The sequence below is a fragment of the Netta rufina genome, assembly GCF_964035555.1.
Source record: "Netta rufina genome assembly, chromosome: Z".
Taxonomy (NCBI): Eukaryota; Metazoa; Chordata; class Aves; order Anseriformes; family Anatidae; genus Netta; species Netta rufina.
In genome coordinates this window covers 78,823,670-78,938,255 of record NC_140126.1, presented here as the reverse complement: position 1 = coordinate 78,938,255, position 114,586 = coordinate 78,823,670, and the positions used below count along the sequence as shown (strand labels likewise).

The window sequence follows — 114,586 nt, the reverse complement described above, 5'->3', positions numbered from 1 at the left end:
TGAGTGCAGACCAGAGCCAGTCCCACTATGATATGCCAGCAGGGCTCTTGGAGCCTTGGGGCACGTGGGGCCCTGCTGTATGGGCAGCACTTTGGAATCAGTCAAAGTCCACAAATTGTTTTGTTTCACAGAAAGTTCAGAGTTAGGGTTAGGATTTGGAGACAGAGAGAGTACAGACTTCCGTTGTGAGTGAGTGTGTGAAAAGGCTGCTGTGAGAAACTAAGTTGTGTTTTTGCAGTAGAGAACTAGTTTTCTGTATTCAAAGGTAGTTGTGGAGTCATAACAAGGAGAAATGCAAAGTAGGTAAGTGGACAGTAGAAGGCCCCTCACTGTTCCAGAACAAGGTAGAAGCTTGAGAAAAATAGGATGAGCAGTGTGAGAATAGTAAAACAAAGATCACAAATTCTCAAAACATAAGAAAGGAGAAATTAAAGGGTTGGAAAAAAAAAAAAAGAAAGAAAGGAAAATTGTACATATATGCTATAGAGGAGTGTTGAGTAGCTTGTGAACCTGTAGTACTCAGTCAATGAGGAAACAGGGGAGGTGATCAGGCGTCGGGTATAAAAGGCTATGATTTGTTTACTAAAATGCACTCTTAATTGACAGGACTTCCGCCATTCCAATCACAAATAAAATAGCTTTGCAGAAGATCCTGTCTGAAGAAAATTAATTGAGATTTTTCTCACACTGCCAAAGGAAGTAGAGATATACCATGAGATATAAAATGGCTTCTGTTGTAAATAACTCTTTGTGGGAGACCTAGGTGGAGTGGGAGTAGGATCTGTGTCACATTAAAAGGTGCCTATCAAAGTCAAACACTTGCCTGTTTAAGAGCCCTGCCAACAACTTTCACTGAGACAGTTTCACAAAGTTGAAAACTTCTAATAAGGTGACAGATGGGACTGGACTAGATGATCTTAGAGGTGTTTTCCAACCTGGATGATTCTATGATTCTATTTTCTATATGAGATTTGGAATTGTTTTTGATAAACACCCTTTCTGCAATAGCGCTCATATCTGATAACAGTGCTAGCAAAATGCTATCTCAGGTATTCCTCTCCAAAAGATGAAGGTGCAGAGCTTACCAACAAGGCATCCCTGTCTTGGTGGAGACGAAGGAGCCCAGCCTTTCACCTACCTCTTCCAGCTTTCCAATCTCTTCTTTCTCCCCCCAGCTCTTTTATGACATTCCTCTCACTTTATCAACTAATGCTAACACCAACGCTTTTTCCTAACACTAAAACCATTTCCTTTATATCCTTACATTATCTGTTCCCTTCCCTGGAGTGATGTCTAGCATGATTTGTGTGGAGAGTCAAATAGTAAAGATATGTATGTTTAGCATGTATTTCATTAAGATTCATTTTACAAATAATCAAATGAAAGGTTTCACTCCAGGCACCATGGCCTTCAAGATTCTCTTCTGCTGCCAGATAAGGACCATCCTCATATGGCAAGACACCGTCCCTCAGTAGCCTCTCATACCAAGCCTACAGACCTCCATCCACAACATCTGTATAAGAGAGAAGTGGAAGCAGGCTGCTCAACTCCCAACTTGCCCAAGGCCAGTGCTTATCAGAGACACTAGCAAGTCTGACTATTCTCTGCATCTACCTCCCGCGATTCCTCTCTCCCACTCCTTTACCCAAACCATTCACCTGCCCCAAGGATAATTCTCCCACACTGAGGACTGGGCATCACCTGTAATACCCAAATGGGAAATACTTAAAACTGCCACACCAGTCCCTCAAATAAATAACCTCTGTTTCAACATGATGGTCATCACTTAACTTGCTCAGGTAGGCTCTGGTGCTGACATTCCACTTCATGCCCTGCTTTGCATCTTCACAGAATCACACAGAATCACAGAATTTCTAGGTTGGAAGAGACCTCAAGATCATCGAGTCCAACCTCTGACCTAACACTAACAGTTCCCACTAAACCATATCCCTAAGCTCTACATCTAAACGTCTTTTCAAGACTTCCAGGGATGGTGACTCCACCACTTCCCTGGGCAGCCTGTTCCAATGTCTAGCAACCCTTTCAGTAAAGAAGTTCTTCCTAAGATCCAACCTAAAACTCCCCTGGCTCAACTTTAGCCCATTCCCCCTCATCCTGTCACCAGGCACGTGGGAGAACAGACCAACCCCCACCTTGCTACAGCCTCCTTTGAGGTACCTGTGGAGAGCTTCCAAACAAGCAAAAACTATTTTCATGTAGTCACCAACTGTAGTGCCTTCTCTCCAACACTATACATTAGATCACCTTTACAGAGAACTCCACTGCATCCATTACCCTGTAGCACATGCCTCATCCCTCCACATCTGCAAAAACAATATAAAAAATCACCTGGATGCTGATCAATAGCTCAACTATTCTAGAGCTATTCTTGAATGAATAGCTCACTGGAAAAAGAGATGCAAACCTCCCTGGGCTGAAAAGTTATCCATATACCACTCATGAGTTTCAGCCTCATCAAAATTATGACTTTCTCAGGCTTTCTCAAAAACAAAACAAAACAACAACAAAACCAAGCTAAACCAAACCAAACCAACCAATAAACCATCCAACCAAAACCAAAAGCCAAAATATAAAATGAATCAGATAACTAGATTTATAAACATTTATAAAATTTATAATCCTTTGGGTCTGGTACTAGCTTGGTATACTGCTAATTACATCATTAGCTATATCCTATTTCATAGACCTCTGTTCCTTCTCCCCTGCCAGGAAGACTGTTTTCTAAAGTGCAGTGAGTAGGATTCTGATATATAAAAAATGAATATGTTATAAATGAAGTGCAAAGGGATGATGAAAGCTAAGTAATGTGAAAAGCAGACCAATTAGCCTGAAAAGAATTTGAAATCACTAGCAGTGAAAATCAGGGCAACAATTTTAACATAAGTGGCTGCATACTCTTTGCTTTTAACCTAGGCAAATGCTCTGAATTCTAATTAACTGGAGAAAAGCAATCCTGTAGTCATGCACCTTCATGAACATCATATTGAGTATGGAAATGAAACTGAGGTGAATATTGTAAAAGTTCACATGAAATGTGTTCATTAGTCCATAAATCACCCACCTTGACAAATATAGAAGAAGCATGAGATGTAATTTAATATTGTCTTAGGTCTCAAGAGAAATAAGTTACATGACTACTGAGTGACATATTAACTGTTAACATGAAATACGAAATGAAGGGACCATAATTTGATGGCCTGTTATATTCACAGAGAGGTAGATATTAGTGCTATGGACTTCAGGGTGCTTGTAACATCATATGTAAGCCCACAATGACTACCTGTGTGATGGTTTGGAGGGTAAGAGCCATGCTGCCAGGCTGTTGTATATGGGGCCCTGAGGTTGCTTGCGGAGGGCAGAGGCAGCCTTGCTGCACCAGCTGCTCCTGCCTCCTTGGAAGGGCTGTGGAGCTCACTGTGGCCTGGGGGGACAGTGGGAGCCGTGGGGCTCCCGTGGCAAGGGAGGAGCGCAGCAGGTCTCTTCTGCTGCCCACTGTGATGAGGGAGGCCCCAGTGGACTGCAGGCTGGCAGACGTGCCTCCAGGCAACAGGAAGGGCTGGAAGGACTTTGCAGGGAATTACAGGCCCGTCAGCCTGATGTCAGGATCAGGGCAGGTTACAGAGCTGTGTTTGGGATTTAGTATGAGACTAACGTTGGTATCACCCTGATGTTTTAATTGTTGCAGAGCAGTTCTTACACTAAGCCAAGGACTTCTCAGGTTCTTGCTCCGTCCTGCCAGCAGGCAGGCTGGGGTGAAGAAGAAGCTGGGAGGGGACAAACCCAGGACAGCTGACCCAAATTGGCCAAAGGGCTAATCCACACCATATGGCATCATGCTGAACAATTATATGGGGGGCTGGACGGGGTGGGGGGTCTGGCTGCTTAGGGATAGCCTGGGCATCAGTCAGCGGGTGCATTGTACATCACTTGTTTGTACACAGTATTATTAGTTTTCCTCTCCTGTCCCCTTTCTATTCCCTGTATCTTGCAGTTCACTCTCATTCCTTGTCAAGTTAGAACAGTTGGACCTTGGTGCTAATGACCTGGAATTACTGGTAGGTGAGGCATGGTGGGGAGGGAATATGGGTGGTTGGTAGGGGTAGCATCTGTACCTTTTTGGAAGTGTTTCTTGTTTTGTTTTGTCTGAAATGCAAAGAAGTAGACCCTCAGGTTGTTTGGGAAGATTCTGATCTGCCCAGGATGGCCTAGTCATTGTTCCCAGTGTAATGTTTTCTTTGTGTGTTGGCCCTGTTTCACTTTCTACTACCCTTATACACACCTTGCTCTGCTTTTTCCAAGCCCCTTTGCTCTGAGGCATTCTTTGTTGCTATCTAGCTGCCTAAAGATCTTTCCTTTCCAATGAAATTCTTGTCTGGTACTTTATTTCTCTGCTGTGTTTCACTGCCACCAGCTGTCATTTTTCACTTCTGCTGGGCTGACTTTCTGCATTTCCCTTCGTAATTTATTTTCTCCTTTAGAAAGTACAGGACCATTCCATGTTGTTCCTGACAGTGATGTCAGCCTAGCATGTGGTGTGTGCCCTCTGGATCAGGGTGCCTCCATGGAGGGCTCTAAACCCAAGCCTAAACCTAAGTACGCTGAGAGCCAGTGCATAATCTTGAATTACAGCTCGTCTTGACACTGGGGGAAATCCAGTGATATTTACCTTTGCAATTGTGGATCAAGTTGTTACTGAACCCTGTTCTTAATGTTCTGAAATGCTTTTTGGCAGAAAGCCAACTAAAATGGGAGACAGAAGAGATTTTGCAGCTTCCTATGCACAAAGCTGCAGCCTGCTTGTGAGAACAGTTGGCTGATGCTTGAACAGCACTCGAGTGGTGCTTTAACTCCTAAACCAAACACTCATCAGTGTGTGTTGTGTTTACAGGTAACGAAAGGAGCAATACTATGAACACGTCTACCATTGCTGATAGCGCTGCTATATCATGTTGGGATTGTCAGTGTTAACCAAAAGCTTTTATTCATGTCTGGGAGGAGGGGGAGAAAGACACATTTCTACTGTGGGTCCAGCATTTCCAAAACCTTGCTACTGGACAGTCCTTCCTGTTGTCTTCCATGTTTCCTGTTGGGAGCTTCCGCAGCCAGTATGCTAACCCAGACACCTCCAAACATATTTGCTGCAGTATTGTGGCACACCAAAATGTTAGTTTCATAAACCATTTGGTGAATGGTTGTAGGAGGTGTGAAAGCAGTAACATCGAGTTTTGCAGAGTTTTAGTGTGATTTGGAATATCCTAGAGCAGTTTCTCCCCTGGAAAGGACTGACACTGCTGCTGCTGTGACACTGCTACTGCCCTGCTCTGTTACAGCCAGATAACTCTGGGAGTGCTACCAAACTTGTGCGAGCTTTGGTTAGACCAGAATGAAGTCCTGTACCCAGCTGCACACTGTAATAGCAGAGAAGTCCACATCAGATTCTGTGACATTTTGTTCATGTCCAGCTTGGGCTCTAGTGGTCTGATAAAACATGTCATTTGAACTGATTCAATCCTGAGGTATGACACGTATTCCTCTGATTGTTAAATGTCATGCTCTGCATGAGTGCTTTTTCTTCAGTAGGGCCTACAGCGCAGAGCAACCCCTCATCCCAGTGAGCTGAAGGTTATGAAGAAAGTTGTTGAAGTTCCGTGCAATGAGGTACATGCTGCAAAACCCGGCACAGACCTGAATTCACCTAAGTCAGAAGCGAGCGCTGTTCACTAAGAAATGGATAACTGTACAGAACATGTTGCAGATGGGGGAAATGGAGAGGCAGTGTTTGTAAGCTGGGCAGAAAGAACTTAACTTTTGGGAAATGTGAGACTGGACTGAGCATGGATTGCTTGCATTTCATGAGTTATAAGCTACCTTGTGGTGTCTGCTGGGACCACTGAGACAGCACAAGATACAGCAAGGATACGGAAAAGGCCATAATGGGGAATGTGTGCCTCAATGCGGCTTCAGTCACAGAAGAGGGAGAGAAAAAGAAGGCTCTGATATACTGAATAAAGATTGATGGGAATAGAGTACTGGGGGATGTTGCCTTGCTGCCCAGGTGTGATATTGACAATAAATGCCCACATAGATAGTGAAACAGGTAGAGCTAGGATGGTAGTGGGCAACTTGAAAAAGCTGGTTCTGTTGGCAGTGGACCATACCCCACCCTGCACCAATCAGATTATACCGATACATTTCCTACTTTGGTTTCCGTCTTGATTTTTGTAATCTATCATCTTCCCAGGAGAAAGACTGAGTGCCACATCAAATCACAGTGAGGACTCCCACCTTTCTAACAGCACCACCTCTTGCTGACCTTAGGGGAGAGGAGCAGGGAGAAGAGGGACAAAGGAGCTGGCCAGATGGGCAGCTGTCTGAGATGCAGGAGCTGGAGAAGGTTGTAAAGCGAAAAGCTGAAGAAGAGCATAAAGAAGCAGCTGTCCAAGAGGAGGAAGATGTAGAAGTAGAATACAATGAGGTAGGAATCTAGGAACTGCATCAGGGTCATGTTAAAAAGTGGAAGGATTTGAAAGTTTCTGAGAAAATTATAAATGGATTTACAGAGTATAATTTGGGCATTGCTGGAGGCAAATAAAGGCCCTGGAAGCTAACTGCAAGGAGAGATTCAGGGAGCGTGGTGGAACAGGGTCCATCAAAGACTAGGAAAAATAACATGGGAATGAGGCAGGGACTGTGCAAAAGTCAGGGTTACAGGTTTGAGTGCCCATGAAGCTGACAGATGTGTCTAGGTGAAGGAGTTGATATGGGAGATGGGGCGAAAACAAGTATAGGGAAATTGGGGTATGTATTCCTGCATCTTCTTTAACATTAAAGCAGAAATGCTGGCTTTGCATGTGTTGGTAGTAGAGGGACAGCAGATTTATGTGCTGCCTGCAGCTATGGCTGTTATCTGAGGCTCACAGTCTTTCTGGGGCTTTGCCATTGCAGCCCACTGTACACTTTACTGAGGACACATTAATAAGGAGTGAAGATGAGGATGAAGATGAAAAGTGACCATTCCCAGTGGAGAAACAGAGGCTTATCCACAAGGACACACTCCATTATAAGAAACACCTTAAGATAACTAAACTGCCCAAGCCAGAGGTAGTGGTGGCACTCCTGCAGGGGCTGAACATTGATGGATTCCTAAAAGAGGAAGAGGAGCTGGGAAATCGCAATAACAATGCAGAGCCTGAGGATCAAGAGGAAGCATGGGATGAGGATAACAGAAAAAATGGAGCTTTATCTGCTCAGCCACTGGTGAAGATAAGGTCTTGAGGGGATGGGGAAAGGTCAGAGGGGTGCCAGACCACCCTTCTGCTGCTTTGAACTACCAGCCAGGTTGATGCAGTACAAATGAAAATGTTCTCAAGAGGCTCCAGCACTTCAGGAGAAACATGCTGAGGTCAGGAGAACTGAAGTTCTTTGTGGGGCTTATACAATTGTCCAAGAGCTGTGCCATGTTGCTTATGTCTGACTTCTCATGCTATGTCCAAATGCTTGCATGCTCCCCTTATGTGTGATGTTGTGATCTGTGCTGCAAGAACGGTTCTTTTGTCCCATCACTGACAGGTTTTTTCATTCCTTTCAAAAAATGACCTCCTTGCTTGCTAGTTGTTGCACCTCGTTTGCTACAGAATGAGCAGAATGAGCCATGTCTGTGGATGGATCTAATGTCCTCAGGCTTATGTTCAGGCTGCTTACAGTTGCTTTTCTGCCATGGTTCAGGTCCTGAAGAGGAGTACTAGTGAGAGCAGTTAGGAGCATGCCATTCTCATTGGTTCTACCCAGTGCCTGCCCCAGAACAGGTGCAGTCTGATGAAATGTGTATAGGGACTCAAGAGAGCCTGTTTTATGAAGTTCTGCCATTGCCATGGGGCCACAATGAGCCTTTCTGGTCATGATTGGGGCTGATGAGTTAAAAGGTCCTTGGCTCTACTCAGGTGAATCCCCATGTTTCATCAGGGACATCCAGATTCTTGCTTGAGGAAGATGCTCACAGTAGAATAGGAATATAATTACAAGGGACATTGCCTGAGGTCAGACCAGTTCTTACTGAAATTGGTGATGAAATTGATGATTTTGTGAGGTGTACTTAACAGGCAGGGATTAGGATGCAGTTGAATCTACATTATCTATCTACATTATATAGAGTATGACACCAGCAAATCTTATGGGAGGTCTCTGAACTGGCGTAATATGCTGGAGTAAAACCTATTCTTGCTGTTACTGCACACACTCCAGACTATTGGGATCTTTCCAACCTGAGCTGGAGTTCAGATTGCACAGGGAAAGTTCTTGCACTCAAGTTTCCATCGGAGCCTTTCCTTCAGTGGATGCTTGCCTTGATGTATCTGAGCTGATATTTGATCCCTAGGGATGAGACATGCAGTTTCCTTACTATTTGCAAAGTTCTTCAGAGTGAAAATGCATTGTTGCTGCTGCTTGTAAGAGTGTGTGAAGCCATCCTAAATCCCCTGTATCTAAGACCTGCCGTACATGTGAAATGCCCTGACCCAAAAGGCTCCTGTCCTAACAGAGGGTGTCGTTCGAACAAGCCAATAATTTTAGTGTACGACTCAAAGCCAAGGACACACTGACCCACTGTAAAAACCTGTGAAGGTGTTTCACCCATAGGTGTTGAGACCATGGGTTTGTTATCGCTGTTAAAATAGTTGTCCTTATTAGAGGCTAAACCTTCTGCCTGGAAATAACAGTTCTCCTTTTCTTGGGACTGGGTTGAATGCTTGCTCCATGAAGACATGTTTATTAGCTTGCCTCCTGAGCTGTCCTCCAGAAGTAGGAATGTGGGGAGCAATGTCCCCACAGAGTTTCAAGTGAGGAATTCAGTATACATTCATAAGTAAGATGGTAGGACAAGGTGTGCAGGAGGCTTAGTCCTTAAATCAGAGTGTTTTTGTTTTGTTTTGTTTTGTTTTTCCCAAAGAGAGTTGGTTTTCAACAGAAATTCTAAGATTTCCTGTATTCGGGAGCAGGATGACTGAGCATGTGACACTTCCACGGGAGGCATTTCCCTTCACAGGAGGGACCAGTGAAGTTTGATTTGGAACAGCTGCATTCCTGTGCGGCAGCTAGGTGGCACCAGAGGGCCCTCTGCAGTTTTCTTCCGTGTTGATTGCTCCTTCTTCCTTCACTCAAAGACCCGGTACAGAGTTGGTAAAACCGGCTAATGGTGTTTAGCTTGTGAGCGTGATGGTCACAGCCTCAGTGCGTCAACACAGACAAAATATGCCCTTTAAGATGTGACAAGCTCCCAACCGACCCTGAATGTGTGCGGGATTTGCTGCTCCACCTGGATCCATACAAGTCCATGGGTCCGGATGGGATCCATCCCAGAGTGCTTAAAAAGCTGGCTGATGTCATCATGGGACCTCTCTCAATTATTTTTCAACAATTTTGGGAATCTGGAGAGGTCCCAGTGTAATACACAATAAATGTTTGTTCATTGTCTTTTGTATTATAAAAACAAGGAGTTCCGTTTGAGGAGCGGGAGTTGCGAAAGCTCCCTGCTGAAGTAAGGAGCTGTATAATACTTGGCTAGACACTATGAAAATTATAACACCATAATACAGTCAATGTTGTTTTTGTGGAAAGAAGAAAACAGGATGAAATGTTGTATATTGATGTTGTTTCAGCATCTTGGAGGGAAAAGGTACGGAATTAAGTCGGCCCCTGACTGAGCCTTTGATGTCGGAGTTAGAAAAGTAAAGGCTAGAGAAAGATAAAGGAAGTGTTAAAAGGTTTGTTGAAAGTGTTAAAGGTATTCGAAGTTGAATGAGCAGGGAAAGGTGATGTAGGCATTATCTAAGTAAAGGTCTAGAAGTTTTGGTATATTTGCTGTGGTGTTTGTTCAGTTTCCCAAGCATCGCGGAGGGGGGAACAGCCTGCTCCACCAGGGGCCTCTCCAGCGGCCGCAGGGGGGCTTCGGCTCCAGCGCCTGGAGCGCCTCCTCCCCCTCCTTCTGCACTGACTTTGGTGTCTGCGGGGGGGTTTCTTGCTGTCCCAGCTGCTGTTGAGCAGCAGGTTTTTGTTTGTTTCTTTGTTTGTTTTCGTGGATGTGCTCTCTCAGAGGCACTGACTGTGTTGCTATGGCTCTGGGCAGCAGTGGGCCCCTTTGGGGCCAGATGAAATTGTCCCTTACCTGCCACGAGGAGGTTTCTGTTTTTTTTGTTTGTTTGTTTGTTTGTTTGTTTTTGTTTGTTTGTTTGTTTGTTTTCACGGGGGCTGCCACTGCAGTTTCCCACCCCCACACCCCTCACACCCCCCGAACCTTGCCATCAAACCCAATACACTGGGGCAGCTAAGTCATTACTGACTTGTAAAGTATCAGGGATTAAATTAACTAACGAAACCCTAAATGTGATGGGGGTAGAAGGGAGTGGGATAACAGTGCCACTTTTGGGGGATACCAAGCTGAGACCAGGGGATAAAATGATCACTGGGCAATTATTGTATGTATCCAAGACAGAAACTAACTTGTTGGGAAGGGATTTGATGATTAAATTGGGCATTCAACTAGTAAATTGTTAGACTGGAATAACAGTGTTATTAATGGAGTGCTCTCTGGCCCTGAGAGCAAACATACATGGATATTCACCTCTGACTGGAAAGACCCTGAAATGGGGGCGGAAGCAACAATATAGGTGGACAATTTTACCTCAGGGGTTTACAGGGCCACCTATCTGTTTGGGTAAATTCTAAAAAAGATTTTGGAGCAATTACAACCTCCCAAGGAGGTATTAATGTTACAAATATGTGGATCATTTTAAGGAAAATCGATACTCCCTGATGGGAGAGAAATGCTGAATAAAGTGATAATGAGGCAAATATTAACTGTTTTACAACAGAAGAGTAATTGAGAGGTGCAAGCAATGTATGATGTTGTTCTAAGAAAGCATGTCTGTGTAGGAATATATACTTTAGGGAAGCACACATGCAGAGGATGTACTACTATATGTCAAAGGGTAAATAAAAAGGTCTTCTGTAACCTATCTAGAGGGGGACGGGAGCCAGGGCTTTGACCTTTCCAAAGTATACAGGTAGACTTTACTGAGTTACTTGTCTGTCCTAATTGACCATGTGACTGAATGGGTGTAAAGCTTTACTGCAACGATTAAAGCAGGCCTTAGAGATTGAGTGGGATTTTCACAGCCCCTGGCAACCCCCTTTCCTCTTCTGGAAAGGTAGAGCGAATGAATGGTGAAATTAAGAAACAACTAACAAAACTTGTGCTGGAAACCAAGGCTTCTTGGGTAAAATGCTTACCCCTTGCACTGTTAAACATATGGACGCAGCCCAGAACTGATGTAGGAATTTCTCCTTTTGAAATGCTATATGGTATGCCCTATGACTTGGAATTGCCACTTGATCACTCTCAATTCTAATTAAGACTTGGAAAGAGTCTTCTTTAACACCACGATGGGGAAGGCCTCTATGTTGTTTTGCTTACCACAGAAACGGCTATTTGAACTGCGGAGAAAGGATGGACGCATGCCAGCCGTGTGAAAGGACCAATCCGGGAAGGTAAATGGGAGGCAGCTCCAGGCCCTGATGACTTGAAGCTGACACTAAGACGGACTTGATAAGTATTGTATATTATCTGTGTATCATGGGAAGGGGAGGAGGCCCTGTTTTGAAGGCTCCCTAGTAGGTTCCTCTGAAGAAAACTGCTGCTGCCAAGAAGAACCGATATCTTGTAGTTCGCTGCAACCGAACTGACAAGCGAGGCAGAGAAGTGAAAACGGTGGGGGACTGAGGGGCCGACAATTTAGATGGGCTCCGACCATCTCCTACGATACATGAGAGTCAGTATCATCGTTTTGGTCAGCTATGGGTCTGCGCATCCCCACCAGCCTTTTAAATGGAGCTTGATCAGATGGAAGGATCAATTCATCATCCAGCAAACAACGACAGCGGGTGCTCCCAGTTTCCACATCACATTATGTGACCTGGTGTCAGTGCAGCCATGCTTTAACCGATCAGGATTTTATTTCTGCCCAAGTTCTAACCCGGGAAAGGGGTACTGTAATTACCCAAATGTGTATTATTGTGCATACTGGGGGTGTGAAACCATTGCTACGGACTGGACCAAATTATTCTATTAAGTATATATACTGAGGTCCTATAGCCCCAGGATCTGTCTTCTGCCCACGTAGCTGGATCATAATAGGCAAACGCCTTCCGTCAAGGAGTTAGGCCCGTTTTCAGGGTCAATTCAGGCTTGTGTTACCGTTCAGCCTGTCAGGGTGATCCAGCTCCTGTAAAATGATCACAATTTTATATAGGTTTAAAAAAGAGGTTTTTTATGTTATTTTCTCAGGACAACCTGATCTTAGTGTGGGAGAAGTCCGGTCGAGGCCCTCTCACTCAGCAGTCAATACCCATAGGGGTTGCCTCCCTCGGTAGACCATACACACCGCAGTGGAGGGTCCTGCCCCGGTCTTGCCTTCTCCCTTTTCTCCCTTTAGGCTTGTCCCCTTTATTTGGCATCCTTAATTCATGCAGAGCCTCGTTGCCAGAATATTAGTTCTCCCTTAGCTTGAGTTTCAGTTTCCCAGGAGCGGACTCAACCCTCCAAGTTTCAGTAGTTACTGGTCCTTTTATTCTGGATGCGTGGATCCCTTTCTGCAGTTCTCACAGCTGTTTCAGTAGTCAGTAAAACAAGGTACAGTCCCGCACATCGAGGGTTCAGTGATTCTTCCCTCCCATGGCTGCTTGTTGAAACACTTTCCTTTTTATCTTCTGACAAGTTTAATAACAGTTATCTAATTTGCTTTGCCGTATGGCCCTTTCCAGGTTCCTGTAGCAGGATTCATCTGATAGCCTTTCAGGTTGATACAGATTTGACTACAGATACCAGGGTTTTGGCATTCATCACTATCTCCACAGTTTCCCAGCTGGACAGTCACATTCATTTATGTTGCATTCCTTTAGGGGCTCATCACCCCAGTCCTTGCAGTCTCTCTGCTGGTTACACACTTTATTGATATCTATGCATTCTCCACTTCTGCACTTGAATTTGCCAGGTCCAGAGCACTGAATAACATTGTTACATTTTGCTTCATTAGTGCCATCCAGACAGTCTCTCACACCACTGCACTGCCTACTCCTATGGACACAGTTCCCATCTTCACATCTGAACTGGTCTGGCCTGCAGGTCCAGGAAGGGCAGTTAATTTCATCACTTCCATCCTTACAATAAGGATCTCTGTCACATCACCACAATTCTCTTCATCTTCTCCACTGTCACAGTCTTTTTCACCATCACATTTCCATGACACTGTTCTCATATGACACAGCTCAGCACTTTCGTCAGACCCATCTTCACAATCCGGATCCCCATCACACTGCCATCTGTTTGGCACACACTCACCACTGTTGCACACAAAGTCAGATTCAGCACACATCTTCTTCACACATCTTCTTCACACAAGCACTCTCATCACTGCCATCTGAGCAGTCTTCACATATTACTCTAGCACCGTCGGCAGCAGTGCACAGTCAGGCGAGGGCGAGCAGCAGGCAGAGTGCCCTGCACCGTCACCTGTGTCACTTACACTACTCCTATTACCCATGCTGTTAGTGTCAGTGGCATCCTCCTTGTACCGTTTTTGTCTTTGTCACCCCTTACTCTCCCCCTTTTCTTTTTGCCACTGGCCATTCACCACAAATGGATGAGACATATGATTACCAGTTAGGAAAGAGAGTGTAACGTCTGCTATACGGCTGCAGGCAGTGCCAGCTGCAACCTTAGGTTTGTGAAAGAGCCTGCCAGTGGTCATTTGGCAGTGTAATCTGTGTCTCTGCGCTCCTGCCCTGCAATAGAGCTAAGTCGTCATTAGTAATAGCTATAACACCGATCTGGGGACTAATAGTCTTTTTTGCATTGCAAGATAAACCTTTTATAAAAAGAATGCTAGAGAGAAGCAGCACAGCCGCTGCTGCCGCTGCCTCCATGGTCACATCAGACAGGCTGTAGGGTCCTGATGTCCGCCCCTCTGCTCTGTGCCGACTCGCCACACGGTGAGGGTCGGCTACCGGTGTCCACTGACGCCTCTGATCTCCCGTAGCAACTCGATCTCGGATGTTCCACAATTACTTCAATTTCCCTGTGTTTTGCAGCTTCTGTCAGGTCTATTCTGTGTCTCTCAGAGCCGTCCGTGGCTCTGCAGCGTCTCTCAGGGCTCTCTCCGTCCAGCGGTAGTCCCTCCGTAGTGTCTCGGGTCTCCCAGCGCCGCTCCAGTCTCTCAGTGCCGCTCCGGTCTCTCGGCCTGTTCAGGTCTCAGCGAGTCCAGGTCTCGGCCTGTGCGGGCCTCATGTGTTGCAGGAAGCATGTCATATCATGCTCCTGCCTTTTTCTTGTCACAGTCAAAACATTTAAGAGCAAAAATAGGATACACAAGATACACAAGATACACCGGGCCCATATATTAGGCACCACCACTCAAAACTTGGATAAAACAGCACTTCTTTTCAGTCTGTCAAGCACTTCGTTCGTCTCTGCCCGCTCCCCTTGCGGAGAGTACGGAACAACGGATTGGAACTCTGCACTCGCTTTGCAGCAACGCTGCGTCTCACTCACACAGCACAATCGCACACGGAGGCCTCCAGCACATCTCATTCATACCACAGGAATATAATTTAGAATGATAACCAACCAAATAAGTATTGTCTCTGACTGTGTTCTTCGTGAAGTGACTTGTAACACTTTGTTTCAAACCCTTACACTTACACAAATACTTTCAACACAAAATACATACAATATGCAAATATTACAATATACAAAATTTCAACACAAAATACATACACAAAAACACATACAATTATTAACACTCCAGTTAGTATCCCTCCAGCAGCTGAAAACGTACCGTTTATCTGCAGTTTCAGGAGATCTTTGCTCCTGCGGTGAGCAGCCAAGAGTGGAGTCCCCTCCGAGCAAAACGCTCCGGGTGCACCTAGGGGCGTCCACGCTGCAGCCGATCCCACAGCCGAGCAGAGTGTCTCCTGCCTGGCTCACCAAAATGACTCACAGAAAGCTGACTCCACAATCAGTAAGATTGTAAAGTAGGTATGTTTACTCAGTTCCATGCAGCACGGGGCAGGTAGTCCCACCAAAGTCATGCACGCCTAATGTGGCAAATTGCTTTAGTAAAGAGTTACATATACATGAACATTCCTATACATATACATATTCCTAACGTGTCCCTTTGTGAACAGTCCTCCTTATCTCAGACCCCTTAATTAAAGTCTGTACCATGAGGTTGTTTTTGATCTGGTTCTCGGGGTCCGAGAGGCTCCTGTTATCTGGTGCAGCACAGGCACAAATGTAGCACATATTCATTCTTAATCAATTGCTCTCTAGTTTCTAATTCCAATGTTTCAGCTTGCTCTTTTCCGGATCCACGGGTATTCTACTATTAATGTTCAAAGCCTGACAGACCCCGTCCTCCGTGGATCAAAATACATGGGGTCTTAAGGGTTCTTTTGGTCATTCTATCATAAAATACTGGATCATTTTCAATTTACTCTTTAATTTTCTGGGGCCCCTATTGTTCCAATTTCTAATCATTATTCATAATAGACTTTTTGGTCATATATCTGGTAATTTGCTCCCTTTCTGGTCCTTGGTCTTTGATTTTATCTGACCCATCTGGGAATTTTACTAGTGGCAATTCCCACAGCCCTTGGTTGCCCCCAGTGAGAGTGTCTTGCAGGGGGTTTAGGACCTATCACCCACCCGCATATCACTCCCTTCACCGGCCCAGCCCCCCCACAGGAGATTAGAACCGGTGAGAAAACAAAAAGACCTCCACGCTGACTTTAGAAGCCTCAGTTACACTCTCACACACACAAACACGGGCAACCGCACCTTTACCCAACCGGACGGTATCTCACAAATCAGTCGTCTTCATCCAGAATCCAACTGGACGGTATCCACAAGCATCTCTGCTGTCTTTGTCTGGGATCGAACCAGACGGTATCCAAACAACTGTCGTCTTCATCCGGTTCGATTCCGGACACCGGAATCCAACCGAAAGGTATCCAAACGACCCTGTCGTCTTCGTCCAGATCTTCGCGCGCAGAATTACGGGCAAAAAACAGCCGGCAAGGGAGCTCAAAAAAAAATCAAATTCTTTGCTTACCTTTATTCAGGTTCAGGATGGCATTAGTCCCGATCTGACTCAAACAGGAGCCACCAAATGGTGGGGCGCCTCTCCTAGATTAAATCAGAATTCAGGAACTATAGCCATCCCGGACGAGCCCCCAAATTGTTATAAATGGCTCAGGATTCAAATTAGGATTACATAAAAAAATAGGATTTATTGAAAGAATATAAAGGAATAGAGGTAAGCAAACAGCGCTGGGTGCACCGGGAGTCTCCGCTCCACCAGGACGCATACCAGTTACATCAAGCAGCTGATTTTTATGCTCCTAGACTAATACATATTCATTACTACTTCTAAAAAAATAGATTATTATAATTAGCTTCCGGGGTCCAGTCCCTCCTACTGGAGCATGCGCAGTCTCCTCTGGGGTCTCTTCTGGGGGTCTCTAGGGGTCTTTCATGCTGAAGGCTTGTAGTCTTCCTCTCCCCCTTTGTACTTACTGGGCACCATGCCAAGTTTATAGAACATCCTCTTCAAGTCTTGTCTCCCAGCCGTCCTTCAGCTTCTTTCTCCTTCCTCTTTCTCTCTCGGCCCCCCCCTAACCAGATACCAAAGATCCACATAGTATCCCATAACAGTCACTAGTTGTTATCAGTTGTTCTGAAACTCCCAGACATCAAACACAAACAGCTTTCTTATTTGACGCTTCACGAGTAATTAAAACATTCTTCCCCAGCCATTCACAGACACATCTATAGCAGTGTTAAGTAAATCTCGAAGAAGACAGGAAAAAAAAGGCTGTAACTGTTAGAAATAGAAGTCTGGAATAACAAAAGCAAACAGGTTCATAAATTTTAGGAGTGTTTTCTGAAGACGTGATAAATTGACTAGAATGAGGGGGAGACTGGGACACACTGCATCTGTGGTTCAAGAATTAAATTGCCAGTGCAGGGCCCAGAGGCAGACAGGATTCAAACAAAATTGTTCTTTATGGACACGAATTGTTAAAACATTCCTCACAGTGCCAACCCTTAGCAGCCCTATGAGCTCAGGTAAAGCCGAGAATGATAACATAGCTGAGAATAACATATGGGGGGGTCATGAATGCCAGCTACCAATTATTAAACAAAACAAACCCAAATGTAACAAAACACTGTTGATTATGCTTTAGTATAAGGCCTTCATATTATGATGCTATCGGGGATCCTGGGGAGCCCACCCGCACAAACGAGAACAGCCCTCTACAATGCAGTTGGGGAAAAGACATAAGGGTAACACTAACACAAGTCACTGGAGGTGGTAGGTGTGTGGGCACGGTTCCTAGTGGGAAGTGTCACCTATGTAATATCACGGAGAACGGAAAACAATCAGCTGAGTGGTTAATCCCAGCCAACAATGCTAGCTGGGTTTGTTCGTCGGTGGGTGTAACTCCTTGTCTATCACTAAAACTCTTTAATGCATCTTGTGATTTTTGTATACAGGTGATAATTATACCAAGGATTCTATACCACCCTGAGGATTATATGTACACCCAGACACAGTGGAAAGTCATCATCTGGAAAAACGGGAACCATTCACGGCTCTAACTTTGGCCACCCTAGTAATCCTGGGAGGAGCTGGAGTGGGGACCAGGGTAGCTTCATTGGTTAAACAAAATCAAGGATTTACTTCCTTACGCATTGCTGTGGACGAGGACCTGACCCAAATTGAACAATCCATCTCGGCCCTGGAAAATCTATCAGGTCGCTTTCAGAGGTAGTGTTAAAAATTGTAGGGGATTAGATTTGGTATTTTTTTTTACAGCAGAGCGGGCTGTGTGCAGCCCTGCAAGAGGAATGCTGTGTGTATGCTGATCACACTGGAGTGGTAAGAGATACAATGGCAAGACCCAGGGAAGGGTTGGAAAAAAGGAAACAGGAGAATGAAGCCCGACAGAGCTGGTACGAATCTTGGTTTAATTATTCACCTTGGCTTACTACTTTATTATCAACAATAACAAGACCTTTGTTGTTATTAATAATAGCACTAACTTTTGGACCATGTATTTTTAATAAATTGATTGCGATTGTAAAGGGACGTTTAGAAGTGGCACATCTAATGCTCATAGATGCCAAATACAAGCCAATAAGGACCAACAAAGGAATCGAGGAAACATTAGTTCTTAGTAGCCAGGCATTGCAGAGATTCAATGAACAAAATGAGTAACTTAAAGAAAAAGGAGGGATTGTAATACACAATAAATGTTTGTTCATTGTCTTTTGTATTATAAAAACAAGGAGTTCCGTTTGAGGAGCGGGAGTTGCGAAAGCTCCCTGCTGAAGTAAGGAGCTGTATAATACTTGGCTAGACACTATGAAAATTCTTTTGCTTAATGTAACAAAAAAGAGAACCCCCTCCCCTTCTCTCCTTCTGCATCTCAGTTGCCTCTTGTTCAAAGACACTGCTGCAAAGTTCATGTAACCATCTCCTGATAAGTTGCTAAACTAGTGTATCAACATACATGCCTTCCTGTCTCACGCTGGGCCAACATGACCAAATAAAAAAAGAAGTTGAACCACAACGCTGAGGAAGACTACGGCCTTCATCTTCACGACCACCAGAGGGACAGAGACGACCCCCTAGCAACAGTGCGCGCAGTCGCAGAATATACCAGGATGTGCTGCGTAATCCCGGAATTACCAAGATATAAAAAGGGACCCTGGCGGGGGTGAGGTGCGCGCCGTTGGCGGACCTGAGACTCCCCGGCCGCCCAGCGCTGTTTTGCTTGCTGTTGCTTACTCAATAAATTCCTTTCTATTATTAATGCAATGCTCTCTGAAAATTAATTAAGGGGGCAACTTATAACACCAGTAGACTGGAAGCTGGCAAGTGTTGTACCAATTTTTCAAGAAGGGTAAGAAAGAAGACCCTAGCAATTAAAGGCCTGTCAGTCTCACGTCAGTGCCTGGTAAAATTATGAAGAAGATGATTCTTGAGGTTGTTGAGGCATATCCAGGGGACAATGCAGTCATTGGTCCCAGCCAACATGGGTTCATGAGGGGTAGGTCCTGCCTAACAAATCTGATTTCCTCTTATGATAAGATCTGGTTGACACATCTAGTTGACCAAGGGAAACCAGCTAATGTGATTTTTTTGAACTTCAGCAAGGCTTTTGACAGTTTCCCATAGGATCCTACTGGACAAAATGTCCAGCATACAGCTAAACAAAAACATCATGCGATGGGTGAGCAATTGGCTGACGGGCAGGGCTCAAAGGGTTGTGGTAAATGGGGCCACATCAGGCTTGTGGATGGTCACAAGTGGGGTCTGTCAAGGCTCCATTTTAGGGCCAATCCACTTCAATGTTTTTATAAATGATTTGGACTGGAAGGTGCTTTGAGCAAATTTGCCAATGACACCAAACTTGGAGGAGTTGTGGACTCTGATGAGGGTGGAAAGGCCTTGCAGAGAGACCTGGACAGATTGGAGAGCTGGGCGATCATCAACCACATGAAGTCTAACAAGAGCAAGTGCCGGGTCCTGCACCTGGGCCGGGGCAACCGTGGCTATATATACAGACTGGGCGATGAGATGCTGTAGAGCAGCCCCACAGAGAGAGATCTGAGGGTTGTGGCTGACAGCAAGTTGAATATGAGCCAGCAGCATGCCCTGGCAGCCAGGATGGCCAACCGTATCCTGGGGTGTATCAAGCACGGCATCACTAGTTGGTTGAGAGAGGTGATTGTCCCACTCTACCCTGTGCTAGTCCCGCCTCACCTCAAGCACTGTGTGCAGTTCTGGGCACCACAGTACAAAAAGGATGCAAAACTGTTGGAGAGTGTCCAGAGGAGGACGATGAAGATGGTGAAGGGACTAGAGGGGAAGATGTATGAAGAGTGTCTGAGGTCGCTTGGCCTGTTCCTCCTGGAGAAGAGGAGGCTGTGGGGGGACCTCGTCACAGCATACAACTTCCTAGCGAGGGGGAGTGCAGAGGCAGGCACTCACCTATTCTCTGTAATCACCAGTGGTAGGACCCGTGGCAATGGTGTCAAGTTAAGCAGGGGAAGTTTAGGCTGGACATCAGGAAGAGGTTCTTCACCGAGAGGGTGGTCACACACTGGAACAGGCTCCCCAGGGAACTAGTCACTGCACCAAGCCTGTCAGAATTTAAGAAGCGATTGGACTGTGCTCTTAGTCACATGGTCTAAACTTTCAGGTAGACCTGTGCGGTGCCAGGAGTTGGACTTGATGATCCTTATGGGTCTCTTCCAACTCGGGGTATTCTATGATTCTAATTTTGACAGTCTCTTTTCATGTTTAAACATCAGAAATTGCAAATCACCTAGTTCTGGTTCACAAGAATGTGAGCTTCCCTGGCAGCTGAGTTGAAAGCCCAAGCTATTTCTGCCAGTAGATGATTTCACACCCCGCCCGCCTGCACAAAGACAGCTTGCCTGGTGCATCAGCCATAACACGGGGAGAATGCTAGCCATGCCAGGTAGCCACATCACCTCTAGGTAAGTGTTTAGTTTCTTCCAGCTCCTGTGCTCATTCCGTTACCGAAGAAAATTCACAATGTCACGGGGGCCTGGCCATATCTATCCCATGAACTGAATAAAGTGCCCACTCCTGGCACCACTTGGAGAAAGGTATGAGTAGGAACTTGTACAGGAAGACCACTTCAAGCATTTTAAAGCAGACATGGCTCTGCATTCCCACGCTTAGGTTCTCTATTGTCATACTGCATTTCAGGTAACTTAGTTCACTATCTGTTTCCTTGCTGATAGCAATGTAGGGACAGCTTCTTCCAACACTTCTTAAGTTTGGAGTACCCATCTGCCACCTGTTGGGGGTGGGTCTTGTCCTCATCTCTCTGAAGGGTCTCATGAATGCCAGCATTTTTCTCACATTAGTTTAAGACAATGGACTATGTCAGAGTGCCTTATGAAGTACTGTGAATGAGAGAGGGACTTAGAATCATACCATAGAACGGCTTGGGTTGACAGGGACCATAGACTATCCAATTCAAATCCCCCTGCCATAGGCGGGGATGCCACCCACTAGATCAGGCTGCTCAGGGCCTTGTCCAACCTGGTTGTGAACACCTCCAGGCATGGGGCATCCACAGGTTCCTTCTCTGGCCAACCTGTTCCGGTGCCTCACCATGCTTACAGTGATGAATTTCCTCCTAACCCCTAATCTAAGTCTCCCCTCTCTTAGTTTAAAAAAGGGTCCTCTTTTCCATCCTTTTTAAAAATGGGAGTGATGTTTCCCTTTTTCCTGTCACCAGCTACTTCACCTGACTGCCAAGACTTTTCAGGTAGGATGGAGAGAGGCTTGGCAACGACATCAGCCATTTCCCTCAGGATCCTGAGATGCATGTCATCAGGCCCAACAGACTTCATAGAATCATAGAATCTTAGAATACTTGAGTTAGAAGGGACCCACAAGGATCAAGTCCAACTCCTGGCTCCCCAAAGAGCCACTCAAAATAATAATAAAATAGTGAAATAATAATAATATAAGATCAGATCATGCACCTGAGAGCACTGTCCAAGCGCTTCTTCAATTCTGGCAGGCTTGGTGCTGTGACCACTTCCCTGGGGAGCTTGTTCTAGTGCGTGACCACCCTCTCGGTGAACACTGACATTCCCTCAGGTCTTGTTGCTGGTCACCAGAGCAGAGACCAGTGCTTGCCTCTCCTCTCCCCTTGTGAGAAAGCTGCAGACCACAATGAGGTCTCCTGCTGTCTCCTCCAGGCTGAACAATCCAAGTGACTTATCTGCTTCTCCTACATCTTCCCCACTAGACCCTTCTCTATCTTTATTGCCCTACTTTGGACACTGTCCAACAGTTTTATGTCTTTCTTCCTTATACTCTGGTGCCCAGAACTGCACACAGTACTTGAGGTGAGGCTGCACCAGCGCAGATCAGAGTGGGACAATCCCCTCCCTTGGCCAGCAAGCGATGATGTGCTTGATGCACCCCAGGGTATGGTTGGCCCTCCTGGCCACCAAGGCACACTGCTGGCTCATGTTCAGCTTGCTGTCAACCAAAAACCCCAGATCACTTTCTGCAGGGCTGCTCTCCAGCCTCTCATCCCCCACTCTACGTATAACCAGGGTTGCCCCTTCCCAGGTACAGGATCTGGCACTTGCTCTTGTTAAACTTCATACTGTTGGTGATTGTCCAGTTCTCTTAATTTGTCCAGATCTCTCTCCAAGGCCTCACCACCCTTGACAGAGTCAACAACTCCATCCAGTTTGGAATCATTTGTGAACTTGCTCAAAAATCCTTCAAGTCCTTCATCCAGATCGTTTATGAAAACACTGAAGAGGACTGGTCCTAAAATGGAGCCCTGGGGAACCCCACTAGTGATAGATCACCAGCCTGATGTAACCCCATTTACAAGAGCCCTCTGGGTCTCACCTGTCAGCCAATTGTTCACCCATCTTACTATGATTTTATCTAACTGTTCTCTGGTCATTTTGTCCAGACAAGTTCTGTGAGACAGTATCGAATGCTTTAGTGAAATCCAGAGAGACTACATCAGCTGGCTTCCTTGGGTCAGATAGCTGGACTTTTCAAATAGGATGGAGAGAGGCTTGGCATCTGCATCAGCTTGTTCTATCAGGACCTTGGGATGCACATCATCAACCCCCCAGACTTGTACCTGTTCAGTTTGATCAGGTGGTATCAATCCTTCTTTTTGCTTACTATGGGAGTGACTTTGCTCCCCCTGGGAGACTTTATAAATAAATCAGTACCAGAGTTGTTCATTAATTGATAGGACTGCTCTTCCATTTATTTAAAATCAACTTTCTGACTTGGATTAACAACCTAATTTCTCATACAGACAGGTTCAGTAATATTAATAGCTATGCGGCAATTTAGAGGCAGATGCATAACAAAGCAACGTCCTAGCACTTTATACAAAAAGAAGATGGAGGTGTTTTTGTTGTTGTTGTTGTTGTTTTTTAAACAGTACCAGAAGCATTCCATCATAACATACTGCTTCCTGTAGTACAGAGTACTCTGCGACCAGAAGTCAGCTGCAAGAAAAACAGACATCTTCCCCACACTCCCAACCACGCTATCATTTTCAGGTCAGATATGCTTAAATGTCAACTTTTAAAACCATTTAGGACTGTCTCTTGCACAGCGTTTAATTAACAACAAAGGGAAAGCAGCTACAGTTCATTTAATGTTTTCAGAAGCCGCGTCTTCTTTGCAACTCGTACACTGTTCATACACCGTCCAGCTTCCTCAGGATGAAAGGAGCTGAAAAGAGAAAACAGAAGGAGCACCAACGAGCCTGCCGCGAAGCTGCAGCGCACCTCAACCACCCAGACGGGCTGCGCCTCCGCCACCCAGCTCCCTCCCCCCGACCTGGCGCCGCTCCTCTGACCGCCGAGGCCCCCGCCCGCCCGGCCCCGCCGCAGCGCGCAGCCCGCCAGCAGCAAGGCCCGGCCCGGCGCGGTGCCGCGCACTCACTGATCCGCAGCAGCGCCACGTAGATGAGGAAGTTGCGCACGGAGGCGAGGACGTCGCGGCGCATCTTCCGCCGCAGCTCCTCCGGGTCCATCTTGGGCCCCAGCCCCTCGATGCGGAACATGCCGCCGGCCCCGCGCCGCTACGGCTGCCGGGCAGGGACAGGCGGCAGCGGGGCGGGCTCCGAGCATGCGCACGGAGGGCGGCGGCGTTACCGGCCCCCTGCGGCGGGGCGGGGCGGGGCGGGGCGGGGCCGCGGGGGCGGGGGGCGGCTGAGGCGGGGGGCGCGCGGGCGGCTGCCTGCTTGTGCCGGTGGGTTCCGGGGCTCATTGCATCCCTGCCGCCTGGGGAAGCTGCTCTGCCCTTAGGTGCTACCACAGGAACCCTGACTTTGGCAGAGGATAGCCGGGGAGGAGCCTTCCCAAACCACCCTACTCCGAACGGGGACTTTGCCCAGCTTGCAGGACACTCGCTTGCAGTCCCTAGTCCGAATGAATGGGCAGCCCTTCCTCATTACCGCAGCTGAAAGGCTGTCCTCCCGAGAGTTTTAGGGCAAGGCCCTAAAAGAAAGTACAACAGATCTAATCATCTGAGATCTCAAGCGCTTCTGTGGGGGAAAAGGAACTTGACAAGACACCTTGATCCTCCTTAATGAGGATGCTTTGTGCAGTGGCCCTGCACACACTGTTCTGGGGTGTTTCTCCAGGGCTGCTCCAACATCCAGGAGATGGCTCATCAGCCACCTGAAAGGACAGCACACCTTCCCTTTAGGCAAGGCAACAATAGCTTTCTCTAGCCCCTTGAGCACCTGCTAATAAGATACAGAGAAGTACCAGAAACCTTCACTGCTGGAGTCAGATCAGGATGTTTATCACTGATGCATACCAAAGAGGTTTCAGAGACCCAGGGGAAGACTTGCAGAAGCACAAGGGGGAGGCAAAGTAGATAATGCTGGAGCCTTTGTGCTACCTACTATGTTGACCCTTTCGCCCCATCAAAAGGATCAATATTGATACATACACTAATGGCAGTGTTTACCTTTGTGAAAGCAAAAAGAATTTGTCTGTCTTCATCTGGCCAATAAATTTCAGTTCTGTAATCTCTCTCTATGGGCTCCGCACAGTCAGTCAGACTGTGCAAAGATACATTTTCTGCGTTTCATTAAGCCAGCCTGAAAACAAATGAATGTCAGTGCTGTTTCAAGTTGAAGGGACAGTTCCCATCCACTCTACTGATGCCTCCCCGCTTCTCAGGCTTGGTTTACGGCCATGCCACCTCTCCATGTGTGTTTTGAGTCTAGGGCTGATGCATATACAATGGGCTTACATGGCAATGTTTTGGTAGTGGGAGAGGCTGCAGGGTTGGCATGGATGAGCAAAGCCCAGCAGCTGCCCCATGTCAGATCAGAGCCAGCTCCAGCCAGCTCCAAAATAGACCTGCCACTGGCCAGAGCCGAGCCAGTGAGTGATGCTGGTTGTGCCTCTGGGAGGTGTTTAAGAACAGTTAAAAAAATAAAAAATAAAAATGCTGCATTGTAGCAGCTGGAAGAGGGGACTGAGAAACTGAGAGAGAAGAAACCCTGTTGCCACCAAGATCAGTGTAGAAGGAAGGAAGGAGGTGCTCCAGACGCCCTGCAGAGAATGACCTGCAGCCTGTGGAGAAGAGACCACACAGGAGCAGGGGATCTGGGGGTAGTTGCTGCCCACGGGAGACCCATGTTGCAGCATTTTGCTCCTGAGGGATGGACCCCATGATACAGACCCATATTGGAGATGTTCCTGAAGAGCTCCCAGTTCTTGTGGGAAGCCCACGTAGGATCAATTTGGGAAGGATGGCATCCCATGGGAGGGACCCCACATGGCGCATGGGCAGAGAGTGACCGTGAAGAAGTATGTGACTAGTGCTCCCTGCTCCTGATCCCTGACAGTATGGTTAGCATGACAAAGAATATGTGAAATATCCATAATATTCTAGAAAACAAGTCTAATGTGGAGTGGCTAAGGGAGCTGGCATTGTTTAGCCTGGAGAAGGGGACGCTCAGGGGAGACCTTAGTGTACTTCACAGTTCCCTTAAAGGAGGCTATGGCGAGGTGGGGATCGAGCTCTTCTCCCAAGCACCAAGTGATGAGACAAGGGGAAATGACCTCAAGTTGTGCCAGGGAAGGTCTAGGTTGGATATTAGGAATTCCTTCACTGAAAGGCTTATGCAGCATTGGAACAGGCTGCCCAGGGAAGCAGTTGAGTCACCATCCCTGGAGGTCTTCATGAAATGTGTAGATGTAGAACTTAGTAGCATAGGTTAGCATGGGTTCTGGTTCAGGGAAGCGTAACAGCACCAGGAGCACTGTCTGCCAGCAGGCTACCAGTCCTAAGGGGGTCTTAAACTGGAGCTGCTGCTGGGTGGCAAAACCTGTGGTCTCTCAGTGGACAGGGGCACCTCTCCTGTTGTCTTCTTCCTCTGAGCAGTGACTGAGTGACTCCTGTTCTTTTATGTAAATCCCGAGTCTAGGTTATGCTTGTATCTTGCACCGGTTGATAAGATTTTGACCCAATCTGCAGGGGTCCAGGTGACTGAAAAGCCTGTGTAACTAGTAATTCTACTGTAGTTCTAGAAATTCGGTGCAGCTAGGTGCTGGAAATTGTAGATAATAAAATATGTTAATTGTTAATCTCTTTATATATATATATATGTATAATTATAACCACAAACCTGTGGCCAGTCCTCATTCTGCCAAAGGTCCCTGAAGAACCTGCCCGTCCTCTGTAGTGTTGGGTGAGAGAGCAACAAAATATTCTGGACTGACCACAACCTCCATTCCCCATTCCTCTGCACTGCTTGGGCAGAGAGGTAAAAGAGAGTGGGTGATAGGAAGGTGGGTTTAGGTTGCTTTTAGTTCTCACTGCTTTAGACTATTAGTAATTGGCAATAAATTAAATGAGTCTTCCCCAAGCTGAGTCTGTTCTGCACATGCCAGTAATGAGTGAGCAATCTCCCTGTCCTTATCTCAACCCACTTTTTTTTTTTTTTTTTTTATATCATATTTTCTCCCTCTGTTCTTCTGAGAAGGGGGAGTGAGAGAGTGGCTGTGTGGTTTTTAGCTACTCACCAGTGTTAAACTACAGCATGTATCTTCTGCAGACAATACTGCACAGGCACATGGGAAGATACAGGTATCTAAGCCAGCCTGTGGCAGACCCTCCCAGACAGGATGGCACTGGCAGAATTGCCTCTGAGGCTTGGTCTGCCATGTCATTGTGCAAGCTCTTTTCTTTTGGGCCAGTCAATATTGGATAGCTTTCTTATTAATTGCATTTGTTTTCCATGGAAGATGACAATGGCTATTATGTAGGGATTCTGCAAGTTTCTAGCCAGTGTATCTACTCAAATGGTGCACATGTAAATCCAGACATTGTACATGGTGTGTCAGGGGCAGCTGTACAGCAACATCAGTGTCCAGTCAGTGTTCACAGCAGTCATACCATCCAGGGCTATCGTAACAGACACCCAGAGGGGGCACAGTGTTCCCTCTGTTTAGTCCCTCTCTTCATATCTGCAGCAGGTAAAACCATCCCCAGGTCACCGAAGAGACAAAGTCTGCAAGATAGGCATCTAACTATGCACAGTTAAAGCTCTGCTTCTGAATTGACCGGACTGGAAATCTTGTCCTCTCAACTAATTCCAGCCAGAAGCTCTGCCATGGATTGCAGTTCATGTCTGCTTCTTAGGTCCAGGAGAGTCAGCAGAGCCAAGCAGGGTTCTTTTGGTGACTGTACAAGGGGGAAAGATGTTCTGGCACAGATAACTGCATTGAATGACAGAGACCAAAATGGAAATTACATTACTCTTTCGAATGCTCTGCTGCAGTAGTGCTGTCAACTCCTAATCTGAAGGGGAAGCAGAATGGTAAGGAGCTTAATCAGAGAAAGAGACTTAAAATACTATCTTGCAGTGACCTCTGTTAGGCATAAGGAAGGAGACTGCATAAATTCTCATGCAGGAGTACATTCAACATGGTACTCCTGAAGAAACTGGAATCCTTAGGTGACATTAGGACTGTGGGAGAGATGTTATTTTCCTGCAGACCAAGTAACAACAAATAAAGCAGCATTCAGGCCCACTGTCCTGTGTTACGTAAACCAAGTGGATAATATGGGGAAAAAACACACCTGGACAGATACTCAGGAAATACTTCAGTATTACCACTACTGGGTACTACTAGTGGTAATGCTTCAATCTTCCCTTGTGTGCCTCTGCCACAGTGCTGCAACTGCCTCATCAGCAAAGACATGATCTTTGGCTGTTCCCTGTCAGGGGATGATGGATCCAGCAGCTCAAGAGTGGCAAGTTTGCTGCATCTCCAGGATTTGCCAGGAGCAAATCTGAATGTGTGTTACCAGAAGGTGCATGCACACACTTAGGTACATGGCTGGCCACACACACCAACACAGACAGACACCCTCAGCACTCCTACAAACTCAGATGGCCCAAACAACTTTATTCTGCTTCTCTTTCTGTCTCTGAAATGCCATAAAACACCTGCACATGAAAAGGACACTCCCTCCCCCAGGAAAGCAACTAGAAGTGGAGTTCAGCTGGGAGGCAGGACAGGCTGCCCCGATCAGGCAGACGGCATAAGAGGACAAGCATCCTGACCAGCAAACCATTTATATGCTGCTGGCCCTTTTTATCCCATTATCTCTCATTTTTCCCACATTTGTTCACCACAGGCTATCACCATCCCTGCCCTTCCCCACGTTTATTCCTGCCCTGAGCACCATGCAATAAGCCCTCTGCAATCTTGAAATGCTCTTCTCCTGCACGCCATAGCATGTCCCATGCTCCTGGCAGGGTCTGTGGGGTGGTCAGGGTAGGGTGGGTGTCCACCCCCCACAAGGCCAAGCTACCTTTTCCAGAAGGGGCTGGGCAGGGGCTTCTGTCTTGGAGTGTATCAGTGGGGATCCTTTGACAGCCCTTGAGTCCGGGGGTCTTCTTGTTTGTGCAAAGGAGCTTTTTGGTGCCAAAGTAAGCACCTGCAAAGTATGTTTTCTTTTCTGAGAGACAATGCTTAGAGAAGTGTTATTTGACCAGTCAGGCTGGAATCTGCATTAGTCAACCCAGGTGAGGTCAGACAGTTTGAAATCACCCATCGGTTCTTGATTCAGGAATCCCAGGGATGTTCCCAACACCCCAGGCCTTCAGCCAGTCCTGTTTTCCTATTCTAGCCTGGGACTACAGCTCCAAGGGGGTACCCTGGCTCTGCTAGGACTCCAAGGGAAGGCTTTTCCTCCTGTTCTGCCCAGACATGATTGAAAATTATTTCTGATGTCTTCTGAAAGTTTAATGCACTTTATACTGAGGAGAACAAGAAAGGGAACATCACTTGTATCATTTGTGTGGATGATTTTGAGAAGCAGTTGCTACTCTTAAGAATGACAGAATATTATGATGTGTGTCTGCAGTTTGAGTGAGCCTGAACCTTCTGGAGAAATGTTTTCTGGTCACTTGGGAATGTTTTCTGGTCACTTTCATTAGCAGAAGCATCTCTCTTGTCACTCTCTCCCTTTTTTGCCTTTTACAACAGATATAAAATGTGTGGGTTCCTTTTTGAGCTTTCTGTCTTTGAAATACATTGTCAAAGGTGTAAGAAGGAAGTCACAAGTTTCAAGGCCAAATTGTGGGCCATGTAGTTTAACCCCCACACATCTGAACTGTTCTTGCATTCTTCAGAAGAACATCTCAGAATCAACCATTTGGACGCTTCCACATGGTTTTGCAATGTTTCCCCAGATGGAAGGCTTTTATAGATCAGCTCTGACATGATGAATACACAGGCAAGGAAGAATACTGCTGAGAGATAAAATGTCTCATGCCTTTTTAGATAGATGTTTCCCAAACTTCTGAAACTTGGAATACTCAGAGAGAGGAAAACTACATGTTCAGCTCTACAATGTACACAGGTAGATACCTAATGCATCTGATAGTTTGACATGGAGCTCTGATTCATCTTTTTAATGGATTCCACTTTTCATGAAAAGACATGAAAGACAACTATTGTTTAATTTTGTTTTTAATTAAGATTCTGCTTCCTGTGTAGATTGCTTTGGAAACATCATCTATCGGCACTGATAGGTACAGATGTATGTTTGTCCATTGTCCGTGAAAGGTACATGAACAGCAGTTGATGCAAAACCTATTCCAGGGCACTATTTAATGCTATATTAGTTACAGATGGCAGGAGCAAATGTAATTTTGGCTAAGTTCAGCAATCACAAAATAGTACTGGTCATGAACAGTGACAGACAAATTCAGCTTTTACAACAGCAGAAGAGAAAAATAATCATAGTTTCAATCGGTGTTGATTTGGGAGACGAGCAGTTCTTGAGCCGGGAGCAAAAAAGAACAAAGGTAAAGGCAGAAGGACCCGCAGTGCGGAAATACTCTGGCTAATTAGGGAGTATGAAAAAGCAAAACCAGAAAGGCACAAAACAGAAAAAATCAATACCTTTCAGTAGGCGACTCTTTTCCTGTCCAACCCTATCCTAAATAGAGGGCTGCAGAGAGTAGCAGAGGAGTTTAAATACAGAACAGGACATTTTTACAGGGAAGGCTAGTGTCAGAGATGGAGAGGAAGAGCTGACACAGTGGATGTGGCTTCCTGTATACCCATTTGTGCAGTGCTGGACAATCACCAAGCAGCCCTACACCCACTTTCTTTGTCCACATCAGGAGAAAGAGCACAGCACATCGTGTTATGTGATAGAAGCTGCTCTGCACACTCAGAGGAGCACGGAGAGGCAATGGTGGGGGAGGAACCCAAATAATATCTTGTGCCACTTACTCCCAGGAGCCATCAGCCTAACAAAGGTCTGTCTCCACAAGCTCAGAGGAGCAGAGGAGCACAAAGGCAGGTGGAAACTCAAATTAGGAACTCAGCAGAAGGGGTACCCTACCCGGGACCCTCCCAGAGCTTTCTCAGGAGAACCTCAGCCCCAGGGTCCAGGCATAAAACACTTCAATGGGAGTCAGAGCCCAAGCACCCTTGGGACCTAGGAGGGTCCCTGCCAGGAACATGGGAAATGCTATGGCATGCAGGAGAAGAGCATTTCAAGATTGCAGAGGGCTTATTGCATGGTGCTCAGGGCAGGAATAAACGTGGGGAAGGGCAGGGATGGTGATAGCCTGTGGTGAACAAATGTGGGAAAAATGAGAGATAATGTGATAAAAAGGGCCAGCAGCATATAAATGGTTTGCTGGTCAGGATGCTTGTCCTCTTATGCCGTCTGCCTGATCGGGGCAGCCTGTCCTGCCTCCCAGCTGAACTCCACTTCTAGTTGCTTTCCTGGGGGAGGGTCTCTATTTGGAGTGTATGTGTGCACAGGGTCACAGGGCCCACGTGTCAGTGGTGCAGCACCTGGAGCAGTGCGGGTGTGCACGTGAGTGTGCAAGCACAAGTGGAGATCCAGCCGGGCAAGTGGGCAAGGAGGGGATGTGGCTGGGGAGCCAGGGGGTGCGGGTCTCAAGGCTTAAGACCACCGGAGGGACTGGCTGTTGAGGGGGGACCAGGGCAGCCTTGGGCAGCTGTGTGCCAGTGCCTGTGTGAAGCTCAGTGCGTGCAAGGGGGGCTGTGCCAGCAGCTGGAGCAGTGCTGCTGCTGCAAGGGGCTCCCACCTGCTGGCGCCAGCAACCAGGGCAAGCAGGACCAAGGGGCATAAAGGGAAATTTCAGATCACAGTTGCTGGTACAACTGGTGATTTGTGACCCAGGAACAACCTGGCAAGGAGGCCTGGGTGCAGAAGGGGTTAAGCTGCCTGTGAGCAGGAGCTGGAACCAGAGGCAGAGGTGCTACTAAGGGAGGGAGGTCTCCCTTGCAGGTGAGGTTAGAAATGCACAGCTTTGTCTCCTAGCACACTCAGGTTTTCTAGCTTGGAGAAAAAGCCGCTGAAGGGTGACTTTGCGCTCTGCAACTTCCAGGAGGGGGGAAGTGCAGAGGGAGGTGCCTGCCTCTGCTCCCTGTAGCTGATGGCGAGACGCGGTAATGGCACAGAGCTGCGCCAGGGCAGGCTGAGACCAGACGTCAGAAAAAATTTCTTTCCCATGAGAGCGGTCAGACGCTGGAACAGGCTTCCTAGGGAGTTGGTTGCACGTCAGTATTCAACAGGCATTTGGACAGTGCCCTCAATAACTGCTTTAACTTTAGGCTAGCCCTGAAAGAGGTCTGGCATCTATACTCAATGATCTTTGAAGGTCCCATCCAATATAAGTGTTCTAATTCTAACACACATATCTGCATGCATGTGTGCATATGTATATATATATATATATATCATTTTCTCAGTAATGGACCTTCATGCCAACCATCCAGCGAGAACAGGATGAGACTGCTGGTGCTGTTTGTGTTTCTATGGGTACTTAATGCATCTGTTTTCATCTCCCTGAGCAGACGGCCACTTAGGTATGTTGTGTAAATGTGTTTTGTGTCTGCCTTTGGGGAACGCATTCCCAGTCTCACTGCTGCTTTTACCTGGGGCAAAGAGTTGCAGCGCATTCACCTCTGTAAGGATTCTGGATTTGTCTTCTTCAAGACATTGCGGAGACTGAGAAAACCTGAGACTTGCTCGGAGACGTGGAGCATAGTCAGAAAGAGCCTCTCAGAAATAGCGGAGGTGCAGCAGGCAGCGCGAGGTTGCGCGGAGGAGACCTGCGGGGTGCGAGAGAGCGGGACAGCCGCCCCCGAAGAGGCAGGCAGCGGGACCGAGCAGGGCCCAGCGGCGGCGAGGAAGAGGGACGGGAGGGGGCGGCGCGGAGCCGAGGGCCGCCGGGACCCCCGCTGTGCCCTCCTGCGCGGGGCGGGCCGGGGGCGGTGCCCTCTGCCCCCACCGCCCCCACCACCCCCGCCCCGGCTCCGCCTTCCCGGGCAGAGGCCGCACCTGTCCCGCTGTCGCCGGCGGCTCTGCGCTCGCCTCCGCGCAGCAGGTAACGAGCTCCGCTCCCAGCGGCGCCGCCCAAGCCGCGGCAGCTCGGGGTGCGCGCACGGGGTCCTGGGCTGCAAGGCAGGGGGCGCGGGGGTGGGGGGCGATGGCAGCGCGGCTTCTCCCGGTCTTGGTATCGAGTTGGTATCTTGGTGCTCGGTTGGCTTCGGAGATGTCCGGCCCAAAGCTGCCGGCAGAGGCGCGAGAGCCATGGCGGTGGCTTTGCTGGCAGTGGTCAGCCCAGTACAAAGCGGGAGAGGTTGCCCCGTTCTGAGTCGGGTCCAGCAGAAAAACAGCAGCTCTGGGGTGTGGTCTAGCGTCCTGCTCTTCTCTCGTAACCAAAAAAATGCATGCCTGCCTGCATGGCAGCTTTTTCTGTTATGTCAGTCTGAATGAAATGCTAACGACCTTGAATGTTGAGTGGCTGTCTGCATGTGACTTGTTTAGTTGTTTCTGGCCTGATCTCACTCTCACACCAAACGCTGTGAGCTAATTTTCCTTTGCATGGGAAGAAGCAATAGATGCTCCCCTCTTCTCAACGAAGACTTTCAGTTGTAGAATTCAGTCCATGATACTGGCTTTTTAACCACAATGGGAAAATATTATGAGAGAAATTTTACCTGAGGTTGAGGGAGCTGAAGTCAAAGTGGCTTTAACATGTGAGTGGTGGGTAAACTGGTTTCCAGAGGGGTTCTTCATGACCAAGGGCACTGGTGTTGCTGTGCAGAGGCAGGGTCTCTGTGGGTCTGATGACATGCAGAAATCAGAACTCTGCAGAGGACAGTAGGTAGGATCAGACAGCCTGTGCGTGTTTGTCTGGTAGGTGCTATGGATTTTGATCGGATTTGCTCCATTTGTATGTGCTTATGGTGGCTATCTAAGCACTGAAACACACCTGCCACATTCCACCTGAGAAACCTGTTCTGGATGTATGTGCTGATCTCTACCTTCTGTATTTTTGATAACACTCTGTGTGCTTTGTTGAAGATGATTGTAACTAAAGCAATGGGCAACTATCTGAAGTTTCTCCTTCGTGGCAGATTTGGGTTCCAGACTTACCTGTTTGTGAGATATATATCAGACCTATGGTCTAAAGGGGCTGTAAGACCAGAAATACCAGGAAGCGTGTTAGCTATAAGGGTCTCCTCCTGGAGGAGCAGTCCTATTGACACAGAAAAATCTGCAGAACTGGAGATGAAGTGTAGTGATGTGAGATACGAAGCCCTCAGTGAACCATTTTCTCCATTTTTCCTTTGTTGCAGTTCCCACTCCCATATTGGGTGATCTGTAACAAGGCAAATAATGAAATGTTGAGAAGGCTATCATACAACCTGATAAAAATCAAAGCTGGGAAAAAAAAATCTAGAAGCCTGCAAAGCGGAACTTTTCTCACTGTGTACATTTTACCTGACATCAACTAGAGAGGCACTTCACTTGTGGTCCATTTCTCTGTTTCTGAATTGCCTGTGATGAGTAAGCTCAGGGACTGAATTGGGTGGGAAGACCGGGGCGGGGGGGCGGGGAAAGAGGCACTGGGACCATCTGCAAGGACTCAGCATAACTGAAAAAGAGGTGCTGGCCCCATTGTGCAAAAGGGGATGGTAGAGATGGCAGTGTGGAGATGGGTTCTCAGATTTCTCAGATTGACTATTGGGGTAGGAGTGCTCTGGAAGAAAAGGAGGCTTGAAAGAAGCCAGTGAAAACTTCCAGGAAATAGCAAGTGAAATTCTTTTCCACCAGAGCCTCTCAGCTGCATTCTGTGCCAATTATGGCTGCTGTGGGGAAGAGCAGCTGGGCAGCAGAACTGCAAGCATTCAGTTGCAGCTGGGCCTGCAGTTAAGTGTGGAGCTTGCCATAGAGACTCCTTTGCTTCCATAATGCAGCCTTTGGTATCAGGCATATGGCACATGCTTCCAAGCGTAGTGCTATCTAATTTATCTAACCATCCCTAGGTGATTTCACCCATCTAAGTTTTAGTAAATTACTCTCTAAGCAAACTGCCAGCAAATAGAGCAGTGTGTTTAGTGCTGCTTAGCCATCTGGGCTGTAATGCTTCCAAAGAGCTTGATACTGTTAAAACTGAAGAGGATTCCTAGGCTGCTTGTGAAATGAATGGCTCTGTATGCAGCATGACATTCCCAAGTCAGTGTTCTTTAAGTGCGTGTGGTTTTCCTTTCTTTAATCTTCCTTTCATATCATTTACTGAAAGGTTATGCAGAAGTTGTTTCCCAACATATAGTCCTCAAGCTTGATAAAACCCCAAGCACAAGTAAAGACCACCTCCAGACGTGGAGGAACCTGTTACATTGCCTGCCCTGAGCTTGTGTATGATCAGGTTAGTTTTCTTCTGCATGAGCGACCACAGGAAGATACTGGGAATACTCCAGAGTGCTGAATTTCAGAGGCATGTTTCTCGGTTCAAGGTCTGCACCAGAACATGGAGATCAGTGCCAGTATGTGGAGTTCTGCACAGGATTGTTTTGTGTGTGTGTTTTCCCTCCATGCTGTGCAAATTGCAGGTGCTGCATTTGGAAGAGTGTTGCCAGCAGCTCAAGGGAGGTGATCCTCCCCAGCTGGTTGGCCCTACTGAGGCCACACGTGGAGTATTGTGCCCAGTTCTGGGCTCCTCAGTATCAGAGGGACATAGAAGTACCGGAGTGGGTTTGGATGAGGGCTGCTAAGATGATTAGAGGACAGGAGCACCTGTCACACAAGGACAGGCTGAGAGAACTGGGCCTGTTTAGCCTGGAACAGAGGATACCAAGGGGAGACCTCATCAATATCTATATAAATATCTGAGGGGAGGGTGTGGAGAGGATGGAGTCAGTTTCTTTTCAGATGTGCCCAGCAACAGGGCGAGAGGCAATGGGCATAAACTGAAACAGAGCAAGTTCCAGCTGAATATACTGTGAGGGTGACAGAGCACTGGAACAGGTTGCCCAGAGGGGTTGTGGAGTCTCCTTCTCTGGAGATATTCAAAACCCATCTAGATGCCATCCTGTGCAATGTGCTATAGGTGAGCCTACTGGGCAGGAGGGTTGGACTGGATGACCTCCAACATCCTTTCCAACCTGAGCAATTCTGTGATTGTGTGAAATTAAAGGGGAACATTTCCTTATATGCTGGTAGTTCTTGTCCAGAGAAATATAACTGAAGGGATCAAAGTCTTCATAGAATCACAGAATTTCTAGGTTGGAAGAGACCTCAAGATCATCGAGTCCAACCTCTGACCTAACGCTAACAGTCCCCACTAAACCATATCCCTAAGCTCTACGTCTTGATTCAAAGATCGAAGCCGAAATTCCTTTAAGTGGTATATTCTTTATTGCAGCGCTGGATGCACGGGGGATCTCTCCACCTATCATGCATACCTAAAGCGGAAAGCAGTCTTGAATTTATACAATCAATCTATCAATATTCTACAAGCACCTATACATATGCATTACCTATCCCCGCCTTCCCTCGCTTCTCATGCTAATTAGCCTTTTGGCACCTTGCGCCTGCGTAGAGCCTTCCAAGAACTGTGGGCAGGGGTCTTTGGGATGTGGGCAGGGGTCTTTGGGAGGAAGACCCCGAGTCTTCCTCACAGTGTACTTTTCACCTTTGGTCAGGAATCTGCTGAATTGGCAGGTTTCTTAATTGCAAGAGCTGGTTGTTGCTAATTCTTCCGTTTGTTGTATCTTTATAATGAATTCCAATGTCCAGTTTTGAGGTTTATAGTCCTTACGTTTGTTTCTCTGTCCGCCTGCCGCTTCCTTATCATGAGTTCCAGTGTCTTGTTTCGAGATATACAGTCCATGTCTGGGGATTGTCCTTGCCTCCCCAATACCTCCTTAATCAGTCTAAACATCTTTTAAAGACTTCCAGGGATGGTGACTCCACCACTTCTCTGGGCAGCCTGTTCCAGTGTCTAACAACCCTTTCGGTAAAGAAGTTCTTCCTAACATCTAACCTAAAACTCCCCTGGTGCAACTTTAGCCCATTCCCCCTCGTCCTGTCACCAGGCACGTGGGAGAACAGGCCAACCCCCACCTCGCTACAGCCTCCTTTAAGGTATCTGTAAAGAGCAATAAGGTCGCCCCTGAGCCTCCTCTTCTCCAGGCTGAACAAGCCCAACTCCATCAGCCGCTCCTCGTAGGACTTGTTCTCCAGGCCCCTCACCAGCTTCATCGCCCTTCTCTGCACCCGCTCAAGCACCTCCATGTCCTTCTTGTAGCGAGGGGCCCAAAACTGAACACAGTACTCGAGGTGCGGCCTCACCAGAGCTGAGTACAGGGGGACGATCACCTCCCTAGCCCTGCTGGTCACACTGTTAACCCTGCTGGTCACACTGTTCACACACTTCCACAGAAGTCTAGTTCTAGAAGTGAAAGTTATTCAGGAAGAGAGGCATTGATTTTTCTCCTTTCTCCCCTTGCTCAAAAATATGTATAATTTTCTTTGGTTTGTGTGTAGTGGCCCATGGCACTATTCTTACTACTCTCTTCTTCTGTTCTGAATCTGTGCGCAAGGCAGGAATGTGAGGTCTTTGCTAATGTTGTTATTCAGTGCCTAAACTCTTTCCATACTATGCCTAGAACCTTGTATTTTGAAACTAATTTGGACTTGAATCCTCTTAGCTCTGCAGAAAGTTCTTAAACCAAAGCAGTATGAAGGTGTAATGGTATAGTCCAAACTACTGCAAATGACTGCTGACAGAAAGCCAACAGCTGGCACGGCCCTGCAGGTTGGCTGAGCTGCACAGCAGCCAACAGCTTGTGTTCAGTAACAGCTTCTGGGCACCAGTAGTAAGTGTGGTCAGGCTAATGAGAGGGACTGTGTTAACGACTATCTGGTAGCACGCTGTCAGCTTGCTGTTTGTGCCTGTTCTCAGGCAAACTGCAAGAAGTGCTCCTGCCTCCTCAGATCTTGCCAAGCATTACTTGGATTTTGCTTAAAGATTCCAAATGGCAGTGGTTCTTCTGGGCCTCTTGGGCAGTGGCTACTCTAGGTAATTCCTGTGGAGGGCATGGCTCATTTGGACCTTCAGATTCATCTTTCAGCTTGTCAATAGCTGCTGCGTCCCTTCCTCTGTTCTGCTGCAATAAGTTCCTCCTCTGGGGTGGGGCATGGAGCCACCTTGCACAGGACCTTAGCAGGGCTGAGTCTGTACCTCTGCCAGTGTACGGTGTGTGTGCAGGCTGAGCGGTCTCATAACATTCCTCTCCTCCATGGTCAACTCGTCCCCAGGCCATGCTGCTCCACTGGACACATCTGCTAATCATCTCTGTCCAGAGAGATCTGGACAGATTGGAGGGCTGGGCGATCATCAACCACATGAAGCTTAACAAAAGCAAGTGCCGGGTCCTCCTGCACCCAGGATGGGGCAACCCTGGCTATATGTACAGACTGGGCGATGAGACACTGGAGAGCAGCCCCACAGAGAGGGATCTGGGGGTTGTGGCTGACAGCAAGTTGAATATGAGCCAGCAGCGTGCCCTGGCAGCCAGGAAGGCCAACCGTATCCTGGGGTGCGTCAAGCACGGCATCAGTAGTTGGTTGAGGGAGGTGATTGTCCCACTCTACTCTGTGCTAGTCCCGCCTCACCTCGAGCACTGTGTGCAGTTCTGGGCACCACAGTACAAAAAGGATGCAAAACTGTTGGAGAGTGTCCAGAGGAGGACGAGGAAGATGGTGAAGGGACTAGAGGGGAAGATGTATGAAGAGTGTCTGAGGTCACTTGGCCTGTTCCTCCTGGAGAAGAGGAGGCTGTGGGGGGACCTCATCACAGTGTACAACTTCCTAGCGAGGGGGAGTGCAGAGGCAGGCACTCACCTATTCTCCGTAATCACCTGCGGGAATGGTGTTAAGGTAAGGCAGGGGAAGTTTAGGCTGGACATCAGGAAGAGGTTCTTCACCAAGAGGGTGGTCACAGACTGGAACAGACTCCCCATGGAAGTAATCACTGCACCAAGCCTGTTGGAGTATAAGGAGCGATTGGACTGTGCTCTTAGTCATATGGTCTGAGTTTTTGGGTAGACCTGTGTGGTGCCAGGAGTTGGACTTGATGATCCTTATGGGTCCCTTCCAACTCGGGATATTCTATGATTCTATGTTGCAAGGCGGGTTCCCCTGTGAAGAGCAACTGAAAGGTGAATCTGGGGCCCTGAGAAGCTCTGTCCCAAGTGACAGGCACCTGTGAAGATGCTGTGGTCTGGGTGAGCCAGAGTGAGTCTGAGGAAAACCTGATCATTGCTGACCAGCACTATGGAAAATAGAAAGACCATAGGATTTCCAGGGGTATTTGGAATATCCAAGTAGAGGCAACATGAGTGGTGTGTCTTTAGATATCCCTGATGTTCCTGGAAATCCTTTTCTGTGTGCAGTATATTCATCAGGCAGGGTTCACCAGCAAGAAGGCCTGAAGGAGAAACTCTTGTCTTTCCTGGATTGCCAAAGTGCTTGGTATTTCTGTGGTGAAGGCTTTTGACTTCAAGAAGGTGGACAGGGTTTTTTTGTTGTTGTTGTTGTTTTTGGCTGGTTCATTTTTTTTTGTTTGTTTGTTTGTTTGTTTTCCTGGCAGCACTTGTTTTTAGGTGAAAACCTGGGTTTTCATTAAGATTAAAAGGCAGTAGTGTTGTTGTTTTTTTTTTTGGCTGTTGGTTTTTTGTTTGTTTGTTTTACAGAGTCAGAAAGGCAAGTGGTAATTCTCCCTGATATTAAAAAAACAAAACAAAACAAAAAAAACAGTGCTGAATATTGATTTTTTTTTTTTCATTTTAAACAAGAAGAAAAACAAGAAGGAAATAATGCTATGACTTGGAAGCACTTTTTGAGGGCAATGACTGGGACACATCGTGTTTCTGACACAGACTGCACCTCCTGAAATGTTTCAGAGCTTCATTACCATGTTGCCTTGTTTTCCTCAGTTCAAAGTGGAGGATATGGTATGTTGTGGGAGGAGGAGTCCAGTCAAGGACTATGACTTTACTAGCTGCAGACTAGAAATGACAAGTCCCTTAGGCTGCTGTAACGTGTTCAGCTAGTGAGGGCCTGACCCACAGGGTCAGAGGCTGGTCCTGGCTCTGTGGGTGGGCTGATGGTGGTGTCTCATTCCTTGAGGTGTGATGTACCACTCATGCAAAAAGTACTTTTGTTCTGTTAAGACAAAAACCTGAAGCCCAAGATACATTGATGGCTATATAAAAAAACTAACTTGTATTGGTGCTTTTTTCTAAGGTGGTTAGTGACAACACCTGATGAGCCAGAATTTGCTCGCTTGCCCCCACTGAAAGCATTGCAATCAGAAATGGTGACTACTGGAACACATGAAGAAGGCTTGTTCACATTGGAGCAGGAATTAGTTGTTGCTGGACTTGCTTGGTGCTGCTTAGCAAACAAGACCATATATTTCTGGAGCAGCACAGGTTCTCTTTTTGGCTACCCATGGCAGCAGGTGAACCACAGGCTGTACAATAGACTATGTAGGATCTGCTGGTGTGCTGCAGGACCAGCCTGGAGGGATGTGGTCCACACTTCTGCACTGTCAGAGGAAGGGTCCTGTGATGCAGCAGACCTATTCTTCTTGCAATGTTTGTTCTTCTGCCTATTATCTCCCTGAGTAGGGAAGCAGTGAGGCTGGGGTTGTACTTGTTCAGAGCACACATCAGCATCATCTGCCAGCTTTCAGAGGAAGGTTGACCACAAGAGCAATTCATGTAGTCACTGTTGTCTGCCTTCCCCCAGAACCCCAACACAAACACCCAATGCCAGTTGTTTTTAAGGTCTTCTAGAAACAGCTTGGTAAAAGGGTGTGTGTACAGACCTTGGAGGACATTTTGCTAACAAAAGCTGTAAGTCACGTGGACTGTGTTAGATCCCTTTCTTGGTAGCAGAAAAGCAACTGTCACCTGCTCCTCAGTGCTAGGCCATGGGCTTGCTGACCTACCGACTGATGCTGTAGGGTTCCTTCCCCTTTTAACCAAGTCAAAGCTTTTCAATTTCTTTGTCCCAGATGAGCTTTTTTGACATGGGGAAGCTGAGGAAAAACACTCGGAACAGTCATACAGTCAGGGGGACATCAGCTCAGTTGTAAAGTCCTTGTAAGAGAGCAGGCTGTTCTGTGGTACCAAAGCGATTATAATGAGAGCCCCAGGGTGACTGGAAAAGTAGCTGACATAAGGGTGTGGAGGATAGTCTAAATCCCATTAGAGACATCTGGCAATATTGAACAGTGTCATGGGGGTGTTTTCCTCATGAGTAGAATCAGCACTGCTGCATGGGTGAGGGGACTGTCAGAAAAGGATGTTTGTGGCTGCCTGCCCTTTGAGCATAGAGAGGGACTCTTTGGGATGAGCCCCAGGCAGGCCCATGCCCCTCAGGAGACACCACAATGCATTTGGGCTCTTTGGGCTGTCCTGTGAGCTGGGCAAGTCTGTGTGAATGCAGCTTGTTTCAGCGGAAGCCAGGGAAGAGTTATAGATATGCTCAGGGAGAGCTACTCCTCATACTGAATTGACTTATGAGACAGGATGACCATGGTGATTCTTTACTTTCTCCCCTTTCCTTTCCCCTCTGTTATGCTTTTTTTTTCTTCTCCAAAGGCATGTTACTTAACTATGGGATTGTGGAAAACTTGTTAGCAACAGCTCAATCACACTCAAATAACGAAAGCAGCATAGCTTGCCCCAGCCTGTGTGCTCCTGTTTATTTTTCCTCAAATCTTCACCTGCCTCACTACAGAGTTGGAAGAAGGGAGCTGTGATGGGGATGTAACAGTCTTTGATTTCTGTAAAAGTCGTGTCCACTGGAGGAGGAATGAGGCCTGCCCTGTCAGTATCTGCTATGTTAGCATGGGAGCGAGCCTGAGGAGAGTCCCAGGAGATGTGGGACCTGGGAGGTAGTGGGTGAGTGCTGGCTGCTGGGCTGTAGCTGCAGGCATGTGCTTTTCCTCTGTGTTCATGTGCCATCCAGCTTGTCCTGCCTCATGGCACAGCTTGAATCCTTGGTGTGTGCATCTCAGCAGCACTGCAGGGTCAGTGCTGTGGGTAAAATGTCTCCAAAGAAGAGGAAAGCCCTTATTGGCAGGTGCTATGGAGACAATGTTCTGGGGAGGGGGCTCTAGTATCATCCTCCTGGCTGGGGCTTTCTCATGTTCTGATGGGAGTGCAGGTTGCCCTTGCAGGTTTAATCCTGGTCCTTTGGACCAGCTATCTCCTCTGACCACATCTCAGAGAACATCTTTAGAAGCTATTATGTGGAATGTCTGTAAAATACTGTTTTGTCCCAGTGACTTGTCAGGACTGGCTGACCTTCAAAAGCTTTGCTGCAGAGACAGCCAGTCCTCCCAAAAGTGTCTTCTGATGCAGTTCAGGCTCACAATGACTACATTTGTCAGGAATTAGCTTAGTTTTCTACTGTCTGCCTGGAAAGCAAGGAATGGGCTTGCCCTCTGATGGCACATGCAGGAGAAGAAGGGTTTAAGAATCGAGGACAGACGTGACTAGTTTCACTAATACCTCTCTACCCCATAGAGGACCCACTCCATGACCCTGGCAGGTCACAGAGACATGAGTTTGGCTGTGTGAGAACCTGCCTGTTCTCTTGAACCTGCATCTGCCTGGTTCCACACCTGCTTACACTGTCAAGAGTGCAGAGCCATCCCTTGCCTGAGGGATCCCAAACTGTCCTGTAGGAGCCCAGCCTTCCTCCAGAGTCAGACGTGTTCATTGCCTGGGGATGACCTCAAAGAGCACCTGAGCTGAACCCTTTTTTCACTGTCCTTTTGATCTCTGAAAGCAGGTGGAAAAACTGGGGCTTTCTGACACTTCCTGACAGCAGAGAGGCTGAGTGTAAGCTAGAGTGTTTCTGGGCTGTTCTCCAAACCAAGATCAGCCACGTTGCACAAGAAAACACTCTGCTGCTGCAGTTTCTGCTTCTTAGAGCTTGTGATGGCAGCACGTAGAAGGTGACTGGTCTCTAGGGAATAGCAGGCCTTAACGAGTTTGGGTAGCCTGTGCAGGGAGCAGCTCCACTTTGTCTCCAAACTGCACTGTCTGAGGATCAGTCGCCAGCTACATTGGAGGTAAAATTCTCCTGCACAAGCCTTTTTAGCAGGAATAGCTGCAGTTTGGATACCAGCAGGACTGTGGACTTGTTTATATTGCTGTGTCTCTGCCACGAGAAGGCAAAAGCAGAAGACATCTTGAAGTGCACAGCCGTGTCATGTTTTTTCACAGCTCATTCTCTAGTGGCTTTCACTGCTGTAGAGCACAGTATCCCCATAGCACTGCATGCAAGGCAGAGACACCTCTGCTCCTTTTCCAGGGGAGCTACTGAAGTTCAACATCATTAGGATTACGTTGAAGACCAAGAGATCTGATCAGGAAGTTAGCCGTCCATCAAAGGGCTCGGTGCTGGGGCCGGTCCTCTTTAATATCTTCATCGATGATCTGGACGAGGGCATTGAGTGCACCCTCAGTAAGCTTGCAGATGACACCAAGCTATGCACATGTGTCGATCTGCTTGAGGGTAGGAAAGCTCTGCAGGAGGATCTGGATAGGCTGCACCGATGGGCTGAGGTCAACTGCATGAAGTTCAACAAGGCCAAGTGCCGGGTCCTGCACCTGGGGCGCAATAACCCCAAGCAGAGCTACAGGCTGGGAGAGGAATGGTTGGAGAGCTGCCAGGCAGAGAAGGACCTGGGAGTGATGGTGGATAGTCGGCTGAATATGAGCCAGCAGTGTGCTCAGGTGGCCAAGAAGGCCAACGGCATCCTGGCTTGTATCAGGAACAGTGTGACCAGCAGGGCTAGGGAGGTGATCGTCCCCCTGTACTCAGCTCTGGTGAGGCCACACCTCGAGTACTGTGTTCAGTTTTGGGCCCCTCGCTACAAGAAGGACATGGAGGTGCTTGAGCGGGTGCAGAGAAGGGCGACGAAGCTGGTGAGGGGCCTGGAGAACAAGTCCTATGAGGAGCGGCTGAGGGAGCTGGGCTTGTTCAGCCTGGAGAAGAGGAGGCTCGGGGCGACCTTATCGCTCTCTATGGGTACCTCAAGGGGGGCTGTAGCGAGGTGGGGGTTGGCCTGTTCTCCCACGTGCCTGGTGACAGGACGAGGGGGAATGGGCTAAAGTTGCGCCAGGGGAGTTTTAGGTTAGATGTTAGGAAGAACTTCTTCACTGAAAGGGTTGTGAGGCACTGGAACAGGCTGCCCAGGGAAGTGGTGGAGTCACCATCCCTGGAAGTCTTGAAAAGACGTTTAGATGTAGAGCTTAGGGATATGGTTTAGTGGGGACTGCTAGCGTTAGGTCAGAGGTTGGACTCGATGATCTTGAGGTCTCTTCCAACCTAGAAATTCTGTGATTCAAAGGATATGAAAAGATGCTGAGGCCTAATTAGCTTCAATGAATGGAGCAGTCTTGCACCTTCTGTGAGACTCAACAGCCCCATAAAGGACAATTGGGAAGAGGACAAGAGGTTATTTTAGGAACTTTGAGCTGCTCCTGAGGGACAACATACAGCTTTTTTTTAAAGATCTAACCTAGTGTTCAGGTTTTGATCATGCACAAAAAGAGAGATTTGATTTAAATGAAAAATAGACAGAACCAACACAAAGCGCTGTATTTATGCTTTGGATCATGGCAGTGACTGACATTAAATCTTATTTGCCTGTATTTTCAACACCCCAGCTGCTGTGGAGGTTGCTGCTAGTATTTGGTCCATGGCATGCTAGGGTGGCCAGAGGCAAGGTTTCAGTGTCTTCCATGGTCATACAGTTCAGCTCAGCATGGCAAGGTTTCATGTCAGGGCTGCACAGTATTAGCTGGAGCTTAGGTGCCTGAACTATGTACTTCCATGATAATCTCTGCCTGCAAGCATTGTTGCAGAGTGACTAGGAAGCTGGCCTGAGGTTGGGAGGTTGAAGAAGCCTTAAAGAAGCTCTTTAAGCCTCCCTCTTGGGAGGTCGAAGAAGCTCTTTGTCAGTATATGTTATTGAACTGGGGAAGGAAAGGGTGCGCTATTTTGATTGTATTGTAGTCATCACTGAGAATGATGTTTCTAGAAGACCTGTGATTCAGGTCAGTGGCAGTAAGGCTGGAACGCATCTAGAGATGTTTTACGACAGGTTATTTCAACTGTTTCTGTTTGTGCAGTTCTTTGCTTTCCTCTAAGTCTTGTTTTCCTCTAACAAAGTTTAAGGATCTTTTGGTATTATGATTCTGGTCCAGTCAAGCAGTTCCATGATGTGTTTGAGGACTTGATCCAAAAACGTTTCAAAATGGCAGGTGCAAGTGGGAAAAAGACTCCGGTGAGAGCTTTTCTGAGGATGTTTTGAAGCAAAGAGGAGGTGCCAGTCACACAAGCTTGGTTTGTACATGCAAAGGGATGGATAACATTTTCACACACAGCACGTGTAGGTGTCTGCATGCCCAGGGGATACCCTGAGAAAGAAAACAAACCCTACTGCACTGAGTTTTGCACTGCTATAAGGAAATAACTGCCAAAGCATTCTCTTTTAAGATGCCTATCTCAAACGTTATATTTTACAGGAAGAAGAGTGATTTTTTTTCTTCTTTTATATTCCATCAAGGGTTTCTGAGCGTTTGTGTTCATTCTTCAAGATTTTTGTCCTTGTCATGTGGACTCAGACTTCCTCCAGCAATCCTTTTTTTATGAAGGGCAGCACAAGTATGGAAGGGAAAGTCTGTCCTTTCTGCAAAGAAGAAAAATATAAGGGGCAGGGATAGAGGACGGAGCGGCCACACTGTGACACACATGTAACAGTGTCTAGGGCTGCCTACAGACAGAGAAGGTGAAATATTTTGACTGAAAGAATGATGTTAAGTGTAGATGATGAATGATTAGGCCTTGGCTTGAAATGTCCGATTTATGTCTTCCTGGCTGCAGAACTGCTATGCTTGTACTTGTGCTATGATTATTTCCCAGTCACCCATCTGGAAAGAGGCCAGATTTCCTATCCAATAATCTATTTCTTCCTTCAGAAAGTACTGTTAGATTGCAAGGATGCTCATTTCAGCTCAAAGATGCTGTTCAGAGGCAGGTGTAGGAGCAGTGTGGCTAGAATCACTTTTTGATTGTGCTGCATAAGAAAGAGCAGCCAAAAAAATGCTCATGAAAGAAATGAAGGGTTGAATTTTATGACCCTCTTTTCTGTCCATTGCTATGTGGTTGGGTAGTGAAAGGGGCCAAAACAGCTTCCGGGGAAGCAAAAGAGAAATCAACAAATATTGGTCCCATCCTTTCATCATTGTTAGGAAGAATGTAGTGAGTGGAGAATGTGAAGAGGAATAGAGATCCAGTTTGTGTTCAGACAAAATGTCTCATGCCTCATTTCTGTCAGCTTCCAAGCATCTCTTTTATATCTTGTTATTCTGATATTCACTTACTAATGTTTCTCTTGCAGCAGAGCTTCTGCCATGGATCAGCAGCTGCTGTCATCTCAGCATAACAAAGAATATCCCTGATGTGCTGAGTTTACTGTCTGAGCAGAAGATCAAGAGCTGAGGACTTACAAATCTTGCAGATTGAGTGGAAGACAGTGTGAAAGGTGATTGTTTCTTTGTCAATATTTGAAATACGAAGTGTTGATATTATTTATAACTTTTTGTAGATGCAAACATATTTTCTGATTCATTTTGCATTTGGTCCACCTGCAGCCCACAGTTCTTTACAGCATTTGAACAAGTAATGAGAATGGTGGCTACAGGCTTTCTGTAACTTGGAAGGTATGATATTAAAATTACTAATGAGCCGGCTTTGTAGAGCAGAGGTAGACTGGCAGATTATGTTAGGGGTCTGGAAGCTGACCTGACCTTCACATCTTCGAAAGAAACAGCATTTTTTTTTTTAAACGTTTTTAGGTGCAATTAAAGTCATAATGAGTTAAATAAATCTGAGCCAGAGGATTTCAGTGCCACAGTTCTTCATTTCAGTAGGACTAAAATGCTTTGGATTGAAAGGGACCTTAAAGATCATCTAGTTCCAGTCCCCCTGCTGTGAGCAAGTACACCTTCCACTTGACACCTTCCATTAGACCAGTTTGTTCAAAGTCCCATCCAACCTGGCCTTAAACACTTCCAGGGATAGGGCATCCACGACTTCTCTGGGCAACCTGTTCAAATATGTCACCACCCTCGTATTAAAGAATTTATTCCTAATATCTAATCTAAATCTACGTTCTTTGAGTTTAAAACCATTGCCCATTGTCACTACACTACCAGCTAAAGAGTCCCTCCCTGTCTTTACCCCTTTAGGTACTGGAATGCTTGTGTAAGTTTTCTCCAGAGCCTTCTATTCTCTAGGCTGAGCAACCCGAGCTCTCTCAGCCGGTCTTTGTAGGAGAGGTGTTCCAGCCATCAGAAGATTAGAGGATGAGAGCAGCCCTTTGGACGATCAGAGATAATTCTTGTGGCCCTCCTATGGACCTGCTCTAACAAGTTTCTGTCCTTCTTGTGCTGGGGGCACCAAAGCTGGATGCAGGGCTCCAGGCGGGGTCTCCCGAGAGAAGAGCAGAAGGGGAGAATCACCTTCTTCACCCTGCTGGCCATGCTGCTTTTAATGCAGCCCAGGATGTAGCTGGCTTCATGGGTTGCAAGATCCACTTGTAACCAAGTCTGTATTCATGTTTGGGATTGTCCCAACCCAGGCACAGGACCTTGCACTTGACCTTGGTGAACCTCATGTTTGCACGGGCCCACCTCTTAAGCTTGCCAAGGTCCCTCTGGATGCTATCCCTTTGTACAGCATGTCAACTGCATTACACAACTTGATGTCATCTCCAAAAATGTTGAGAATCACAGAATCACAGAATTTCTAGGTTGGAAGAGACCTCAAGATCATCGAGTCCAACCTCTGACCTAGCACTAACAGTTCCCACTAAACCATATCCCTAAGCTCTAAACGTCTATTAAAGACTATCTAAACGTCTTTTAAAGACTTCCAGGGATGGTGACTCCACCACTTCCCTGGACAGCCTGTTCCAATGTCTAACAACCCTTTCAGTAAAGAAGTTCTTCCTAAGATCCAACCTAAAACTCCCCTGGCGCATCAGCATTATGTCATTCTCCAAGTACCTGTATTTGGATTTTGCAACTTGGGTGATGTAGCTTGCTGGTGAAGATTGAGGCAAAGAAGTTGAGTTCTCCATGTTGATTGTAGGCAGGTCTCCTGTACCACTCATTGTGGGGTGCACAGTTTTTTATCTATCTTTGTTGTCCTGTGTACTTGAAGAAACTTTTGGATTATTTTTTCACATCTTTGGCCAAGTTCTGCTCCATCTGTGCCTTGTGGTTCCTGGTACACTTCCAGTGTTCTCAGGCCATCTCTCTGTAATCTTTCCAGCATGTGTATCTCCTGCCTCTGCACTTTGTTTTTGCTTTGAGTTTGGCTAAGAGGTTTTGACTTAGCTAAACTGGTCTCCTGTCTTCCCTGCCTGACTTCTTGCATGTCAGGATTGAGAGCTCTTGTGCCCGAAGAAAAATGTCTTTAAATATCTCCCAGCTCTCATTCTCCCTTTCATCTCTTAGGGCAGTTTCCCAAGAGATCCCATGAACTAGTCCCCTAAACAGCCTAAAGTTTGTCTTTCTGAGGTTTAGGGTGTTAACTCTACTTTTTGCCTATCCTGTATCGCTCAAGATTGAGAATTCTGCCAGGGCATGTTCACTACAGGCCAGGCTACCTGCAGTCTTGAGCTGTCCCGTAAATTCTTCCACATTGGTGAATAACAGGTCTGGCAACATCTCTCTTCTTGTTGGTCTTCCCATCATCTGTACTAAGAAGTTATTCTCAACACACTACAATAGTCTCCTTGACTGCTTGCAGTTTGGTGTGCCACTTTTCCAGCAGATATCAGGTTGGTTGAAGTCCCCTAGCAGGGTCAGGGCCTGTGAGCATGATATTTACTGTTGCTGAAGAAAGAACTCCTCTCAGCATCCTCTCCTTGATTGAGTGGCCTGTAGTAGATATAAACCACAAATTTTCTTTTGTTGGCTTAGTCTCTGTTTTTCATCCATAAGCTCTCAATCTGTGCGTTGCTGTTCTCTGTGCAGTCAGTTCCATTTTTTGCATAGGGCATTTCCCATACCTTTCCTTCCTTGCCTATCCCTTCTGAATGGTTTATAGCCATTGCTTGCTGCACTGCAGTCATTTGATTCATGCCATCAAGTTTCTGTGACAGCAATCAAATTGCAGTTTTCTAGCTGGGCAGTGGCTATCAGCTCCTCTTGTTTGTTACCACATACTGTGTGCATTTGTGTATAACAGCACTTCATTTGGGTCTTTGACTGCCTAACCTTTTTCACAGAACCTATTTTGGAGGGTTGGGAGTCATTCCTTACTACCCTGGTAGATGCACTTTTTCACCACGTTGCTTGTGTCACACCCCATCCCATAGGTTTCACAGTAGGAGGTATAAGCACAAGGAACAGGTTGGCTGAGTGACCATTTTCATATTGCTTAACTAGAACTTTTAATTAGAAGGTCCAGAATGAGCCATTCACTTCACTGATTATTTCTGGAACCACATATGTTCAGAGTTCTAGCATTAGTAGACATCAGTACTCTAGATCAGTTTTACCAGAGACAGGTTTAAGTTTATGGACTTCATTTAGAGAAATTCATTTGAGATCATTTATGAACTCAATTTAAGTTTGTGAGCTATGTGCAGAAGCTTGCACTGGCCACTCAGTTTTCTGCTTCCTTACTGCTCTACGTTTAATTTCTGTGGTTATATTAATCCCAGGAAACCCCTCACAATGAGGTGATATACTAGTTATCTGCCTTCCGAAGGCAGTCAAGGGTCAATTCTTGAAGGACAAGAAAATCATCAGCAGGAGCGAGCATGGATACACATTGGGGAAGTCATGCTTCATTAATATGATAAGCTTCTATGATGAAATGACCAACCTGATGGATGAGGGGAAAGCAGTGGGCATTATCTACCTGGACTTTTTAAGGCTTTTGACACTGCCCCCCATGAGAACCTCATAGAGAAGCTGCTGATGTACAGGTAAGATGGGCAGACAGTGAGGTGAACCAAAAACTGGCTGAATGGCTGGGCCCAGAGTTGGAAGTTCACGTTGGAAGCCAGTAACTAGCGCTGTATACTAGGGGTCAATACTGGGTCCAGTCCTGTTTTAGTGTTGTCATTAATGATCTGGATGATGGGGCAGAGTGTACCCTCAGCAAGTTTGCAGATGACAAAACCAGGAGGAGTTGCTGATAGGCTAGAGGGTCATGCTGCCATTCAGAGGGACCTTTACAGGCTGGAGAAATGTGCTGTTGGGTTAGGAGCCTCCCAGAGTTCAATAAGGGGAAGTGCCAAGTTCTGCCCCTGGAGAAAACCAGCTCTGGGCACCAGGACATGCTGGGGGCCACCCAGCTGGAAAGCAACCTGGCAGAAAATGCTTAGGGGGCCTGGTGGACGCCAGGTTGAACATGAGCCAGCAATGAGCCTTCACTGTAAAGAAGGCCACCTGTACTCTTGGCTACATTAGAGAAAGAAAGTATTGCCAAGCAGGTCAAGGAAGGTGATCCTTCCTGTCTCTCCGGCACTTGAGAGGCCACACCTAGTGCGCTGTGTCCAGTTCTGTGTTCCCCAGGGCATTCATGGAGCTGCTGGAGAATATCCAGCAAAGGGTCATGAAAACAATAAAGGAAATGGAGCGTCTGTCTTATGAGGAAAGGCTGAGAGAGCTGAAACTGTTCAGGCTGGAAAACAGAGTGCCTGAGAGGAAATCTCAATATGTATAAATACCTGAATGGAGGGTGCAAAGATGGAGCCAGAATCTTTTTCAGTGCTGCCCAGTGCCAGGACAAGAGGCAGTGGGCACAATCTGAAACACGGGAGGTTCCCAGTGAACATCAGGAAACACTTTTCAACTGAGCAGTAGTAGCACTGGATGCCCAGAGGGGTTTAGAGTCTCCCTTTTTGGAGATATTTAAAACCATCTGGATGTGGTCCTGGGCAGGACCACATTAATTGGAGGTCCCAGGCATTTCCCATAGTCATAAGAAAGCTCGGTTTTCCCTTTCTGAGAGAACAAATTGCAGGATCCAGATACCTTGAGAAAGGACTGCAGAGACTACTAGGTTGTTCTCTGCTATGAGAATTTAATGCAGTATAACCACCACTCTGGACAAAACAAAAGTGCAGGCACGGGAAACAGGAGTTGTGAGTTGGTGGTGTTAAATCTTCTAGGCACTGTTCAGACTTTTCTATCTTTTATGATTTTTTTTTCCTGTGATTTCTGTCACTTTCAGATAAATGGAAGATTTGGAGACTAACTTAATCCAGACACGTAAAGCATGTCGAATAGAGCAAATGGTAGCGAAATGGCTTCATCGCTCCCGGGATGGTGCGTCCAGGTAAACATTGTATTTGTTGATCAGCTTTGATCAGAGACAGCACAAGCTTGTTTCCAGTGAATGTGGAGAGTCATAGGTCGCAGTTCTCGCTCAGTGTTACAGTTCCTTCAAAATATGCATACTGCATTCCATAGAAATAAGCAGTGTTTTCAAGCATCTCCCTCATTTTCAAGTGGGCCAAATGTTCCTTCTTTCACCCATTCCTATTTTGTGAACCATACCTACAGAAACACAATACTGTTCAATGTGAAATGTGCTTCTCTTGAAGATGGGCTTGTAACTCTTGTGTCTTGCCATTGGCCCAGGTCTTAAGGACAAGGCAGTGTTGCATTTGCAAGAGATCGTGGCCCGTATCTGCTTTGCTTTTCTAAGGTCTGTGAATCAAAATTAAACTGGATGGAATCCTGGCAGGAGCTGAGAGCTGCAAATTCTCTCACCACATTGCTGGGTGAAGGTGTTGCTTGGACCCATGGAGGTCAGGGCTTGCTGTGGGGCTCACCTGGATTTCTCCTTCCATGCAACCACTGGACTGAGGTGGCTGAAAGAGTTGTGGCTGCAACTGCCTGGTACTGCTGGCCTGTTATCTTCACACTTCCCTGGAGCCCAGGGGAGCACTGCTGGCCTGCCCACCATGGAGACTCCCATGGGTACCCAAAAGAGTTCTGACCTCTATGTATATTTGTGCAGCCCATTGAAATCAGGGGGTTGTGGAATCTAAGCCCCTTTAATAACATTTTTTCTGACTATATCTTAATTAATCACCAATTTCTTGTCTCACAGTGGCAGACTGCCTGTGACAAATGCCACCACGGATGGCAGAGGCCAGCCTGCCAGCCATGTCAGGCTCACTGTCACGGTGTACAAAGACTTGGTCCTCCATCACTATGGCTTTGAGATTTGCCCAAACCTTCCTCTTACAATTGCATCTGTCACTGCAGGTAAGCACCATTTTCTTCTCCCTACAAGCATATGTGTGAGAAGCCTGAGCTGTCCCAGATAGCCTTTGTGATAAACTTCTGCCAGATGCCTATGGTTAGCACGTGAACCTTGATCTCTGAAGAGAGAAAGCCTGTGTGCCCGTGACATGCAGAGTGCTTGAACATCTGTCTGATTTCTCACAGCACAGAGGAAATCTAAAACAGTGCCAGCTTCACCATGAATTGTTTGGTTGCACTCAGACACAGCTGATCTTGAGAGACACAAAAAGCTGTTTGAAAGAAAAGTTCTTTTTGGAGTTGAATTTGAAATGCCAAGGAAGAATTTTATCTAATCTTACAGTTCTTACTCTGCAGTAAGATCCTGTTGCCGAAAATGCTGTCTGGGCTTAATGCCCTGTAATAGAGAGAGGATCACTGCTAGATACAGGCAGTCTAGCTGGAGTTCTGCTTAGGTCGAGCAAATCAACTCTTCCCCATAAGAAGGGACATAACTCTGCTTCTAAGGTGTTTTTTGTTGTTTGTTTGTTTGTTTGTTTTTCCTAATAGATACACAAAAATCTTGCTTTGTACCCCCATTGGTAACAGTCTGACAGCCAGAGGAAAAACTGCCCAAGCTGGACAGGTAGATGGTGTGGGAAAGGTAGCTGAAGAGTGGTCTGGGCTCTGACTCCAGCAGGCTATGTAGGCTGTGACATCCCCCCATGTGAAACCTGTGACTAAATTAGCTGAATATTCAAGGGTAAAAAGTGTAGATGGAGTGGTTTTTGTTAGGCTCTTCTTTTTTCCTAATCTGAAAGCATCAGTGTTTTAATAAAACAGACACAGAGAAACTTGTCCTTTTAAGTCTTGGCCATGGCTAAAAGTCCTGTGTTTAATTCCAACCCTTTGTCTTTGTGTTCTGTGTTTTTCTGTGTGCCAGGGTGCTGGGTGCTAGTGTGCTATGTGGGCAAACCTGTCTGGTTGAGAAATAAAATACCTTGACCAGTAGGCTTGTGGTAATGGAGCCAGGGGCTGCCTGCACAATTCTGTTCTTCAGACCAGAAGTCTGCCTGCTCTGTAGCCTCTTGGGTCCTGTGGCTGTTAGTCTTCAGAAAACCTCTTTGTGGGTCTTCCCAGCAACCAGTGTGGTTGAAAAGACCTCCATGCTCTCCTGGGTGGCCAAGGGCCATCATTATGCCAGGAGCGTAGCCTCTCTTTCCCAGGGAGAGGTGTAGCAGGCAGTCTGGTGATCCCTCTCAGTCATCCTGTGGCCTCCCAAGATCCTATGAACATCCCCACTATGCCCAAGGCACACAGTGCCTGTGAGTGCTATATAATGCACTGTGACAATGGACAAGGCATGCACAAGAGGGTTGCTAAGAGGTTTGGTGGCCAGAGAGCAGCCCAGGCTAGGTGGTGTGAATACAGGCTGAGTGTACCAGCTCACATCAGGGCCCCAAGCCTCTTGGCCCCTTTTTATTTTGCCACACAGAGGGAGTTGCTGAGGCAAGCGGGTGGTGGGTGGGAAGAGGAGAGCTCAGTGTGCATCCCCCGGGAAGGAGGTCTGCCAGTCCATGACTAACAGTGTGCCAATTGTCCACAGGGAGCACTGCTGATGGGAAGCTGCTGCCAGGTGACCAGCTCCTCCGGATAAACTCCACCATGGTAGAGGACATGTCCATTGAACGGGTGGCTGACATGATCAGGTATGGTCCTGTTCACCCTGTCCGGACAAGGGGACGGGGGCAAAGAGTGGAAGTGTGGGAACCCACTTTCACCAGGGTTTACAACGGTACGAGCAGCTGCTGACCCTGGCTGATTGCATCTGTCTCTGTTACAGGGAGGCTGGTGACGAGCTCTTCCTAACCGTCCTGCGCAGCACGTCGGTAAATGGCTTCTCGAGCACTCTCAGCAGCTGTGCTTCCCATCCTGGGCAGCCCTGGGAAGGTGGGGCGGATGGGGTGGCTTGCAGGATGCATGGGCTTGGCCGAAGCTGTGAGGGAGCTGCAAGGAACTACTGTGCACACCTGTGCCTTTTGAAGAGCTTCTAGGGATAATCAGTGGTAATGCCTCACAGCTCCCCTGGTCAGGGGGCAAGAGCCCCCACAGAATCTGCCCCATGCGGGGGGCTCAGTGAGTGACTTGGAGCTAGAGGCATCCTGAGAAGGGCTCAGGAGGTGCCTGGCCATGGTTCTGCATCAGCCGCCTGTGAGCCAGGAGGGCATGGCCATGGGGAGGCCTCCCCCAAGGCCACAGGCATCTCACCCAGCATGCCATGTCTCGTGTCAGCCTGCCAGGAGCAGCATGGGTGCTACCCACGTGCCACAGCTGTCTTGGCCCCAGAGGGGTCAGGAAGCCTTCTACACTCCAGGACTTGTAAGGCAAACGCTGAGGCTGTGGAATCCCCCCCCACCACCCTGTCCTCACCCTCAGTGCTCCTTTAAAGCTCTTGAGTTTTTCTCAAGCCTCGGGTGCTTTCTAGCACTCCTTCTGACTGTGGGAAAACGTTTATCCCTTTTTCTCTGGGCTCTGCCTGCCTATTCAGTACTGAATCACCTGAGGATTCAGTACTAATCACCTGAGGATTTCCCCTTGATAGTTCAGCAGGCCCTGTGACTGAGCTGAGCAAAGGGCTGGCCTATAAATTCCTCCCCTGCTCTTTACTCTTCCATCTCTCTCCTGAGCAAGCAAGCCTGCTTGTGCCGGCTGGGTTGTGCTTCCCTGATCTATCTCTAGGAAGGTCTGGGACCTGGGTGTTGATCCTACTTTGGGAAGAGAAGCCAAGTTTTAGTGCAAACTTTAGTGCTGGTTGCCCATTCCTACAGTGTAAAAATCACCAGCAGGGGTGTACTGCCAGCATAAATTGTGTGCCAACATAGATTTCAAAGTGGGTAAAAGCTGAGCTGCAAAGCAAGGACAAAATTGGGTTTGTGTGCTTTTTGGCTTCTTTTGATGTATGACAGTGGCCTGTAGGAGATAATTTTTTTCCCTCTAGCAAAGCATTTTGGGAAGTTATTTTCGTTTGATTGTTTGGACTTTTAAATTTAGCTCTGTTCTTTGAAAAAAGAAAAATGTTTGGTTTCCTTCAGAATTGTTGCTGGAGCTCTCAGGCTTAAGGTTAATGAGGTTTCTTGACAGTTCAGTGAAAATGCACTAAAGACAAAGCCTCCTAAATACCTTTTTCCTGCACAAAGTCTCCTAGGTGTTGGCATTGAACAGATGTGCACAAAGCCAAAGTAACAGAAAAGTGTTAGGCAAATCCCGTTAGTGGTGGCTTCCTGTCTTTTATTAATTTGATTTCCCATGTCCAGTACATCAGTAAGTCTTGCCAATGCTTGGTCTAGCTTTGGAGATAAAAGATAAATGAGAGATGTACAAGACTTGAATGTCAGCCAGCAAGGGGAAATGCAACTGCTTTTCAGAGAAAAAGAGATTAGAAAAACCCTTTATGAGATTTGGAAAAACCCTTCACAGGCCTTTATGCATTGCTTTAGAAGCAAATGGGACACAAATCCATTTTTGTCTTTTCCTTTGCAGGTCACTTTAAGGACACCTCCAAGTACAGCCACAGCTTATCTCTTGGGTTTGGGGTTGGCTCTTGCCCCACTCTGAAGGCAGCTGTGCTTAGAGCTGAGAGGTAACAAGTCCCACTGATGGCTATCAGACCCTCTGACGTGGCTGCTCTGGCCATGCCAGACAGGATGGTCCAGGCTTTCCTGGGAGTAGCTGATGGGCATGATGCTCTCTGTGCCCTGGCAGTCTCTAGAAGGACTTGCTGGCAGGGCACAGAGACTCCTGCCCACCTCTCTTCCTCTGTCCTTGCCAAATGCGCTTGGAGTAAGATGATTCTGTGGCAGGCTGGGAGGCATTTGTGCCTCTGCTGAGACTGTGATAAGTGCTCCACCTGGAAGCTGTTTGGGTGGATACTAAGAGATGCTGTCTCTGATCACCTGTTGGCATCTCTGTAGGGAATATCATGGTTTACAAGAGGAAGGACCTATTGGTACAAAAACCTAGTGGTTCCGGTTCCGAAGCTCATGTTATCTCTTGTGAAAGTGTCATGGTGAAATTGTGGTTATGTGACAGCAGCACGATGACATCAAGTTGTCTTTTTAGCCTTGCAGCTTTCTTAAAACACTTGCAATAGGTCAGTATGCTCTAGAAATTGCATCAGTGCTACATACACTGCTGTGTTCATGTGATATGCTGATAGAAGAGTTTTCGTCTATGACTTCAAGCACTCTGTGTGTGACAGTTTATGGTATCCTGTGTTGATACCCATCACAAGCCAGCTGTTGGGTTAACAGGTTTTCTGCAGGATCCTGGTTTCGTTGCAAGAGCTGGGCAGATGCTTAAACACAGTAACTGTACAAATATGTAGCGAAATTGGTTGTGCACAGTATGTGTTGCATGTTTGTCCACTTGTTATTGGGCAGCTGGGTTTGGGCTCAGTGACTGCCCAGATAGGTCTGAAATCCTGCAGCATGCCTGGATTGTGCAGGAAGATGAGAGGCTCCTAACGTCTCCCGCTTCTGTAGGTGCGAGGTGGTGTGGTGGAAGCAGCATTGGCTGTGATTGCACCCATGACTATACTGTGGGCTGCTCCTTCTGTGCATAGGTACAACAGGCCAAGCTGCCAACTGAGTGCTGTTATCTTTTCAGGGTGGGCCTAAGTCATCGTTCCTCACTGCAGAGAAGAGGGCAAGGCTGAAAACAAACCCTGTGAAAGTACGTTTTGCAGAGGAAGTGCTGGTGAATGGACACACACAGGTCAGTGGGGTATGGCTGCACATGGGCACTGTGAGCACTGTGTGCTGAGAAGAAATGGGTCCCATGCTGGGCTGGGTCAACATGGCCAGGACCCACAGAGTGGCTGTACCTTCACTGTGCTTGTCTGACTTGGATTTTCATCCAGGCATTTGGTCCCATCTTGTTTCCTGTGCTCCTCGGTGAAGTGCTGGCATCTCCAGAAGGCTTTATCTTTCATTTTCTTATTAGGGCTAATGAAAAATATCTGCATGTGCTAATTCTATCCTTTTGCCACTTAAAGTTTAAGTAAACTTTATGCAAGCATTAGACAGCTGTGACACTGCCACCAAGGGATGTACTAGTCATCTCTTGAATTGCCATTCTCTCCGTAGTAAACCTAGACTAAAGTTTGGGCATGACAAATCCTAACCCTAAAGATAAGAGGTGAATCCTGCTGTCAGTGCTGGTTCTTTCTCTGCCAAAGTACCTGGGTTATCTCCTCCTGGCCCTGGCCAAATGTATCGTGGCCCTGAAAAACTGCAGACTCCTGTTTCAGTAAATACACCACTCTTATGATCTTAATGGAGCATTAATGCTGATGACTAAATTATCTCTATGGCAATTGGAAGGAACCCAGAAGCTGCCTTTTGCAGTTGAAACCTGAAACATAACAATTATGTTTAGAAACATAAATTGTTGATGAGCCTCAGCACTACCCAGCCTCCATTTTATGTTACGAGCGCAGTACGTATTTCCATACAGCTGAATGATATGCAAGAGTCAGGTCCCTCAGGATCATGAAGTCAGCATCAGTCAATGCATTACTAGAACCTGTGGGCCTAGCTGTAATCTGGAGTAAATCAAGCTTGTACCAGACAAAACATGAGGGGTACAGGCTTAAGCAATAGGTGAGGCTTTCAGAATGAATTTGTAGTAGTCTATCAGAGCCTGCATGAAAGGAGAGAAATCCCATCTTGGATATTCTGGTCAGCTAATTGGATCTGACCAGGAAAGTGATGATACTTAAACTGTAGATGAGAATTTATATATAGATTTCAAGTTCTGGCTGTACAAGGTGATATTAATATGACAATATGTGGAGCTACTAGAAAAATATTGGATTAGATGTAAACCAGCACAACTTTTCTGAAATTCTTGGAGGAAGCAAAGGCTGTCAAAAATGTGATGTGTTCATGTTACTTAGCATGAAAGAGTTAGAGCTTGTGCTCAGGAGCAGTGGCAATGTTTGCTCATTTTTCTCAGTGGTGACTGTAAGTTGTTTGAACCCAACAAAACAGGCAGTGGAGAAACAAGGAACAAAATTCAGAAGTGTCTTTATATTCTTACTTGTGGTACTTACATGGCATATGGACTCACTATCAAAAGCAATTAAGGTTGTGAGATTTATAAGGTGTTGCACAGCAAATGAAACATAAGAGAGGTCATCTTCAAAATGCCATTTTCAACCTTGGGAATGTCGTGAGAAGTAGAATGAACTGCTTTAAAATTGGAGGAATATGCTGCTTCGAGAACATAAACATGTGCTGAATGTCAAGTCCAAGGATGGAGGAGTAAGCTTTCTCAGGACGGAAGAAGAACAAGAACAAGGCTGAAAACAAGAAGGAAGGTGCAAATAACCTCTACTAAAGGAAGAACTCTAGACAGCTCCAGAAAGAATATAATATGTTCCCAGTTCTTTCACAGAGCATTCAAGGGAGGTGCTTTTTTGGTAGCATGGATGATTTAAGTATGTCTCGAGCTGAAGGCATGGCTGCTGCCAGTGGGAGGAAAGTGTCAGAGTGGGAGGTTAGTGCCCAGTAACAGGAAGATGTCTTTTCTGACAGCCATTTCTCCTTCTCTGATAAGGCGGGAGGATAGCTCTCAGCTTTTCTGTATCTGTCAGGTCTTCCTATGCTATGTGGGAACCAGACAGTGGGCATATCTGGGCCATGTGCAGCTGTTGAACTAGCCGGAGATACCTGGCAAAGGTATTTGTTAGGCTCTCCTTCCCTTGCTCTGTCCTGGGAACATACTTACAGAATAAGTGGTGCCATAAAAGACAGTTGTAAAAGTAGAGAAAGATTTTCATTTGATAGGCTTGAGGAGTGGAGCCATGTGAACCTCATGAAGTTCAGAAGGGCCAAGTGCAAGGTGCTGCACCTGAATTGGGGCAATCACCAATCAGAACAGACTGGATGATGAATGCAGCCCTATGGAGAAGTATATGAGGATATTAGTGGATGAAAAATTATATATGAGCTGGCAGTGTGTGCCTGCAAAAATCTAGTCATATACTAATATCCACTCTGGTGGTTTTACCTGTCTGGGCAGCCCAAATCCACCATAACTCAAAAGAAAAGCAAGAAGAAGGTATGCTGGAAAGAAAAAAGAAAAACAAGTCACAGGTTGAGATAAGGATAATTTAATTAAAAGGAAAAGGAAGAGGGGAAAAAACAAGCAAAGGCTGTGTGGAAGCAGAGAGAGAAGAAAAAAAAATCTACTTTCCATCAGTAAGCGATGTTCGGTCACAGACTGTGATGCAGGGCCCTAATAAGCGTAACAGTTGTTTGCAAGGAGAGATGTCTTCATAACGAGATCCCCCCATCTCGTTCCCCTTCCCTACCTTTTATTGCTGAGTGTGACGCTGTATGGTATGGAATATCCCTTTTGTTTAGGTCAGCTGCCCTGGTGGTGTCCCTTCCCACCTCTTGCCCACCCCCAGCAGGGTGGCTCTGTGGGGTTTGGAGGGAGTCCAGCCAGCACTGCTCAGCAATAGAAAAAACACTAGTGTGATACCAACGCTGTTCTAACTGCACGTGCAGAGCACAGCACTGTGTGGTTTGCTGCAGGAAAGGTAGCTCCATCCCAGCCAGACCCAGCACACCTACATAAACAGAAGCATGGCATCGAGGGAGGTGATTCTCACCCTCTTCAATGGTCTCATGAGACCCTGCCTGGAGTGCTGTGTTCAGCCCAGGAAGCAAGACACAGACCTGCTAACGTAGGTCCAGTGGAGGGTCACAAAAATGATCAGAGGGCTGGAACACCTCTTGTGTGAAGAAAAGCTGAGAGGGTTGTTCAGTGTGGAGAAGGATCTTAGGAGACCTTATTGCAGCCTTTCAATATTTTCAATGGGGGTTTATAAGAAAGATAAAGAGAGGCTTTTTACCAAGACCTGTAGTAATAAGACAAGGGGGTAACAGTTTTAAACTAAAAGAGGGTTGATTTAGATTAGACGTAAGGAAAAAATTTTCTGCTGTGAGGGCAGTGAGGCACTGAAACAGGTTACCCAGAGAAGTTGTGGAAGCCCTGTCCCTGGAGATGTTCAGGGCCGGCTTGGATGGGGCTTTGAGCAACCTGATCTAGCAGAAGGTGCCCCTCCCTGTGGCAGATGGATTGGATCTAGGTGGTCTATAAAGGTCTCTTTCAACCCAGACCATTTTATGGTTTATACTAGGATGTATTGTGTCAGGCAGAGCAGCCTGGTGCCCAGAGGCATAATGTCTAATGATTAATTACTGTTTTCTTTTTTGTTGATGTTCTGCAGGGGAATTCTCTTCTTTGTATGCCAAACGTTCTCAAGGTATACTTGGAAAATGGGCAGACAAAAGCTTTCAGGTTTGAGACAAGCACTACCGTAAAGGTAACTTGGTTATCTGTCTTCATTCCCACCACCTCTATTCAGTCCAGTTGCGACAGTGCGTGTAGTGGAACTTGCAACCTCTTAGTTGCACTGGCCAGCTGGTGCCAATTGGATTGTCAACTGCTGCTGATCAAGCTGGATTTTCCTTGTCCTTCCTGAAGGGGAAGCGTTACTTTGGTTCTTTTTCTTCTCAGCAACTGGTTTTCACAGAACTTACAGGAGCTTGGCTAGGAGACCACTACAACTTTGTTAAGTGTGGTTGAAGTTGTGCAAGAAGACAGCTTGCTTGGAGGACTGACAGATCACCAGCTGTCCACACAAACTTTGCTTTCCTAGGAAGCCACATGACCAAATGCAGAGGAGAAGGTTGTTTAATACAGCACTGATGATGTGCATACCTGAGAAGGAGAAAAAGTTTCCTGGTCTGGGACGTGGAGAGTGGAGTCCAGGTGTGGGTATTGTGTGAGCTCAGCAAGTGCACTTTTGCCTTGTTATTTGAAGCCCACGTCCATGTTGCAGCCTCATTTCTGCATTGGTGAAAACATCTTCCCTGCAGGGACTTGAAAACCAATGAACCCCTTGAGATGAAAAGCAGCACCACCTCCCTAGGATTAGTTGTGCTTGGAAGCATCACAGATGAGTTAACCATTATTCTCTTCAAAGTACAAGGCACCAGATTCTAAAGCCATTAATACAACACTTTCCATAATTGTCTTATTTAGATTGAGGCCTAAAAACTGTTTTTTTTTTCTGGCCTGATCTGCAGTATTGCTCACTGTTTCTGTTGGAGTTAATGAACTTGGCTCGTTGACATTGATAGCAGGCCGTAATTTCTTTTAAGTGTTAAGTATTATCCTGCAGCAGTGCAGTCACTGTGGAAAGATATGTGATGACCAGACTAGAGATAATTGGGCTGGAAGAATATTCAGGGCAAAGCAAGGAGAATTTATTTGTAATGCAATGAAAATTTTCTTGAAGAAGAATTTTATTGTCTGCTTCATCCCAACTTCACAAAACTGTTGTGGTCTACTCATGCAGTGAAGTCCCTGCAAACCTTGTGAGAATCATTTGCTGAGCAAATAAAAAGAAAAAAGTGTAATAAAACAAGGAGGCAGTGAGGAGGTGGGGCATGAGTTGAAAAAGGATTTGAATGTACACCTGCAAGGGATTTATTTCTAAAAGATGGATTAGCTCCTCATGTTTGACTTGAGTTTCTCACCTCTAACCTGGAACAACCTTTTTTGTACTGGAGTTGAGTGAAACCCTCACCAGCATCCTCACAGTAACACTCAAATGTGTAAAATACTTCCTGAAATAATTGTTTTCTAAAGTTCCTTTGTTGTGTTAGAGATCCTTGCATAAAACTGATACAAGTCAAATATTTATGCTCACCCCATGAGAACTGAATGCATTGAAGGAGTTCTGTTTCAGTTTGTACTTAGTCAAGCCTTTCATAATGTTTTCTGTTTGCCAAAAACCCATTTATTTCCATGACGCTTAGTATTCCAACAGAACTCTTCATATAACTGAAATATTACATCAAATTTGGTAAGATTTTCACTAATGATTATGGTTTCAAATTCTTGGGGTTTGGTGGAGAAAAATGTTTTTCACCAGTTCTTTTCACTTTCTTCAAAAAGTATTGTAGAGTTCTAGAAAGCTAGAATGGTTAACAGCAAACAATTGAACTGAAGGTGACAAAGTGTTCAAAACCACCAAACTTAAAAACCGTAATGCAAAAACTTTGGACATGAAGCAGCCCAGGCAATGCAATTCTAGGAAATTAATTTGATGCCTACCACATCTTGAAGATTTGCATCTTATTGCACTCTTAGCAAGCTGCAGTTTCCCTCCCTTGACCTCCTGACCTACTAAAAATAATGTGTTTTCCTGCCTTCATCTGTTCTTCCCATGCTTCCCCTGCAGTTCCTTTGGCTCCCTTCATTGCCCGCTGGATAGCATCAGTGGACATGGGTGGCTCTGAACACTGTCCTGCCTGGCCGATGTACGCTTTTGTTGCTTGGCTGTCCTGCTGGGATAGCACAGCAGCTAACCACCAAGCTTGCGTGTGGCATCACAGAGAGTCTGTCATCATCTGTACCTCCACTTCTGATGAACTTACAGGCTTTCTCTAACCTTGAGACCTCTGTGGTCTAGATCATTGTGTTCAGAAGTTGTCAGTGAAGAAAGGAAGGCACTGGTTTACTGTGAAACACCACTAAAAAATCTGCTGCTGTGTTGCTGCAGCAAGCTTGTTCTTGGCTGTGGAGACTCTTGGGTTTGGCCGCTGCCTTTTTTATTGCTTTCCCACACAGCTTCCAGAGGCTGACTGGAATCATCTACCCTGAGTGTGCTAGTATTGATCAACAACTATAATTATTTGACCATCCATGTGCCTTCCCTTCCCAGGATATTGTTCTCACCTTGAAGGAGAAGCTCTCTATCCGGAGCATTGCACACTTCGCCCTCACCCTGGAGGAGCAGTACAATGCAGCAAAGGTCCACTTGCTGCATGAGGAGGAGCTCATTGAGCAGGTGTGGAGAACCCCTTGCGTGGCCCCACAGCCGTGCTAGGGGGCACTGATACCAGTGAGTTGTAGCTAGTGAGGTGCAGAGAAGGCCCAACTCCGCAGGTGTCACAAGAGAATGGGCTTTGCCCCATCTCCAGAGAGAGATGCTTCCCTCTTCTCTCTGCTTTTTGCATGTGTTACCACTGCATTAGCCAGAGCCCCCTGAGAAACAGAGCTTTCAGAAGTGCCTTGCTCCCTTTAGAGAACTTGCAAAGCAATACCCACAGGCTGATAGGGCTTGGATTACGTAGAGCAATCAGGGAACAAGTATGTTTTGTGCCACCTATCAGACAGGCCCATCAACACAGAGGATCAGTTGAAATTGTCTTAAAATAGCTGTGTATTGAGCCATTTGCAGTTTCCTTGATAGTCAAAGAGAGTTAACCCAGCCAAACAACAACTTTGATCAAGCTCCTAGCAAGGAAACAAATATGTTGCTAGCTCTGTTAGTAATTCTGAGCTAATCTTATGTGGGAGAATGAGTCTACTTGTGAGTCAACAGTATGAACATGACGCTTTGCTGGTTGGTGATCCACTGTAATGCAGAGAGGTTTGGTAGCTAATACCATCTATCCCTTAAGCATGTGTCTGAGAATTTCTGTGTAGATTTTGTTGATTAACTTTTACTGGATTTGCCCAGAATTAAATATGCTAATATATAACCTAGGGATTTTACATTGTAGTGAAATTATGATGATGATCCAAGTGTCTGCTTTGGGCTGCTGTATCTGAAGACTAAACTTTAAAGCAGAGAAACCTGCCCCTTTGCAATTTTCATATGGCCTTGAAACCTCTGTCATGCTTATGCTACAAATATGAGATCAGTAGATACTAATAAAGTTCTATCAAATGCTGTTTGGGCACTACCACAGGAAGAAGCGAAAACCAGAAAAAGAATCTAAGATATAAATACAGAAGCATCTCCCCGTGTTTGCTAAGGACAGTGGCTGATCTGCAGCCATCCCACTTGCCAGTGCTTTGAATGATTTCTGTGAGTTCATATGAGCCAGGTGCTCAGTATGCATGTATGGAGGGACTGCACCAGTTGTTCTGGCATGATGCTGTTTGTCCATTGCAGGTGGTCCAAAAAAGAGAATCCCACGACTACCGGTGCCTCTTCAGAATTTGCTTTGTCCCAAAGGATCCCTTAGACCTCCTGCAGGAAGACCCAGTTGCCTTCGAATATCTTTACCTGCAGGTGAAATTGAGGCATTTCATAATTCTGGATCTTTTCCCATCCAGTACTCATTTCTTCTTGATGCTGAAGCATGCTTTAAGCCAGTTCAGTTATGTGAATATGAAATGCAGAGCATATAAGAATAAAGCATTTGTACTGAACTTGCAGTAAATTCTTAAATCAGTTTGCGAGCTTGGCTTTTTAACAGAATGACAATGAAATGAGCTGGGTGACTTCCTCTATTTGGCCCATACTAGTCATATAGGAGGTCTTATCCTGACTTCTTTTTGAGCTTTGTAATAGTGACATCATGCTAACTGAGCTGAGTTTGTTCCAGAGCTGCAGCGATGTGCTTCAGGAAAGGTTTGCTGTGGAAATGAAATGCAGTGTGGCGTTACGTCTGGCTGCTCTACACATACAAGAGAGAATCTATGCTTGTGCTCACCCACAGAAAGTATCCTTGAAATACATTGAGTAAGTTCGAAAATTTCTGTGTTACGTTGTGAGTAAGCCTGGAAAAAATAGTGTCATCATCTCTATGTTTGCCTAGTGTTTAGTTCCGGTTAGGAGACTGTTTCTGACCCAAAGAGACTACACTCTGTTCATTTTGCCTGGTGTTTTAACGCAAGGAAGCTAGCTTCCTGAGCCTCCCTGTCTTTAACCTGGTGAGTTGCCTAAATAGTATGGGTATGATAACATCTGAGCATCTCCCTAACCAGGCAGAGATTCTGGTTCAGGAGGGACATCAAATTGCAAATCTCCTGCTTAATTGTGCTTACTAAGGCTGCTTCTGCCAGTATACTGAAATACACAAGCTGTAATTTGGAGAGAGAATAATCACCAACTTTTCACAGTCAGTACTTTACATCCATTCACCCACCAGAACTTTCCCAGAAATACCTAATTTCAGTCCTTACGCGAAATAATAAGATCTGGAAAACTACAGAAAAACCAGCAGGTGTGCTGTGCTGCCTGCCAGTGATGTTAAATCAAACTTTCCCTGAAGACCAGCCCTGCTTTAAGAAATTGTCGTGGGTCAATCATTAAGTAACTGGCATTTGTGCTGTAACTGCACCACAGAGCCAAAACCACCCTATACAGTGCCACTAATTCCCTGTGTACAGCCAGACATACTCGACCATATGTAGTCAGTGGAGAGTGAGAAGCAAGTACAGACAAGTATGCCGTTCTTAGTTGATGGATATTTAATTCTTCAGTTGAGTAAACCTTTCAGCAAAACAGATGTGACAAATTTTTAGGTGTAGGGGACCAGAGATGTTGAAACATGGTAATCTTGTAACCGAAGTAAAGACAGTTTTCATCCTGCGCGTAGCAAGGACAGACAAGACCAATATGTTTACTGACCTTTTAGATTGTTACCTGCGTAACAGTGGAAAAACAGGCGTTTTACATGAGACCACATGTTCCTCCAGCCCCATCAGCTGGCTGCCATTCAGCATGTTCTCTTGTTGCTGTGGGACAGCACAGTTGGGACCTCTTTTGTTCCCCTTCCTGTCTTTCTGTCAGGAGAGACTGGGGAATTGAAAACTTCATCTCACCAACTCTGCTTCGAAACATGAGAGGGAAGGATATCAAGAAAGCCATCAGCTACCATATGAAGCGGAACCAGATCCTGCTGGACCCTCGGCAGAAGGTAGTATGCGTGGCCTGGGTTTGAGGTGCCTCCTGGAATACTGGCAGCATTTCTCAAGGCCAAAGAGGGCATGTCTTTCCTGTGTGGGTCTCTTCTCTATGTGACTGCTTGTTGTGTTTTTTTTTTTTCTCCCCTTGTATTTTCATTTTGTAATCTCTGCAGCATATGCACCCTAATTTCCCCATATAGTGTGTTGTGATGCAGTTTGCTTGTGCAGTTGTCAGATGGTAATTGTGGTAATATAGTATGGTCCTATTCAGATTTATTGCATATGGAAAGCAAGCTTTATGTGTTGGTCAAATACTGTGTCCTGTATGAAAAGAATGTCTTCTAGCCAATAGGCTAGCTGACGAATCTTATTCTCCGTCATGTTTCTAAACAATGTTTCTTGTCTTGCAAAATAAAGCATATGCTCGCAGCAGTCCAAGTGCGTCTGAACTACCTACAAATCCTGAGTGACCTGAAGATGTACAATGGGAAGATCTTTAATGCCACCCTGATGGTACGAGTGCTATTTATCAATGTAATTGGGGTTTGATATGCTGTCTCAGTGCCTCCTCTGTGCATCTTCCGTGCAGTATACTTGGACAATAACTGGAAATCCAGGACACAAGAAGTAGTTTTACCCTTTTTTTCCACCAGTGAACAAGATCAGCTCTAAACCAAAGCAAACCCTATCTAAAGCAAGAATATTTAAATATTGTTCTACACTGTTGACATAAGACTAGCAGCTGAGCCTTCTTCCATGTCTTTGCTTTGATGCTTGTAGAAAATGTAATATTGGCTCTGCTGATGCTGTTTCAATGAGCTCTAGTATAATACCACTCTTCCCCTCCTTGGGACCTCTTGGTAGATATTGGCCAGGGTGTCTGCAAGGGTAACTCAGCGTAGCTCCACTGAAGTCAATAACAAAACAGTTACCTGATAATTATGCATAGTTTCCTAATTGAAGTTTGTGACTGGCCCATCAGATGAAATCTGTCCATGTTTTGAATGTCAAAAGGTATTCAAAGATTAAGATCTGAGCATGTTTCAAAAAACAACTGTTATGAAAATATTTTGGCCAATCTTAAACCTTTCTGTAAAAAAGAATTCTGTTCAGGCAAGAGGTTTCTTGGCTAGTTGCCTCTCCCCATGTGGATCTGTAATGAATGATGGACCACAAACAGTTCATGGAGTGCTGAGCAGTATAGGTGGGTCCAAAAAACACCTTCTTGAAGTTTCTGGCCAGCTCCAGTAGGTCTTACTAGGTCTATCTGGCACAGCCAGCCAGGTGACATTTCTGATAGCAAGCTGCTGCTGACCACCTCTTTGGATCTGTTAGATGCCTGGTGCACCTCTGGGGCCACCTGCCTTGGGGGCACAGGGAAACTTGCGGTCCCCAAGTCAGAGAAGAGAACGGCCAGGAGCAGGTGACCTGACGGCCTGTAAGTAACAAGGGGCTCCCTTTGCAGCTGGCTAGAGTCCAGTTGTAAAGGGAGTCCAGTGTTAAAAGATACCACAAAAGAATGGGTGGCTGAGGAGTCCCTGCCCAGCACAGGCAAATGGGTTCCTGCTTTGATTTCAGCTAAAGATTCAACCTCTCTCCCTACAGCTACAGGACAGAGAATCATACGTTGCATTGCTGGTGGGTGCCAAGTATGGGGTGAGCCAGATTATCAATAGCAAGCTAAACATCATAACAAGTCTGGCAGAGTTTGCAAACATCAGCAGGGTGGAGCTTACAGAGGAGTCTGAGAAAGTGAGCATGGTAAAAATCTACCTACAGGATCTGAAGGTAAGTGGTGCTCTTGTGGTAGCCAGCATGTGGCTGCATCAGGGACAGAGAAAAAGGGGGGAGTCATGCACACTGTCTTTTTTTTTTTTTTTTTTTTTTTTAATTAAATCTGACATTAAGCTGATGGTATCATTAGTACAAAAGGCTTATGAGCTCTCCTTCTGAGTCTATTCTAGGAAGAATACCAAATGAGTGAAGAAAAGTTACTATTCTTGCTGTGCTTTATCAGCGAGACCTATCAAAGAAAACCCAACAAAAATTATTTCTCTTCTTTCTCTGTGTTTCATACAGAAACAGAATGCTGTACAATTATGGCCATATGGGGGAGAAGAAATGTCTTTTCAGTGTGCCGCATGTTCCTGCAGACTGTGGTACAGGTGATGTTTGCCTGTTCTAACGTTGTTGTTTTCTGTTCCCTTACTGGAAAAAAAAAAAAAAGATGCTGACTCTGCTGCTGGAATCAAACAGTGCAAAAGATCTTGTTTGCCTCATCATTGGCTACTACAGACTGTTCGTGGATGCGAATGCCTCCATATTTACTTGGGGAGAGAAAAGACAGCAACCGCACCGTGTCTCAGCTGAAGAAGGTTAATTTGCCAAAGAATGGGGAGAAAGTGGGTGGATCATCCAGCAGTATTGGTGGTGTTATTCCCTCTTAAGAACAGTGTCATGCTAGAACAGTAGCCTGGGAATGAACAGTGACATCTACAAAATGTTGAGACTATCAGCCTTAGTGTCACTGCCATTTTTCCTTGAACCCCAGACATGTTGGGCAGGGGGAAAGAAGCAATGATTATCATCTATTTCCAAGAAGTGGAGGCGGTTTCTGCTATTGAACCTGTTACTGAGCACTTGTGCTTTTACCAGCCTCCAGAACAATTTACCCTCTGGCCAGCATCTGCTGACCAGGAGAAGGAGAGTCTGTTTGCCATGCTGTCCTGTCTCCTGTAAGGATAACTTCAGTCTAATAGGGTTTGCAGGCAGAGGCTTTAGGCAACGTGTTGCCTGGCTGCTTTTCTGCAGCTCCCTTTGGTGTTACTGTGCTGCAGTAAAAGCAGACAAAGCAGGCAGGAAGGACCAAGCCTCCACTTATGGGTTATGATCCTGCAGGTCAGATTGCATCTTTACATTGTTTACTGATGAGGACCTGAAGGCAGAGTTCTCTGGGCTTTGAATCCCTACTCTGTGACCAAGTTTGTAAACCCTTTTCTGGCTGTTCCTCTTTGCCACTGCAAAGGACAGGCTGACAGATGTGTTTAAATCACAGGATACGAATCTCGAACCTGCAGTGATTCTGAAGACTCCTGGGAACTGGATTCCTCCTCAGAGCATTGCTTGGGCATGCCCACAGCATACGGCAGCACCCCTCCTGCGTGCGAGAAGGAGCTGGGAGAGCTTCACAGCCGAGAGAAGGACAGCAGCACAAAGCCCCAGGCTGGAGGAAGTGACCAACACGATGCAGGTGGCAACACAACAGACAGTACATCTGAGGCTTCAGATTCAGCCAACACAGAGAGCCGAGGGTTTAAGACAAGCGGCTCAAGTGACTCAATGGATGCACTGGAGGAAGATGAGTTGGAAGCTTGCTCTTCCTCCAGGCCAGAGTTCTTCCACTTCTACACACCAACTGTACACGAAATGAACAACTCAGATGAGAGTTTCTTTCCTGTTTGTGCTGCAGAAGGCTCCAGCAGGGCAAAAGGCAGGGACTTCTTCTGTTTCTTGCAGGTACCAGAAGCAGAGGAGCATGGATGTGAGCACAGCCCCTGGGAGGAGAGAGGAGTGGACATAGGTGTGTCTATGCTAGGGACCAAGCTATCTGAGAGAAATGCCATGGGCTATTACAGCCTGTGTTGCAGCGTATCCCCTGCAGGCAGTGTAGAGAAGAGCAACATCAGTCACAGCCCTGGAAGAAGGCCTTGGAAAGATGTGTCAGCCCAAGAAGAGGCACGCTGTGGAGCAGAGCAGGTAGCAGAAGCGAGTGATCTCATTTTGGAGCCACCCCCAGGCTTTGGTGACACCAGCTCTGAGGAAGAGTTCTATGATGCTGCAGACAGCCTCAGCCCCCTGGACACCCTGGCAGGTAAACCTGTACCCACCCCACTGCAGGTCACCTCCTGTCCTCACCTTCCTTCCTTCCTTCTCCTAAGCTAGGGTGATGCCTGTTTGCCATGTCAGTCTTCTGGGAAAGAGCATCCTTCAGCTGTTCAGAGTTTTCCCAAGACTGTTGTAAGACCTTTGAACACCCGTTCTCTGCAAGCCACTCTTCATCAAAGAATACTTTACAAAGCTGTCAGTGAACGTGCATATAGAGGTCAGAACAGCAGCTTGGCAGAGAGGTTTGTCATCACATCTAAGCACTCAATCTGAAAAAAAATTGGTTTTCAAATGAGTTTGGCATTCTGGGAAGTCCCCAGGTTTCTGGAGGAATTCCAGAATACCAAAGTATGGCTCTGGCTGATCTTGAAGCCATCATGCTGCAGGAGTAAGTTCTGTGCATCCTTCTGTATAGGCTGAGTCTTTGGTGATGGAAAAGGTAACAAGTTCCAGAAACAGAATGCAAGAAAGATATATGCCTTTGCACTTGCAGACACCTTGATGACAGATATTCCTGTCAGGCACTACCTTCACTCTGCTATTCTTCAAGTTTTGGGAAAGCTGGAAGCAGTAAAACAGCTCATTGCTCCATGCACCCCTGAGATCAAAACAAATTCTGGGGTTAGAGGCACGCTATGTAAATGGGGAGGGTAGACTTATGGCTGAGCAACAGCTCTCTGTAATTGTATTTTCTCACCAAGGAGAGGGTTCTTGTTTTCTGAATTAACCAGCTCTGCTAGCACTAACTGAACTTAAGAATTCATTTTATGTAGTTAAAATAGTGTTGGCTTTTGAGTTCTTGCATGGTGACAATACAATGTTCAGGCACAAAGCTGTCATCTCTGTGTGTCTTTATGGTCTAAATATCCAGGCTGGGAATTTCTGAGGCTTCTCTTCAGTGTTAATAAATCTGCTCCTGTAGGTAATACTCTAGCGTACTGTTTATATCACCAAATTTACAGTCAGACCAAGCGACTTCAGTAAGCGAGGGGAGAGATTATCTATCCAGCTCCTTTCATAACTGATCCTCTACTTCAGTTTTTATAGCCATAGGTCCAAATAAATTTTTCTTGATGTAGCTTGGTCCAAGTCGGTGCAGTAAGAGAGGCTTTCCTTTGGCACTTAGGAAGCAGGCTCTGTTGCCAAACCCTTATGTCTGCAATTGTAGGACTTGAGTTAAAAGCTTTTTGGCCCGCTACGTAGGTTTATCTGTATCCTGCTGCCTGGGGCCATTTTCTGACTTGCATCCTCTTTCCTTGCCAGCAGCCTACAAGATAATGTCCCAGGAAGGTATAGACAACTCCTGCATCCTAAAGAAACCAAGGTGTTACAGCCTGGGGGAAAACCTAATGACAAGGCAGACAGCAAGAGAGAAGAATGGAAAGGAGAAGCAGCTGACATATGCCAAGAGCCTGAGGAAGAGGAGATCTTTTCTGAAAACCAATTATACCTCACAGGTCACTTTCCCACTGGCTTTACCAGACTCCCTGCAGAGCTACTGCACTTGGCCACCCACACCACCACTGCTTGCTCAGCCCCCAGATCCACCATCCCCAGAGAACTTTGAGAAAGATGCAGAATCAGGACTTCCTGCTGCCACCCAGGCCCAGAGAGACACGGCTAGCACAAACCCATCCTCTGACATGATGGAAATGGAACCTGACACCATGGAAACAAAGTCAGTGACTGATTTGGTGGTTTCTTCCATTTCAGCTGTCCGCCTGCAGGGTGACCACAGGGAGGAGAGTGCAGGCATTGCCATACCTGTGGATGACCTTTGTCCAGCACGTGCTGTATACCCACCTTTCTTGTTCCTGGAGGAACCCGTGTACCTTCCCAGGGAACAAAGCAGAGTTGTCCAGGGAAGTCCCACAATGGAGGTAAATACTGGGTGGCCAAGTGCTGAGAGTTGTGTGAGCATCGGAGATTGGCTGGCCCAAGCAGCACTGGGAGGGGAGGGTGAGATGATGGAAGTCAAGCATGAGGCTGGCAATGTCCCTCTGTTCCAGGTCCAAGAGGTGACTTGCCCTGCTAATGAATGTACTCTGCCGTCTTCATGCTGTGTTGCCAGCATGGCCATTCCCCATGGGGTGACACGGGACCAGGATCTGCTTCCTATTGCTGGGGAGCAAGCTGCATGGGAGAAGCCTGTCCTGGCTCCCTGTGAGGAAGGAAAAGCTAACCTTGATGGCTGTGCTGACTATGAGAGTGACCATGCCTCATTGCAGGCAAAAAACAGACAAGAAATAAACAAGGAAGCCTTACAGAAAGTGCTCAGTAAAAATCACATGGGCTTCCCAGATCCAACCCAGCTGTTAACAGATTGCAGCAGCACCTCAGGGGTTGTAACTCGCCTCTCCTGGCTCTCATTTGGTGCGAGATCAGACCTAACATCACCCAGCCCATCTCAGAAGAGAATAGATGCTCCACTAGAGCTTTTGGACTCTCAGAGGACCAGTAGGTGCCTAGAGGTTGATGTTGTCAGAAAGGAGATGCAGATATCCTCAGCTACACTACCCTTTGAGAAAGAGCTGAGAAGCAGACATGGGCTGGATGAAGGGGAGTCCAGAAAAGACACAGAAAATGTTGCTCACGAACAGACCTGGTCTGTTCAGATTTCTCCCAGAGAACAGGTTACAGAAGTGGAGAAAGACTCTCCCCTGACTCCTTCTCAAGGGCTTTCCATCTCCTCAGGCCCAATTCCCTTGGGCTCATTGGAGAAAAGAGCAGGAGACCACGGGACTTCAAATTACTCCTTCCTCTGCTTTAACCAAAAGAAGGATGAGCAGGCACTTTCTGGACCTATCATGACCAGATTTTGGGGATTTTCCATGATGAAGACGTCTCCACCACAATTTGGAATGGACAAGTGCAGCTGTCAGCTATCCTATGTCAGCTGCTTTCACAGGCCTGATGAAGAAGGAGAGCAGGAAACCACCATTCCTATGTGAAGCTTGTTTCTGCAGCCCCTCACCACCCCACCATCCACCAACCGCAGTCTTCCTGGGTCCTCTGTGGACAGTTACCCTGTGACCATCGCTAGGGACAAGGCTATGTGGGACCCTCATGTCCAAGCCCTCAGCCAGCTGAATGACCAAGCACAGATGAGCCCCGCAGACTTCTCCTGCTTCCTGGCCTACACTACAGAGCTCAAGGAGGTTGTGGGAAACCTCTCAGGGAACCAAGCAACCCACCTGCAAGACCGATGTGCTGAGCAGGGTGCTGAGAGCAAGGGTGCCCTTGGCTTAGCCTCCCAGGACCTGCTGTCCAGTTGCAAGGAGCTTCTGAAAATAGAGCGGCCACTTGAAGAGCTGCAGGATGCTTTGAGGGTGACATTTGGGCACCTTGTTCAGCTGGCAGTGGCCTGCTTCCAGGTGACACACTGCCAGCTGTGCAGGCAGAGGCAGCAGGAGCTCAGGGCCGCACTTGTGGATGTGGTAGGCACCTATCACCAGTTTGTGCAGGCTGTTCACCAGCAGCTTCACAGGCAAGGCTGCCCAGACCTGGGCACCAAGCTCCTCACTCGCCAGCACACAGCCCCCACTGCTGCCATGTTTTGCCTCATGCAGCAGTTCAGGGTGCCCCCACTGTTTTGACAGGCCAGTTGGTGGCAGATGGATGCGGTGAGTGGAGAGGAGCTCAGATGTGTTCCCTCCATGCAATACCAGGCTCTCCTGCCTTGGATGTTTAGACCCCCAGCTCAGCAAATAGTCATGGAAGGGCATGTCTATGCACATTGGCAACTGCCCAGTTCAAGGGTGGCCATGGGGAAAGGCATGCCCCGCTCTAGCCAAGCTTTGTGTAATTCTGTGTACACAAGCACTGTGTAATATGCAAACTCATAGAGCACTTCAGTAACTTATGTATCTAGCCTGGGGTTTGTCCCTTACCTCCCGAATGCTTTGCAGATGGCTAGTCTCAGGGTGGTGTCGTAGCCTTCTTCTGTCACCTGCGGAGAGAGCCTTTTGTCTGCCTTTCCTCAGTCCTTACAAACATGCCAGGCAGGGAGATGACCAAGCAGGCTCTGAAGTTGAGTGAGATCGACGTCCACCCTGGTCTGACAAAGAAACCCAGGCGGCTTAGTCCAGTCTCTGTGGCTGAGCTTGTGATTGAAAACACTTCGGGGGGGGAAAAATATATATATATATATGTGCTGTTTGACTGCTTTTGCAAAGGGGGTAGAGAAGGTTTTCCCAGGCTGGGGATACACCATATCCTCTCCTTTTGACATGGTTTCTGCGGGTCAGCCATATCTTCTGTTCCCGTTTGCTGATGCTAAAGAAAGTCCCTAATCAGCATCTTCTTCCCTTTGCCCCCCCTCGCTATGATATATCAGCTGTTTAAGAATCCCTGTCTTCCGAAAAAGGAAGTCCTAAGACTGAATGTCCTGGTTTCAGTTAGCACAGAATTAATTTTCTTCCTAGTAGCTGGTGGAATGCTGTGTTTTGGCTTAGGATGAGAAGAGTGCTGATAACACCCCGATGCTTTAATTGTTGCAGAGCAGTGCTTATACTAAGCCAAGGACATCTCAGCCTTTGCTCTGTCCTGCCAACGGGCAGGCTGGGGGGTGCAGTAAGAGCTGGGAGGGGACAGACCCAGGACAGGTGACCCAAACTAGCCAAAGGGGTATTCCATACCATCTGACGTCATGCTAAACAATATATAGGGGTGGCTAGCCGGGGGGAGGGGGCCGGACTGCTCGGGGTTAGGCTGGGCATCGGTCAGCGGGTGGTGAGCAATTGCATTGTGCATCACTTGTTTGTACATACTATTATTACTTTCGTATTATCCCCATTGTATCATCATTATTATTATTGTTATTATTATTTTTGTTATTTTTTTTTCCTGTCTTATTAAACTGTCTTTATCTCAACTCACGGGCTTCACTTTCCATTTCTCTCCCCCGTCCCAGAGAGGGAGGGGGGAGGGTGAGCGAACGGCTGCGTGGTGTTTAGCTGCCGGTCGGGTTAAACCACGACACTGAAGTACCAACCTGACAGCCATTGAGATGAGCCATGATGTTGGCCTCCCTTGGAGAAGGCAAGCCCCTTTTCCCAACTTTCTTATCAATAGCTCATCTTGCATTATGTGCTAGGTATCCCTAGCTACGTATGAGCTGTTAGCATGTAAACGTTTTCTAAGTTGCGTAGTCAATCAGTGTGCCTTCCAGTGCTGGAGGCACATCCTCAGGTCTCCAGTGATAAAGAAGGCAGCAAAAGGTCCCCGAGTGCTGTTTTCTGACTTTAGGAATTTGTTTGCAGGGGTGGTGCTTCCAACAGTCCCTGCAGATGAGTGTGCTCAGAATGGAGGGGCCTGCCTAAGGCAGCAAAGGGGAGCAGGTAGACTCCCAGGTGCCTTGTTCCACACAAGGTCACCCCATCTCCTCATGTGCCCAGGAAGCGGGTGGTCAGGACTGCCCCATGATTCTGAAGTAAAGGACAAGTCCTTGCAGCTGAACCCTAGTGTAGGAGATGGAGGCAGCTGAGGGTGCTGGCAGGTGGGTACTACATGGATGCTGTAGCAGTCCTAAGGGACCTCCCATGCCATGGAGATGCTGAAAAACACCCATAGGAATCTGGCAGCCTTTAGCAGCCCTACACTGACTCCAGTGCAGGTGCTGCCTCTCACTGTGCACCTACAGGCAGAAAGCTAGGCAAGCTGCCCGAGGGCCATCTGCTTTCCTGGCTGCAGAGGCTAAAGTGCCTTCAGCCACGGGGGGAGAATAGCTGAATATTCACTGAAGCAGGATTTTGTGACAGTTATCGCTGGCAGGTTGTTTTAGTTAGTGTGTGTGCTGCTGCCTAACAATCTCAGGGGATGAATAAGCAAGACAAAAATCTCTTATATTTAAGCCAAAGTGCAGACTTGCTGCTTTAGCAGGGTGCAGTGACACCTAACTATGCACTAACAACTGATGAGCAGTGCAGTGTGACTACAAACAGAAAGAGCCCACAGGCTACAATAAAGCAACAGGCACCTGCAAAGACAAATTCAGCCTATATGGGGATCAACAACTACTGCCTATCAACAGCTTCAGTCATTGACAGTGGGTGTTCTTGTTTGTTTTTAAAGCAACAATGACTTTGATAACTTTATCTTGTGTGCATCAAAAATGCTCTCTGCTCAGGACATAAAATGTGTCATGGTTCTGCGCAGAGCGCAGTCAAATCCCAGATACCGTTTTCAAGAGGAACATCAGAGTTAGTAAACGTCGCACATTAGTGCAGGATGACGGGTAATTGTAACACAGCAGTAGCTTTAAGGATGCAATGTGACTTTAAACATTTTATTTTAGGTTGTGAGCAGCATGCACAGAATTACCTACAGGCTTCAGCAACACACCAACTCTTCAGTACAAGAGGTATGAAGAAAATAGCACATGGTGTACCTGTGAACTTTAATCATTGCAGAATCTCTTCCCATCCCATGTTCCCCAATTAGAACAGCATTGCCTTTTTCTTTGGGAAGGACTTTTATTCAACAATGTGCTCTGTAATTCTTCCTATTTAATCAAGGTGAAAGAAGTAACCGTTAAGCTCTCCTCCCTGTCTTAGAACAGCTGCAGGTTTAAGAGTCACAGATTCTCTATTTTCATTCGCAGATGCTTGTTAAACTGAATTCCTGTCAGTTCTTTGTTGATGCCAAGGCTCAACTGGCTTTTGTTTTTCATTTCAGGATGAAAAGTAATTTCCAGCATTGTACTGTTGAGGCAGAATGTGTCACTCTTGACGAAGTCTGTATGCAAATAAATTTAAGCAGAGCTGTTTTTTCTACACATGTTCATGCTAGTGGCTCTGCTTGAAATCTGAAGTTTGCTGCTCTTCCCTGCAGAACTCCTTAACATCATAAAATAAAAGAGTTTTCTTGTGCATTGTCATGCTGAGGTATCTCCAGTTACTTCTCTGCATCTGGAAGCACGTAGCCTTTTCCAGAAGAAACTCCAGCTTTCAAGGCATCTGGCCAACTTCGGGTCTTGTAGTAAGTTGACAAGACATCAAAGACTGTTAGGAACAGAGACATGTACCATGCTCTGATACGCTTATCCATGGCAAGCCATACTACATATTCCACTGGCTGCAAAACATTAGGAACTGAGAATAGATGATGCCAGAGTAGATTAGCATAGGGCTTGTGCTCCTTTTCACTTCAAATCTTACGAGCAAATGTCTAAGGTAGCTTATCTGAGAGCAAGCGACGTACCTATTTTGATGATGACGGGGAAGCTCTGACTAGGAAAAGCATAGGCTTTGACAACCAAAGCAACTTGCCTTGATTCAGGCTGACACTGGCCTGTCCTCCCTTGCCTAGGAGCTTGAGTGACTTCTAGCAAGGGCAGCCTCCTCACATTGAATTGTGCAAAGCTGAATGGTGCAGTCCTGCTCCCTGAGAATGGGCTGATACAGAGAAGTGTGAGACTTTTAAAACTGAAACACTAGGGACAAGGCCTAGCAAAAGAGAAGTCTGCTACCAGTTTCCCTCACCGCTCATTTTAAATGCTCTCTCAGAGCCTGTAAACTTTACCCACCCAGGCACATGACAGGACATGGCTCAGCCCCTCACCTTGATTAATTGCTAGTGTCTCCGAGTGGTAGTTCTTGGTGTTTACAGCTTTTACCATGTACTCACGAATTGGGAGGCGGGCTGTCTGCAAGGATTGCTCTTGTGCCCTTCGCAGAGTCAGCTTCTGCAAGGGGAACAGGAACAAGGTACCCAATGTGCACAAACATCTATGGCATGAACATCATTTTGAGGACAAGCAGCTATGAAGCTGGAAACTGTATTGGAGTTCATTTCACTCAGACTGTTCTGGTCTCTGCCTGGTGCTGGATCCAGGCAGAACCTTGAAGTTCTGTGAGAAAAACGGATGGTGGCACAATAGTGATGTCTCAAATCAGGGCAGCAGCAGCACTGGGTGCTGCCACTCGGATGTCTGCTCAGTAGAATGTAGGGCAGACAAGACTTTCAGATTCCAACAGGCTACTACCCACCTTGTGAATACTTTCATCCACCAGGCCTCCAAGGATGTACACTTTTTTTGGATCAATATCTTCAAGGACTAGAAACAAGATAAGTACATGCTCATCACCTAAAACACTAAAGTCATGCGCTACACCATTCTCCAGGCAAGGCCCAACTTACATGAGAAAGCTGTGGCCAGTCACCTTTCACCCTCAGACTGTGCAGGAAGCCAAGGCTTCTAAGACAGAAGTGTCTGCCTGAACCTGCAGGCAGCGTGAAAAGGGGAGAGCACACGTAGACCGAAAGCACAGACTGCCAGGGATGCAGCTCTATAAGCAGTGCTTTGCTCCTTTTCATAACTTCTATTCTGGCACAAGGCTGATGTGGTGAGTGTGATCCTAATCTGCTCTGCAGTTAGCTTCCCACTGTCAGGGTCACCTACCAAACACACACACACACACACACACACCCTAACCAGATTCTTTACCAGAGCTGCTTTCTTCCATAGAACGAGAAAGGGATCTGTGTCTCCATGAACATGGGGCCAGGTAGAAATGGAGGGAGAGGAGAAAATGAACTCAGCACCAAATTAAACAAAAAGGGGATATTTGTAATGCATCCAAAACTGCCACTGCATCTCCACTTTTCTACTCGGTAGTATAACAAACTGCAGGTGTCTACACAGAGTTTTAGGTTAGGTTTGCTGCAAATCACAGCGGCATTGCTTCAGAACTTCATCCTGTGCCAAAACAGATTGAAATTGGAGTAGACTGAGCATAAGATCTAAGGACACAGTATATCTCATGCAGCTTGAGACAACGAATGCTTGGAATACGATGCATGAAATATTCCTAAAATAAAAGCTTAAAAAAAATAGATCAATCCTATGCCTTGGTTACCTGTGCTTAAAGCAAATAAAATATTTACCATTCTCAGAGTCAGGAGTGAGATAAACAATTGCATCTAAAGGAAACAGGTCCAGGTAACTTTCTTGAGTAGTATCCATCTGGAAAATGCAACACAGTAAGAGAAGCCCATTAGTCCTAAGTTCAGCTGACACAAGCTTCCAGACAGAAAGAAGCATATTGAAAGTGATGCCGCTGCTTTTAGGCATTTAAACCCCTACAAATATGTTTTGTTTTGTTTTTCTTTTTTTAACTGAAAAAAAAAAATTCTACATGGGCACTGATTGAGTACGTCAAGATCCATTAAATTTTCATCAAAATCTCTAGACATGGTTTGAGAAAGAGAGAGAAACAACTTCCTCATTTCAAGTGAGATTTTAATTCTTGAAAGATTCAGGAATCTCTGTTTCACGTGATTTTCTCCCCTCACTGTTACAACACACGACCCCGGGTGTGCTGCACAACACACAGCTCAATGTCACTACCATAACCTGCATGTGTAGGTCACATCCGTAAGTCCCACTGAGCTTGGTACAGAAGGCCAGGTCAGCCCACCACTGACCTGCACAGGGCATGGCTGTAGGGTGCCATTAGACAGGAACACAAGCCACTGGAATAGGGCAGCCTTTCCTTCTAGGCCTCAAAAGCACCGTAGACAGAAACCCTTACCAAGTAATTGGAGAAGCCGTCATTCATGCGAAAGCATTCCTCATAGATCAACGAGCCCACGACAAACTCCGTCAGGTAGAGCCAGAACGGCTTCTCGGCCTGTCTGTTGGCCCCGTAGAGCCTCCTGATCTGAGAAGCAAGGCGGCTGGTTTCCTTCCAAGAGATAACGAGCACCACATTAACGAGTGACCCACAAACCTCAGGGCCAGGAGCGCGACGGCTGTGTTCGCCATGCACGACGCTGGGCGGCTGCTAAGGGAAGGTGCAGGGAGCGCAGCTCCATTGCCTGCAGATCTCGCTGAAGCCCTGGCTGCCAAGCGCCCAGGCAGCCTGTGCTGGAGAGCAACAGGCCTCGAGGTGGAGACGTGGCCAACAGCAGGGGGGTCCCGCGTCCCCCGCCGCGCTCAGCCCAGGAGAGCCTCCGGCGTGTCCGCACCCTGGCTGTACGCCCCGTCCCGCCGCGCCCCCTCCCGCTGCTGCCGCCCCGGAGCCGCTTCCTCGCGGGACCCTCCCCGCGGGCGCAGCCGCGCAGGGCCGAGGGGCGGCGGGCGGCGGCCCCGTACCTTCAGCGACATGCGGTCGGCCATGCCGAGGTCCACGCAGAGCCGGGGCCCCGACGCCCGCGCCTCCAGCAGCCGCTGCTCCGCCAGGGCCTTGCTGTGCCGGCGGGCGGCCCCTGCGGGACAGAGCCGAGAGACCTCAAGGGGCTGCGCCGCGACACAGCCGCCACCCCGCCGCCCTCCCCCGGCCCCGCGCCGCTCACCTCGGCCCCCGTCCCGCCGCGCCCGGCTCCGCTCCCTCTCCTGCCGCCGCCGCCTCCTCCGCGCCGCCAGCACCCGCTCCCAGCGCCTCCGCTTCCGCAGGACGTTCCTCTGCGGGGCGGCCACACGGCTCAGCGCCCGCGGCCGACCGGCGCCCACCGGGCCCCGGCCCCGGCCCCGGCCCCCACCGAGCACGGCGCCGCTCCGCCCGCCCCCGCCGCGCTCGGCCCCGCGGCCGCCGGCTCGATGCGCAGCAGCCGCATCGCCTCGCGGAGCGCCGCCGCCTCCCCCGCCTCGCCGCCGCCGCCGCCGCCGCCCTCCATCGGCGCCGCTCCCACCCGCTCCGCTCCGGGGCTGCCCGTGCTGGGCGGAGCGGGGCGGAGCGGGGGGCGGCCGGCCCCGGCTCTCGGGAGCTGCTTTCACGCAGAGGCTCCGGGCCGCGGAGCCTTGCCTGAGCCCCCCCTCCCGGCCTGGCCGGGGTCCCGGGTCGCCTTGCTGCGCTTGGAGAGGTTTCTAAAGCACCTGAACAGCGCTGTAGCTGTAGGGGGCGGCTGCCCCTGTGATGGGGTCACGCAGAGAGAGGCACAACCCTGCCAGAGAGTTTCCACCTACCCGTATGGGCACGTGCTGATTTATTCATTCATTCATTTATTTTTCATTTTTTCGTTCATCCGTTTATTTATTTATTTATTACCCGCTGGGAGTGCTGATTTGTTTGTTTATCTATTTACTTATTTATTCGTTTATTTATTACCCGCTGGGAGGGGGCTGTCAGGCAACTGCCACGCGGGACCCGGCAGCGGGGCAGGGGGCAGGGGGAGCCCGGTCCCTGTCCCGGTCCCGGTCCCGGCCCCGGCCCCACGGCGCCGGGGCAGCCGTGGGCCGCGGTCCCGGGGGCCGGGAGGCAGCCGTGCGGCCGCAGGCCGGGAGCGCCCGGCAGGGGAAGGCCGCCCGTGGCGGAGGCCTGTGCCCTTGGGCCGCGCGGCTGGAGCCCCCTGATAGCTTTTCCTTTTCTTTCGGCGTTGCAAACTGCGGGTGAATGTGTCGGTCACCGCCTGCCAGCCCTTCCTCAGGCTGTGCCGTTTCACACGCACGGCTTCCTCGGAGCCGGGCACTTTTCCCTTCCGCTATTAGAGGGAAAAGCAGTCCGGCCTTCGTAGCGGTGCGTGCTGACTGGCTTTGGTTGCGAACAGTGTGGGTGGCTGATCTTTACGTACTCGGAGACCTTGCTTTCAGCAGCCCTAAAGTTGCTTGTCGTATTCCATTTTTATTTTTCTGTTTAGCCTCAGCAGTCACATTCTGAGATGGTTTTCCTTTTACTAGTTACTTGCTGCAGTGTACTGCTCATTTTCATCTGTGCTGCATAGATGCATCCTGGTGCAGCTGCTTTGGAGTCATCCTTCACAGCAGCAAGCAGACATGACCCTGGTTATCACGGTGACTCACTCATGCTGTAGGAGGGGACTGACAGTTCAGTTTGGAACTCAGCTACACCCATGCCAAAAACGAACACTTGGAGTGTGCATGATCTAACAGGTTTAATTTTCACCCCAAATTGGTGGGGAATGCTGTTGGAATGACTGGTAATTACACGGCGTTCCTTGGGAGTTTGGATATTGCTGTGGTGAGTGATGAAGAGCTGTGGAGACTGCTCACAGTACGCTCTGTACAGGGAGTCAAGACACCTTGGTGCTGTTCCCACACCTTCACCACCGACCTAAGGCTCACCCAGCGGGAGTCACCCCTCTTGAATGCAACTTTCCTCAGCTGTAAATTAGAGCTGCTGGAGTGAAGCGCTTTGAGACACAGCTGAAGAGCTACCAAGACCCATAACCTAGAAATGCCTATAGCTTCTCTACCAAACACTGCATGATCACAACACCTTACTGCATTAGTGCGGTATTTCAAAGTGTGACACACAGTCCTGTCAGTACCAAACTCTTTCCAATGGTCTTGGTATGACAATGCTGTTTACTAAAGGCCACGAAAAGGCCTGAATCTGGTGCCACTTTACTGGCCTGCAGGAGGTGAGGCTGCTTTGACTGGTGTAAAAAAGGTGGATCAGAAAAGAAAAAACAAAGTCTTCAATTTATTCATAGTGCTGCCCGCTACTGAAGATCTGTTAGGTCTACTGCTGGATGTTTACGTGATGTTGTATGAAGAGCAGTGGAGAAAACATTTTAGCTTGTGAGATGCCTCACGTTCAGCACTGGAGCAGATGGGGTGATCCATGAATAGTGAGGACTATGCAGAACAGCAGCGCTAGCCTGCCATCTGAGACGAATAGGAAGGAAGGTGACGTGTAGGAAGGAGGTGAGGGGATGTCATGTTCATCTGATGTCCACTCAGCAGTGTAGTGCTAAAGCCAAGAGTGAGGCTTGGGTTCTCTTTTCCAGTGTGCCAGCTGCCTGCTAACAGCACAGAGTGATTTACAGAGACAGAGGTGCCCTTCAGTCCTGTCATAGCTGAGGAAAAACCCTCCCTTCCCAGGCTCCCAACACGATAAATGTCCATCCAAATAATAAATTTTCCTCTCTCCTTTTTCACCAGCATCTGCCTTTCCTAGCCGCTGGGGGACTAAAGAGAAGGCCCCGCATGGCAGCCCTGTGCCATGCATACAGCACCACAGAAGATAGCTCTGCCAAACCTATTGGACGATACCCAGTGCCAAGTAAGAAGGACATGCCATACGATATTGTGGAGCTCATGGAGGAAGTAGAAAGGAGGGTAAGAAGTTTTATTGTAAAATTACATCAGTGGAAAGCATCCAAACTTTGAGTAGGTAATACATTGTAAGAGACCAGTTCCCGTACACTTTGATGTAACACAATCCTGATACAAGACTGAGGTGAGCTGCACTTCTTCCAAAGCTGTTTCCAATCTATAGGATGGGGGTTTTACTGGTAATTCTGCAGGGTAAACACTGTATGTCTTCCTGGTTCCCTGAGGCTAGTGTGTCAGACTGGGTTGTGTAGGGTGGAAGCAGGAATGTTGGCATGTTTTCTGGGGATAGCATCTGCATTCAATTGAAACACTGCTACAAATATATTTTATATATATATATATATATATATTTGTTTGAATTGGAGAAAAAAAAAAGTGGTGGCAGCTGTTTTGATGATAGCATGAAAAGGCTAAGAGGGTACTTCTGCTGCTGTGCTTTGACTTTTTTTACCCAACGCTACATGGGGAACCACATTTGGCATACTGGCACAACAGAACAGTAAGCCTAACACACAGCTGAGAGTATGGAGGACGAGAGTTTCCTTCCCTACTGCTGCGGAGAGCGAACGTTGCACATGCTTCACTGATGCTGAAACATTGCACAAGCCACAGCTCTTCTGAGACTTCTCTTTTCCAAGACCTTCCTCTCACAGGAAAGCTGGTCCATCCCTTCCTGTCCTGTGAGTCTGCTGAATCTTTGCTACAAAGCAAACACCAGCAGCTCATAGTGTAGCACACCTGAGCTACACTATGAGCTGCTCTACATAAACACCCTGAAGAACAGCAGCCCATACGCTGGTAGAGTCTACAGACGATTACTGCAATCACAACAAAAAAATGAGTGTGTAAAACTGCAGAGGGATCTCACCATGTCTGGCAGCCAGGCACTGAGGGGCAATTGAAATCCCATACTGATAAATGCTGGCTGCTGGAACAGGTGGGCGCTGTAAGAGCTTCTCTTGCCTGTAGGAGGTAGCAAGTGATTCTCTGTGAATGGCATGCCATCAAAGAGATGTGCTGTGCATTGCCAATTACCCGGGAGAGAATGGAGAAAGAAGCAGAGGAACGTCACTGTGCCAGCATGTTATACTCAGTGTGCCTGTACCTCCTACACCGTGCTGTTTGGGCTGGACTGGCTCTGTCTTGTGTCTAGTAAACTTGAAGGAATGAGGAGAGCTCCAGGAGCTGTAGGATAGTCAGAGGGGCATTGTCGCTTCTGAGCAGGGAGATGAAACAGATGATAATGTTTCTCTTTGAAAAGGAGTTTGTCATATTGCCCCAAGGCAATACTGGTGTGTCTGAAGTGAGCAAGGCAATCAGCCCTGCTATGAAACTGCAGCAACACTTAGTTAAGGACAACGTCATTACATTTTGAGTCATGTATAAATGGGTGCAAAGCACAAAGAGATTGGGTCTGTGGAGATTGCTCAGTACTGCTGTGCTAATTAATTATTCTCTAAGCTTAATGTGGCCTGCTGTTCTCTGTTAAGTTACAGTTCTTGACTGGTTTATCTTTTTCCTTGAACAGACTGGATTTCTGCCCAATGTCTTCAAAGCCTTGTCTCACCCACCTGACGAGTTCAGAGCTTTTTTTGCTTATTACAATGTCATTATGAACAAGGAGACAGGTAAACCATACAACCACCTCAAAACTGCCCTTCTCTTTATAGATGTAAAAAGTCCTAGAAGCAGCATTTCTGACATTGTCAGTTTTATTCCCTCACCAGCCTTGTCTCACCTCATAATAACAACTGTCAGAGTTAAGAATTGTGTAGGTACTTATGGCTTTCTCATGTTGTGTAAATCTTCATACTTAATCCTGTGGTTAAAAAGCAGCTCTGAAGCCACACTGAGCTACTTTGCTACACCATGCTCTGTGTCTCAACAGAAAAGGAGAGGTGGCTGCCTATGGGAATAGGTGTCAGGAGTAGAGCATGAGTAGAGCACAGGCAGAGGCACATGGACAGTGCTACAGTGTCTCACTACCTGAGCGAGGTGAACAGAGTAGGTCTGCCAGCGGTGACCAGAGTCTGCCAAGAGTCCAGATTCCCCAGACATGGCCATAGAGATGAGGTGGATCCAAGATCGAGGCAGAAAGCTGGTCTGTGTCTGCGTCAAGTTCCAGATCAGCACAGTTACGTGTCCAGACACTGCAGCTGCCACGTAGGTCAGATGGGAGCTATAGTTAAGGGCGCAGCATAAAAACAGCTTCCAGGTAAAGGGAGATGTTCCAAGGTCCTTGCTGAGGCTTCCTGCTGCTCTTTATTCACAACAGTTCTTCCCAATGAACTGGCCATCAGCCGTACAGAAAATTTGTGTGAGAGAGGATGTACTCTGTGGGCCCTGACACACTGCCGTGGATTTCCAAACCCATGTTGTTGAACATATCCAGTAGAAGCAGGAAGAAGCCGATGCTGCTTCCATACAGTCTGGGAGATTTGGGTGTCCTTGGAGTAGAAGGTAATGGAGGGCTGGTTGCTGCAGTGCAGCTCAGGCTGGGCTTCATGTAGGGAACGTTGCGCAGCTTTCTAACCCTTGAGAAAACAGAGTTTGAGGACTGCTTCATCCCCCCTCCTGTTTCCTGTGCTGTGGGCCACTGAGGTGCCTGTTCTCATTGTTTTTGTTGTACAGGTGCATAAGGAAGATCAGGATTGTGTAAAATACGCTGTCATGAGTTAGACTCTTGCTTAGAGGAGATGAGGGTTTGCAGGCAGGGTCTTTGTGGACAGCAAGGAGTGGAACCTTACGGATCACCCAGTCATACGTACAGTCTATGCATGAAGCTTTCTTCTCTGGGGGTGCTGCTGGAGTGAAGCCATGCTGCCAACTATACAAGAGTCATATTTTTTCCCTTCTCATTCCCATGCTTCCATCCTGTTTGGCTCAGGATGCTAGTACTATCTTGCATCATTCCCTTTTCTTTTCAGCATCTCTCTGGAAGTATCACAGAGTTGCCACCTTCTGGCACTACCCCATTTCAGAGCAAGAAGTTCTCTTCTGATTCCTCTTCATCCAAGAGGTTTTATTAGCATCTTTCACACTCTTTCTTGCAAGACACTTGTTTTATGGAAGTATTTGCAAGGTCCAGTAAAGCATAGGTTTTGTGGAGAGGAAGAGGGACCTTGGCCTTCACTGTGAAGTGTGGTTTCAAAATACTCAGTTTCTAATTATGTGATAAAAAGGGCAAAGAATGAGAGTGCTGATAGCCGGGTAAGTTACTCCAGTCCTGTGCACAGTCCTGTTGTGAAGCTGTTTGTCAAAATGATTAGTGTTGATTCTAACAAAGTACAGCCATCTTCTGCAGAGCTTCTTTGGAGAAGGCACAGGGCTAGACACTGACGAACCTGTGGTTCCTAGAAGTTCTCAAAGCCGCAGTCCTAGGGTATCTCATTGCTCCTGTCTGCTTTCTTCTCTCTAACTTCAAAAGTTGTTTACTTGTTTAAGCCTACCTAGCAAATTCTAGAACGCTGCCCTTTCCTGTAAAAGTGATTCAAAGATCGAAGCCGAAATTCCTTTAAGTGGTATATTCTTTATTGCAGCGCTGGATGCACGGGGGATCTCTCCACCTATCGTGCATACCCAAAGCAGAAAGCAGTCTTGAATTTATACAATCAATCTATCAATATTCTACAAACGCCTATACATATTCATTACCTATCCCTGCCTTCCCTCGCTTCTCATGCTAATTAGCCTTTTGGCACCTTGCGCCTGCGCAGAGCCTTCCAAGAATTGTGGGCAGGGGTCTTTGGGACGTGGGCAGGGGTCTTTGGGAGGAAGACCCCGAGTCTTCCTCACAGTGTACTTTTCACCTTTGGTCAGGAATCTGCTGAATTGGCAGGTTTCTTAATTGCGAGAGCTGGTTGTTGCCAATTCTTCCGTTTGTTGTATCTTTATAATGAATTCCAGTGTCCAGTTTCGAGAGTTATAGTCCTTACGTTTGTTTCTCTGTCCGTCTGCCGCTTCCTTATCATGAGTTTCAGTGTCTTGTTTCGAGATATACAGTCCATGTCTGGGGATTGTCCTTGCCTCCCCAATGCCTCCCCAATACCTCCTTAATCAATCCCCCCTTTTCCCATGCAAATTCTTTTGCATCAGATACTTTCATTATTTACAGTAACACAACAAAGCAGGCATCTAAACAACATGCACACAAATATTCCTAACACTACTAATACGATTAGAGCAATGAATACTTGTTTCAACCATTGGAAATTGGGCAACCAGGAGGTTCACTTATTCCATATTTCACTAAAACTCCACGAAAGATCATCTTTACTGATCTCATGTAGGACCCTTGTCTGCTCCCATATTTCTTCCAGGTCGGTAGAGATCCTTCCACTCTGATCTACATACATACAACAACTTGTGTTTATTACTGTACAGACTCCCCCTTGAGCGGCCAGTAACAAGTCTAGGGCCATCCGATTTTGTAATACTACCTGTGATAAACTAGATATCTCTTCTTGTTGAGCCTTTATAGCATCCAGAGTTTTGTTTTCTAACTTCTCTATAATTGCAGAAATATTAACTATTGCCTTTTCCAATTCACTCACTCCTAACCATGGGATAAACCATCGCACAAAACTATGAAAAGCGGTGTGTCTCTCTACCAATGGATTGTTAATTTTTCATCTGATTCTCCGGATATGATTTCTCAAGTAACCTCGAGGCACTACATCATGTACTGTCATATTGGGGACTACCGCTCCAAGAGTGCAAGTTCCCTTCCAATTCTCAGGCAAGACCTTACGGGCTGTATCATTGCATAGCCAATACCACCCTTTTCCTTCTGGTACTGGCCAGCTGGTTGAATTTGCCCAACTGCTAGTTGTACTAATATCAGTTGTTCGATTACAAGATGTCTGATTCCCCACATAAGTAGTACCTGTATTTATACAATCCTGTTTTCCCATACCCTTAGGCGGGTTACACCTTTGTACACATACATAATAGGATTCTAACGGCATGAAGCTACTCACTTCTAGTTCCAAAACTTCTTAATATTTTCGACCCCAAGATGTGTTTTCCCACAAATTAGTCCAAGATAAGTTTGCAGGCAAGGGAATCCCGATTAACGATACACCCTTATTCCCATGCTGTGGCAGATGGGTGCATACCCAACAGTTCGTCTTATTAGTTACTTGAGAAATTGTTTGTATTAAGGTCAGGTGTAAGTTCTCATCCCAAGTTGCCCACCCCGAATCCGAGAACTGCACCTCTGCAATCATTAGGATCTGGAAAAACAGAAAACTTTTTCTGGAAAACTTTTGTTGGTCCAATTGGAGTGGTGGTCCATATCCTCGCCAGGGCCTTCTTCACCCTTGAATTGTGGATCCAAGCTGCTTGCTCCTTAGTTTTAATGGCGGTGTGTGTTGTCAGTAATACTTGGTATGGTTCCGTCCACTTTCCTTCCATTTTTCCTGTAGGGGTTGTCCTGAAAAAGTCTTTATATATATATAATCCCCGAGCTTAAAGGGGTGGATTGGTTGATCCAACCCTCTAGCCCTGGTCCCTAAAACAAGTTTATGTACTTTATTTAATTGTTTCTGAAGTTCAGTTATATAAGCATATAAATATTCTGATCCTAACTGCGTTAGGTCCTCTCCACTAAATAGAAATTGCTATGGCCTTCCATATAAGATTTTGAAGGGACTCAAATTCCCTTTTATTCTAGGTTTAACTCTAATTCCAAGTAATGCTAAAGAGAGGGATTGAGGCCATGACAAATTAGCTTCTTATCCAATTTTAGCTATTTATTGTTTAATTAAATGGTTCATTTTTTCTACCTGTCCACTTGCCTGTGGTCTATAAGCAGTATGCAGTTGCCAATCTATCTTTAGAATCTTACTTATCTGTTCTACCACTTGTGCATAAAAATGTGAAACTCTATCAGAAGACATTGCTACTAGAATCCCAAAGCATGGTATTATTTCATTTAACAAGACTTTAACCACTTCTCTTGCTTTGTTTGTTTGACAGGGAAAGGCTTCAGGCCTTCCTGACAACGTGTCAGTCAGAACCAGTAAATAATGATACCCCCCTTTTCTAGGGAGTTCTGAAAAATCAATTTGCCACTGTTGCCCCGAATAATTTCCTTTACCGATTATTCCAAATTTTATTCTATTCTTGGTATTGGGGTTATTGTGTAAGCAAATGCTACATTGTTGAGTTACTTGTTTTATCATATCGTCCCACTAATGTCTGACTCAGGCTCTTATGCAGTGTGCCAGCTCCCCAGTGCGTTTTATTGTGTTCTGTAAGAACTATGGGCCATGTCAAACTAGAGGGTATTACTATGTGATTATCTTTTAAATATACTCATCCATCTGGTTTCATTTTACCTTTCAAATCTTCAATTAATTTTAAGTCTTCTTTTGTATAATTTGGATACAGTTTGGATTTTACCGTCTGGTATCAAAGACAATGCCTTCACCTCAGTTATTTCAGCTGCCTGCTTAGCCTCTGCCAATCGATTTCCAATTTCAAAATCGGTGTTCCCCTTTTGGTGTCCCTGACAATGCATGATAGCTACCTTTTCTGGTTGTTTTACAGCCTCTAACAATTTTAAAATTTCTTCAGCATACTTTATGTGTTTTCACTGAGCGGTCAGCAATCCATGTTCTTTCCAAATTGCTCCATGAGCATGTACCACGCCGAATGTATATTTAGAATCTGTCCAAATATTTACCCTTTTTCCCGCTGCCAGTTCCAATGCTCTCATGAGAGCAACTATCTCTGCCTTTTGAGCTGATGTTCCAGGGGGTAAAGGCTTAGACTCGATTACCTGCTGAGTAGTTGTTATAGCATATCCAGCTTTACGTTGTCTTTGCGTAACAAAACTGCTCCCATCCGTGAACCAAGTTTCTTCCGCATCTTCCATGGGCTCCTCCTTAAGGTCTGGTCGGCTGGAATACACAGTCTCTATAGTTTCTAAACAATCGTGAATCACAGGTTGTGCCGGAGCATCACTAAGAAAAGAGGCTAGATTCACAATATTAGTTATCACAATTTCCACGTTGTCCTGTTCTACCAATATTGCTTGAAATTTCAAAATCATCAATTCTTGTTTAAGTTGTTTAAAGACTTTTTGTGCTTCTCCAGTCCAGACTAACTTTGACTGGTTAATCTTTATCAATTCACATAGAGGCTTTACCAATAGTCCATAATTATAAATCCAAAGGCGACACCAACCTGTCATTCCTAAAAAGGTTTGTAGCTCCTTTACCATTTGAGGTTCTGGAGTCTGGCAAATGACTTCCTTATGTTCAGTTCCTAGTTCTCGTTGTCCTTCCGAAATTTCAAATCCCAGATAGGTCACACTTTGTTGAGCCAGCTGGACTTTCTGTCAAGAGACTTGATATCCATTTAAACCCAGAAAATTAAGACGACTTATAGTCCATTGAATACAACTCCCTTTAGTCTCGGTAGCTATTAAGAGATCATCTACATATTGTAACAGAGCACCTTCAGTGTCCGGAGGTATCCATGTTTCGAGTTCCCTTGCTAATTGGTTTCCAAAAATAGTGGGGCTATTCTTGAATCCTTGAGGTAGTAATGTCCACGTAAGCTGCGTCTTTCTGCCTGAATCGGGATTTTCCCATTCAAAGGCGAATAGGTTTTGGCTTTCTGTGGCTAAGCCTAGGCAGAAGAAGGCGTCTTTTAAATCCAGTACGGTAAACCAGACTTGACTATTCTTTAATTTAGTCAGCAAAGTATAAGGGTTTGCCACTACTGGATGTATATCCTCAGTGATTTTATTTATGGCCCTCAAATCCTGAACTAGCCTATAGCTTTTTCATCTGCCTTTTTAATTGGCAATATGGGTGCATTGTATTCTGATTCGCATTCAATCAATAATCCATACTGTAAAAATTTATTAATTATCTCTTTAATTCCTTTCCTATCTTCTATCCTCAAAGGATATTACTTAACCTTAACGGGTTTCTCTCCTGGCTTTAATTTAATAATTATTAAGGTCACATTTTTAGCTCTTCCAGGGACTTCGCTAGCCCAAACTCCTGGACATACTTGATCTGTGCTCTCTAAAGGTATTTCACTTTTAGGGTCAGTTTGTATTAGTGCCAAGCTTAACACATTTATTAGTTGTTTTTCTCCTATTCTTAATTCCATTTTCCCTTTTTCAAAGACAATTTCTGCTCCTACTTGCTCTAATAAATCTCTACCTAAGAGTGCCCATGAGGAGCTAGGCATAGATAAAAATCTGTGTATGCCCCATTGTTTCCCTAACTTGTACTTCAAAGGTTCACAAAAATAAGCCTTTTTGGTTACACCTTGTCCTGGTTTCAGTTAGAACAGAGTTAATTTTCTTCCTAGTAGCTGGTAGAATGCTATGTTTTGGCTTAGGATGAGAAGAGTGCTGATAACACCCCGATGTTTTAATTGTTGCAGAGCAGTGCTTATACCAAGCCAAGGACATCTCAGCTTCTTGCTCTGTCCTGCCAACAGGCAGGCTGGGGGTGCAGCAAGAGCTGGGAGGGGACAGACCCAGGACAGGTGACCCAAACTAGCCAAAGGGGTATTCCATAGCATCTGACGTCAGGCTAAACAATACATAGGGGTGGCTAGCCAGGGGGAGGGGGCCGGACTGCTCGGGGTTAGGCTGGGCATCGGTCAGCGGGTGGTGAGCAATTGCATTGTGCATCACTTGTTTGTACACATTATTAGTAGTGGTACTATTATCATCATTGTATTATTATTATTATTATTATTATTATTATTATTATTATTATTATTATTATTATTATTATTATTATTATTATTATTATTATTATTATTATTATTTTGTCTTATTAAACTGTCTTTATCTCAACTCACGGGCTTCACTTTCCATTTCTCTCCCCCGTCCCAGAGAGGGAGGGGGAGGGTGAGCGAACAGCTGCGTGGTGTTTAGCTGCCGGCCGGGTTAAACCACGACACACCTTTTACCCTAACATAAGAATTCTGTGAAGGCATTAATGCTTGATTTAGAACTGAATACGTTGCCCCATATCAATAAGAAATTTCACTTCCATTCCTCCCCTAGCTTCATTATAACCAGTGGAGGATCCGCTAGGGTAGATTCCCCAGGTCCCCGTTATTCCTGTTGAAATCAGGGGTCGATTACCCTAGGAAAAGGCTAGTCAATTTGTCCTCCGAAGCCAGGTCCAAACCGTTTTGTTTTATTTATTTATTTATTTATTTATTTTCATTACATTTCAGAGTTGGTCCAAAAATTCCATAGGGGTTTCTTTTAGACCTTGTTGGAAGCATATTCTCAATTCCCAATTCATCCAGGTTTTAGTATTTACTTAACCATTCACAATTTTCAGAATGATTCGGGTCTTAGTGGGGGTCGGTCAGGGGAATGCAATTGTCCACCGTTCCCTGAGCGGTCCCATCGGCAATCTGAGCTCGCACATGAACTCAGGTTGTTTTAAGAGTTAACTGCTTTTCTGTTTCTGTGACAACTCTCTCGGACCCATCGTGGTCCCTTTGCCCTAAAGGGCTAACACCCGTGATTTTAAGATCTCTGCCTCGGGCAGAGGCAGAACTATTAACATTCCTACATCCTCTTTCCCTGCTCATTCAACTTCAAACACCTTTAACACTTTCAACAACCCTTTTAACACTTCCTTTATCTTCCTCCAGCCTGTACTTCTCTAATGCCATCATCAAAGGCTCAGTCAGGGGCCAACTTAATTCCGTACCTTTTCCCACCAAGATGCTGAAACATCAGTATACAACATTTCATCCTCTTCTGCTTCTCAAAAAACAACATTAACTGTAGCAAAATATTATAGTTTAAAGTTCCCTTTAGGGGCCACTTTTCTCCACATTCCAGCTTATAAAGCGGCCACCACTGATTACGATATTTTATCAATGTTTTCCTGTTCACACTTCCACCGGCAGATCCTCCAATATCCTTCCAGTGACTTAAAACACATCCCAACACACTTTTCTTTAAAATTTCACTGCTTGTTTGCCCCCCCATTTTCCAGTTTACACTTTCAGAGTACACGTGTTACTTACAAAAGCGTATCACAAAACGTATCACTCACAAAAATACGGGCACGCAATATCTTTCAGTAGCGATGTCACAAAGCTACTATTACCAGCAATATTGCTAAAATCACAATAACAATAGTCAAATTCCACATGCGATAAGTCAGAAAACCGAACTGTGTAACACCGTAACGATATCTTTCTTATAACAATGCCACGAACCTACTATTACCACCAGGAAAATAGCCAAAATCGCAGTAACAATAACCAAAGTTAAATACCATATTCCATGAGTCAGAAAACCGAAATAGACAACACAATTCCAGATGGACCTTAAAGCGAGCTCTTTCCTTAAGGTCCCCAAATATACTTATGGTGCTTACCACAAAGTATATACCAAACACTGCCTCGCAGAAGATCACCTTCTGACTTACAGACAGTTCCAGATACAGATGGACCCCAAGGTCCCCAGATATACTTGTGGTACTAACCACAAAGTATATACCAAATACTGTCCTGCAGAAGTCACCTTCCGACTTACTGGACAGTCCCAGATGACCGGTCTACCAGAAAACCAAACCAGAATAAAGAATATACTCACTTACAATGATGGGGTCCTTGTCTGCCTCCGCAGTGATCCGGTGAGTCGAGGAGTCCCTCCGGGAAATCCCGGGGGTACCCTAGGGAGTCCTGTCCCCAGCGGGTCCTGCGGTCCGGCAGAGAGGTCGTCCCATCTGGGTCGCCAAATTGATTCAAAGATCGAAGCCGAAATTCCTTTAAGTGGTATATTCTTTATTGCAGCGCTGGATGCACGGGGGATCTCTCCACCTATCGTGCATACCCAAAGCAGAAAGCAGTCTTGAATTTATACAATCAATCTATCAATATTCTACAAACGCCTATACATATGCATTACCTATCCCCGCCTTCCCTCGCTTCTCATGCTAATTAGCCTTTTGGCACCTTGCGCCTGCGCAGAGCCTTCCAAGAATTGTGGGCAGGGGTCTTTGGGACGTGGGCAGGGGTCTTTGGGAGGAAGACCCCGAGTCTTCCTCACAGTGTACTTTTCACCTTTGGTCAGGAATCTGCTGAATTGGCATGTTTCTTAATTGCGAGAGCTGGTTGTTGCCAATTGTTCCGTTTGTTGTATCTTTATAATGAATTCCAATGTCCAGTTTCGAGAGTTATAGTCCTTACATTCGTTTCTCTGTCCGCCTGCCGCTTCCTTATCATGAGTTCCAGTGTCTTGTTTCGAGATATACAGTCCATGTCTGGGGATTGTCCTTGCCTCCCCAGTGCCTCCCCAATACCTCCTTAATCAAAAGAAGCAATAAAGTATGTGTCAGGGAAAGAACAGATCACCCCCTGCCCTGAGCCACGTGCTGCAGAGACAGGTACAGAAAAGTACTGGCTGAGCGTTCTGCCTGACAAAAAAAGTCATTGTTCTCTGAATTCTCGTATCATGTACAATCCTTGTTACCCTGTCGTGCCCCTCATCCTCAGTAGCTGCGTCAGAAGCAGCAGTCGAGGTTAGCTGGTGGCCTGGATGGCCGCTAGGGACTGGCTGCGGCATTTCCCTGCGTGCTCTCTGGAGGTCTGTCTGCAGGGCTGTGCTGCATGCAGCCAGCACGCAGAGCCCTCGCCTCCCTGTTGCCTCAATGGTACTGTGGTGGATATTTTTGATAAGAAAGCCTCCCAAATCTTTTGCTTTCCCCTTAGGGCAACTCAGCAAGGCAGACAAAGAGCTCATAATCGTGGCTACCAGTGCTGCGAATAGGTGTCCCTACTGCGTGATTGCACATGGAGCGCTTCACCGGATATACTCCAAGCAGCCAGAGCTGGCAGACCAGGTGAGCGTGGTGTCAGCAGGACGTGCTGCACCTCCTCCGCATGGCCCTTCCGTTTTTTTTGGGGGGCAGCATCCTCAGGGTGGCAGGCGTCCCCTCGAGCAGCTGCAGGGCGAAGGGGCAGTGGGGCGGGTGCCTGCCTGCCTGCCTGACGCGCTGCGCCCCGCAGGTGGCCGTCAACTGGGAGCTGGCCGAGCTGGGCGCCCGCGAGCGGGCGATGCTGGAGTTCGCGCTCGCCGTCTGCCGGGCCGACAGCATCACGGAGCAGCGCTTCGCCAGGCTGGCGGCGCACGGCTTCGACCGCGAGGACGCCTGGGACATCGGCGCCGTCGCCGCCTTCTTCGCCATGGCCAACCGGCTGGCGCACTGCCTGGCGCTGCGCCCCAACGCCGAGTTCCACGCGCTGGGCCGCGGCCGCGCGGCCCCGACAACATGAGCGCGCCCGGCCCCCGCCCCGCCTCCCGGCCTCGTCACTGGGGGGCGCGCGTCACGCGGGGAGGGGGCGCGGCGCAGGCGCGGGGCGGGGCGGGGGGCGGCGGGCGCGGCGCGGGATGAGCGCGGAGCTGGAGCCGCCCCGCAGCGCCGCGGCCCCCTCCGGGCCCGGCCCCCCCCCCCCCGCCACCGCCGCTGGGCGCCATGGAGCCGCCGGCGGCCGGCCCCGGCCCCGGGCTGTTCGGGTGGCTGCGCGGGCGCTGCCTGGGCCGCAGCGCCGCCGTGGACCCGGCGCGGGACAGCTTCCGCGCCATGACGGCGCTGTACGGCTCCATCCAGCCCGCAGACTCCGTGTACCTCAGCACCCGCACGCACGGCGCCGTCTTCAACCTCGAGTACTCGCCCGACGGGTAGGGGCCGCGCCGGGGCCTGCGGGGCGGGGGGGCAGAGCCGGGGCAGCTGCTGCAGGAAGGGGCAAAGGCCTCGGGGTCCGGCTGGGGGGAGCCGGCCCATCCCAGGAGCTCTGCGGGATCCCGCCTGGCGGGGGGCTTTCACGCTGCGTTTCCTTGGCATGGAGAGGGACTGAGATCACCTCACACGGTGACCTCGGTGGCGTCCTCGGTGTGCAGACTCACCTATGAGAAATCCGCCTCACCGGCGATAGCCAGTCCCTTCTTCTGTGCTCAGCCAGTTTTAATGGGAGCCGCGTTCCGGTTCCCTTGAGCACCTGACCTCGCGGCAGTTTTGCCATGATGGCGCTGTAGTACCACAATTTGCCTCCTTATCGACCCCTCTGTTACTCTGAGAAGGTAAAGTTAAGCTCCCACAATTATCAAAACTAGTCCTGAGAGACTGTCTTGATGGAAGCCAACGTCTTCTGTAGATCCTCAGCAGGTTGTGCGCAGACTTCCCACAATGCGAGGTTCTACCATCACCTCTCTGCAGGGTAAAGCAGTTAGCTGAGAAAGTTCTGGCTTAGCCACGGCGATGTGATATGAAAAATACCCACACAGAGGTTTCCTATAGCAGTGTCAGCAGTTTCACCTGCGGTAGTTGTACAACTGCACCATGATTTAAGGTTATTTGTGCAGGACTCTGGCACAAGGTGCAATTCTGCATTCTTCTTGCCCCCTGTGTCTGGTGCTTGAGAGGCTGCCCTGTAGCTAAAGCAGAGATCTTTCTTGTCCAAAGCCAAATCCAGCCAAAAGGGTGTGGTTACGCAGGGACATCTTCCCTGTCCCAGTGTGCCACAAGTGGTGTTGGGCATAAACTGGCGCTGGACCTCAGTTACCTTAATATCAGGTGAAGCAGCCTAAGCCTTGTTTACGCTTGCCTAATTGTCAGACGGTTCGTTGCAGACCTGCTCTGACCTGTGCTGACCAGAACACCTCTGTGCCTTGGTGACTTCTGATTCCTTTTTAGCCTCCCTCAGCAGAGCCAACTGTGGTGAGCTGTGCTGTGCTCCCGTTGCTTGCACGTGCTGTTGGATTCTGGCTCCTCAAAATACTACTCCAGGAGGCGGGCAAGGATCTGACCCTGTGGACTGGCCGTGCAGTTTCAGCTAGATCTGGCCTCCCCATGGGGTGCTGCTGTTCAGGCTCTTGCTTTGCTGGCCATGGACTGCTGGGGTACTCTGCCCCCTTCCTGTAACTGGTCGGAGTTGTTGCTGAGCTGGGGGAACATCACAGCTTTTGTGGAGGTCGCCTTCACTAATTTAGCTCATTAATTTTCAAGACAAACTTCACTGTTGCTGTGGTGTTACTGTATTTAAAATCAGACTTTCCATGTATACGACAGAAATAAATATCAATAACTTAGAACAGGCTAATGGAAAACTAGACAACCTGCCAAAATTGAAATCAGGTGATGTTTTCAGTGCCTATATGGGGCCTCTGAACTTACTGCAAACTTTTCTGATCTCATTCATAAATAATGCGTAATGTGGAAAAGGTCTTTGATTTTCATCTCCATGACAAGCTGTGGGTGGATAAATGGAGGTCTTATATGCAGAAGAAAAGGATTTCTTTTTGTTTGTTTTAGACTGAGTAAAGTAAGTCCCTCATATTGCAGTTCATAACAGTTGTCCTGTTCCCAGAAAATGAATTAGTTGATACAACAAGATAGTAAGTCTTGCTCCAGACTTTTGAATGTCCTTATTTTAGTAACGGCAGCCTGATTCAATGGCTGTTTTTTTAAGATTAATTTGACAACATGGATAACAGCCTCTCTGCTCTCCCAGCCGAGTCTCTGCTAACACCAAAGTTAGACTGGTGCCAGTGCCTTGCTTTTGATGTCCTTGACTATCACTTCTGTTGATGGTAACAATACTACCGCATTCAGAAAACACCTTTCGTCAGAGAACTCACTTTTCTTTTGGTTAGTAATGTGATGTCTGAGAGCAGTCACTTACAACACTGTTGTAGGTTCTGTGCAATGTGAAGAGAAAGCCAAGCTAAATAATTACAAAGCTGTGTTTCTATGAATGAAGGGATTGAAGATTAGTTGAGCGTGCACAAGTGTTGTGTTCTTTTACCAAAGGCAAATGTTTCTGTTTTGCTCTGCTTCTCTTCAGGTCTGTGTTGACTGTTGCTTGTGAACAGACTGAAGTGCTGCTTTTTGACCCAATATCTTCAAAGCACATCAAAACTCTCTCTGAAGCTCATGAAGATTGTGTAAATAATATCAGGTTGGTCAGAATGAAGATTTATTTTTTTTCTTAACATGGGTGCTTTTCTGATAAGAGTGTAGTAAGTTTGTGTTCTGCTTTATTTTGGGGAAAGTGTATTTTGTGTAGCCATTAGGCTGCAGTTTGCCTTGTGCCATTTGCCTTTTCTTTTGCGTTTGAGGCTGGGAAGGGGCAGAGGAGGAATCTGAAAGCACTGATGGTGGTATTTAATGCTGCCAAGCGTTCTTGTTGATGGAGGAGCTGCAATTCTTGGCATTAGTGTTTGTTTTAACTGGCATTAATGATTTGATTTTATTTTATAATCATAAAATGATCTAGGCTGGAGAAGGCCTGCAAGATCATCAAGCCCAACCATCTGCCTGGCCTACTGAGTCCCATCACTAAACCATGTCCCTTAGTGCCACATCCACACATCTCCTAAATAACCTTGAGGGACAGGGGCTCTACTTCCCTGGGCAGTCCATTCCAATGTTACAAATATTATTACTGAGGCAACCTGTGCCAGGTGCTTTCAGAGGTATGTAAGAAAAGGGAACTATTTACCGATCCTCTTTCATTAGTCTCCCACTTGCTACAGATTTGGGTATAATCACCTGAGACAGACATCTTTTGCACCTGGATTTGGTCAGTTTTTGAGCTCATTTAAGCTTCAGTAACTGCACCTCATGTGGCAGAGTTCCACAGCAAAATTGTTTTTCCAGGTATATTTAAGAAGGTTTTTAAAACTTGTGAGCTTAATGTGATGTTCTCTATTTTTTATTTTATTTTATTTTATTTAAACAAGAGAGACAACGAACCATTAACTTCTGTTTACTTTCTCCCTGGCACTCAGTTTTATACACCTGAATCATGTGTACCTTCAATTAGGACTTCCTCAAGTGCAAGAATCCTAGTTTACATTTTCGTTACTTAAATGAAAGCTGTTCTGTGCTGTTTGTATCTCCCCGTGTTTTTTCCATTTCTTCTGGAACCTGTTTGGTGGACTAGAGCAGGGTTGCCCGCAGCATTCAAGATCAAGGCAAAAGGTGCATTTATGCAGTGAGAAGTGGTGTGTTCCAATCTCTTCCTGCAAATCTGATTTATTCTAATTTTTTCCCTTGATTGTTACTTAGCAGTGACTATATATGATGCTGTCATGGTTTAACACCAACAGGTAGCCAAGCACCACACAGCCGTTCTCTCACTCCCCCTCCACAACAGGGGGGAGAAAATACGATGTCAAGCTCATGGGTTGAGGCAAGGAAGGGGAGGTTGCTCTTCAATTACCATCATGGGCAAAATAATCATCGGAAAGATTAATTTATTGCCAATTACTACCAGACAAGCAGTGAGAACTAAAAGCATCCTAAAACCACCTTCCTGTCATGCACCTGCTTCTACCTCCTCCCTGCAAGCAGCACAGGGGGAAAAAGGAATGGAGGCTGTGGTCAGTCCAGGATGTTTTGTTTCTGCCACTCCTTCTTCACTGACATGGGTGGCTGCAGGATTCATTCTCTCTTGGTTGCTCACTCCTCTTTCCCAACTGCGGCAATGCAGTGTTTTTCTTGCCCAAAGAAGGGGCCAAAAAACCACACTGTCCCAGAAACCCAACCAAAGTCGTTCATGGCCTATCTCTGGCCAGTGGTGGGTCCCTTGTGAAGCCAGCTGGAGCTGGCTCTGAGCTGACATGGGGCAGCTGCTGGGCTATGCTCACAGAGGGCGCCCCTGCAGCTCCCCTCAACAAAACCTTGCAGCATAAAGCCAGTGCAGCCTCAGGAATATTACGGCATGTTGTGAGTTAGAGCTCATAATTGTAAAAATCAAGGCGTGATCAGCTTACCAGGAGAGCTATGTTTATGTACGTCAGACATTTACTTTTCACTTTATCACTTGTGCTCTCAGTATTGTAGGATTGTTCTCTGGCAGTCTGGCAGCGGTCTGCTTCTTTCTGAATAGCTAGGCACTGACACCATGCTGTTTGCCTGTTTTTTTTTTGTTTTTTTTTTTTTTTCTCGTTTGTTTTTCTAATGACTTGTGTTTTGAATGCAGGGGCTATTTCAGTGACATCCATGTAATGCAGCTGCTGCATGTTTGGCATCTGTAGTGATATCACTGTGGGAAGATATTTTAATGGGCATAAACAACTGGCTGTAGCTTAGGGCATAAGGGCAATTAAAATCTCACTACTTCACCATACTACTTACAGAAGGGCTTAGAAAATTTAAAGGACGTAAACTTATTGTTTAGACATTCAGATTTGTCTCGCTGTAGTTGGTTATGTGTGATTGCTGTTCTTACCAGGTGTCGTCAGGTTCTAACACTAAAAGATAAAATGCAGTTTCTAGGGGTAGCTTACCACATCTCTGTGTAGATCATTGTTGCTTTAGCATCTTGACTGTAACTACAGCAGGTTAGGCTGATGTGATTTCTTGGAACTCTGTCTTCCCATGGCTACTTTTTTTTTTTTTATCTGAAAAATTACAGCAGAATTGGAGTATGATAAACTTTGCTTTGAGTAATTCAAGCTGAATATTTTTTCCAGTGTTTTTCTCGATGAGGAGAATAACTTGTTTGTCTGAATACATTTTAAAATGAAGCGTTGTCTTCACATGGTGTTTTTGAAAATAGTTCTGTTTTGTCTTCAGTAACCTTCAGACTCAATTTATTCTCTTTAATTCCTAGCCATCCAGCCCTGATTCCTCTTCTACCCTGATTCTAGCCCTTCTATCCTCTTCTTTCTGATAGAGCATTTTTATATCATACGTTATTCTTTATATAATGACTTGAAGGTGGCCAAGCAGACTTACACTACCTCAGTTTGGAGTGATTTCATATATATAATTTTGTCAGAAGGCAAGATTATCAGGGTAAAGAATTACTATCTGATCATATTAAGACCTTAATCTGTTAAGTGTAGTAACACCACTAGTATGACCTATGTTCTTTTTCACTTTCCCATCTTCTCTTTCCACTGCATTGTGACAAGCCTGCCATCTGTTAGGTGAGCAGGACCTCTAGACCTGTTAAGTGCATATCCACCACATAGGTGGTGCATATCAAGCACCACACATGTTATACAAATCCATTCAATTCAACTCTCTGTAGTAGTTCTGCACTACTCTCTGATGCAGAAATAATCTGCAAATATCTTGTGACATACGTAGCATTACACATGCAGTTCTTGCACTAGTTTAACAGAATTTCACGTTATGTTGCAATTCAGTTTCTTCTAATGGAGATTTGTATTGACGTACTGAATAAATTTGGGCAGCTTGTGCCATTTCTGCAGATGTTTCAAAGGATGATCTGGAATTCTCATTGTAAACACTTTTTTTTTGATATGTATACCCATTGTTTTTGCTAAACACAGTTTCATGTGTCTACCTCTAGATTCAGATAAACTGTATTGGGGAGAAAGGAAAGGCAGAATGTGGGAGCAAAAGCCCTTTTCTGGTTGGGACTGTTCCAGGTGCTACATAAGCCTGGATGCAGAAGGTTTACATGGCTCTTCCTCCCGGCTTTGCAGCTGCAGTGAACAGTTTTCCTAGGGTTTTGTGAAGCCAAATGGGTTCTACAGCAAAAGATGGACAAAGGATGATTGAAGTTTAGTTAAAGTTACTGGGAAATAAGCAAACAATGGCTGTGTTCAGATTTTAATCTAATAAATATTTCCAAGACAGCACTATTGTATGCAGTATAAACCATGTGGTTAGTAAAGCAAGCAGTACATTGGCCAGTTAATCAGCTTGATTAGGTGTCTAAGAGAAGCACTGCTATATATCCTGTGTGAAACAATGGGGCCAGTTTTTCAGTGTCTTCAGTGCAGGAGAGGAGTTCCTCGGCTACCTGTACAAAGTTGTAGTCATACCACAGAATCAAAAATTTTGATTCAGAATCAAAAGCCTAAGCTGGAAAGGGTGTCTGGAGATTGTCTGATCCAACATTCTGATTCAAACAGGGCTACAGATTTGTTTACCAGCACCCTGGTAAGCTTAGCATTAAGTATTTCCAGCAATGATGGTGTCACCAGTTCTTCGTGCAGGTGCCTGTAAGGTGATTAGGCAGGGCATTTTTGAAAGCAGGTTCCTGTTAATGAACTTCTATCACAAGCTTTACGACCAGTGTTCTGTTTATTATAGTGGGTTCAAGATCTAGAGTGGTATTTCAGTTGTGAATGACTGAATTAGATGCCAAGTAACAAGGTATCATGCCTAGCAAAGACAAGCCTTCCAAAGTGAGGAGTTCAGGACTTTAACTAAAGGAAGTGTGGGTACAAAGTGGTTTGGCAAAGTCAGTGGGATTTGCACTATACAGAGCAGCAATGTTTAAAAGCAGTAGGGGATTGCCAGTAGGAATAACAAAGAGTGGTATTTATTAAATATACATATATATATTTTTTTTTTTTTCAGTAGATAGAACTTACATCTGTGGTGGGAAAAAAAAAGATTTAAAGAGTAGTAGGGAAAGAATAAGGAGGGACATGTGGGTAGAACTGAAGAGTCAAGAGGAGGATGGGTTTAACGTGTTACAAGCTGATAGGACTTCATGTAGTCTGAAAAGGACATAGAACTTGTGTCTTCCAGTGATGGCTGATCTTAGTGGCAAAGGGACCTGGCAAATAATGGGGAAAATGAAAGGCATAAATTACAGATAGTCTAGGCTAGCTGGCTTCTGTTGCAGGGACAAGCAGTCAATTTGAACATCTTGCCAGTGGACTAGTGCTGGCTACTCCTGTGGCATTTGGGCTTTCCAAAGACTTGCTAAGCTTCATTAAAGATGAATATTGTACAGATATGTAACTGATTTAATTACTACAGGAGTTCTGTGTGTGCATTCATCCCACTGGTGGTTGTGCAATCTTTATATGATTAACTTGTAAAAAGAGGAAGAAAAGCAGCCTACTATGCTTGTGCAGGTTTATTGTTTTGTTACTAGAGGTGTTGAGGTATTAAACAATAGCACAGCACTGTTTTTTAACAGAACTGCAAAGCTTACTGACAAATATATTGCTATATGCGATTTTTTTTTCTGTGCAGCCGCTCTGCTTTTTCTGTGTTAGCTTAAATCCCAGTTTATTTTATTTAGAAAAGGCAGTAAGCAGCCACAGTATTTTTCTTGAATTTTCAGATTTCTAGATAATCGACTGTTTGCAACTTGTTCTGATGACACTACAATAGCACTTTGGGATCTGAGAAAGCTGAACACAAAAGTGTGCACTTTGCACGGTCACACCAGTTGGGTTAAGAACATCGAGTATGATACCAATACCAGACTACTAGTAACGTCAGGGTTTGATGGAAATGTGATCATCTGGGATACAAACAGGTACGTGTCTGCGTTTGTGCTGTTAGATTTCTTATTCTTGTGTAGACTTCACATCAGCTTTATATTGTAATAGTCCAGTTTCTAAAAAGAGAAGAGAGCTGTTTGCTAATACTACAAAATGTAGCTTGTCCTTTATGAAAAGTTCTTCACCATCAGGGTGTTTTGAAAATGTGAGTACTGATAGACCAAACAGTAATGAAATAAGTAGAATAAAGACAACATGCAGAAAGGTTAGAAAGGTTTAGGGTGGGCAAGGATGCTTAGCGTGTCCTGGACTCCTCTGGACATTATCAGGGACCCCAGTCAGAGTTCATTGCGGCAATTTCCTGGTTGTTGTTTTTTTTTTTTTTTTTTTTTTTGTTTTGTTTTGTTTTTCCTCCACTGTCCAGGTGCACAGAAGATGGATGTCCTCACAAGAAGTTTTTTCACACCCGTTTTCTTATGAGAATGAGGTTGACACCAGACTGTTCCAAAATGCTGATCTCAACATCCTCTGGATATCTTCTGATTTTGCATGACCTTGATCTAAACAAATCGTTAGAGGTTGGCAGCTACCCAATTTTAAGAGCTAGGAGGACTACATCAAGTTCAGGTAAATGCTTGTGCAAAAATCTCTAAAAGTTTCTGTGATAGAGGTGTTCTATGTGATGCTCTTAGCAAAAGAAGGCAGGGGTAGAGTCACAAGGATTTTGCAGAGGAGCTCTTTGGCTCTTCATGGGTCTCACATCTATACTGTTGCATAACATTGTGACTCAGGCAATGTGATTTTTGTTATCAAGACTTGGGCATCACAGGACGTAGTCTGTGGAATGTTGTCACCTCAGGCTGTTATAGTAGTGTTACTTACCTAGCATCCTTGATCCTGTAATAAAAGTAACTCACATTGTGTAGGCTGACTGTGCACACTCCAGCAATTACGTGCTGGTGCAGTTGCTCTCAAAAACAGACTTGGTAGAATCATATTCTCTAAAATTTTATTGCTTCTTCCCACATTGTGGCACTAACAGCCAAACAGTGACAAACTCCTCCTGTTTTGGATGTCTGTTAGTGGCCAGAGGAAAAGTAGTGAAGGAGTACAACATGCTCCTTATTTGTAATAGTTTGTCGTGCTGGCATTTTATTTGCACAAGGCACATCAAAACAGTACTTGTAGGCTGTAGATGGATCTTTTGAAGATGTTTTCTTATCAAGATCCTTTCCTCTTATGCTTTACTTAACATTGCTAGGGAGAATTAAGTGAAGGACATAGTAAATGGGCTGTGTTTAGTTGTGTTCATGTGGTGTTGCTGTTTGCAGAGATAACATCTTCAAGTTCATCTGCTCCTCGAAGTGTTGGTTCACCATGTCACCAGAATGATTCAGGTCTACTGTCTGAGAAACAGATGTCACGGTCCTCGCAGCGGGAAGGTAGGAAAATAAGTATCAGGAACTTAATGTCATTGTAGCCAAAAGAGACCAGAGAATAACAGGGAAATACTGTGTTTTCTCTGTGGACTTTAAAAGCATTGCAATGACTTCTGTTAAACCAATAAAATATCATTGCACATCAAAATCTGGAGTTCTTTTTTTTTTTTTTTTTTTTTTTCTCCAGGAAGCCTGAAAATAGCAATGAGACTTTATTTCATATTAGTACATTATTTTTGTTATGCAGACATGCTGCCTTTACTCTGTTTTTTGTTTGTTTTGTTTTGTTTTCCCTCCAGCAAACCTCATTTGAATGATCGTTAGGGGAAAAATGAACAGAGCAGTACATAGCTGTGTTTTGCTTTTTGTTTTCCTTAATGTTGGGAACATGTGCCTGCTGTTTCTCTATGCAAATCATAAACACAGAACTAGGAAGACCGATGATCCCATGATTAGCAGACTTCCTCTGAATCTAGGATACACTTTCAAATAGTCAGCATGAACTTGGCAAATTGATAAATACTTTTTAATTTGCTTGCTGATTTAAACTAAGGATAAAGTTTTTATTACTTCTGTTTGTGAGATGTTAAACACAGTTATGACATAAGGAAGCTTATCTGGACCCTAGGGTATCCTTTACCACTGAAAACCTCTTTCAGAGTGAGGAGGAGAAGGGAGTATACCTGCGCACAGCTGAGCAGACTTATAAGAATTTGAGAAGGACACTAACATTTTAAAAATAGCAGTTCTTACTAAAACAAAAAAAAGTATTCTATATTTTGTTTTAATTATGTGTTTGTGTGGAACATTAACCCAAACTTCAGACCACAGCATGGGATGATTTAACACAGGCTTTGGAGGATTAATTTCAAAATAAGAAGCTACTTGGAATCAGGACTGAGTTAATTGGTATTAACTTCAGTTGTTAGTAGAACCTCTCTTTGATCTAGCCTTTCATAAGTCACAATCTTTTCTAACAGACAGACGAGGGTGTCAATACACTTGACATAATTTCAGCAGTAGACTGAACAGAGAAGTGAAAGTTAATGCATGGAATTCATTTAGACTTAAAGTTTACTTCCCCTTTTAGGTGGATCACCTAGAAATAGTCTGGAGGTCTTAACACCAGAGGTTCCTGGAGAGAGAGACCGAGGCAACTGCATTACGTCATTACAGCTACATCCAAAAGGGTGGGCTACTCTTCTTCGGTGCTCAAGTAATACAGATGACCAAGAGGTAACACAAATGTTTCTTAGGAACTTTTGAGTAAGATGTATCAATCATACAACTATACTGAAAATCTGTTATTTGGGGTAAGTTTACATTTGAATAAATTAGTGCATTTGTAAGCAGAAATAATTAATTTTAGCCCAGGGCTATGAAGTACTTCTCTTTCTTAAAGAGTTCTTTTACAAAGCTTTGTATCCTTTATTCAGTATTCCTCTTGCTTAACTCTTCCATGGAATTCATTTTATAGGTACAGCTCAGTTAAAACTTTTCAAACAGTTCATATTTTTAAGTCATGTATTTGGTCTGCCAAATACATGACTTAAAAATATGTACTCACCCAAATATAGGAAGAAGGAACTTGTAAAAGTCAGAGGATTACACAGTTGTGTAGTGGTGAGCATATCTTAAGTTAAGCAGAGAAACTCCTCTGAATTTCTCAAGTGCATATCTGTCAGTGTTGCAAGGATGAAGTGCTTCTGCTATGCTGATGGATGCTTTCCAGAGGCTGCTCCTGCACCACTATGAAAAAAATTGGGGGCGTATTTCTGCATCCGCTTAAAACTGCGACATCATGGGTTTGAACCTTATTAACTGCAGTGATGCTTGCGCAACTTCAAAGAGATCTCATCTGAAAAATTCTGCAATTTAAAAATACGGGGGATATCAGTGATCTTCATGGCAGAATCCATTTCAAGCCTTTATGTGAAATACTAAGTTACAAGACCTGCTACAGCTCAAATGCAATTTGCAGATTTCACTCCCCTAAATACTGCTTTAAATAAGTTACAGTGGACTTTGAGGCCGGTTTTGTATTACGTTCCCTAGATTGTATTTGTGAATTGTCACATAAAGGCATATGTTGCAGTGGGACATAAAAGAAAAACAAGCAGTCTATTATGCAGCCAGAAATAATGAAAAACCCCTTCTTCGTGGATTGTGTACAAAAAGCAAGAACCTGCAAGTTTTGTTTGGGAGCATCTGCTTTTGATGGAGTAACTTGCAGCGTTAACTCAAATTCAGTTATAACTCAAATTCCAGCCAGAGTCTCAGAACACCTAGATTACACCAGTCAGTCAACTTGTAACCATCTTTTCCTCCTAAGCTTACTTCAATATCATCGCTTTAACAGTTGTGCAGACCTATTTAATCTAAGACAGAGGTTTTATATTTATCTTAAAATTGCAGATCACAGAATTATTAAGGCTGGAAAAGACTTTCAAGTTCATCTAGCCCAACCATCCCCCTACCACCAATGTCACCCACTAAACCATATCCCTAAGCACCGAGTGCCAACCTTTCCTTAAACACCCCCAAGAATGGTGACTCCACCACCTCTCTGGGCAACCCATTCCAAATAATTACTTGAATACTTGATTTCGTTGAATATTTAAGTGTTTAACAAATAGTTTAGTTAATCTGGTAACTGATGTAAATTGCTCTATTAATTTATTTAGTTTTGGAATAAAACCACTCTTTGTAATGGCAGCATACAAATATGTAGAGGACTGAGTGGAAACATAGCAGATTGGTTAGAAATTTCAGTGCTGATTCTGTAAGCTTATTAAACTAGTACCCAGTGCTGAATTTTTTGAAAAGGCAAATATCATATTGGGTTGGTTGATACTGATGACTGACCTAGTTATAATTTCCCAGAGTCCAAGTATCTGCTTTACTGTTTTCTCTTAATATTCGTTAGTATTGTTTTTTTTGTGTTTACTTTAACAGAATACATTGAACAGAACAAAACTCATTTCTTCTGTCTTGTGATTAAATCTGAGTCTTCCATGATGACTTAAATTTAGTTTGTCATGGAGTGATCTTGCGTTTGGTTTGCGATTAGATTACTCATTAAAGTCCCTGTCCATCTCACAGGTAACAAGCTGGTTATAGAGCTGTTCATTGCATTCCTTCCTCTACTTGTCTTGTTTCAAGACCTTCTTCCTTTTGAAGTTAAGGGCACAAAATGTCAAAGGGCAATTGTATATTGGACAAGGCTGAGTTCTGCTTTATTGTAGATTTCACTTAAACACTCACTACATTAGAGCAGACTCTAGTCCAAAGAATTATGCTTTGCTCTTTTAAAAAGTAGATTTCAAAGGTTATATCTAGCAACTATTTAATTAAAAAAAAAAAAAGTCCTTATGCTAAATGTCTGGTGTACATAGGCCACTCAAAGACAAGATGCCAAGGAACCTGCCAGTTTTCAGTGTCTCATAGTAAATGCTTATCAAGGAGTAGATAAGCAACATGTTGGGCATTCCTTTACATACAGCAGAAGTGAATGCATATTTGCAGTGCTTTACTCTCAGTGTTCCTTTCTCTGACTCTCCCTTTAGTGGACTTGTGTCTATGAATTCCAGGAAGGAGCCCCTGTGCGCCCTGTCTCACCTCGTTGCTCCCTGCGATTGACTCATTGCATTGAAGAAGCCAATGTGGGCCGGGGTTACATCAAAGAGCTTTGTTTCAGTCCTGATGGCCGGATGATTTCATCCCCGCATGGCTTTGGGATCCGCTTGTTGGGGTTTGATGCATACTGCAGCGAACTTGTTGACTGCTTGCCCAAAGAAGCTGGTCCCTTGAAAGAAATCCGTTCCCTCTATTCTCACAATGATGTGGTACTGACAACAAAGTTCTCTCCAACTCACTGTCAGATTGCCTCGGGGTGCCTTAGTGGACGTGTTTCTTTGTATCAGCCAAAGTTCTAGGCGCATTGTGCATCAACAGGACCTTCAGATGTTTGTGGTTTCAATTACTTCAGTTTAGTTGAAGTGTGTTCGAAATCCCATAAATCCAGAGAAGATCATAGTTACTATGGTCTCAGAACATAATAATGACATGAGTTCTCAGTCCAGCACTGTATACATTCTCATACCATATCTGCAAGTCAAGCTCCATGCTTTGTCTTTTTAGCCTTCTAGGCAGAACCCTGCTCCTGCTGATCCTGTGCCATTGAGTCATCGTTCTGGTTGGTTTGTACAATAATACTTGCAAGTAATTTTCAGCAACATGACTTGAAGTGGGCTATCTGAAAAAAATGTCGATGGTGTGTGGGTAGGAGTTCAGCTAAAACTCACCCAGGCTTCCCTGTTACAATACCTCTTTGTTTCAAAGGACTTTTTCTGTTGCCAAAACCGCTATACCATGATTGATAATAAACAGGTTTTGTGCATGCTAGTTTAGCTGGCACAAAAAGACAAAAATGTTTTCATTTATTTACTCATTTGGTTATTTGTGATTGGCTAGAAAAAAAAAATTCGTAATGTTTTGTTGTCCTTAAAAGTCTTTCTAGGCTGTTTTTCCTTAATTGCATATCTTGTGATTATTGCTAGAAGGAAGAGGTTCTGAAAGGAGATGTATCTGCATTTTTTCCTCAAAATCTAGTTGGAAAAGGCTGGGGCAGCGAAACAAGAGCTTAACAGATCTAAACATCTTATGCTGTATCCACTGCAAATGAATCAAAGAAAATGTTTCTTACAACGTGTATGGTTAGTGGATGTCTCTTACTCCTCGGTCAGTAGGGTTTCTTTTGTGGGAAGCTTTCCACATCAGTTACAGAAACCTTCATCTTGAGTTTGGAAATGTACACTGCAGAATTTCTGCTCATTTTAAGGCTGTATTTCGTATTTCCTTTAATCATTCTACAAATTAATGTTAGGAGAGAAATTCAGCTACAAAGTTTCTGTAGTGTAACTAGATAAATATTTCTTCATATGTATTGTCAGTAAAGGAATGGATTAGAAACATTCCAGTCTAAAGTAAGATCTATTTGGATTTAACAGGGCTAATCATAAAATCTGAAAAATGTTAATGTTCACTGTTAAATCACATATGGAGTTACAAATGCCAAGTTTTATCCCTCAAGTTCATCACAAAATCCCAGACTGGTAGAGGTTGGCAGGGACCTTTGGAGGTGATCTGATCCAGCCTTCCTGCTCGAGCAGGGCCATCCAGCAGCAGGTTGTCCAGGGCCATATCCCAGATGGCTTCTGAATATCTCCAAAGGAGAACTCTAAAATCTCTCTGGGCAACCTGTTCCAGTACTCAGTCACCCACACCCTAAAGTGTTTCAGATGTTTTGAGGGACCCTATTATGTTGCCATCTGTGCCCATGGCTTCTTTTCCCAGCACTGGGCACTACCCAAAACAACCTGGCTCTGTACTCTTTACACTGTCCCTTTAGGTACTGATGAGATACTTCCTGAGCCATGCTTGCTGTAGATGGTCCCAACTCTCTTAGTTCCTTGTAGGACAGATGCTCCAGGCCTTGAATCATTTTTGTGGCCCTTTGCTGTACTCTCTCCAGCAGCTCCATGCATCCCACAGAACTAGACACAGTGCACTAGGTGTGGCCTCTGAAGTGCTGGAGAGAGGGGAAAAGGATCACCTTCCTTGACCTGCTTGGCAATACATTGCTGGCTCATTGAACTTGGCGTCCACCAGGCCCCCTAAGCATTTTCTGCCAGGTTGCTTTCCAGCTGGGTGGCCCCCAGCATGTCCTGGTGCCTGTGGTTGTTTCTCCCAAAGGGCAGGACTTGGCACTTCCCCTTATTGAACTCTGGGGGGCTCCTAACCCAACAGCACATTTCTCCAGCCTGTAAAGGTCCCTCTGAATGGCAGCACAACCCTCTGGCCTATCAGCCACTCCTCCTGGTTTTGTCATCTGCAAACTTGCTGGGGGTACACTCTGCTCCATCATCCAGATCATTAATGACGACATTAACACAGGACTGGACCCAGTATCGACCCCTGGCATTCAGCACTAGTCACTGGCCTCCAACTTGACTTTGTGCTGCCCTCTGGGCCTGACCATTCAGTTGTTTTTGTAACCACCTTGTTGCCTATCTCACCCATATATCAGCAGCTTTGCTATGTTCTTACGGGGGGCACTGCCAAAGGGCTTAATGAAACCCAGGTAGGCAATGTCCTCTGGTCTTCCCTTACCCATCATGCTGGTTATTTCACTGTAATATAGCTAATCCTATGCAGTCTTTTCAGTTTCTTATGTGCATGAGTTTATCACAAAAGTGTTCTAAGATATTTTGTGAATATTTAACTAAGATTTTGCTGAGAAATCATACAATGATTTCGGTAGCAAACTTTACCCTAAAAGGGCCATCGTTTTGTTATTCAGATTCACTTTCTACTGAGCATGCTTTCAAAGATTGTCTCTTAAAAAGGCTTTTTGCAAAAATTCAGCTTTAGGAGATACCTGTGAAGACAGCTGGGAATGTATACACCTGATGATTCTCTTCAGGTTTTGAATTTCTGAAGGTAGCATACTCAGGGTGGTAGTGGTGACGTCATTGAAACTTAAGGCTCCTGTGCATTATGGGCCTGTTAGAACAGGTCCAGAGGAAGGCTATGAGGATGGTCAAGGCCTGGAGCACCTCTCCTATGAAGACAGGCTGAGGGAGTTGGGGTTGTTTAGCCTGGAGGAGAGAAAGCTCCAGGGAGACCTTGTAACAGCTTTCCTAAGGGGGCCTACAGCAAGGCTGGGGAGGGACTCTTTCTCAGGGAGTATAGCAATAGGACAAGGAATAATGGCTTTAAACTCAAAGAAGGTAGATTTAGATTAAGATCTAAGGACGAACTTCTCTACTCTGAGGGTGGTGAGGCCCAGGCTGCCCAGAGGAGCTGTGGCTGCCCCATCCCTGGCAGTGCCCAAGGCCAGGCTGGATGGGGCTGGGGGCAGCCTGGGCTGGGGGGAGGCGTCCCTGCGCATGGCAGGGGGTGGCACTGGGAGGGCTTTAAGGTCCCTTCGAACCCAAACCATTCTGGGATTCTCTGATTCTAAAATTTTGGTGAATTTATTTAGTAATAAAAAGCCTTCAGTAATGGATATTTGATAGTTTGAGGACTAGTCAATTACTACTGCCCTGGGTTTTCAGTAACTCTAGCAACTGGGTGCTGAAGGAGTACCTTCAAGTCGTCAAGTGTATGAAACTGACAAAATTCCTGTTATTTAGTAAGTGTCCTAAATTTTCAGTTCTCATGGTTTTCCAACTGAATCATTTGGCATTAGTGTCTAAGTAGAACATCATCCCAGCTGGAGGAGGGAGAATACGCGCAATTAACTTTACATGCAGGTACATGTCCACAGACTTCTCAGATGATACTAAGTTGTGCTTCGGAAAAATTTCAGATACGTAACTTGAGAGCGATTCTGTTGTTGCTGAAACTATTGTCTTGAACTCAAAATTACACTGATGAAACCATGAATGGGGATATGCCTTATTTTCCAAAACAGCATCACTCTTAGTTTTAAACACTTGTACTTTTTGAATGCTTCTGGAACACAATTCGTAAGAAGCATTCTGTCCATATATGCTGTAGAAATCTTACCTAACTCTTCTGATTACAGTTGTGGTAAATGTGAACTAGAAGAAGTAGATAAAATTAGATTGTGATTATTTGACTACTCCTTTTCAGCAGTACTTTGAAGTTTTCAGTTAAAGATAATATATTTTATCTGTAAATTTCATAAAACACGGAGACACTATTCAATTACTCATAACTGTTATGCCTTGCAGTTAAAGTTTGGTGGAAGGAGTGATTTAGTTTTTTTTGTCTTTCTAAACCTTTATCTTGCCTTATTGAATTACCGAAGTAATTCAATGAGCTTTGGATCTTTCTAGGTAGCCAAAAAAAAGTTTGTTATGTTTCAAAAGACAAAATCTTAACCTTGCATCCTTAAATGTCTTAGGGACAAAGCTGTATAAAACTTAAATGGTATATTAAAGACTGCACTAACAGTAGTGGCTTAAACCAGTGTCTTTAAACTTTTTGACTGTTGAAGTGTTAAATCACTTGATGCATTTCATACTTTTTCTAACGAAGATGGAGCTCTTTGATTGTAAAGCATGCAATATGTTTTTATATTCATTGATTTCCATAGTAAAGTAATTCCTTCTTTCACAACATAGGTCAGCAGAAGCAGATAAACTGCCTAATTAAGATCTCCATGGGAATGTCAACATTTAGCAGCGTTCACAGGAACCAAACTCTTATTTGAAGCTAGCACTCCTTTTGTAATAGTCCAGTGACTGTATGTCGTGGGAGTAAATGCATTTTCCAAGTATTTCATTGGAGGTCAGCCTTTACATCACTGTAGCACCGTTACGCATTTGTGGGGAGAGGGAGAGATGCTATTAATGAGACTGTAAATTGACATTAATGTATGTGCAATTTTTTGATGAAGTACATGTGCGTATTTCAGTATATATACAGCCACTGGGCATCATTCAGACATGGTTAGTTCAGGGAAAAATATAACCTCCCACAGAATTATTGGGGATAGGGGGAAAAGCACACTTGATACCCACATACGCATCTGTTTGCACTCTTTGACACTCAGTAAAGACAGCTTGCCCGCTACCAGAATAAGAATGTAAAGATCTTTTTTTTTTTTTTTGTGGGTTTTGTTGTTTTTAATTTGGGTAACACTGATGTATAATATATAATAGGTCCTGATACCGTAAGTAGTGGGTCTCTTGTTCTATGATATACAAACCCTTAGCAAGAAGAAATAAACTTGCCCTATGGAGGCTTTTTTTTTTTAATAAAATTAAAAAAAAAATTGAGTTCACAAGATTCTCAGTAGAAATAAAAGAAGGTTGACAACCATAATATTTTTGTCCTGCAGGAAAAAAACAAACAAACTTTAATTTCGAGATCTTAGTTGATGGTGCATTTTCTTACGCACTAAGTATCTTCATTTAAGTGTAAGGTTTTTAATACTAGAACAAATTGTGCATGTAAATATTTTGAAATACCTGAGATTTCATAGTATGAAGTGTAGCCTTTTAATACAATACAAAAAGTATCAGAACTGCTCTGAATATATTGTACTTAGAGCTGTACAGTAACTTACTACTTGTGGACAGTTTCTCTTGCTTGCATAATAAATTAAACATTTAATAATTCAGTGAATTAAAATCTATTTTAATGTATTTATCCTACACTGAGCTTTGTTCTGTAACACTCACTGCTTCTTGCATATTAACTTGAACCAAGAGAGAAAAAAGTGTGCTTTAGAGTGAAATCTGCACACACATCGCCCTCTACTAGTTTCTTTGCTTGGGCACATTTGTGGGAAGAAACAGCTCACTCCTGATACCTAGAAAGCAGGATAGACATTGAAGCAAGACTGATGATCACAAACCTAAGTGTTGCTGAGCTATCTGTTGCCTGAGCCATTACGTCTTGGGTAGAGTGCCTTCTCTTCATACCCTTTAAGGCAGCACCCCAAGAGCACTGCAGTGGTGAAAGGCTACTGCATGCCCCTGCTGGACAGGACGAAATTGAAACCTGGTTCCCCCACCTTGGTGAGGGACAGGTGTGCCTGAGCAGGCCTGCAAGCTCCTGTGAAGCATGACAGTTAGCAGTCATGTGAAAGCTGCCGTTTCTGCAAAGTCACTTACCATTAAGCACAATGAAAACAGCACCTTCAAGAAAAAAACCCTGCTATTTCTGCCTTGGCATCACTTGTGGCACAGACTGCCACTTTGCTGTAACACATGCTAGAGGCACATTGCCTTTGCTCAATATGATCTTGACTTACGACTAAGAACAGGCCAAATCTAAGACACATGCAATTGATGAGACCTAATTTGCCTAAATAGGTGTACAAGGTATTCAGAAGAGAAACATGCCTCAGGGACAGAGGAGTTCCTATAATGTTGTTCTGTGCTCAAGCTGTTTATCACCAGAAGTCTCGCTATTAACTCTGTCACACAGCAGCATCCCTGTTATTTATCATCAGTAGCATTCCCCTTCCCTCCTTCAGCTGGCAATGATCATTGTAGTGCCCCAATAACAATACTGGCGAAGCTTATAACCCTGGGCTACACACAACACAACACACAGAAATGCTGCCAGCTCATGACTACTCTGGAGATGTGTGTGTCAGCTCTACTCTTAAATTCTGACATGGAACTCAGCCTGGTTATAATCAGTTTGTTAATATTTGAAAACAAACCTGAAACTAGCTTGAACCAATGTGTTCTCAGTTCAGCTGAACCATCATAGCTCCTTCTGTGCCCTTTTTCAACACTGGCAACACATCCTATTCCATCTCACTCTAACTGGTACGTAGACCTACTGTGCCAAAGCTCGCTGGACCCCTCTCTTCA

At 45.9% G+C, this 114,586-nt stretch overlaps 3 protein-coding genes across 10 annotated transcripts; 2 read left to right on the top strand and 1 right to left on the bottom strand.

The window, feature by feature from the left end:
- Window positions 1–50,847: 50,847 nt before the first annotated feature.
- Window positions 50,848–73,128, top strand: FRMPD1 (FERM and PDZ domain containing 1; the record flags this gene model as incomplete). The annotated part of the gene is made up of 16 exons (XM_084305604.1): window positions 50,848–50,948; window positions 51,729–51,886; window positions 53,469–53,571; window positions 53,706–53,751; window positions 56,528–56,635; window positions 60,162–60,257; window positions 62,667–62,792; window positions 63,906–64,025; window positions 64,342–64,478; window positions 65,532–65,658; window positions 66,065–66,160; window positions 67,253–67,435; window positions 67,875–68,022; window positions 68,703–69,518; window positions 70,796–71,412; window positions 72,499–73,128. The coding sequence occupies 16 exons, from the start codon at window positions 50,848–50,850 to the stop codon at window positions 73,126–73,128; spliced, it is 3,612 nt and encodes a 1,203-aa protein (XP_084161730.1).
- Window positions 73,129–75,789: 2,661 nt separating this feature from the next.
- On the bottom strand, window positions 75,790–80,154 carry TRMT10B (tRNA methyltransferase 10B). Of its 7 annotated transcripts, none has more exons than XR_014619321.1 (8): window positions 80,015–80,154; window positions 79,829–79,937; window positions 79,629–79,741; window positions 79,066–79,218; window positions 78,419–78,497; window positions 77,521–77,588; window positions 76,733–77,216; window positions 75,790–76,623 (listed from the first exon to the last, which is right to left on the bottom strand). XR_014619321.1 is itself a non-coding variant. In XM_084305737.1 (8 exons), exons 1-8 carry the CDS (start codon window positions 80,147–80,149, stop codon window positions 76,874–76,876), a joined length of 834 nt encoding a protein of 277 aa, XP_084161863.1. In that variant the 5' UTR covers window positions 80,150–80,154; the 3' UTR covers window positions 75,790–76,873. The 7 variants fall into 7 exon arrangements, 5 of the variants coding, with proteins under 5 accessions (XP_084161863.1, XP_084161862.1, XP_084161861.1 ...); XM_084305737.1 differs by having other exon boundaries at window positions 75,790–76,926; window positions 77,093–77,216; XM_084305736.1 differs by having other exon boundaries at window positions 75,790–76,533; window positions 77,093–77,216.
- Window positions 80,155–94,931: 14,777 nt separating this feature from the next.
- On the top strand, window positions 94,932–113,378 carry DCAF10 (DDB1 and CUL4 associated factor 10). Of its 2 annotated transcripts, none has more exons than XM_084305486.1 (7): window positions 94,932–95,241; window positions 97,404–97,517; window positions 102,624–102,821; window positions 103,211–103,413; window positions 104,118–104,228; window positions 105,316–105,461; window positions 107,816–113,378. In XM_084305486.1, exons 1-7 carry the CDS (start codon window positions 95,036–95,038, stop codon window positions 108,158–108,160), a joined length of 1,323 nt encoding a protein of 440 aa, XP_084161612.1. In that variant the 5' UTR covers window positions 94,932–95,035; the 3' UTR covers window positions 108,161–113,378. The 2 variants fall into 2 exon arrangements, with proteins under 2 accessions (XP_084161612.1, XP_084161611.1); XM_084305485.1 differs by having other exon boundaries at window positions 107,792–113,378.
- Window positions 113,379–114,586: the final 1,208 nt, after the last annotated feature.

Coding starts and splice junctions, on each gene's coding strand:
- TRMT10B (XM_084305735.1), bottom strand. CDS start 80,149: ATGGAGGGCGGCGGCGGCGGCGGCGGCGAGGCGGGGGAGGCGGCGGCG. Junction 77,755..78,418: donor CACTCCTGACTCTGAGAATG/GTAAATATTTTA, acceptor CGCTGCCTGCAG/GTTCAGGCAGACACTTCTGT. Junction 77,589..77,671: donor ACTGGCCACAGCTTTCTCAT/GTAAGTTGGGCC, acceptor TCTTGTTTCTAG/TCCTTGAAGATATTGATCCA.
- DCAF10 (XM_084305485.1), top strand. CDS start 95,036: ATGGAGCCGCCGGCGGCCGGCCCCGGCCCCGGGCTGTTCGGGTGGCTG. Junction 102,822..103,210: donor ATCATCTGGGATACAAACAG/GTACGTGTCTGC, acceptor TCCACTGTCCAG/GTGCACAGAAGATGGATGTC. Junction 103,414..104,117: donor GAGGACTACATCAAGTTCAG/GTAAATGCTTGT, acceptor TGCTGTTTGCAG/AGATAACATCTTCAAGTTCA.